Source organism: Phyllostomus discolor, chromosome 14 (assembly GCF_004126475.2).
Source record: "Phyllostomus discolor isolate MPI-MPIP mPhyDis1 chromosome 14, mPhyDis1.pri.v3, whole genome shotgun sequence".
Taxonomy (NCBI): domain Eukaryota; kingdom Metazoa; phylum Chordata; class Mammalia; order Chiroptera; family Phyllostomidae; genus Phyllostomus; species Phyllostomus discolor.
The window spans coordinates 3,568,251-3,690,146 of NC_040916.2; the positions used below are offsets into that span (position 1 = coordinate 3,568,251).

A 121,896-nucleotide genomic window follows, 5' to 3' on the forward strand; every position below is an offset into this window, starting at 1 on the left:
GGTCTAAAGTTGTGGTTTGTTTGAGTATGACAATGAGTAAGAGGTGCTGTGTCTCTCCTTACACATTTTTCAGTAGCTATGAAGATCACATGTGTTGGTTTGCTGAAGACAATCCTAGTTTATACCTGATTTTCCAAGGTGATTAGTAATAGTGCCCTCTTTCATTTCCAAAACTTTTGATTTGGGTAATAAATGAAATAATCATTCTACCTAGTGCCAACATGGAGTCACTGAAGTTTTCTGAACAGAGCATTCATCATTGTTTAACTTTAAAAAAAAAAAAACACTACACACACGTGTGTGTGTGTGTGTGTGTGTGTAATTCCTTGAGGTCAGTGTCATGTTTCATGCGTTTGTCCCCTGTATCTAGCATAATTTTACATGTGGTCTTCTCTTCCCTCAACCCAGCAAAACACTTATAGCTCAAGACTTCAAGAGCCATCAAAGATAATCTCAGCTTTAGCCAAACTCTCCTAAATCTCAAAACAAAAGAAGAAGATTGAGGCAATTTACACACTAAGAGGACCTTTCATAATCTTGGTCAAGAGGATTATGGGGGCAAAGTCTTGAGCAGGTAAGAGTAGAAAGGAGGCCAGTCAAGACTGAAAACCATATAGGGTACAGGATTTCAAACTCAGATGTTCTGGTTATCTGTTGCTACATAAGAAAATCACCCTAAAATATATTACTTAAAACAGCAGTAACTGTTTTACTATTTCTCATTATTTCCAAGAGTCAAGAAGTTGAGTGGGGGTTGGCCGGGCAGTTGTGGCTTGGGATCTCATAGGGCTGCAGTCAACTGGCCAGAGCTGGAACAGCAGGGAATCTGAATAGCGGGGGCTGGCAAGATGTCTCGCCCCCTTCATGTAGTCACAGGACCTCTCCATGGGGTCTCCTGCTTGGGCTGATTTCAGGTTGCTCCTGACATGGAGGCCTCACGGTATTACACGGTGGCTGAGAACTTCAAGAATGAATATACTAGAGACTTACCCTTGGAAGTCACAGTGTTACTTCTGTCACAAATCTACCCAGTGTCAGAGAAAGAGGACATGGAAATCACTTCTCAATGGGAGGAGTATCAAAGTCACTTTATAAGATTACAAAATGGGCAATATGTTTTGACCATTTAAAAATTTTTTATTTCAGTAATTTAAGAAAGAGAGAGAAACATTGATTTGTTGTTCCACTTATTTATGCATTCATTGGTTGATTTTTTCTTATCTGCCCTGACCAGGATTGAACCCACAATCTTGGTGTATGAGGATGATGCTCTAAAAGCTACCTGGCCAGGAGTGTTTTGCCAATTTTTGGAAAATATAACCATGATGCTAAGTTTGGGTTCTTATACCTTACTTCCTTTCAAGATGTCTTGTCAGAAGGCTCAAGAACACATGTTTTTGTTTGTTAACCTTAATCACTTTTATGTTAAGGATCCGTGTCCAAGTTGAACTTCTTACTTAGCCCTGTTCCTGATATGCAGTGATCTGTTTAAAGGCGTTGCCCTTTGTCCAAAGGGTTTAGAGGCTGGAGATTGTAGGTTATACCTCCTCACAGAGAAACTTGACATGGGATATGAACAAACAGCTCCATTTCAGCAGTTCAAAAAGTTACCAGTATAGTATCAATGATGGATTTGTTTTTTTATTGCTGTGTAACAAATCACTACAGTTCAGTGGCTTAAAACAACACGCAGTTATTATCTCACAGTTTCTGTGGGATAGGAATCTGGCATGTTTTAGCTGGTTCTCTGCTCATGGTGTCCAATAGCTGAAATCAAAGTGTCAGCTGCTTTGTCCTCACCTGGAAGCTCAGATACAGGAAGGTCAATTTCCAATTCCCCCAGGTTGTTGTAGAGTTCACGTCCTTGTGGATGTGTGACAGAGGTTGTCATTTTCTTGCTAGCTATTAGTGGGGACTGTTCTCAGCAATGAGAGGTTACTCTCAGGTCCTGGCTATGTAGCCTGCTCCACAGGCCCTTTAAACATAGCAACCTATGTCTTCAAAATCTCTCCTTTTTTTTTTTCTTTTTTCAAGATTTTACTTATTTATTTTTAAAGAGAGGAAAAGGGGAGGAGAGAAACATTAGTGGGTCACCTCTCATAGGCCTTCAACTTAGGACCTGGCCCACAACCCAGGCATGTGCCCTGAACAGGAATCAAACCAGCAACCTTTTGGTTTATGGGACAACACCCAACCCACTGAGCCACACCTGGCAGGGCTGCAGATCTCTGTTATGCTTCACATCTCTGACTTTAGGATGGGCCCTGTTCCTTTTAAGGGCTTGCCTAATTAGATTAGGTCCAGCTGGGACAATCTCCCTTTTGAGTTGTTCAAAGTCAACTGATCTGGAATCTTAATTACATCTGCAGAATCTCTCCAACTTTGTTAGATAACATAACCTAATCATAAGAATGAACTCAGTCCTACTCATAGGTCCCACCACATTCAAGAAAAGGGCATTATGGAACATGGACTCCAGGGGATGGGAAACTTAGGGGCCTGCTTAGAATTCTGTCTACCACACTTGATCTTGGGGGACTTCTGGCCAGTGAGTCTCTTATAGCATTCAGATTAAAGGTTTTTTTTTTTAATAGAAGGGAATGTGGTGTCCATTAAAGAAAGCTCGATGGGTCAACCAGAGGAGAAACACCCTCCAACCTCCTTAGCTTAGGGTGTGGATCATGTACACCACAGCTCACCTTAAAATGGTGCTTATGCCCTGACTGAGTAGCTCAGTTGGTTAGTGTCAACTCCATATGTCAAGGTCGTGGGTTCAATCCCCAGTCAAGGCACATGTGAGAATCAACCAATGAATACATAAGTAAGTGGAACAACATAACTGCTGTTTCTCTCTTTCTCTCTCCCTTCTTCCTCTCTCTCTCTCTAAAAATCAATTAAGAAAAAAGAATGGTGCTTATGACCCCCCATTTAATAAACTAACAGAAGTTATTCTTTAAAAAGCAATTCACAAAGAGATAGAGAGATTAAAATAAATGGAAAACCATAACTGTAATAAAAGACAAAATAAAAAGAGGTAAACCATACAGTTAAAAGTTGATGCAATCACTGACTGGCAGTGACCATGGAACGCTGCAGATGGCTTATCGACACACGAGAAAAACATATACAAAGACAACCAGCTCCTGTGGACTGGAACGGTATGGCCACTGTCTCTAGTGGGGAGCACCCTGTTCCCCCACCAGAGAGGCTTTTTATTGGTCTCGTTTGCATAAGAATTCAGGTAAAGCTCATTACTCATTGCTAGGAAGTAAGGATCAAACAATAGGTAACAAGGAAGTCTGAGGGCCTATTTTGAGTCAGGGTCAAAGAGCTGTAAGACTTTGAAAAACAAACTTACTTTTTCCTAGGACCCTTATCATTCAACTGAGAGCATTCTAAACAAAGCAGGTTTCACAGGATTTTACATATTCTTTCTTAGGCCTGATCACCCGGGGAACCCACCCTTTTCAGCACAGAGCTGCACCACCCTCTGTCATTGTTTAAGGCTTAGGTGGAGCAAGGGAACTAAGGCAACCAAGAGATTAGGAGATTTTCTCGCAGACAATGAGGACTCAGGCTTTGTCAAAGTGGAGGGGTGAGGGTCCATTACCCCCTTTTGCTGTAGCCCCCAAAGTCCTTCCTTGGGGGCCTCCCACATGATTGTGCCTGTCTTAGATCGTTCCCTCTTCGGGGAATCTTACCCATCATTAGCTAACCGACCAAGCATTGGGGGCCAGGCAGGGTGATGTAAAAGGAGCAGAAGCAGTGCCCCGCCAGGGAGATAAGCTTTTGTCTCCTTGCTGGCTTATGGTCCAAGGTCATTTCCTCAGCCTTAGCCTTGGCGGGAGTTACAGCTTCTTATACCAGGCAGGGCAGTTCCCAACAAAAAGTAGTAAGAACAAACAAAAAATATGATTGAGAACAAAAAGTTTAAGTGAATAAAAGATGTATAAAATAGTAAGAAAAATCAGCACGTTAAGAACAGTTAAACTGTGCCAAATGGGTCCATGATACAAAGTAAATGATTAAAGGGACCAAATAACTTTTAAAAGCTACAATAATAAAAGTAAATAAAATATTATAAGGAACTAAGAAGGAATTATAGTAAGAGTCTAAATATGGAGCAACAGCAAATTCAAAAGTCCAGCAATCTCATGCTAAGCCAACCAGAGTTCTTTAAGCTGAAGCAACCATAAAATCCAACGTACCTATGTGAGTGTCTTTTTCAACCTGCATTTCTTATCTGAATCACAAAACACAGGAAATTATTTAAGTGACTATTTTCTCAGTTCTCCCAAGGATGGTACTTAACTAGTCCCAAATAAATGCAAAGGAGGCAAATTAATTCACTGCACACCGGATGCCTAGATAGAGCATTGGTGCTTAAGTCTCTCACAAAACTGGCTGATCTCTGTCAAAAAGTGTGCAAATAAGGAAGGATCAGTCTATTTGGCATAGAGTTCTTCTTTTTTAAAGATTATATTTATTTAGTTTTAGAGAGAGGGGAAGGGAGGAAGAAAGAGTAGGAGAGAAACATCGATGTGTGAGGCTGCAACCTGGCCCACAACCCAGTCATGGATTCGATGCCGTGACTGGGAATCGAATGGTAACTTTTGGGTTTGCAGGCTGACACTTAATCTACTGAGCCACACCAGCCAGGGCAAGACTTCCTCAACTCTGGAACAGTCCAAAAGATCTCAGTGCCCACTAGAAGGTAACTATAGGAAAAATCTGCTAAATTCTGCTTGAGTGCTTAGCTACATGGACATGGTTGATCACTGTTCTCTGAAACACCATATTTTGTCATGTATAATGCACATTGCCTAAACTTTTGAAGGAAAAATAAGGATGTGCATTATACACAGGTATAATGATTACATGCCATGGGTATAATAATATACCATGTATAATGTGCATAAAACATGGGTGTACATTATACACAGCAAAAAAAGGTACTTCCTAATTTTATTAGTTATCTGTGTTGTGTAACAAATTACTCCAAAGCTTTAGTCACCTAAGACAATAAGTATTTATCTTCTCATGGATTCTTTAGGGCAGGAATTCCAGAGCATCTTGCTAGATGGTTTTGCTCAAAGTCACCTACTTGCAGTTAGGATGTTGATCAAGGCTGCAGTCATCCGAAGGCTTGATGAAGGCTAGGGACACACCAAGATGCTTCGTTCACATGGCTTTGGGCAGGAGGCCCCAGTTCCCCTCCGGTTCTTGTCAGGAGGCCTCAGCCATTCATCATATGGATATCTCCACAGGCTGTTTGTGAGTCCTCACAACACAGCCTAACTTCCTCTGGAAAGGAAAAGAAGAAATTTACAGTCTTTTTATGACTGAGTCTCTAAATTCAGATATTGTCACTTCCACTTTATTCTCTTTCTTAGAAGTGAGTCAGTAAATTTAGCCCATAGTCAAAGGGAGGAGAATTAGACTTGCTTTTTAAAAGGAGGAATATTGTAGAGAAGTCTCAAACTTTTCACCTCTATCCTGTTAGGTTTAATGCCTGGGGCTCTGCAAACTAGATTGACAAAAGAGATAAACATGAGAAAAACATTTAATTAACACATGCAGAGCTCATGTATGCAGGAGAAACAGTGATGAGTAACTCAAAGGGATAGTTAGAACTTAGGCTTGTAGCATCTTAATAAACAACAATAAATTTGTAGAGAAGTGATAAGACAAAAGAAAAGGGTTCAGGCCCTCAGAATGGCAAACTAATACATGGGGAAAACTAATGGAAGATGAGAGTTAGGAAGGTTGTTTTGTAGATTCCTCTCAGTGCAGTCGCTGGTGATTAAGAGCCTAAGTGTGCTTTTAGGTAAATGGTGGGGGAGGGCAGGGAGCCTTTTTTAGTATTTGCTGTTCCTAAGTTGTCTTCACCTCAAAACAATCTTTATGCTAAAGTGACATATTTTGGGGTGGAATATTCTGAACCCCTACAGTATCAAAGAATTTGTGGACATATTTTAAAACTGCCACACTTCTCTTCTGCAGCAAGAGAACCCTCTTGATTGTCTTCCTATGTCTCTGGCATCTCACTCTCAATGTCCATCTGTGGTTTTCTGTATTATTCCTGTTCTTTGAATGCTGGATTGCTCAGGCATTATGTTCTTCTCATTCCATGTGTTTGCTCTAGACCAGCCTACATCCCTGCATACTACTTTTGGGCTGATGGTTCTCCAACCCAGGGGTTGGCATACATATTAAGAAAGGGCCATCTCACTTTGTGGTCCAAACAATCTCTATTGCAAATATTCAGCTCTGCTGCTGTAGTGTAAAAGCACTCATAGACAATGCAAAAGTGAATGGGCTGATAATACTTTATTTGCAAAACAGGCTGCCAGCCTGCTGGCCATAATTTTCTGCTCCCTATCTAACTTACATTGCTCTCTCATGCCCTTCTTTTGGACTGCCCCCTGGGTATTTCTTAGGTAGCTCAAACTCAACTTCCCCTCTGTTGGACTCTCATACTGGTTTTTCTCTTGTGTTCGCTGTCTTGTAAAGGACATCCCCATCTGGTCAGTTGCTAGAGCCTGCAAGCTAGAGGTGATCCCTGCTCAACCCTCCCCCTCATCTCTCATGTCCAATCAGTCAACTCCCTAAAATTATCTCAAATCCATCCCCTTGGCTCCATCTGCACTGCTATCACTCAGTTTAAGCTATCATTATATCCCACCTCAGGTAACACAACAGCCTCCATGGTAGGCAGAACAGTGGCCCCCAAAGATGTCCACATCCCAGTCCTCAGAACCTATGAATGTGCCACCTTACATCGAAAAAGGGACTTTGCATTTATGGCTAAATTAAAAATCTTGAGATGAGAAGATTATCCTGGATTATCTGAGTGGGCCCAGTATAATCACAAGGGTACTTATGAGAGGGGACAAGGAAGGTCAGGCAGACAGGGATGTGATGATGGAAGCAAAGACTGGTGTGGTGCCCTTTGAAGATGAAGGAGAGGGGCCATGACCCAAAGAATGCATGTTGCCTCTGGAAGCTGGAAAAGAAGAGGAAACAGATTTTCCACTCAAACCTCTGGAAGGAACCAGCCATGCCAACATCTTAGCTTTAGCCCAGTGAGTCTGACTTTGGACTTCTGACCTCTAGAACTGTGAGATAATGCATTTATGTTCTTTTATGCCACCAAATTTGTGGTATCTGGTTATACTTGCAATAGGAAATGAATATGCCTCCTAGCCCTTCCTTCATACTTGCCCTACTCCAGTCTATTCTCCACACCAACCAAACACATTATGATCTGCCCTGTATCCATCTAAAACACTTCTGTGGTTCCCCTTCATTCTTAGGATATCAAGCCTGTTGCAAGACTCCATCACTGCACCTGTAGCAGTTTATGCTCCAGAAATTCATATAATAAATTCCACTGCCCACTCTCTCCGCCATTAGACTCAATGTTCTCCATTTAGGAACTGCTTCCTTCCCTTCTGTCACCTGACTACCTGCCCAGCTTAGACATACTTCCTTGGTGATGGCCCTGCCTCCATCCTGAGTTGGGTCCCTCTGCTGAGGCATTACTGTAGTTTCCTTCTCAAACCCCTGGGCCATTTTATTGCTATGACTTGTGAACTCAGTGAACTCAGAGATAGCACATCTCTCTTGTTCACTGTGCAGCACCCAGCACCGGGTATGGTGGCTGGCACACACCCATGCACAGTGAATATACTGGGTGGGGCAAAAGTAGGTTTACAGTTCTTAGAATGGAAAGCAATGCAATAATTAATAAATAATAATATAAGGATAAACTCTGTATTTTGCATACTTAGAACTGTATACCTACTTTTTCCCCACCCTGTATACATGGATGAGTGGTGAGGGGCCTCATGGAAGAGAGAGAGCTAAGGTACTGGGAGCAGGTGGGAGTCTGAATTGCCCTTATTTCCCTTCCTGCTCAGCTTGGTGGGGAAGGTGCGGGGAAGGGCAACTGGGCTTCACTGCCCTCCTGCTACAATTAGCTGAGCCTTTCATTCTTCCTCTACAAAGAGGATAGAGCAAATCAAAGGAAGATAAAAGTACACATCCCACAAAGGACAGGGAGAAGAGTGGGGAGAAAGGGTGAGTAGTGAGAGAAAGCCCTGCGGCCCAAACAAAAGCCTAAAACCAGCTGATCCCAAGGATCAGAGAGTGGAGACACAGGACAGGAAGAGAGCAGGCCACGTGGGGATGCGCAACCCATCAGCCAAGGAGGACAGGGAATGAAGGAAGATAAAACGCTTATGTGAACAGCCAGGGAGAGGGTAGAAGGGGACCCCAAATGGGGATGGGACAAAAGCATGACAAAACAAGATTTGCCACCACCCCTTGAGCCACTCCACCTGGGGAAAGCAAAAAGGAGCTGGAGACAAAAGCAGAGCAAGGAAGGCAGACAGGCAGGGGGCACAACACACGGATCCTGAGCCGGCGACAGGGCTGGAAGCCCAGGGGGAGAGGGGGACAGCGGTGTGTTCTCTGAGGCGGCCTATATTTGAAGAAAGAAATCCTACCTGACTAGCTTTCTTGTGTTTGAATTTCATATAGAGATTTTAAGAGATGAACAAAAAAAGCAAGGTGTTCTTGAGCCTTCCAACAGTGGCTTCTTTCTCTTGACATAATGCTGTGTTGTGGAGATGTCATTGTCATTGCTGTGTAATATTCCACTACATAAATACAACACCGTTTTTATATTCATTCTTGTATCTGGTGGAGTATTTTAATTCAGGTCTACAGCCTTGTATTTGAAACCTCAGGGCCAGATGTGTTTCACAATTTTAGAAAGATAATTAAGGTACATGCAGCTCCCCGTGTAGGGTGATTGAACATATCAATGTTTCTGAAAGGAAGTGTACAAGTAATCATCCTAGAAATAGCTTCACCCCAGTTCAGGTCAGGTTTTTCACCAAATTAGTGCAGCCAGATCAGATTAGGCCTCCAAATACGGAACTACAACATTTTTGGTTTGGGGATCGCAGAATTAAGAACTAGACATTGTGGACCTGTACTTTACTAGCTCCCAATCAAATTTGCTTTCGGAAATCCTCAGAAACAAAGGTCCCATGATGTCTAAGCAGTGAGATGTGGTCTGGGAGGTAAGTTGGATTTAGCTAAATTGGCTCAAAGCCTGACTGTGTGAGACGGGATAGACCTGGTATGGCTGGCTGCTGAGACCCCTGGTCCTCTTAGTCTGTTCCAACACTGTAACCTTCCTTTTTTTTTTTTTATAACCTCAGCTCCCAATCTTATACATATAATCTTATAAATTGTTGATTTTATTTTTGTATAATCTGAAAGCTCACTTCTCTCTTTTATCCTTTTAATCTGTTAGTCCACTAGTTCTGCTTTACTTATCTTGATCATTCTTTATCTCTATTTTGTCCTTTATAATGTTATATTACATTCTTTTATCTCATCTTTCTGTTTTATTGTCATTGTGCTATGTTTTAGTGACTGGGAGGGGACTCTTGGGGCCTGGAGGAGCCCCTCCCTCAGAGCTAGATGGCTTTGTACTTGGGAAAGTTTCCAAGGAGATTTCTGGGTGGTGGGGAACCTTCAAAATTTAAGCTCAAGTTTAACCAAAAATTTGTTTTGGGATTTTCAAAACCACAAAAACACCGAAGCTCAAAACAGGAAGCTGTTCTAAGTGTTGGGCATTTATTTCTGAGCAAATTTTTCTTTTCTGGAAGATCAGATTCTGGGTGCATAAACCCTTCCGTATTTCCATGTGTCATTTCTCATCATCCTTTCATGAGCTCAAGAATACTCCACGGTGAGGATGCAGCAATGTGTGTTTAATCGTTCCCCTCGTGACAGATGTTTCTTTACTGTAGGGCTGTAGAAGACGTTGTTCTGTAAGTCACAGAGACAAGTGAGGATGTGGTTCTGTTCTAGCTATTGCTACATGGGGCATGGAGAGGAAACTGCCAGAAGGAGGGCCAGGCACTATATACTTCCCCACCTGACAGAGATGCCCTTAAACAGCCAGGCTGAGGGAACATTAGACCCACCTGGGGGGAATATTGGCATCTTCTCATGGGGTTACTACAGACTGAAGAACCCTGACTTTGGGAAGTGTATTAAATGGGGAGAGAGGCCGGTTAAACCCTTGACTCAGAGTTGGGTCAAGTCCTACACTATCCCTTTGGTCCCAAGGGGCTGCACACTCTATCAGTTGCCCTATGATGGGTCAGACCCCAAGAGGGAGGAAGATCTGATAGAGGTGGGCCTAGCAGTGCTTTGGGGCTCTGAGGATTCCCATCAGAAAGCCTGGATATCCCCACTCTCCAAGTCTGCTCTTTGAGAATGGAGAAGGCAAGCCTGAAGAGCAAGATGAGGAGGCTGAGCATGGGGCTGGGGTGCTCAGAGAGCGCACCTGGTCCTTACTCATTTCTCTCTGTCCTCCTGCCCACCCTGAGGGTCCCAAGTCTTTAGGCAGCTTATGTCTGAACAGTGGCTGAGCAGGTTTCAGCTCAGCTGTGAGCAGTTAGGGAGCAGCTTGTGTCCTCACTTAGGACAGAGTAGTAGAGGGAAGACCTGCCTCCCCAGCCTGTCCACCCAGGTCAGTGCAGTCGGGACAATGGCGACCTCACAGGGACCAGTGGTTGTGCTGAGCAACCTCCGGGTGGGCTGCTGGAGAGCTGAGGGCTGAATTGGGGGTCATTTTTAGTTCATTTCATCATTTAGTTGCACACTGCTTTTTATATTGTTTTAATAATCTTTTTATTTCTTTTAATTTACTTTATCTTTTTTATGGACTGCTATATATTTTTTATTTCCTAATTTCTACTTCTTTACCTTAATAAACTTGGTGCCATGAGGCCACCCAAGCAAAGAAGGCTGGATACTCTGCCCTCTTGGGTTGGACCCCTATATCCCTTTACCTGGTGTGTCTTGTCCCCAGTGACTCAAGACTTTAACCTGTGAACCGGTGTCACCCCAATGAACTTTTAGAAAGGATATTCTACTAACCTGTGGGATTCAGGAGCCCCCAAGCCAGAATTCTCTCCCAGGGTGATAATACGAGTATATTGACATATACTGATAGCATATTTGAACTAGGGAGATAATGTTCACACTTACTATTTTTATAATTAGAAGGGTAACACATGCTCATTATCAAGAAGTGTAAATTCGGAAATGTATGAAGTAAAAAAATGTACGTCCCCCAGCCCCGCCGAGTGCTGCTCCCGACCAGTAACCTTGATGACATAATACATGTGTGGAAACAACCTGCAGCAGAGGCACCCACGTGCCCATTTAGAATCTGGTCGGCAAGGGCAATAGTCTTCCAAACGTGCTGAGTGAATTTTTATTTCTGCAAACAGCTTATAAGAGGGTCCCTTTCCCCCTTTGCCCACACCCTCACCAGCATAGCGGAAGGTCTAAACCAGACATTTGAAGATGCTTTCTGGATCAGCCTGCCCCTTCCCCCATCACAGGCTGTTCGGATTCAGGAAAGTGGTCAGTGTGAGTGACCCTTGTCCATTAACCTCTGGGAGATGCAGCATCCTTGCCAGGCTAGGCTCCTGCTCTGGCTCTGCCCCCAAGCAGGCTGAGCACTGTCACAGAGAAGGTCCAGCTCCTGAAGCACATCCCAAGGGGCTCCCTTCAGCCCAGCAGAAGCAGACACTTACCTGCTCCTGAAGGAGACTCCGGGGTGTGATGAAGAGTGACGGGGTGCTTGTTCACACGGGCAGACACCCACCGAGCATCAAGTGGGAGTCATGCCTGAGGCTGATCTGGACTTTTCCCAAATCCTGATCCTCGCCCACAGAAAGTGAGCCGAGACAAGTAATAGAATCACATTGGTTTGGGGAGTCTTCCCAATAGTGTGTGTGTGCCTGACATGTAGTTGCTGTTAGCAGGGTGGGTCTCCCTGCCAGCATGCTGCAGTGGGGTGGGCAGTATGTGGGTGGGCAGGGAGGAGATGGGTGTCAATGTAGCTTCAGAGATGCTCCTTCTGCAGGTCAGAGAATTTAACTGAAGGATGGCCCAAACTAAGGGTAAACAGGTGTGGCTGTCAGGTGGGACCAGGTAAAGAAGAGCCAGAGATGAGGAGAGAAGGGAAGGTACACAGCTGCCTAAAAAGAGTGCCCGTGTCCCCTGGCCCTGGGTACCAGCTGTCTTGAGAAGGCCTATCAGCTAGTTGAAAGGAGAGAACTAGACACCATCCCAGACAACTGATTTGACTTCTTGAGTTAACTGAACAGCTATCTTGGGCCTCAAAAAATAGCCCTAAGTTTTATTACTTGGAAGTTAAGACAGACGTCTTCCCCATCATCTTCAGTGGTGTGGCTCTATGAGACAGGAGCCCCAGAGAGGGAGAGATTAGAGGGACATAGCCCGTGGTGCCAGATGCCTGGACAGGTCATCTGGGGTCAGCCTGGTTATGGTGAATGAGGGGTCCCTGACTAGGGTTGGAGGTCCCTTAAACCCCAGCTACCCTCAAATGGAACAAAACATCTCCTTTAAGGCGAGGCTACTTGACTCAACAAACTTGGTTTTAGTGATAGACTGGCTTACACATGCCCATTCCAAACCTCTTTTCCTTTACCATTTCTCTACTCTTAAGGCTGAGAAAACTAAAGCCTTTTTTTTTTTTTTTTGTCTTCTGTAGCTGTAGGTGACTTTTGACAATGTCCTGGCCAATTACACACAAGCAAAGACCTGTTTGGGTATCGAGAAACCCTTGTACTTGACACCATCCCTTCCCTCTGCTGCCCACCTCTGTAGGAACGTGACACCTGGAGCTGTGGCATCCATACTCTGACTCTGAAAGGCCAAGAAAAATACAAGATGTCATCCCTACTATTGTAATGCCCTAAACCAATGCCAGCTAAAGGCGACCTCCAGACTTCTTATTATGTAAGGAAAATAAACCCCAATTTATTTAGGGCTTTGTTAGTTGGTCTTTCTGTTTCTTGTCATTGAAAAACATTCCTAAGTGATAAGCTTGCTTATGGATGTTTGTATAAGGAAGAAGATGTAAAGGATCCCTCAGCCCCCAGAGTTGAATGGGGGAGATGAGTCATCAAGGCCTCCATCAAGGAAAAGAAATATCTGGAAAGGAGCTTTCTCCCTCCACAGCATGACCAGGTCCTCCTAGCTCTGCCCAGTTGCCCCACATTGGTCTCATCTGGCCCCCAGATAAAGGGCTCCGTACTGTTCACTCGGTGCAGGATAAATCTAGGTCATGGGCTAAATGCCAAAGAACTAAAAAAGACAACCTCACCCTGCTGGTCCCTCTGCCCCTCTCTACCCTGAGGATCCAAAAGTGTACTCCTGAGTTACGAGCCAGCCTTGGGCCTTGCTCCCAGGACAATGGCCAGGAGGCTGTAAAGGCACCTTTGTCTGTTGCTCCCTCACCCCTCCTCCCTTGGTTCCTGGGAGCAATGAAACCCCACCTCGTGAGGCTTTCCAGACAAACTGGAGATTCAGGCAATCTGGAACATAAAGAGCAGACCCCAGGGAATAAGCAGAATGAAACTAGAGTCTTAACTATGTCATCATGTTACCACCTTTGTTAGGGGATGTGAACCCCCTAATTAATCCTCACTAATTGTTCCTTGTCTCTCTTCTTCAAGGGCACTTCTGCTCCTCCTTCTTGGCCTGCCCTCTGCTAATCCTCCATCCTCAACCTCTTTGCACTCTCATCCATCACTCATTTTTATGGCTTCCATAGCTCCTAGAACCCAGGGTCTCTTTCCCTAGCCCAGGCCTCCCTCCCGAGCTCCAGCCTCAAATACCCAGCTATTTCTTACACGTGTGCACCTGGGCTCCATAAACTTAATATGTTCAAAATGTGAATCTTGTCCTCAAATCTGCTCCGACCTGTAAATATCTTGATGGCACCAATACCTCCTATATCAATTTCCTCTTGCTGCTATAACAAATCACTATGAATTTAGCGGCTTATAACATCACAAATTTATTGTTATCTTACAGTTCAGGAGATTACGAATCCAAAATGACTCTCACTGGGCTAAAATTAAGGAGTTGGCGGATCTGCATTCACTCTGGGGACGATCCATTTCCTTGCCTATTCCAGCTTCGAGAGGCTGCCTGCATTCCTTGGCTCATGGCCGCCGTCCCACATCTTCGGTGCCAACAATTGCATCACTCCATGCATCGCTCTGCATCCGTCATCACCTCTCCTCTTCCAAATGTCTTGCCTCCCTTTTTCACTTACAAGAATTCTTATGATTACATTGGGCCTACCTGGATAATACAAGATTATCTCCCCATCTCCAGATCCTTAATTTAATCACATCTGCAAGGTCCCTTTTGCTACATAGGTAATGTTTTCATAGTTTCCAGGGCTTAAGATGTGAATATATTTAGGAGAACCTTATTCTGCCTACCACACCCATCTAGATTCTTCCCTTTACTAATAACTGCTATCATTTACTGAACTTTTTTTTTTTTTAGCTTAGTCTCTGGGCTGTCTTTCTTCTAAGTATTTTCCATATACTGTAGATATAATACAAAATGAAAAGAGGCTTTTGGACTCCCCAGATTCTACTGGCAGGAAGCAAACTGAAAAAACGACTCGACCACAAGTCCATGCTAGCTTTCATGAAAAAGGATGGATGACACAGAGGCCAGAACCAAGAGTCACGGAGAACTATTCCATCTGCCTGGCTGGATTTCAGAACTGCTATGGACCCTTTTCCTTTTCTTTGAACAGGAATGTATATCGCAGTTATCTTACGCCTCGCCCACATTATGTATAGGGTGTGTAGACAGTGTCCTATTTGTTAACTGATCGACAGGAATCTTTCATGGGAGCTGTACTTAAGGAACTACATCTGAGGGCCTTTTCTTCAACTCAGCTTGATTTAGAGATACAGCTGATGCAATAATGGGATAAGACTTTTTGGGCTTTGGGGCAGCAGGGCCTTGCTCCCTCCTCACTGAGCAAGGCGTGGGACCCATTCTGCACCTCCATATACATTAGGGTCCCCACCTAAGTGAAGCTCACTGTGTGAAACAACCCTTGAGAGAGCCAGGTGAATTGTGAACACTAGAAATAGCCTTCGGGTGGGCAAACGAGCGACCTCAATGGCCAGGACTTCGTGGCCCAGAACAACTCTCTATTCATCTCTGGTAAGATGCTACAGCTTCCTCTGCCCCTCCTCTGGGTTCAGTGGGTTCTGTGGAGCTTTCAGTGGTACTGGGACCTCTGCTTTTCCTCAGGGGACTGAAAAAAACTGCTTAACTGTCTGCCCTGCTCTCATACCACATCATGGTGGGAAGGCCAAGTGTGGGGTAACGATATGGGGGAGAGAAGGGAATGGGTGCCCTAGAGACAGAAACAAAGTGGAGGGGAAGGGGAGAAAGAATGGGTGCCACTGCTGGACTGCACGATTGAAGACTCTTTCACTTTAAAACTCCCAACACAGCCCCCTGGCCACACAGCATCCCCCAACCCCAACATAAAAAGCTTTCTCAGAACAAAAGGCCTGTCACCAAAAGCCCTTATTTAACAACAATAACAGCAAAACACACAAGGTACAAAAACATTTTTCTCAAAAATTTTTCCAATTCAATTTAACAAATATTTATTTTCCTGAAAAAGCAGAGATATATAAAGAAATAGACGTGGATTTTTCTCTTGTTTTTGATTGAAAAGCCTATTGGCACAACCAGGAGAAAAGCATTGCCCCAGTGAGCCAAAGCACAATAGGAAAGCATTTTTAACACAGAAAAGAACACTAACATATAAATACACCAAGGCAATTTTAAAGCACAGCAGAGCATCACTTCTCCGGTGGGGGATGGGTCTAATGCTCACAGGCAACTTGTGTTCTGTCTTCTTTGTGGACTGCTTGGGACTGCAGTGCAGCCGGGGTGAGCTTCCACTGTCTGCTAACAAACCATGACACATGGCTGTACCTGCAAAACTATCATCAATAAAGTTATGCCTAATTAGCAAAAACTAATGGAAGAGTAACTTAGGAAGCAAATGGGAGTCCAGAGACCCAGCTTTGGGTAAGATAAGAAGTTTCCTCATCTGGAAAATGGATTCGATAACCTCTGCTGTCCCTTCAGGCACTAATAGGTGTGCTTTTAAAAGGTTTACTCTGGAATCCAGGGCCAAACATGGCAGAGGAGATATGAAAATACCATTAAGGGCCTACAATAGGGACCTTTGTTACAAATACAAATGAAGGACCAGGCCAAATGAATTGCAACCTCCAAACTCCTTTAAGGGCAACCCATGGGTCTGACTCAGATCCTAGCAGGATGTGTAACCTATGTGCTAGGTATTCATCCTTCACAGGTTTGATCACATGTAAAGTTGATTTTTGCATCCACTGTGCATAGCCATATATTTTAGTGATGTGTGTTATGCAGAACGTGGACCTGGGCAAGTTGTGCAAGATGGTACCGAGCAAGGTACAACCTGCTTCCAGACAGAGGCAAGAGGCATTGCTGAGCACACAAGAACGTTGCCAGAATGTTGTCAGAGAGAAAGTTTTCCCCCAAGTCTGGAAGAACAGGAGACAACTTTCCTGGACTCTGCATCTATGTGTATTGTAGCTATGAGTGAAATAATTATGCTTACTTGTTTAGGGTTGTTTTGAGTTCTTTGAGTCTCTCCAAGGATACTGCCCACAATTGTAGTATCTGCAAAAGTGCCATGAACAGTAGAGAAGGCTGAGCAAGAGGGATCCTCAGAGGACAGCTTCCCCCCTGGGCTGCCTTACTGGGCAGAGACAGAGGACTCTCAGGGCTCACTCCAGTTTTCTTTCTGTCCCTGGAGCTCTTGCCTGAATCCCTGCCTCTCTTTCTTTGCTGCAGTCCTCTGTCCCCACCCCACGCCCACACAGATGTGTGGAGCAGGGGCCTGCCTTATCTTCTGCCCCCCACCCCACGCCCACAGACACTTTTCTTGAAGGCCATTCCCCGGCTTAATTATTTGCAGATCTTCTTTCTCTCTGAGTCTGCTGAAGTCCAAAGACTGTTCAGATAATTAAACCTGGAGGGACCCGGAGGAAGAGACCCATCCCCTGGGCCTTTGGAACCGGGGTTGTGTGATTAGGTCATAATTGATCTTTATTGTTGCTGCTGAAGGTTATTTATCCCATTCTTAGGGGAGCCTTTGTCACCGTTTGCCCCGCCCCCAACTTTCTGAAGCTGACCTGCTCCCGCCAGAAGCCCTGCCCTCGGCTTGCTCCAGAGGGACCAGGGGGTGCTGCTGGGCTGTTTACTCATTTGCTCTCCTTGGGGGCCACAGCAGTTGTGTCCTCCAGCAGTTGTGTCCCCCACCCCCAGACTTCGCTGCGTTTCTCAGGCTCCTTGTCTCCACCACACCTTTTGTTTTCCTGGCCACTTCGGTGCCTGGGCCTCCTACATGCTCTACCCTCCTGGGGACCAAAGCCCAGCGTGGAAGAGAAATCTACTACAGAACCGCTCTGCAGCAGCCTCCACTCCGAGTTCTAAGAGCTTTCCCAGGCATGCCCTGGGAAGGAAACTGGGGCGGGAGGAATGAGGTTCCCTAAAAATACATTCAGATTTCCCAGCGGAGGGACGAGTGGGAGGGCAGAAGCCAGGACTGTGAACTACACTGGACATTCAGCTCCACTGTGTCTCTAAGGTGCGGGGCCTCCCTGGAAGAGAATGGGAAAGAAAAGATTCTTCTACCCACAAATAAATCTCTAAGGGCTGTCTTGGGCCATGGAGATATTATTGTTTGTGATAATAATACATTTCATAAAGTACTCTAAAACATTTTAACTGATTTCATTTTGTTCATCAGCATGACCTCATCTGTCTGGGGCGATGGGGCAGGGCACAGATCCGTGTCAGAAACAAGGCAACTGGGAACTAGAGCAGCCGAGTGAGCTGCCCAAGGCAAAGCCAGGCAGTGTCCTGCCTCTCCCGCTCAGATCTGTTTTGCAGTTTCCTTATGACAACATGGGGGGCTCCTCCAGGAGGTTGTGATTTTACTTGCTGGGTTGAAATTTCCTGCTAAGACTGCCTGGAGATGCATCGCCTCTCCTGGCAGAGGATTCAAGGTGCCCTACTTCTTTGGAGAAGCAGGTTTTTCCATGTCATCTTGCTCTAGAGAGCAGAGCAGGGTCCCTCAGGATGAAGGATCAACCACACTTCCCATGACTGCACACCCACGGAGCGCCAGATCCGTGCCAAGAGTTTCCCACATGCTTCTCCCACTAATCTTGGGGAGAGGGCTCTCTGATCACTCTTATTTCTTAGATGAGGCAATAGGATCAGAGAAGTCAACCCGCTCTACGTCACACAGCTGGTAAGAGGCAAGAGCCGAGATTGAAGCCCAGGACCTCCGGGGCTTTGGAGCCAGTGCTCTGAACAGTGAAAGATGTGCTATGTCTCGGGTAGGTATCCCCTGGACGGGAGGGGGAGCACATCTAAGCTCATGTGCCGCCCCATGAGAGTAGGGACGTCGATAAGAGACAGCCAAGGGCAGCAAAGATGAATTCGGTGTTGGAAACGTGAACACAGGCAGGGCCTCTGGAGATCACCTATGGCGCCCACGGAGTACAGGTGAGAAAATGGAGGCCCACAGGCGGGGACTTATTTGCTCTGGATCAGAGGGCAGAGCCAGAACTAGAACCCAGGTTGCCTGGCTTCCAGGCCCACAGCTGCCCCTTGCCCCCTTCCAGCTCACTGGCAGCTTCCTCCATCAGCTTTACAAGTTTATCCCCACTGCCTGCCATGTCAGAGGCCTTCAGCAGAATCTGTGAGAAATTTCTTGGATTAGAAACAACCCCCCAAAACACAAGCAAGCAAGCAAACAATTCCTTGAATAATTAATGAGGTCTCTGAGCTAGGCTCCTGCAAGAGTGTCCTCACAGATGCCTATGTTCAACTCTCATGGCCTCTCAACCCCATTCATTCATGCCCATCCCTCCATCCCCATCCCTGTTGTGTTTGAACCAGAGCAAAGAAACACCCAGGGCAGCAGCAGTCCTCAGCATACAACGGGAGCTTTGGTTTGGTTCCCAGACCCTCAGGACTCAGTGTGGTACAGAAGAGACTTCTCTTCTAGCTCTGGCCCTGGAGTCCAGTAACTTCCACCTCACTGGCCACTCCTGCCCCACTACTTCCTGGACTGGGGCCATTTTTTAAAAAAAATATTTTATTTATTTATTTTTAGAGAGAGGGGGAGGGAGGGAGGAAGAAAGGGAGAGAAACATCAATGTGTGGTTGCCTCTCACGTGCCCCCAACTGGGGACCTGGCCCACAACCCAGGCATGTGCCCTGACTGGGAATCAAACCAGGGACCCTTTGGTTCACAGGCCTATGCTCAATCCACTGAGCTATACCAGCCAGGGCTGGGGCCATTTTCTTAGCTGCTCAAGCATCCAGTCTCTGGGGGTCTGTCCAGAGGGCAATGTGCCACACCTGGGCTGGGACTGCTTGATGAGACCTGAGTGGGCTCAGGGCAACACTGAGTGAGCCTCCACAGACCATCTCTGGGAAACCAGCTCTAGGGAGAAAAAGGAAAAGATAGAGCCCTGACTGGTAGAGATCACTGATTTCTTTGGTGTAAAACCCCTTACAATGGCCTATTATGAGTTACCTAACATTCTTGAACATTTAACACACTCTTGGGAGCTGGCATAGGCTGGGTCCAGCACACCAGTGCCCCCTCCTATGCTGCCCACCTTTGGCTCCCAGATGTTCTGATGTAGGGAAAGCTTTTAATTTTGGCTCAGTCCCTGGCAGGTGTCTGACAGTCTAGGAAAGCCAAATTCCAGACAGTACATCTCCCCAAGTTCTCAGGTCTCAGCCACAGGGTACAGAAGCAAACAGCGCAAAGCCTTGATGTCTAAAAGGATTTTTCTTCCAAGGAGTTCAAAGCAGTTGCTATGTCTGATCTTACCTTATCCTCCCAACACCCTGGGAAAGTGGGGAGACAGCAGGAAGAATTTGGGTGTCTCTTCCTGAAAGACGAGGACACTGAGGCCCAGAAAGCTTAGAAAGTTTGGTCAAGGTCACTGGTAGTTTGGTGCAGAGGCTGGAATGGGAAGCCTAATTATGCCTCCCATTCTCAACCTCAGGCCACTTCCTCCACTTTGCCTTCTCATGACCCCCGAGCAAGAGTCAGATTGGGGATGGAGAAGCATGAGATCTTTCTGTGGTTTTCCCAGACAGAGCCCAGGTCTCTATTTCCCAGCTCTCCCAGTCTCAGACCACACACTCTTAGTGCCTCCAGGGGAGCTGGCCCGACAGGCTTCCCTTGGGGGTGTGCCAGCTCTGTCTCCGCTCATTAGCAGGTCTGTTTCCAGGTGGATCCACCATGGGGTCATTAAAGCAATAAACAAGTTCCCGGATTGTCGGAGGGCTGGACCTGGCACCCATTGCTCCCTGTATTGTGCAGAGTTCCAGCAGGCCCACACAACCCCTGAAACAATGCTTCACTTCCTTCCAGGAAGCCACAGACCCAGGCCAGTCTCCTGGGCTCGCCCACGTGCTCTGGCCAAGCCATTGTCTCCAAGTCAGACGTATCTAGCCATTCCCATGACCGGGGTAATCGTAGCCTCTTTGCCATCCAAAAGTAGGTGTACGAGGGGTTGGAGGCAAAGAGCCATAGCTCCTGGAAGGATGCTGTTGCCCAAATCCCCACAGTCCCTGAAGAGGAGGTCTGTTGCCACCACCCTCTACCACCACCACTCCCCTCCACTCCCATCTGGATTTCATGCTTCAGCCTCTCCCTGGAGCAGGAGTGCACACAAGTCCTAACAAGCCTCTTGGCCCTCCTGGCACCCCTTTCTGTGTTTGGCTAGGACTGTTTCCTATGTTCCCTAAGGGTTGTGTCTATTCCCCAGGTAGGGACTAAGTAGTGGTCAGAAGTGGGGTCCATCAATAATGTGAGCAACAAGGTCATCCAGCCTTGCAGAGTCACTCACCTGGAGGGGAAGAACACTGGCCAGCCCAGGGTGTTCTTTTGCAAGGGATTCTAACAGGTTCCCAGTGGGTCTATGCCACAGTCACTGCCCACCTGGGTTTCTTTCTTTTAAATGGCTCTATTTGGGGTTTATTCAATGGAACAATGTCTCAGGGGCAGAGAGGACCTGGGACAGAGTGTGCTAGAATCTAAAGAGAAGATGAGACTCAGGGTGGGGGAGAGACCAAGCAGGCTGGGAGAGGCCTGTGAAACTCACTGTGCAGGCCAGAGAACCTGGCCCCGGTGGTCCGCAGGGTAGGAGGTGCTGCAGTCTGAAGGCAAAGGTCCCAGAGGCTTGGTGTGCAGTCTCTTGTTCTTGCCAAAACCCAGCAAGAACTGATGAGGCTGATATGTTTAACTGAACACAATTTGTTAAGGCTGCTCAGCTTTGGCCCCAAGCCCTTACCTGGGGAAGCACAGACAGCTCATCCTTAAGGGCTGCTCTGGGTGGTGGAGGATGGTGAAGAAAGGTCCTGGCTGGGCATGGCAGGTGGGAAGACACGCTGGGAAAGAGACCTTCCACAGAGAAAGGAGCCCTGCTGTGGTTGTGGCTAAAGACGTTTGAAATGTTCTGAAGGGGGATGGGAAGAAGGAGACTGAGACCAGCTTCAAACCACATTCTTCAAAGTAGAATACAGCAATACTGCATTTCTTGGAACAATTAACTTTCTTGAGATAATTCACTTAAAGTAAAATACACTATTTTCAGTATACAGTTCAGTGAGCTGTGACAAATCCATAAACCTATGTAACCACCACCACGGGACAGATACAGAACATTTCCATCACCCCCAAAGGTCCCCTCTGGGCCCTGGCAGCGAGCCTTCCCTGACTACTTGCCCAGGCAACCACGGATCTGCTTTCTGTCACTGTACAATACTTCTGCAAATTCGAGTTTTCCATATAAACAAAGGCACAGAGTATGGGCCCTTAATGTGTCTGGCTTTAGTCAGCTGTTGCGTGTATCAGTAGTTTGTCTCTTCATTGCTGAGTAGTATTCCAAGCGTGACTTTTCCACGGCTTGCTTATCCATACTTGTCAATGGACACGTGAATTGTTTCTAGTTTGGAGATGTTAGGAATAAAACTTCATTGTTAGTGTGAAAGTCTTCTCTTGGGTATATATCTGGTAGGAAAATTGTTGGGTGGTATAGTTAGTGTATGTTAACTTTATAAGAAATCGCCAGACTATTCTCTAAAGTGGTTGTAGCGTGTACGTGCCCACCAGCAATACACGATCATTTCAGTAGTTCTGTATCCTTACTCACACTTGGTATTGTACACCTTTTTTCTTCTAGCCATTCCGAGTTAGTAAAATGTCATTACACTTTTAATTTTCATTTTCTTGATAATGATGTTGAATGTGTCTATTGGACATTAATATATTTCCTTTGCAAAGTGATTTTTCAAATCTTTTGTCCATTTTAAAAAATTGGGTTATCTTCTTATTATTGAACATAAGAATTCTTTATATGTTCTGAATACAAGTCCCTTTCTAAAAAAAAAAAGAAATACTTGTTTTGTTTCTTTCTAGAGAGAGGAGAAAGGAGGGAGAAAGAGAGGGAGAGAAACATCTATCAGTTGCCTCCTGTGCCCAGCTCACAACCCAGGCATGCGCCCTGATCAGGAATTGAACCAACAACCTTTCCGTTCACTGAGCCACACCAGTCAGGGCACAGGTTATTTGCTGGAGGTAAATATTGTAAATACAATACTCTTTCCCAGGCTGTGACATGTGACTTTTTTCTAAAAGTGTCCTTTGAAGAACAGCTTCTAATTTCAATGGAGTTAAATTTACTGTTTATTTTTTGGTGTCCTAGAAATCTTCTCTTACTCCAACAGTTACAGAGATTTTCTCCTATGTTTACCCTTAGAATTTTACCATTTTAGCTCTTATGTTTATGTCTATGATTAATATTTAGTTTATTTTTAAGTATTATGAGGGTTGGGATCAATGTTGTTGTTGTTTTTCATAAGACTATGCAGTTGTTCTAGCATCATTTGTTGAAAAGATACCCTTTCCTCTTTCAGTTATCATGGCATCCCTGCCAAAAATCAGTTGACAAAACATGTGTGGGTCTATTTCTGGACTCATTATTCTGTTTGCTGATGTATACGAGGTCTGTCCAGAAGTTATCCAGCCATGTAATATGAAAAATAGAGACATTTATTGAAGAAGATACAAGAAACATTATATATAGGACAATGCTGCCTCAGTCCCCTTCAAAGTAGGTACCTTGGAATCTCATGCAATTCTCCCAATTGCCATCAGCTGCCCCATCATGTTTTCCTGAATCTCATTGTCAGTCTGAAATCTCTACTCTTTCAAAGGTGATTTTAGTTTGGAGAAAAGCAGGTCACCAAATTTGAGCTGTAGAGGGGCTGACTCACCTGGGTGATCTGATGTTTCACCAAAAACTCTGCAGGAGATGTGATGCATGAGAGGATATATTTTCATGATGAGGCTGCCAATCACCAGTTGCCCATCGCTGCAGCCTCCTGAATCATCCAAACAGTTTCCACCGAGGAATGTCCAAGCTTAACACAAAATCTGATGCAGATTCATTGCTCTACTCACTCAGGTATTTTGACTGTGATAACCACACAGTACACACGCTCACTCAAGTGTCTACCATTTCCACTGACATATAATAAAGTCATCGTTGTTCACACATGCATATTCCAATCCACTCTCCTTGGCTGCCAAGTTACACTGATGCTGTGCAAACAGTTCTAATTATATTAACAATGGCTGGACTTTTTCCAGACAGACCTCATATGTCCATTCTTATACCTGTATTGCACTGACTTGATTACTATGGCTTTATAGCAGATCTTGAAGTCAAATCATTTAAATCCTACTTTGCTCTCCTTCTTCAAGATAACTTGGGATATTCTAGATCCTTTGAATTTCTACATAAGTTTTGGAATAAGTTTGTCAATGTCAGCAAAAATTACCAGGTGATTATCTTAGTCCATTTGGGCTGCTATAGCAGAATACCATCAACTTACTGTAGGCTTAAATAACAGAGATTATTTCTCACAGTTCTGGAGTCTCGGAAGTCCAAGATCAAAGGGCTAGCAGATTCAGTGTCTGATAAGAGCCCACTTCCTGGTTAATAGATGGCCATTTTTTGCTGTATTCTCACATAGTAGAAGGGGTGAGGGCTCTTTCTGTGGACTTTAAAAAACACATAAGGGCAGAATTTGGAGGGTACACAAGCAATCAGTTTATAGCAGTGATTATGATTGAGATTGCATTGACTGTACAGATCAATTTTGGGAGAATGAACATTTTAACAATATTGACATTTCCCATCCATGAACATGGCATATCTCTCTATTCATTTAGATCTTTAATTTTTCTCAGCAATGTTTTATAATTTTCATATACATGTCTTACACATCTTTCATTAAATTTATTGCTAGGTATTGCATATTTGTTGATGCTACTGTAAAATTTTATTTTCAATAGTTTGTTACAACTGACTTTTGTGCATTGACTGGTATTCTGCAACCTTGCTCAATTGACTTATTAGTTCTAGCAGGATATTTTCTGTAAATTGCTTAGAGTTTCCTGCATACATATCATTGTAGCAGTAAATACAAAGAGTTTTATTTACTGTCTGTATGCGCTGCATTTCTGGACAATCATGCTTGGTTCTGAAGTAGTCCCCTTTTTACATATTGCTGGGTTTTATTTGCAAAAATTTGTTAAGACTCTGTGTCTGTGTTCATGAGGGATACTGGACTATATAGTTTTCTTTCCTAGCATATCTTTGGTTGTGGCATCAGGGTAATGATGGACTCATAAAACGAGTTGCAATGTGTTCCTTTCTCCTCTGTTTTATGAAACAATTATGTGTGATTAATATTACTTCATCCTTAAATGACTGATAGAATTTTATCTTTTTTTTCAATTTCAAATTCAAATCTTTAATAAATAGAGGTCTATTCAAATTTTCTATTTCTTCTTGGGCCAATTTTTCTATTATGTGTGTTTCAAGTAAAATTACTATCTTTTCAAGTAAAATTTTATCTTTTTTTAAATTTCAAATTCAAATTTTTAATAGATAGAGGTCTATTCAAATTTTCTATTTCTTCTTGGGCCAGTTTCTCTATTATGTATGTTTCAAGTAAAATGACATTCCATTTCATGTAAGTTGCCAAATATATTCTATAAAGTTGTGAATAATACTCCCTTCTTATCCTTTTAATATCGTAGGATCTGAAGTGATCTTCCCTCCCTTTCACTTCTGATATTGGTGATTTGTGTCTTTTCTGTTTTGTTGTTGATCAATGTAGCTACAGGTTTATCAATTTTGTTGATCTGTTCAAAGAACAAGCCTTTGCTTTCATTGATTTTCTTCATTGTTGGTCTGTTTCCTAGTTCACTGATTTTCACTCTTATCTTTATTTTCTTCCTCACATTGCTTTTTGAAGGTTGTAGAAGGGCATGGTTCCCACTCCCATCTTCAATTGTAAGTCACAGGGAGTCTTAATGAAAAGGGGTCTTAGACATAATCTTGTCCAACCTCTCCCTTCCTCCCCTCCTCCCTTCCTCCCTTCCTTCCTTCCTTCCCTCCTTCCCGCCCTCCCTCCCTCCCTCCCTTTTCCTTTCCTCCTTATCTGTCAAGAAAGGGGTACTGGACAGGTGCTGGCAGGAGCCGCTGAACTAGATGCTTCTCCCCGTTGCCAGTAACAACAGGTCCCCGGACACCTCTCTCCATGTTAAAATGACTGCCAGGGAGGCCCCACAAACAGTGGGCTGGCCGAGTCAGCCTGTTCTGAAGAGCAGGCCCTGAGGAGAACACAGGACTTCCTATGACACACTAGCTCAGGCCTTGCCATATGCTCCTAACCTGTCCACAGGAAGGCCGGGAACACTGGCCTCACACCACCCTCAGGAAAGGGTTGTAGAGGAGCTCCTTTCCCAGACTGGATGGCACTGTGGGTGTGTCATTCCCATCCCTCTTCTGGAATAACCACAGGTCCTTGTCATGGCCTTTTCTGAGAGCCCCAGGAAACTTGGCTCTGCTCAGCCCCAGCCTGGGGGTCCGAACAGAGAAGTTGCCTTGCCCAGTCTGGCCCCAGCTTGGACCTTGAGGGCAGCCACTCGTGAGCCAGCCTTACAGGCTGCCCCACGCCCTGTCCAAGGCCACCAACCCCTCCCCCACCACCAACAGGAACCTCAGCCGGCCAGGGTACCCCAGGCTAGGTCTGGTCACCTTGGGCCAGTCATGGCTGACTGCCCCTGCAGTGCTGACCCTGGGTCCCCACCACCCTCCAACCCTCACCATTGAGAGGGAAGAAGTGGCTGCACTGTGGCTCATGACAGCTTGGCCCTCACATGAACATTGCAGGGCTCCACAAACTCGAGGTTGCTCAGTGTGTGCTCATAGCCACAGAGCACCTTCAGTTGGTTAGGCAACGTCCTGCAGACCGAAAGGTCACAGGTTCAATTCCTGGTCAGGGCACATGCCTGGGTTGCAGGTTTGGTCCCCAGTTGGGATGCACGCAAGAGGCAGCTGATTGATGTTTCTTTCTCACATTAGTGTTTCTCTGCCTCTCTCTCTTCCTCCCTCCCTTCTCTTCTCTATAGAATCAATAAAAGAAAAAAAAAAGAGGTAACTTCTTTTTTTCTTTTTAATAAATCCTCACCTAAGGATATGTTTTATTGATTTTAAAGAGAGAGGAAGGATGAGAAAGAGGAACATCAGTTGGTTGCTGCCTGTGTGAGTCCTGACCAGGGATCAAACCCACAACCTAGGTATATGCCCTAACTGGGAATTGAACTCACAACCTTCTGGTGCACGAGACAATGTTCCAACCAACTGAGCCACCCACCAGGGCCAACCCCTTATATTTCATAGGTGAACAGAAATCCTAGGGGGAAGAAATTTTTCTCAGGCAAATTAGTTTTACAAGGCCCACTAATTTATTCATTTATTTCTTTCTTCCTTTAGTAATATATAGTTATACCTCGGTACTCAAAGGCTTCAAAACTTGTCAAACTTGTATTTGTCGCATTTTGAGGAGAAAAAAATGTTTCAGCACTTGGTGCTTGCTTGGGACTCATCACACTTGCTAAAACCCGTATGAGTCACGATGCTACCCTGCAAGAGAAAATACTTCATCACCCATCACTTGTTCACTAATTCATGTGGCACTGTCTTGAGTTCCAAAACAAATTAATGAAGAGTGACAAGGTACCACTGTATTCTTATTCATTCATGTAAGGCATATTTATTGAATTTACACTATGGGCCAGAGACTGTGTTCTGTTTTAAGAACAAAGATGAATAAGTCATAGTCTCTGCCTCCAAAAATCTCCCAGCTTACTGAAGGAGATAGTAAGTGATCAGAATACTACAATGCTAAGTGCCATAACACAGATGTTCTCAGGATGCCATGAGCTAATATACTGAGGAAAGAATGACAGAGCTTTATGGCTAGTGAGAAGAGGAGGTTAGAGGTAAGGGGTAGCTGGGAAAGGCATCAGAGAAGACTTTTAAATGGATTCGCCAGGCAAAATAGATTCACTCTTCTTTACTCCAGAAAGAGCTTTGTGAATCTACTAAATATTTGTTTAAATAAAGCAAATAGAAAACAATGCAAGTCTCAATAAACAGCCATCAGTTAATCAACTAGCTAATTTTGTGTCCAGCATCCTGCTAGGAGGTTTGGGAGAACACAGATTATGCAGATGACTGAATCATGCTTTCCAGAGAATAAATATTCTTTCAGATTCCCATTTACTGATTTTTTTCTTTCTTTCTTCCTTCCTTCCTTTCTTTTTCTTCCTGGCAGATGGCATATCCCATCCATAGAAGGTAAATATATTTTGAAGCTATGTATATGTTATTGATATAAACATTCTTACCTATTATCTCCTTACCTATTGCTGCAAAAAAATTACCCCCAAACTTTGCAAATTTATTGTCATCCTACACAATTTGTTGAAGGTCAGGAATCCAAGACTGGCTTAGCTGAGAGTTTCTGACTCAGTGTCTTGTCAGAGGCCTTTCATGAAGTTAGTGACCAGGGCTGCAGTCTCTGAAGACTGGACTGGGATGAAGACTTGACCAGGAGCAGACGGTCTGCTTCCAAAGCACTCACGTGGCCACAAGCAGGAGGCCTCACTTCCTCACAGTGTGGGCCTTTTCACAGGGCTGCTGGACATGGCAGGTGGCTTCCCTCAGAGCAAATGATGCAAATGCCACTCCTTTTCTTTTAGGGCCTGGCCTCCAAATCACACATTGTCACTTGTGCTTTATTCTGTCCACTAGAAGTGAGTCACTAAGTCCATCTTATCCTCAGTGGGAAGAGATTCCACTAGGGACAATGTGTTCACCAAGGTGTGGGGATTATTGGGGCCACCTTGGATATTTACTTATCACCTTGGATATTTACTTGGTCTTACCTCATTGACCAACCACAATTTTAAGAATCTGGAAACTTGTGACATTGAGAATGAAACAGCCAACTCACCTTTGCATCATTTTTACACATAGAAGTGTAAAGAAAAGGGTGTCATTCTTAGAAATAAAATTAGTTTATAGAATACAGTCCTCTTTATAAATATTATACTATTACATCCTAAAGTACAAAGTTTTTACTGAGAACCAAATCCAGCCCCATGCTGGGAGAAATACCTTAGATATTAGGGGGCAGCTTTAAGGAATCCTCTGGAAGGATGTAACAATTATCCTTTGACAGTTAAGAATTATGCAGGGTTATGGTTCTATTTAATTTGGAGACTGAGGATACAGCAATAAACAAGACATCAGCAAGTGGGGGTGGACTGAATGTTTACATCCCCCCCAAAATCCCTATGTTGAAGCCCTTACTCCCAATTTGATAGTATTTGGAAGTGGGACCTTTGGGAGATAATTAGGTTTAGATGAGATTATGAAAGTGGGGCTCAATGATGGAATTAGCCCTTACATAGATGAGAGCTGTCTCTCTTCCCCATGCAAAGACACAGGGAGAAGGTGGCCATCTACCAGCTGCTAAAAGACCTCTCATGAGGAACCCAGTTGGCTGGCACCTTGATCTTGGACTTCAGGCCCCCAGAACTATGAGAAATACATTTTTGTTCTTTAAGCCATCCAGTCTATGGTATCTTGTTAAAATAGCTCAAGCAGACTACTGTCTCCTGATTGAGTAGAAGCAAGGCAAAATTCACGGTGTTAGGATTTTACAGTGTTTTCAGCAGTGGAGGAGTCTTCAGGGTTTCATGACAGCTTCTGTCTGCAGAGGGGGGCACTGATGGAAGGGAGCTCCAACAACTGAAGGAGTTACTGAAATGTGACTGCAGGGCATGGAAGTAAGCATTTTAAGGGCCACCTTGGAGTTCTAAGTCAGTAGTAGAAAATTTGGAGAAGAATCACATTTTTGGTGAAAGGGTGGGGTCAGTATGGTCATTGGTGTAGATTCCAATGATGAAAGATTTGTTTTTAACTGAATAGCCTCTTCAGCTTGCGTAGATAGTTTGTCATGGAAAAGATATTTAAAGTTGGAACAAGTGCTAAGACCTAGATTACTTTTCCAGGACTCAAGAGAAAAGAAGACACAATGAGGAGACTTATACAGACTCAGAGGTCCACCCTCATGCATCCTGGTGACAAGGATGGACTCTCTTGCCTACCAGAGTAACCCAGTAAGCATATATCTGATTCTTCTCTTAAAGTTCTTGGGAAGATAAGATTCCAGGCTCACCTCAAAATAAGAGAATGTTTTAGGGGAGACCTACATGCTAGAGAGAGCTGATTCAGCTGCTATAACACAGGCCAATGTCACAGTGACTTATAGAAGATAGCAGTCCATTAGTCTCTCCTATAATTGTCCAAGAATAAGGACGACAGAGCTTTATAGGGGCTCCATAGTATCAGAGACCCAGACTCCTTTTTCAATGCCCTTCTTTCATCTCATGGCCTGAGATAGCTGCTACATCTCCAATCACCATACTCATATTCTAGTCAGCAGAAGGGAAAAAGACAGAATGGGAAAAATACACCCTTTCTTGTTAAGGATGTGACCAGGAAGTTGCATATATCACTCCGTGTAGGTCCTGTACGATGGAACCAGGAAGCTGTATGTAGCACTTCTGCCTAGGTCCTGTAGGGCAGAACCTAAGCACATAGCCATACTTAGCTGCCAAGGAAGCTGGGAAAAGCTGTCGTTTGATTGGCTGTCATTTTTCAGCTAAACTTTATATTGTTCTAGGAAGAAAAAACAGATATTGGGGGACAACTAGCAGCTTCTGACATTAATAACCTCCTGTAATCTCCCCTGAAAGGAAGGCCAAGTAGATCAGTCATAGGTAAATATTCCTGCATTAGATTATAACTTTACGACAGCAAATTCCCTAGCTCTTTTTGCTCTTCCCTTTACTGTCATTGCCTAGCACAACTGATGGCACAGAGTAGATTCTCAATACATATTTATCAAGCTGGATTTAAGAGTTCCAGAAGACCCTCCTTGTACTTCTTCCTAAGGATTTTTGTTTCAAGGATCAAGATCACTCAGTTTCCCGTTACCTCAAACCTGAGAAGGTATGCTGAGAGCTCTTCCCAAAGTGACACTTCCTACCACCATTCCCACCCTGACGTGGTTACTTTATAGTCTTGGGCTCAAGCCCAGTGATGGTACGTCTTAGATTAGTGGTGCACAAAGGGCAGCTCGACAGCCCATGGCATGAAAAAGCCAGGACATTCCAATATGTTATCACTATAAGCAAACTTGGTATCTTCCTAAGAGAGTTTTATCCCAAGGTCTTCCACATTGCACAGATTAATTCGTTTAGCTAGGAGAGGCCAGCTTTGGAGGAATGGGGCATCTATTGGGAGGTGCTGAAGGGCCACATCAAGCAGGCAGAGGCTCTGGCCTTCTCAGCTTGGGCCTGGGTTAGCTCTACAGCTCTCCCCTGATGGCTCTGTTTCCAGCCTCTGCATTTAATAAGCTGAGAGAATCAAAAACAGTAAAATGTGGAAGATAATACAAGTCAATAAAAAGATAAAGTAAATAAACTAAGAAGAAATAAAAAAATGGTGAAAGAGTAAAAAAAAAAAAGGCAGCAGGCAAGTGATAATATGACCTAAAAATCAACCAAATACACTTAAAAGAAATGAAAAGATAGAACAAAGACACAATAAGGCAAAGGTTAGAAATAAAAGGAGAATAAAAAGATAATACAATAACAATAAATCTAGAAGATAAGATGCGATAAAATAAAATAGTATAAAATAACTAGAAGAAAGACAAAACAGAGATTAAAAATGACTGAGATAAGTAAAATCATTAAAACCAGAAAAACAAAAGACTAAAAGGGATTAAAACAATAAAATGTGTTACACCAAAACCAAAAGAAATAAAAAATTCAAACGACTGGGCTATGGGGAAAGAAGGTAATAGATTAATTTTGTTTGAAATTAAAACAATGCTGCAGTGAAAGGACAGAAGCTTACCCCTCGTGCAGACGCATTCCTGAGTCCAGGCAGACCTCCCAGCCTCTAAGCATCCATGTTGATTTGCTAGGGCTGCCCTAAGAAGATACCAAGGCCTGGGGGCTTAAACAGCAGAGATGTATTGTCTCACAGCTCTGGAGATTAGAAGTTCATGATCAAGGTGTTGGTTCCGCTGAACGCCCTGAGGGAAGGATCTGTCCCAGGGCTCTCTCCCAGAGGTGGAGCAAGATGGCTGTCTCCTCCCTCTGTGTGCAAATTTTCTTTTGGTCTTCTTCTTTTTTTAAGTTTTATTTATTTATTTGGAGGGAGAAACAGAGGGAGAGAAATATCAATGTGTAGTTGCCTCTTGCGTGCCCCCAACTGGGGACCTGGCCTGCAACCCAGGCATGTGCCCTGACTGGGAATTAAACCCACAGTCCTTTGGTTTGCAAGCCGGCACTCAATCCACTGAGCCACACCAGCCAGGACCAAATTCCCTCTTCTTTCCTCATAGGACACCAGTAACATGGGATTAGGACACACCCAAATGACACCATTTAAACTTTGTTACCTCATAAAGACCCAATCTCCAGATATAGTCAAATTTCGAGGCCCTTGGGATTAGGGCATATGAGTTTGCGGAGGATGGTGGACTCAATTCAGCCTTAACAGCATCCCTGCCAGGAGTCCCTGGGAAGAGACGCTCCAGACAGAGAGCAGGACATTTGACCTCTTACCTGCTTTTGGGCCTCTACTGGAACTGACATTTTTTTTCCTCTTGATTTTAGTTTCTGATTAATATTCTTCACTTCACTTGGACCCACAGGGCAGGAAAGCTGAGCCCTAGAAGGATAGGTTCTGGAATCCCTAACCCTTTCCTCTCATGAAGTTCCTGTTGCTGAGAGCGAGAAATGTTCTATGGGAACATATGGGAGCCGGAAGTGTTCTATGGCTAATGGAGAGGCCCACTCATGGGGCTGAGCTAGTGTACTTCGCTTCTCAGGCCAAAAAACTTCTGTTTCAGCTAAAAACACTTGTGAGATCAAAGATGCCCTCTAATCCCCCACACACACTGACAGCATGATCTTGGAGCTCAGTATATACTTCATGGTCTTCTGCCCTTTCCAAACAGGGAAGCCTGGGAGAGAGCTGGGCACTAGAATGCTTCATTCCTGGGAATGAATTTTCTGTGCTTGGGTTTTCTCCAGCTCTGAAGGTGGGGCTCAGAACTGTGTGCAGGGGAGCGAAGCCTGAGAGATCCTCCCACTCTCATCCTGGAGAAGGAAGCACAGAACCATAGGAGAAGCAAGGCAGAGATCACCTGGCTCAATCTCGTTAATAGTTGAGGAAATGAAAATCTAGGAAGGAAAGACTCCCCCCCAAAAGTGCTCCTGTTTTCCACCCCACCCCCCTCTCTCACACACACACAGCAGGCAGAGTCCAGGCCCCGAGCTGCTTTCTGACAGGGCAGGCTTGGTGGTGTCACTCTGGCCTGTGCAGGTGCATAAGGCCCTGTGCTCAGAAGAGCCCTGGGCTCGATTTAGTGTTCTGCTATCGCCATCTTGAATTCTCAAAACATTTTAGAACATGGGGTGACATATGTCATTTTGCAGTGGGCCCTGCAACTTGTGGTGGCCATCTGACCCTCTGACTCCACTTCCCACTCTGTTGTGACGAGGAAGGCAGCACAGCCACCCAAGGTCCTTTGACCCTAAACTCCCGAGCAGAGATTCTGGGTGCAGTTTTAGCACAAGATAAGCCCTTCAGAACAGGAGGAGAAAGGGGAGAATGTCTTTGACTCAGGCCTCAAGTCCTTCTCTCTAACCTTATTTCCCCAGTGGGTTTTTGGCTAGGACAAGAACCTTCGAGTCACCCACCTGGAAACTCCAGCTTGCAGACTTGCCCAGTACCAGCCCTGTTCCCTTCAAAATCCCCTCAGTCTGTCTCCTCAGGGAGCTGGAGAGGGAAGGGATGAAAGGAAAGTGAAAGTATCAGCCTCTCTGGATGGCCTCTTCCCTCCTCCTCCTCCTCTTTCCCCTCCTCCCTTCTTTCTCCCCCCCCTTGTTGCCATGGAGACCAGAACAAAGCCTCTCTTTCCCCTCTTTTCTGGATTGTTAATTGTCCTTTCTCCATGGTGCCTTTGTTAATTGTTGCCAGTGCCTCCCAGGATGAGGATCTAGGCCTCCTTAAGACCGGAAAGAGGGTTAAAAACAAGTTAGGTGGTGGGGGTGGGGCACCATGGCCAGGTGGTGGGGGTGGAGGTAGAGAGGACTGAGAAGGCAACCTCAGGGTTTTTTAAATTGCCCAGGCTTCTGAGAAGGGAACCCCTCTTTACCTCTTCCCCTCCCTCCCTCAATCAGCTGCCTTTTCAGGTAGGGCCCAATGCCCTCCCTGCACTCCCTCCCCCAATGGGAAGGGGCAGAGAGAAGAAAAATAACCATTGTGTATATGCACATCTGTGTGCATGAGTGTGTCTTTTACTGCACCCATCCCAAGTTGATCAGTAAGACATGCAACCTGACCTTTACCCCCAGCGTTTGGGACTACTAATAATTACATTTACAGAGAGAATGAGGCTGCTGCGGAGGTGCAAGTGATTGCTTCACCCCTCCGCCTGCTCTGTCCTCCATGGTAGCTAATCATGTAAAGAATGGAAGCCCTGGCTGGTGTAGCTCAGTGGATTGAGCTCGGGCTGCGAACCAAAGTGTTGCAGGTTCGATTCCCAGTCAGGGTACATGCCTGGGTTGCAGGTCATGACCCCCAGCAACTGCACATTGATGTTTCTCTCTTTCTCTCTATCTCCCTCCCTTCCCTCTCTAAAAATGAATAAATAAAATCTTAAAAAAAAAGAATGGAGTGGTTTGGGGTGTGTGTGTGTGTGTGTGTGTGTGTGTGTGAAGGACTCAGGTCACCAGCATTAGTGAGCACAGGCACTGAATGGGTCCCTGTGGATGTGGGCATCTGTGAGTGTGCGAGTGTGTTGGAGGGTGGTGGTATGGGTTGAGTTCTCTGTCCTTGGGTGAAAAGCCCTCAGCTGACTGCCACATGAGGAGCAGAGACTTGTTTCTACTTCTAGGGTCTAGGCTAGAATCTAGACTGTTGAATAACACTCAAGTGCTAGTTTATATGGCTCTGACTTTAAGGACCATAAAACCCTGTGGGAAGTGAAGATGGCACAGCAGAAGCAGCATTGGTCTGAGGGTCAGGAACCCTGGTTCAAACGTCAGGCTCTTGGCCCTGCACTACGAGGTTCTGAACAGCTTCCTTCTGCCTCTGAGGGTCATGTCCCTCACTTGTGAGATGGAACTGTCCCCAGCTTCACAGAGTTGTTGGGAGATTAAAGGAGATTTTGTGTGTAAGTGCAGGTCTTGGGCAAGTTGCCTCCTCTTTCTGTGCACAGGGTGGAGCCGGAGATGTTTCTGGAAGGCTGATTCCTTCCAGATCTGATACTTTGATAGGCAAATGAAACATTCTGTGACTCAATCTGCGATCTTGATTATCTCCCATATTGGAGTGTGGCTGAAAAACTCAAGTAGAACTAGGTAGAAGCCCCCAAGCACGGCCTGAACGGAGTGCCTGACCCCGAAAAACTGCTGTGGGAGTCACCATGGTGTGAGGCCCACCTGAACTGAGAGCACTTCTGACTCCTGTGTCCAGCTGGCTACACTTTTCTAGAAAAGCACTTCCTCAGTCAGCAGTTTGGAGAGTTGGTACACAGACAAGCTCCACTACGCTGGGCTTACCCTGACCTGACCTGACGACCCCACTCCATGTCACAGAGAAAATGGCCCTTGGCGAGGTGAGGGTGGTCAGGAATGGAGGGGGGGAACGGGCAGGACTTGGGGCACAGCAGTGAGACAGGGATTTCAGTGTGGCTCTGTCCTTCTCTCAGCTCCTCAGCTCACTGTCTTGGCAGCTTTCCCTCCCTCACCCTGCTCCTGGAACACTGAGGAAAGCAATTCACCCAAGGGAATTTGCATTTTACACCTTGTCTCTAACTTAGGGCTTAAAGGGAACCCCAGCACCCCGGCACTGCAGTCCCACCAGCGGTCAGGGTCAGGCTTGACGGCCACAGCTTTCAGGGAACTGGAGCCTCACTGAAGCCAATCAAAGTCATTCCTTCAGCAAATACTTTTTTAAGCATCTACAGCAGGTCCTCAAATAACATCATTTTGCTACAAGGTTGATGAGATGCTCTAGGAACTTAATTCTTATTTACATGAATCAGCCTATAGTGAAATTGGTTTCTACATCCAACTTTTCTTAAAGTTCAAGAATATATTGACATCATTAAGTGAGGACTGATTGAAGTCTGGGCTGTGGAAACAGACCCTACAGCCTAAAGGGGAGATAGAAAAAGCACAAGAAAACACAAAATTAAGTACCAACTGTGCGCCACGTGCTATGAAGGAAGCAGGGGCTGAGGAGGATGAAAGGGCAGAGGATGGTTTTAGATGGGGAGGAGGGCAGAGAAGGCACCGTAGTGTTGAGACCAGAGGACGAACAGGAGCCCGTGCTGGGAAGGGCAGGGCTGGGGAGGGCTTTCTCTGCAAAGAGGTATTTATAGGGTCTGAAGTCTAGTTTAAGGCAGATCTTTCGGTGTGGAAGATCTGATTGGAACTGGGCTAAATTTGTGAGATAACAGTTTAGGATTGGAGGACACAGTGAGGGAGGGTCTTGAAAAATAAACAATAAGCTAGTGGTTTGCCAGGTTAAGCAAACAATTCTTCCAAGGAGAGGGTTGTTTGAGTAGTCTATTGTTCAGATAAATTGATTTTCAGGAAGTTTCTGAAGCAAATAATGAAGTTATTTACTGGTTTACAGTCTTATCTTCCTGGACAAGAAATTTCTGGAACAAATATTAAAGTCCTGTTGATGTAAACAGTCTTGGTTAAATTATGTGGCTGCAGGTGTCTCAGCTCTGAGCAGCAGTGAGGCTGTGCTAGTCTAGCTGAGAGACCATGATGGCCTGGGCTTCGGTGGGGGACAGTGAAGACAGAGAAGAGGACAGATCGGTATATATTTTTGGAGATAGGTCAACAGCATTAATTTGATTAGATGGGAAGGGAGGAATCAAGGATGACTTTTAGGTTTTAGGCCTCAGACACTGGGTAGGTGGTGGGACTACTTGCCGAGGTGGCGCAGGTGGGGCAGTGCACTAGCAGGTTTGGGAGCAGTGGCTGACGGTTCAGTTTTGAACATGTGAAGTTAAGGGTGTCTGTGAGATAGATGTCAATTGTGCAGTTGGGTACATGAGTCTGAAGTGCATTAAACAGATTTAATGCACTTTGAGATTTAAATAAAAAATTGGGAGAATCATCAGCACATTATACAGTTATTTGAAACTATGGAAATGGATAAAATTTCACCTAGGGAAAGAAAAGAAATGTGGTATAGGAGAGAACCCACATGAAACAGCCCTGGAGACGAGGGTGGGAAAGGAATAAAAATAAGGGAGGCGAGGAAGGGCAACCAGTGAGGTCAGAAGAAATTCAGGAGAGTGTGAAGTCACGGGGTGAGTGTCTCAAGGAGGAAGTGGTTGGCTGGGTTGAATGGTGTAATGGCGTTCCTGGGAAATGGTACGATAGTATAGAAAGACCTACAATCTTCAGAGCCAGAGAACTTTCTCCCATTGCTTACTAGTTATGACCTTGAGCTTCATTTTCTTCATCTCTAAAATGGGGGTAATGATACCAACCTCACGGCATTAGGCTAAGGTACAAGTAGATTCTGCATGTGAAAGTAGCACCATGCATAAAACATAGTAGGCATATACGTAAAAATATCTCAATCTAGCCCTGGCCAGGTGGCTCAGTTGATTGGAGCATTGTCCCTTATACCAAAAAGGCCGCAAGTTCGATTCCCTGTCAGGGCACATACATAGGTTGCAGGTTCAATCCCAGTTGGGGGCTGCATACAGGAGGCAGCAGATAGATATTTCTGACATCAGCATCTCCCCACCTCCCCCACACCTCTGTAAAATCAATGAACATGTCCCTGGGTGAGGCTTTTCAAAAAAATCTCAATTTAGTGGCAACGATTGGGAAGAGTAGATACCTATGAAGTGAGATATAGTAGATTGGGGGGCTGTTGAAGAGAGGACAGTCCACCTGCCACCCCTCTGTTCTTCCTCTCTCAGTCGGCTGTGGCTAAGGACAGCTATAGGGAGGGACTCATAATGAAGCTGTCCACTGAAGCTTGATCAGGAGCCAGAGAAAACATCCAGGTATATGGCAAACAGAGGCATGTTGGCTGGTGGCATCAGGGCAACTCTCATGGTTTCTTTTTTCTTTCCTTTTATTTTTTATTGAATCATTGGGGTGACACTGGCTAACAAAAATTATAAAATTATACAGGTTTCAGGTGCACAATTCTACAATACATCATCTGTATACTGTACTGTGTGATCACCACCCCAAGTCAAGTCCCCGTCCGTTACCATTTATGCCCCCCTGTAGTCTCCTCCACCAACTCCCTGTCTCCCTGCACCCTGCCACCAGCCATACCACCATGCTGTTGTCTGTGTCCATGAGTTCTTTTTCCTTTTCTGTTCGATCCCTCCACCTGCCCCCCATCACGGTGTCTGAAATGGCTTCATCTACAGTTATGCAAAAGCCAGACTGTGAAGTGTTAATATTGATTTCTTTTACCTTTTTGCCCTGACCTGTTTCCTCCTTTCCATTTTCCCCACCCCTAGCTTAGCTCAGCCCTGCATCAGTTTATCACCATTGTCTGGTCACTGGCCTTCCTGCTTCCAGCTAGAATGCTCTCAGCAGAAGCCCTGCTTGGATCTCTCACTGACTCCCCATTCCCTTCAAACAATCAACTAAGCAAGCATTTTTCAAGGGCCTGCTCTTTGCCAACCTCTGCCATCATGGAGCTTACAGTCCAATGTAGAGATACAGATAAATGAGCTGTTTTCATATTTACACCTAGGGGCTTTTGGAGCCCTTACTCAGATAGGGTACCTGAATCAGACTGGCCTGTCAAGAAAAGCTCCAGGAAGAGCTGATACCTACACTGAGAACTAAAAGGGAACAGAGTTAGCCAAGGAAGTCTCTAGAGAATGATGAAATCCTACACCCTTATAAGGTCTAGCACTGAGTGGTGTGGGTCAGTTGGATGGGCCTCTTGCTGCAGTGTGAAGGGTCGCCAGTTCCATTCCCAGTCAGGGCCACATGCCCAGGTTGCATGTTCCAGGCACATACAAGAGGCAATCGATTGCTGCTTCTCTCTCACATTGATTTTCCCCTCTCTCTTCCTCCCTCCCTTCCCCTCTCTCTAAAAATAAATAAATAAAATATTTTCTTTACACTCTATTGTATTTCTTCCATTACCATTTATCCCTCTTACACCTTCTCTCACCTCCACCCACCGCCAATAAAGAAAATCGTTTTTTTTAAATTATCTTTGTAGTTAAGCTTTTTTTTTAAAGATTTTACTTATTTATTTTTAGAGAGGGAAGGGAGGGAGATAGAGAGAGAAAAACATCAATGTGAAGTTGCTGGGGGTCATGGCCTGCAACCCAGGCATGTGCCCTGACTGGGAATCGAACCTGCGACACTTTGGTTCGCAGCCCGCGCTCAATCCACTGAGCTACACCAGCCAGGGCTAATAAAGAAAATCTTAAGAAAAAGTTCTCTGTATCCAACCGACCATCACCTGCTGAAAGCCTGGTCCCCTACATTGTGGGCATATTATTTGCAATTCCACAATTGCCACTCCTTTAACGTCCTCTACTCCTACAGGTCCTTCCAAGACCCACTTCACCTGACACCTTCCCCGAAAGACCACACCCTAGTGACTTTGGTGGGCCCCATGCCCCTTGTACTTGCCTAATCTCAGCACTCTTAAAAAAAAAATCCTGGCCAGAGGATACAGTTATTGATTTTAGAGAGAGGGAAAGGGAGAGAGAAAGAGAAACATTGATTGGTTGCCTCCCTAGGAGCTCCCACTGGGGACCAAACCTGCAACCTAGGTATGTGCCCTGAAGGAGAATCGAACCTGTGAACTTTGGGTGCACTGCAGAAGGATGCTCCAACTTTAGGACCTCAGCACTCTTGCACTTCACTGTAATTATATGTTCACTCATCTGTCTCCTTCACAAAGTGGGAATCTGGAAAGGGCAGGGCACCCCTCCGTGTAGAACAGATCAGGGAGAAAAAAAGAACTTGTTTGCTATTGAAAAATGGCAAGATTAGGGACTGGTCTGAAACATCAGGAAGCTGTCTAGATGCAGGTGGAATCAAGTTCCTAAGAGAGATTTTGAAATGGTGGTTTTAAAAACCCTAAATCGAGCCTATCTGTCTGATGGGGTTAGGAGGCTGGGAGTTGGATGGACAACTTCTTGAGTCTTGCCCTAAGGAGCGAGTCTCTGTAGAGACCCTTACTCCTGGGCAGTGGGAGTGGGCAGAATCCACGTCCTTATTCTCTCCACCCCCGTCCACCCCCACGCTCAGGAGCCTCAGCTCTCCCCTTTCCACCAAAGGTTTCCAGCTGTTGATGCCAGGATGGACCTGGCTGCAGGGAGGAGGAGGGAACTCTCTGTCCCTCCCTCCTCCTCCATCTCCCCACCCTTCCTCCCTCCTCCTCCCCCTGCCGCTCTGTCTCCCTCCCTCTTTTCTCCTCTGAGGCTGTGGAGTCGCCTCGCAGCCGCGAGCCGTGAGCGCCCGGCTCCCAGTCCCGGCTAGGAACTGAAGTGTGTGAGTGCCGGGTCCTGGCATCCGCCCGGGAGCGGCGGCCGGGTCTGAAGCCGGACGCAGCGGTCAGTCGCAGAGGCCCGGATCCGGACCGAGCGGGGGGCGCGGAGCCGGAGCCGGGGAGCCGGAGAGCGGATCCGAGGGCCCGCGCCGTGTCCGTGCAAGTCCGGGGCAGGACCACGGAAGGCAGGGAGACGGCCGCAACAGAGGGCAGAGGGTAGAGGGCAGAGGGCAGAGGGCAAAGAGCGGCCTGGCTCGCGGAGGGCTCCGCCCGGGACTGCTGCCGGTTGCTGGGCGCGCACCCGGTCGGCCCGGAGTCCGGAGCGAGTCCCTGGCCAGCGGCGGGGGGCGTGCCCCTCCCCGCCCAGCTCCCGAGAGCTGCGTGGCGGGGCATGTGAGCGGGAAGCCAGGACCGCCAGCGCGAGGCCGGCCGGAGCAGCAGCAGGATCGTGGAGCCGCGAGCCCAGAGCCCAGCGCTCGGCTGAGTAGTAAGTGCTCCCCTTTGAGTCCCCTCCTCGCCCTCGGAAGTTTGACACTCGCGCCCCCACCGTTCCGGGCACACGCCAGCTCTCATCTCTGCTAGTTTCTATCCTTTGCAAAGTTTTCCGAGGAAGGACGGACCCCCACCTGACCCCAGTAACGCTGGCCGGTTGGGGCTCCTCGGGGGTAGAGGCAGAGTCCTTGTGGAGAGGGGTAGCCGTCTGGTGGGGCCGTGGGTGGCTGCGGATGTCCGTGCCTGTGCACCCGGCGCGGGCCGAGCTGACCGGGTCCCCACGCCCGCTCCTGGCCGGCCGGCCGGCACCAGGTCTTTCACATTCTCCCATTTCAAGGATTTCCCAGCGGGAAGCCAAAGCAACCTGTGCGCGCTCCATGTGGTACTCGGGGGCCGGCCTCGAGACTGAGATCCCCTCGCCCCGCCCAGGTGTGTGGGGTGCGGGGCTCCAGCCAAAGCCACCCTTACTACCCCCTTCAGGTCGGTTCCCCTACCGACTAGCCGGGCGCTGCATCCTGTTTGTTTTCTGTTCTGGCTGCTCCCGTCTCACCCCCTCCCACCTCCCACCTCCCACCTAGTCTCCTAAGGACCCCCACCTCCCGCTTGGGTTGTCGGGGGTGAACCTTTTCATCCAGATTTCGCCGAAAGAGCAAATTGTGCCTGGGGGTAGAGAGGTGGGGGGCGGGGGGCTAGTCGCTCTGTTCCCAGCGGTTCGCCATTGTTTTCCCACATCGCGCGTTCCGTACGTAAACACACACACAGACACAGTGCTTCTCACAGACACTCACACTCATTCAGTCACTCACTCTGCTTCACACACACGCACTCACACACTGCTTCGAGCCCGGAGACGCGCGGGGATTGCCCGCGGGGTCTCCAGCTGCAAGACCCAGCCGCGCAGCTGCTCCATTACTTCGCTGGATCTAGGGGTTGGGGGTTGGCAGGGCTGTGGGGGTGGCCGGAGAGTCCCGGGCGGGGCCGCGGCGAGCTGTCCTTGGGCGGGAAGTGAATTTTGAACTCCAGCCCCGGACCTTTCCGGGAGGACCCCAGCGCACGAGCGGCGACTCCCGCCCTGGAGGGTGGACGGCAGCTGCAAGGACTCCAGCGGCGCTCTTGGCAGCCGCCTCCGCCACAAGGGCTAGGAGGAAGCAGGGGAGTTTTCCTGGGAAGTTTGCTTTGACTCTGTGGGAATTTCCGGGCAGGGCTCCTCGGTGCTGGTCAAGGGGGTTGGCGAAAGACAGCCAGAGAAGATGCTGCCGCTCTGGGAGGGGTTTTCCAGGGACCCTGGTATCCACTGTGCGCCCTGAGGAAGCGGCGCTCTAGATGCTGGGATTCAACACATCTTGGTCCTAATTTCCCACCAACGTGAGCTCTGGCGAGTGCTTTAACTTCTCTACATTTTCCCTTACGCAAAATGGGCAGAATTATCCACACTCTTTGAAACTGCTACCTAATAATGAGTTAAGTGATAGTGGTTGGGAACGCAGGAACTCCAGGAGGGTAGGGACCCCTCTAACAGGACCACTGAAAGCCAAGTATAACTTGGTCGATAAGAGCCACAGCCCGTGGAGTTCGATCCTAGGGATAGCCACTGGCAGTATTATCTTCAGTAATTTAACCTTGCTGTTCTGTGCCTCAATTTGCGCGTCTTTAAAATGGGTTTAATATGAACAATACCTACCTCATAGGGTTGTCTTGAGGATTTTAACAAAGTGAAGGTCACAGAACACTGCCTGGTATATAGTAAGTGCTGGGGAAATGTTAGCTGTTCTTGTCATTATTACTACCATGACCTTGTACAGAGTTCAGAAGAGCACTTCGGAATTGTGCACATTTAATCAGTTATAGTAATTGCTTCTGGGAAGGAAGAAACCTCACATATCCCATCCTTTCCTGTTTTTGGCTTGTTAAATCCTCCCTATGCCTTGTCTGGTTCCATCTTGTTAAGTCTTTTATCTTTCTTGCCCCCCTTCCTTTCTCCCTCTCTTCCTTCATATTTTTTTTGTGAAAGTCACTTCATTCCCTCTTAAAAAAAAATCAATCTTGGCCCCACTGCAGTGTTCTCAGTGGAAATCAGGCCCCAGGAAGGAAGTGTCTCCACAGGGTGTCCCCTGAGTACAGGGCACGGGCTGCTGGCTCATGGATTGGATGTGCATTTGTGTCTCCCGGGCTTCGTGAATTTCTGAAGAAAGCAGCACAGGTATCTGGGGCCCTAGGGAAGAGTCAGGTGGCAGGCTGGGCTGTTCTGGAGAAGGCAGCTCTGTGTTGCCTGTTGCTGGGGCTCACTTGGGAACCTGGAATATCCCAGCTGCCTGGGTAGGATGAATGTGGGATTTGGGGCATATGATGGGCCACAGTCTCACCTCCAACTTTCCACTGTCATGTAGAGTATTTTCTAGGAATTTGGGTTTATCACAGCTCCTTATCTGATTCTGGACTCTGAACTGGGTGATGGGGGGGCGGGGGAGAGGAGGCTGCTGCTGGCCACCCACACTGTCTCATACAGTGGGCTCCTCTCCTTTGTCTGACTGGAGCCTCTAACTTCCACCCCAGGCATGAGGGAGGATGGCCGGGAGCTTGGTTCTTGGTGCTCGGAGACCTGCAAATGTGCATTTTGTGATGAGAACCAGCCAATTCAGTCACCCACACTCATTCTTTTCATAGAAATTTTTGAATACCTGTGTGTGCCAGCGGGACTTCAGGGGTGAACAGACAGGTAGTAAGTATGCCTGCCTTCAGGGATCCTTCTTTCTAGTTGGAGGCAACAGGCAATGAGTAACTTGAAATCAGTAACCAGGACAATATTAGAACCTTTGTGATATGAAAGAACTACATGAAATATATGAAAGAAACATAACAGGGTGATATCATAGAGAACATGTGTGTGGAGAGTGGGCAGGGGCAGCCCTAGATTGAGAGGCCAGTGAAAGCTGCCCTGGGGAGAGGAGAGCTCAGTGAGGCCTAAAGGATGAAAAGTAGCCAGTGGCACAAAACTTTGAAGAAAGTCCAGCAATTGAAAAAAATCACCGAGGTGGCCGTAGCTGGGTTCTTCGTTGGTTAGAGTGTTGTCTCAATATGACGAAGTTGCTAGTTCAATCCCCTGTCGGGGTGAATACATGAAGCAACCAATGAATGCTCAAATTAGTGGAAAAACAAATCAATGTTTTTCTCTTTCTCTCTTCTCCTTTCTCTCTTTTTCGGATGTCAATAAATTTTAAAAAATTAAAAAGAAAAATTGCTGAGACCAGGACCGGGTCTGCAACAGCAGTGTGGCTACAGGGGAGACTAGAGAAATCTGAGATGGGCAGACCCTGGTCACAGGGGTCTGGCAGGCTTGAGGGGTGAGGAGCCTGCATTTGACAGCCAGGGCAACGAGAAGCCATTGGAGAGTTTTAAGTAGGGGAGTGACGTGATCTGATTTATGGTTTTAATAGATTATTCGGTGCACAAGATGTGGTCATCAGAGTTGCCCCAGGGGAGGGAGATGGTGCCTGAGGGGTAGGGTGGAGGCTAGATGGTGTTTTCGCTGCAAACTCCTCTGTGCTCTCTGACTGTGGTGCCGTGTGCATGCACCAACTGTACCAAACCCCCCGAACCTCAAAGCGAACGTGCAGTTAAAAAAGAATAGCTTATAACCTGGAAACTGCATGATGGAAAATGTAAAACTATATAGTTATGGTTTCAGTTTTGCAGAGATAATTCTACGTACACCCATGCATGGTGCACACGTAGAAAGAAAACTAGAAGGCTGCCAATCTGCAGAGGTACATTCTAGATACTGGACATAATGGTGATTTTTACTTCCTTTTGTGTCTTCTGTTGATTTTTCTGATCTTATACAGTGGTCCCGAACTGCTTTTATAAGTGAAAAAAATGTAAAAAAAAAAAAGATTGCTTCAACTGTCAAGTTAGAGGATAGCTCGAAGGTGAGCAAGGACAGAAGCAGAGATGCCTGCTAGGAAGGAGCCTGCCTCTGGATTGAGATGATACCTTGGATTAGGGTGGGCCAGCAGGAGCTTGTGTTGGAGGAAGAGCCAGCAGGTCTCGCTAACACACCATTGCCTGACATTATGCTCTGCTCTTGCCTGGAGAGGGCATTCACCCCCACTCAGACTTTGTAATCAGGAGTGTGGGAATAGCGATGGTGAAGGACCATTTCCGATGCTGCCTTGGCTTTAGAAGTGTCTCAGGTGTCAGCTACACCCTTAGCCCCATTTTAACGCCTAGTAGTGTTGGGGGGCTAGGGGCCCCTCCTGAATATTTTGCTACTTTGATAATTAGCAGATTTAGGGCAACTGATGTATAAAGTGCGAAGGATTTAGAGCTGGGTGGAGCATGTGCAATACAGAATCTCTGAGCTTCCGTTTTCCCGTTGGTGAAATGGGACAATACCAACGGGAAGCCCTGCCTCTTAGAACTCAAAGGCTCATGTCAGCTCTTGGCTCATGGCTGCAGTAGGCCTCCACAGTGGTAAGGGTCTGGGATTTGCTGTTGCCAGATAAGTGTGTCTTTGGGCTACACTTGACTCTATAAAGGTTTTGTCCTCTCCTAGCTGGGCCGGGGGCGGGGGGGGGGGGGGGGGGGGGGGGGGCGGCGGCTTTGAGATTCGCCCTTTTTGGGCAGCTCCCTGAGGAGGTCTAGGAAGCCAAAGGTGAATTCAGACACAGCTGTGCCTGTGTGCCCCTCCCCCAGCCACGTTCAGGGGTAAAGCTGAGTGTTTGCAAAGGACTCTGCTGGGAAGGCCGGGCCATGCCCACAGTAAATCGTGCTTTGAATGGGAATTATTTTTGCGCTCAGTGTTTGCTTAAGAGGGCTCGCTCCTGCCGGAACTAGCTGTGATCCTTACCTTTCGCTGGCCCCCTTCCTGGAACTGGGATGTGTTACCCAGGTAGTCCAGGTAGACCGTCACAGTGCCTATTACTAAGCAGGGAACCAGGGGCTGTGAAGACCACTTTCATGAGTCCTGCAGTCTCTCTGTTGCAACAGGAAGACATGCCCTGGGTGGGAGTCTTTCCCGGGGCAACCCCATTTTGACTGGTCTTTCTTCTAGCCCCATGGAAAGAGCTAATTGGGAGATTCGTTACAGGCCGGCTCAGCAGGGCCATCCTCAGACTCTGCCAGCTTCCCTGGTCAGGGGCCACACTGTTTCTTTTAAAAAATCAAATACTTTGAGCAACAGTGACACGGTAGTTCCCTTCTAAGGGTGGGGTGGGGCGGGGTGGGGCGTTCAGTTCAGCCTGAGTGCCACAGAGGTAGCCCAGATACCCATGTGTCCATCTTTGTTCGGGCCTCTTGGTGATGACGGCCCTCGTGGCTCCCCCACAAAAAGGTTTCTGTCCACCCTGCGTGGTCCACAGTTTCCATCTGCTACTCCAGGGGTGTTCTGGTCTCTCCGGCCCTGAACACACCTCCAGCCCTGTGACCTGCCGTATTTGGGAGGGGCCACAGGACTTCCTTGCTCGCTCCTGGCTGGTGCTGTAAGGCAGGGTCTGGATGGACCCGGAAATGGAACAGCGCCAGTGGGTGGAGCGGCTGTGCGGGGAGCAGGAGGTGCCCGGGTCACCTGTGGGCAAACCCAAGGCCTGGGCACAGCCGGGATGTGCTGTGTGTGACCCGTCATCTCAACCCGAGTGTGCACATGGGGACAGACTAGGAGGGCAGCAGGGGCTGAGATCAGTAGCCAAAGGTTGAGGGTTCCAGCCAGAAATGTTTTATGGGGTAGGGGCCAGGGGACAGGTGGGTAGGGGTGCTTTCTGTCACTCCGGGAAGCCTGACACAGGCGCTGAAATCTGAATTCCATTCCCTTGCCCTTGATACACAACACAGCATTCAGATTCCCCTCCCCAGAGAAGTGGCCTTAGCATTTACAGGGCCTTGGCATGAAGCCCTATAAGCAGCCTAGGGGACTATGGTCGGGGTGAGGGGAGGGACTTAGTGTTACCCGCCCCTCCCCCTACTTTGACCCCTCTGTGTCTTCTGAGGAGATGTCCAGAGTTGGCTGAATTTAAGTGTTTAGACTTGAGGAGAGGAAGGAGAATGGGAAGGGGCCACAGACTGGGCAGGAACCCTTGGCCCCCTTCCCCTGCTGGTTTAGGTCTGATCCCTGCCAGGCCTGGAGCTCCCTGGGGGATCCGCCCCAGAGGAGGCCAGGCTGGTCTCCTCCCTTGGCCTTACCTCCCCCATCCCCGCCCCTGCTTGACTCAGAATGGAATGTGCAGCTTGTGGAACAGGATGGGGTGAGAACTGGTTCCCAGAGGCCTGATCCCAGCCCCCTCCTGCCCCTCCACAAAGGGGGCGGGCACTCTGGGGCTGGTCCAGTTCCTTGGCACTGCTAGAGGGCCCCTGGGCAGTCCCAGACCCCGTACTGAGTTGGGGCAGAGGTGGATGCCTTGGGGCCATGGGGGTCCAGGGCCAGCCATCTGGAAGGGCAGCCAGGGTTGCAGGGTTTCCTTGCAAGTCCCAGGTGAGGGCGGGTGGCCGGCAGATCAGGGTGGAGCAGGCAGACTCCCCAGAGCTGGGTGACCTGCCCTGGACCAGCAGCCTTTGTTGACTTCTTTTTTAAAAAATTGTGGTTCATATTTATTTTCTTATTTCTGTAGTTTCCAAAAGCAGTCCAACAATGTCGTACTTTTGTAATTGTAATTAAACTGGAAAGGATTTAGAATATATGTAGAATCGCCAGCCAGTGAAACAGAAAACGTAGCCATCAGTTTACTCCCTGGAAGACCAAAAAGAGTTAAGGCTTGACCAACACTAGAATATTCTGCACAAAGAAAGGTCCCAGGCAGGAGTGGTGATGACGGAAGTGTGCGAAGAAGCCTGTAAGACAGGACCAGTACCCTGCGAAGAAGACATTGGGGTGGGCCCCGTGGGGCTTGGGCTGGGGTGGGTGGCCCAGGTACCCAGACCCCTGAGGCCTCCTGCTTTGGCTCTGATACCCTCAGCTGCCCTCACGCTGACTCCAGAGAATTAACTTTTGCCGGGCCACACAAGGCAGGTCCTGCGCCCTCAGAGTGGAAAGTGAGAAAAGTTTTCTGATTCGGTGTGTGGGGTGTGAAGCTCTCTTGAAACCTGGCCCCTCACCTCCCTTTTGAAGGGGCCCGAGTCATTTGCCCATCCCTGTGAGGCTTTGGTTCCAGGCCTGTCCCTGGAGGGGTGAGGTGGGGTGGGGAAGGAAGGGCGAATAAAGATTGGTGGGGAGGGGCTGGGAGGCAGCCTGTGAGCGGGTACAACTGGGCTCTCAGGGGCAGGTGGGGCGAGGGGAGTGGGGAATGAATAGGGAGCTGTTGAAAGCAGAAGGGAGTGGCCCTCCAGCCCCTGCCATTTCTCGGCCTGCCTGGTTCCCTTTCTCTAGCCTGGTGGAGCGGGTGTCTGTGTGCTCTCGCGCATGTGTGTAGGTGTGGGCAGCCAGGTGGGGGCTGGGTCAGCCCCGCCTGGCCCCTGGGGGCGGCAGGCAATGCCTCTGAGAGTCCAGGGTGGGGGCACAGTGGAGACGTTAGACGAAGGAAAGGGGAGAGTGAACTGGGAGGCGAGAAAGAGCCAGGCAGAGGGCCTTGCTGAGGAGAGGCAGAGGAGGCTCTCTTCTCATCGCCTTCCCTGAGCTCCAGTCCCCAGAACCTCTGGACCCACACAGTTGGGGTTCCCCTCCCAGCCTATGAGGAGAGCAGCAGGCAGTCAGGCACCTGCCTACCCTCCCTTCTCTTTCCAGCTCAGCTTCCTCCCCGTCACTGTGAGCCTGGAACCACGGTCACCCCTCACACCCGCAGTGGACAGTGTGGCCGGGGTAAGTGGGTATGTAGTAGGAGGGCTTTCTCTTCGGTACCCGAGGAGGTAAAGGGATGAGCTTGACCGCTGGCTTCCAGAGAGTTACTGTGTAAGTGTATAAGCCCAGGTGAACGAGGCTCTTCGAGTCGGGCAGGGCCCAGGCTGCACAGCTGTCCACGACGGCCCTGTTGGAACCGGCCCAGAGCGTCAGGGGCTAATGGTTGTATCTTGCTGTTGCCATGTTTGTTTTTTAACTTTTAAAAATTTTATTTTTAATTATATTTGATGTATGGTACATTAGTTCCGTGTGCACAACCTAGTGATTCAATGCTTACATACCTTACAGAGTGGCCGCCCCACTGAGCACAGGAACCCTTGTCGTCAGGCCGAGTTGTATCATCGAGTAGGCTCCTTCTGCGGCACGCCGCGCGCCAAGGCTCACGTAAAGTGACTGGAAGTTTGTGCTCCTTAGTCTTCTTAGTTTGTGCAACCCCCAGCCCCTCTCTGGCACCCAGCAGTTTGTTCTCCGTGTCTGTGAGTTTGTTTCCGTTTCATTTGTTTTTTATTCATTTATTTTGTTTAGGGTCTACCTATGGGGTGGGCACAGGTAGGTTTACAGTTGTGAGCACATGAAACATTATTTTCGTGTAGTATTATTTATTAACTACTGTATTATTTTCCCTATGAACAGCTGCAAGCCTACTTTTGCCCACTCCCTACAACTGAAATTACAGTGTTTGTCTTTTTCTGTCAGACTTGCATTTAGCATGTCTTCTAGGTCCACACAAGGCAGGTCCTGCTCCCTCAGAGTGGAAGGGGCTACATGGTTGGCTAGTTGGCCATCCATGTTGTCACAGATGCCAAGATTTCAGTCTTTTTATGCCTGATACTACATTGTATATATGTACCACGCCTTTATCCAGTCATCTGTTGATGGATACCTAGTAACTTCCATATTTTGGCTATAGTAAATAAGCTACAGTAATGAACATAAGGGTGCATGTGCATATGTCTTTTTGAATTAGTGTTTTCATTTTTGGAGGATAAATACCCAGAAGTGAAATTGGCAGGTCATACTGTAGTTCCATTTTTAATCTTTTGAGGAACTTCCTTGTTGTTTTCCATAGTGGCTGCACTAGTTTCCATTCTCACCAGCAGTGTATGAGGGTTCTCTTCCCTGTACCCTCCTTCACATTTGTTATTTGTCGTCTGTTCTGACAGGTGTGAGGTTGGGGCTTATGGGTTTTGTTTTGTTTTAGATTTTATCTATTTATTTTTAGAGAGAGGTGAAGGGAGGGAGAAAGAGAGAGAGAAACATTGATGTGAGAAACATCTCGCATGCCCCCAACAGGGGACCTGGCTGGCAGCCCGGGCATGTGCCCAGACTGGGAATCAAAGTGGTGAACCATTGACCCTTAGGTTCACAGGCCGGAGCTCAGCCCACTGAGCCACACCAGCCAGGGCGGGACCTATGGTTTTCATAACGTAAGTTCTCTTCTCTTCCACTACCTGGTCTGATAGCCATACTCCTCCACATGACACCCTCAATCTGGAGGTGATTTTGGCTATTGGTCACCCCTTTCCGGGCATTGATTGACACAGAGCTTGGAACCAGAATTGAGGAGAGGGTTTATGTGAAAGTGTGGGTGTGTTGGACAGTTTAGAGAGGGTCTGGAGTTGGACCGTCATGACCTTCCCTGTAAAGGCAGAGTCCTGGTTGGATAGTTGGCCACAGGTGTTGTACGAGGGACTTCATGATTCCCCCGTGAAGGCTGGTGGGTTTGGCATGGGGCAAGAAAGACTGACAGCACCAATGGGGAGGAGAGCAGGCTGCTGCCTCGTCTGACAGCAGCCCCTCCTCCAGGACCTTTTGCTTATCTTCAACCTTCCTATCTCCCCCTCCACCCCCGAGAAAACTCACTCATCCCTACCCTTCAGGACCCTGCTCCTCAGTATCTGAGGAGATAACTGGCTAATTGGATTTACCAATCTAAGCTCTTGGGCTGGTGACAAATTAACAGGTAACTCCTGAAGCACGTTAGCCTTTTAGCTAGCCGTGGGGCCTTATTAACCCATGAGGTGATTGGCAGAGTGGGAAAGTGCAGAGGGTGGAGTGGATGTTTGGGCAGGTGGGGGCCTGCTCAGTTCACCCGTCCACTCAGGATATACTTAGGAAGCTCCTGCCTCGAGGCTGGACCCTGCTGCAATGGGGTCATGAGTCCAGCATGGCCTTTACACAGTTTTGAGGAAGATAAAGAGCAGTAAATAATCGATTAGATACTGACTGAGAAACTGAAGGAAGGGAGGTGCAGGGCAGAGTGCTTCAGGAGGACCCAAGAGGAGCACCACGACCAGATTTGGGCAGTCAAGGAAGGCTCCCTGTAAGAGGAAACATAAAGACCTAGAGAATGAGGAGCTAGCTTGGCAAGAATAAGTCAGAGGAGAAAGTTTTAAGGGCAGATCCCCATCTCCCAGGGGCCCCACCTGGGTCTCCTGACTTTGGGGTGAGGGTGGGTGTGGGGCATTCAAGGCAGGGTGGCTAGGGACTCCTGGCACCCAGAGACCTTGTTCAGCTATGAGGTGTGTGTGCCAGCCCAGGGGAACATGGGTTTTGGGGTATGCTAATATGCACGGGGTATGTGCTGGCCACCTGTGGTGTGGTGCTGCAGGTTCAGGTGGTGCATTGCGGTGTGAGGCCCAAGCAGCCCAGGTATTGGAAGCCCAAGCCTCTTTCTGGCAGCCACGGAGAGGAGGGTTTCGGGGCTGGGGGTGGATTTCAGGATTGCCAGGGCCAACTGCAAATTAACCAGGCTGGTGATAAATGCCTTTGCTGCTTTTCTCCTCCCCTCTCGCCCCTCCCTGCTCTCCCGAAAAATCAACAACTGTGTCAACAGCAGGGTGATTGTGCTTGGCCGGCAGACTCCTGGGCTGCCAGGATTGGGCAGGTGCTGGCAGGGGCTGCCGGAGCCCCACGCTGGGAGCAGGCTGGGCCTGGCTGCCAGGGCTGCAGGATAAACAAGGCCGCACACAGGCTGGCCAGGAGGGAGGCCGAAGGCAGGAGGCAGAACAGGTGTCTCAGGAGCATGCAGACACAAAGGACCTCTTGTCTGCTGCTCCTCCTTGGCCCAGGGAGCAGCCCCCTGCCTCCCAGCCCAAGACCAGTGGTCAGGTCAGCCAGGGGGCGCTGGGAGTGAGGGATGGGCAGATGCTGACCTCCAGACTCCCCCTGCCTCTTGGTGCCTGTTTTTTCTTTCTTGGTGCGAGGTGAAACCAGTCCTGACCGGGCGCGGGAAGGGGGAGGGGAGAGTGGCTGCACTAGCCCCACCCTCATGAGGCCACAGTAAGTCTGTTTCCCGCTGGAAAGCCTGCAGGACTCCTCACCCCTGCAGGGCACAGAGAAAGAAATGCTGGGGACGTGGGAAGGGCACCTGGTGCTTTTGGGAGGAAAAAAGCACAGACTGTCAGGAGTGATGGAAGGTTGGGTGACATGTAGGTAGACTTGGGCCAAGGGGTTCCAGGTAGGGTTCCGGCCTGGAGGTGGCTGGGGTGTGGCAACACCACCCTCCCTCCATACCGCCTTATGAAACAAACCTTTACTGAGCATCTACCAGATGCCGAGCACTGTATCCAGGCTGGGGGAGGCAAGGAAAAAGTAGTACAGTGCCAGCACGGACTGGCAGGTTCTGGAGCCGATGCCTCTTACAGTAAGGTAACCCGAGTCTCAGTTTCCTCGTCTGTAACATGGAGGTGATAACAGTCGCTGCCTGGTGGGGCTGTTGAGCTCGTTAAATGTGTGAAGAAATGCCTGGTGTGATGCCAGTTTTATAGTAAGGACTATATAAGAGAAGGCCACTATTATTGTCCCTGTCTCAGAGTATCGGGGACTCCAGCCAGAGCCTGGGAAGGAGACAGGTAGAAACCAATTGCAGTCTAGTCAAGTACTAGAGACCAGGCTGTCCAAAGGTCTGGAACGCCTCGGAGGAGCAGTCAGTCACCTGTGCTGGGACCACTCTGCTGGAGAGTGATTTGTGAAGGCAGGGGGCGCCGGCGCTGGGCTTGGAGTGAGAACGGAGGATGGGCCTTCTCGGCAGGGGCGCTCTGTGAGCCAGAGCCCAGGGTGGTGAAGGTGCGCGTTTGTACCTGTGCTGCAGACCTGGGAGGACCCCGGCTGGGGTGGGGTGTGCGCTGGGGCCAGGTGAAAGCCTTCGGGCTCATCCCAGCTCGCTGCAGGGTGCAGGGTGCGCTGCCAGTTTTGGTCCTCACACAGCGGACCTCACTGCCTCCCCCCCCACACACCAGTACACATGAAAAACTCAGTCTCACTCTGGAATATTCGTCAATTCATAGAGAAGCAGGATTGTTTAGTAAAAACACCATCGAGTTTTACAGTCAGAAAGTTCTGGATTTGAAGCTTTTGGATTTTGAATCTCAATATTGGGCCACTTACCTGATTTCTTGGAGCCGCATGGCGGGGTCTCCCCAGGGGCCGGGAGACTGAGCCTCAGAGAGAGGCGAGCGGAGCGCCGACGCTTGCTCGCTCGCCCTGTGAGTGGAGCCGTGAGGGCCGCGCTTCCGTGCTGCCCACGTCAGAGCCCTCCTTGGGGCTCGGTCTCTGTATCTGTACAGTGGAAACAACACTGTGTCTCTTCCTTCCGTTCAAACCGGCAATGGGTCATGGGTGGCTCAGTCAGGCCGAGAAGCCCGGGACCAGAGGAGCCAGACGTTGGCCTTCCCGGGCAGCACCGGGCCTGCTGGACTGAAGTGGAGGAGCTGACTTCGCAGTGGCTGTGGCAGTGATTCCAGCCTAGGGCTGCCCCCTGTGCGTCAGGCAGTGGGGCCCCGTTTCCCACAGGCTGAAGCCCTTCAGGGGCCTCTGACCTCTTCCTGTGACTGCAGTGCTGGTGTCTGAGGGCCGGCAGGCCGGAGGAGACCAAGGCCCAGTCTAGCTTTGGCTTCTGTGTCCTCAGGCCTGACACTTGGCCTCTTGGAACCTCCTTTTCCCATCTGCACGCTGGGAAGGCCCATCATGACCCCAACGGGATGAGCCGAGAATGCTGTGCTGCTGTGGCATTAGACCCAGATGTGGATAATTAGAGCCACCCTGGTCACTTCTGTAGCAGTTTCAAACCCCAGATGTGTAGTCAGACACTGTGCCGCCATCCTGCCTCTGCGCTTGGCAGCGCCTTCCCTGGTGCATCTGCCTCCGAGTGGCTTACCTTGGGGTGCCTCGAGAGACCAGTCAGGAGGGCTGAAAGTATCTGACTGCCCATGTTGTGGGTGAGCAGGCTGAGATCTGGAAATGGGGCCTCGTGAAAATGGGGCAGGTGGTGGGGCGTCCACATCCCACACTGGCCGTGGGTCTGCAGGGATGAGCTTGTCCCACCTGGTGTGTGTCCGGTCCTGAGCTGAACAAGTGGAAACCCGCTCTGGGATTTGCTGCAGTGGCCCTGGCCTTCTGCTACTGGGTTTGAGGAATTGGTGACAGGAAAGGTTAGGGGCATCGAAGAAGGCCTGAAGCCCATTGGGTCTCCAGACATTCATAGGGAGCCCATCCTGAGACCAGGTCAGAAGGGTATTTGCCTGGGCAGAGGTCACCATTCTCCTCTCCCTCATTTGCCACCTTGATCGTGCCCGGCATGGGCACATCTCTGTTTTCCTCCTGAGCCGTCAGGTTTTTCAGGTGGCTGTGAGGTGAGGTGCAGTGAGGCCATGGAGAGACTTCGTGCACAGGGGAGTGCTGGGAGATGCAGCCGGGGCAGTACTCCGGGATGCCCTGGTGGGTGGGCAGGTAGCTTCCTAGGTAGCCCTGAGTGAGAGAGAGGCAGAAGGAGCAGCAGTGACACTTGGATTTTTTTAAAGGCCTATGTACATGTTTACATATAATTTGCATATAACCAATACACTGACCATAGTTTCATAATCTATCTCCAGGCATATTTAGATTTGCCTTTTATACTGTTGTTCTTTGTGAAGATGGCTGCTTCTGGCTCTTGTTTCCTGTCCCCTTTGAGGGGGACCAGGAGCCTTCGAATGCAGGTACACAGTGCTTGGCACTTAGCAGGTGCTTAACGAACGTGAGGATAAAGTGAAATTAGAGACAGAAGCTGCTCCTTGGGGCCTGGGTTTTGTGCTCCTGACTGGCAAGGCTGGTGGAAAAGGGGGCCCCTGGGGTCCTGGGGTGGTAGGAATCCATTTCCCTCTCTTACTATGGCCAGAGGGAGGCATTTCTTTCTCCTCTTGGTCTTGTAGGACATAATGTTGGGAATCAGAGGAGCAGAAAGGAAGGGCCAGGCTTTCTATTATTTTGTTTTCCAGATTAAGAATCTGTTATTAACAACAATTTATGATGTCCAGGTCTCCAGCCAAGCACATTCTGTTCTCCAGTGTTGGGGAGACTCTTAGGGGCCATGGCAAGTGGCGGAACAGGAAAGAGGACAGGTCAACAATTTTATGATTGACTCTGTGGTGTCTGGCTTGTGCTCGGGGACAGTTTTGGTTCTGGGCCGATTTGAGCCCAGCTCTGTGTGGGGAGACACACTTCCGGACAGTGTGGCATCCCCGAGTGAGCCCAAATGGCTCTTGTAAGCAGGCTGAGTGGGCTCACTCTCACCCATACGCCTCCTGGGCCTCAGGCTCCAGATTTTCCTCTGTGAAATGGAGTCAGGGCGGTGATCTTTGGACCAGAGTCGCTGTCACGTTTGTTGAGATGTCAGGGCCCGGGAAGACCCCTACAACGAAAGAAGAGCAGCTGTGCGTGAGAGGATCCCGGAAGGGGGGGGGGGCAAGCAAGATGACCACCAGCTGTGTAGAGAGAGCGGTGCGCCAGCGAAACAACCCCCTTTCTGCAGAAGTGCTGAGCTGGTGGAACTTCGCTCCGTGGCTTTGAGATTGGGGCAGGAGATAGAGCTCTGCGGTGCCTGGGCTGTGTGTGTGCCAGGTTGTGTGTGGGGGTCCCGGACGACGATGGAGAGGGTGGGCGCAGCACCTGCGTTGCCCCCTCAACTAGGCTGGCCTTCGCACTTCCCTGGGCTTGTCACCAGTCCCCGTTCCTGGAAGCAAGTCCCCTTCTTCCATCCACCCCTTACGTAAGTTGGCCTCCTTCTTCCCTTGTTTTCCCCTCATTCTCTTCTCAGTTGTTTGGCTTGGGATAGATGTAGCTGTGTTAGCCTTTCTTTAGGCAGTGGGGGGATTTCTCATGGTTAGGGTTGGTGATGCCTGGTCCCCTGGACTCTGCCTCCAGGCTGGGAGAGTCTCAGTCTGCCTTAGGGAGGGTGAACCTCTTAGGGAGGGTGAACCCGTAGTCCAATAGGTCTCCAAGCTTGGTGCCATTGGGAAGGGCAGTCTCCCAGAGGAGGAGCATCTATCTGTGAGGCTCCGGGAAGAGCCAGGGCAGAGAGTGTGTGCATATGTGTGGGGGAGAGGGATGCTGGACAGTGAGGGATGCACTGGTCTCCAGCTGTGCAGTTTGGACGATTATCCTCTTATTATCCTCACACAGCTGATGGCCACTCAGTCCTGAGGCGGGTACTTGTCCTCTGTTCTCGGGTCGACAGCCTCCTCCCTGGCTGGCTCAAGGCTCTAGCCAGGGATTCATGAAAGGATGAACTCAGAGATGTTTCAGAGAACTTTCAGAACATTCATTCCGGCTGAAATTTCTCTCTCATTGTTCTGTGACAAGTCACGCCAGTGCCTTGGCTGGCGTGGCTCAGTTGGTTGGAGCGTCGGCCCATAACTGAAAGGTCAGGAGTTTGATTCCCAGTCAGGGTACATAACCTAGGTTTGTTCTCCGGTCTGGGTATGTACGACCCTGGTCTAGGCGTGTACGGGAGACAACCAATTGATGCTTCTTTCTCCCATTGTTGTTTCTCTCTAAAAAGCAATGAAAAGATGACCTCTGGTGAGGATTAAAAAAAAGAAATCATTCCAAACAGTCTGGTAACTGAGATATCTTTCCCTTCCCTTCCAGAGCTCCTGGCCCCCAGGGTGTGAGGCCGTGCTGGCAGCCCTGGGCGGTGGGGCTGTTCCTTTTCCCTGTCTGCCCTGATCCATGCCGCCGTTGGCTTTGGTCCCGCTTGGGGCCCTAGTGACAGAGTGTGGCCAGCCTCCTGGGAAACCCAGCATGTGCCATTTCTCAATGAATGGGCAAATTTATATTGTTCAGGATTGAGGAAGAGTCATCTCTAGGTGTCTTTTAAGAAGGCAGCGGTTTGATATATTTTGGACAGATGAGCTAGGGAATGGACAAGCTTTACCAGGCCCTCACTATGTGAATCTGTTGGGTGAGGCTGAGGAGGGACCAGACCTTGTCCTGGGGGAAGCTGTGATCTGTCTGGGGAGGTGAGACAAAATCCTAGGAGACGGAGTTGCATTGTGGGAGCAAGGCTTTCCGCCGAGTCGGCCCCGTTGCCAGGACCCATGGTGATGGGTCGGCCGCTGCAGCGTTGGGTCGGGAGACTGGGGGTGAGGTGGACTCAGACACAGCCACGTTTGAGTGCTGGCTTTGTTTCTGCTAAGCTGTGTGATTTCTGGCAAATACCAGAGCTTGCTTATAGGCCAGTTTTCTCATTGGCGGAGTGGAAAAGAATAATTCCCCACAAGGTGGAAAGGCTTCAGCGAAGTGGTGTACATATCACTACGCTTAGCACAGGGCCTGGAGCACAGGAGGCTCCAATAAGTGGGACCCGGTATTTAGTGTTGGGGCCTTTGTGGTGGTTGTTGGGTGTGTGCTGGGGTGCGGATGATGTGGCTCCCCTGGGGCCTGCCTGGGTGTGGGGTGGCCCCCTCCTTCAAGTCATAAGTATGGCCTCTGTAGACCTGGGGAAGGAGGACGAGCACTCCTTCAGACTGTGGGGGGGTGGGGGCAAGCTGTCAGCCATATCTCCCCAGGCTCGTACAGTACTCCTTCAGACACAACCCGTGATTGTGCTGTGTGGCCCTGGCCAAGTTACTTAGCCTCTCTGTGCTTCAGCTTCTTCCACTGTAAAGTGCTGTCAACAGTCAGGCCTGCATGTTGGGAGGATTAAATAAAAAGGATTACATGGAAAGTGTTCAGAACGGCATCGGCACATGGGGCTCTCCTCCAGGTGCTTGGTGCCATTACTCTTGCTGTGGTTATTCTGTCCCCGGAGTGAAGCATTCCCTCGAAGAAACAAGGGTGGGACCTGCTCTCCAAGTGTCCCAGGAGCTGGAGCAAGCATGGGGTTGTGGTTTGGGGTGGGCTGGGGAAGGGACTCTTGGTGCTGGTGCTGGGGAGGAGCCCAGGAAAGGGGGCACACCGAGTTCTCTCACACTAGCTTGGGGCAGAGCATTGCCACGTGTACAAAATGACTCTGGCTCCCAGCACACTGCCTTTTGTTCTTTGCCCAGTGTGGCCCCTCACACTGGTCACTGAGCGGGGTAGTTCTACACACGCAGGGTGGATTTTTGCAAAACTGGTGAAATCCACATGTAGTTGGGATCGCTTTGCAGTCAGAAACTACCACATTCACAAAACCTAACTGCTGGTGAATTTTAATAATCCATAGTAATTGACAGCCTTTCACTAATCTTTGGACTCTGGGTGCTTAGGCACTGCCTGCAGGAGCCAGACAGGAAGTGAAGGCTGCCCTGTTGGCCCTAAGCCCACAGTGAGAGGGTTAATTGGGCTTGGCAGCCTCTTTTCCCAGATGCTTGTGCTGTGGTTTTGAGCTTGGGGTCAGGCAGACCTTAAGTGGGAGTCTGCCTTTGCATGTTGACTTCAGTTGCCTCATCTGTAAAATGGGTTTTGTCACTGCTGAAGGTCTCTGTGAAGTGCTCAGCGTGTGGCAATCACACAGCAAATGGCAGGAGGTGTCAGTATCTTTCAGCCGGTTTGGCTGCATCCTGAAGGTGGAGAGCAGGGGCTTAGCAGCACCTGTATTTCTTTCGCAGCATCAAAGGCTGTGGTGCCTCTCCCACTTACAGACTTATCTCTGGGGGTAGAGGAAAGAATTTATTCCACGTGCAAATTGAAAAACTGAGAGCTGGGAAGGTGGGGGTGTGTCCCAGGTCCAAACCCCTCCCCCACGGATAGGGCTTTATAAACCAACCTTCTAGTAAGTGCACACGAAGTGCTGTGACATTTGCCCGACTGTGTGAAGGCTCCCCGCAGTCCGGTCCTGTGTATTTTCCCACCGTACCGATAGGAAAACCCGGGCTCAGAGAATTAAGACTGAGTTTGTGGCAGGACTAGGGCTCAAACTCAGACATTCTGCCTCCAAATCCAGTGTTTATTTCCACCTTGCACTCAGAATCCTCGCCCCGGCCCAGCCAGACCCTCTCTGTCATTTCCCCCCCCCATACAGGTAGGTCTGTTAGGGTGGGTAGTTACGAGCTGGCAGAAAGAGGGTTAAATTCCTCCTTAAGCGACAGAGCTGGTTTTGAGCTGGCGCCTCCAGTGACCCCATCACTGACCCCCTTCCCCTGGGTCAGGGCGGTAGGCTGTGGGGGGAGGGGCATAGAGCCTCTAATAACCCAAGGGGGCAGAGGGAGGGCCTGGGGAGGCAGGGATGGGGGAGGGGACACTCATCTGTCTTCCTCTTTGGACAAAGATGCTGGTGGCTTTGGTTTCCATAGGAAATCCCTAAGGGTCCTGGTGGTGGCCTGCCATCCGTGTGGCCTGCACTCTTTCTCCCCTAATTTTTCACTTTTATTTATTCATGTGACAGTGTTTATAGAACGGCATCATCATTGAGTGGTGCCCCGGAGCTCGGGCAGCTCTCAGAGACACTGGAAACCCCGTGACGTGTTCCGGGTAACTTTTACCAGTAGAAGAACATGGAAACGAACCTTAGGGCTGAGTGAGACTTTGGTACCAGCTTGTCATTTTCCGAGGAGGAGAGGGATGAAGTGGGAGAGTCCCCGAGAACTGGCGAGGCTGCTTGTTTCCTCCGTTCTCTCCCCAGGGGGCCGCCACCCCAGTCACCCCCTCTATTAGCACCGACCTTCTGATGTAGAGCTTCCCTTTGGACGGTTGTCACTGTGTCCTCTCTAGATGGCGGGGACACCAGGAGTAAACCTCGAGAGAGGCCCAGAGCAGGAAGATAGCTCACCCAGAGTCGTCTGCAAGATGGTGGCGGGTGGGGGTGCACACCAGTTCTGGAACCGGTGCTTTCCTTGAAACCAGCACCCGAAGAAGAACATTTGAAGAGAGGATTTCCGGGAAAGCTGAGGAACTGATTTTAAGAGAATACTAAATCTCTTCCTCTATCCCTATCTTCCTGCCCCAGATCCCTTTACCTCCCTGCTGAGGGATCCTAAGTACACCTTGTCTCTGTGAGGCAGGTGGAAGCCTTTCATCGTTCCTAGAGGTGAGGGAGGGAGGGTTGGAGGGAAGGCCTTCTAGCTAGCGGGGCAGGTCTGGCACTGTCTGGCTCTGGCCTTTTCTAGACGCTTCAATTAGTGATGTTAATTATAGCTTTGTGAGTATGGCCTGCCGCTCTCCCTCATGCCCAGTCTGACATTCGTCCCCAGGCTGTGACGCTATGTTTATATTCTCACCTCTGCCCATCTGCAAGATTAAAGGTGCCGTGAAAGTGCAAATTATTAGCAGTTTCATGTTCTCCAGCCTTTTTTTCATTGTGGTAAATGCGTGTAACATTACCACTTTGACCGTTTTTAAGTGCACAGTTCAGTGGCATTGAGTACGTTCACATGTTGTGCAAACATCGCAGCGTCCATCTCCAGAACACTCACTGCCTCATCCCGAACCAGAGCTCTGTGCCCATTCAGCGGGAAGCTCCCCCTTGCCCCCTTCTCATGGCCCCTGTAGCCCCTGTTCTACTTTCTGTCCCTGTGGATTTAACTACCTGCTAAAATGGAATCTTGAAACGTTAGCCCTTTTGTGTTTGGCTTATTTTACTTAGCATAGTGCTTTCGAGGCTCATCCATGTTGTTGCATGTGTCACAATTGCCTTCCTTTTTAAAGACTAATATTCCATTTTACGAAGTCTGTCCACAAGGCATCCAGCCATGTCATATGAAAAATAGAGCCATTATTGAAGAAGATACAAGATACAAGAAACATTGTGTGTACGACAATGACACCTCAGTCCCCTTCAAAGTAGGCACCTTGGGGCCTTACACAGTTCTCCCTGTCACCATCAGCTGCCCCATCGTATTTTCCTGAATCGCATCGACAGTCTGAAATCTCCTCTCTTTCAAAGGTGATTTTAGTTTTGGGAAAAGCCAGAAGTCACAGGGTGCCAAATCAGGGCTGTAGGGAGGCTGAGTCACCTGGGTGATTTGATGTTTCACTAAAAAACTGCAGGAGACGTGATGCATGAGCGGGTGCATTGTCCTGATGAAGCTGCCAATCACTAGTTGCCCATAGCTGTGGCCTTCTGAATCATCTGAATAGTTTCTGTGGAGGAATGTTCAAGCTTAATGCAAAATTTCATGCAGATTCATTGCTCTACTCTCTCACTAAGAATTCGATGGCCACAGTCCACATGTTCACACAGTGGCATCAACTGCCCCCACTGACTGGTACAGTGAAGTCCTCATTGCTCACTGTTGCGCACTCCAGTCCGCTCTCTTTGGCCTAGGTTACATCGATGCTGTGCTAACCATTCTCATTATATTAACAATGGCTGACCCTTTCTGGACAGACCTTATATATGTATCTGTCATGCTGGTTTAGCCATTTATCACTCCATGGATATTTTAGTCACTTCTACCTTTTGGCTATTGTGAATAATACTGTATGAGCATTGGTGAACAAATCTTTCCTCAAAACCCTGTTTTCTGTTCTTTTGGGTATACACCCAGAAATGGAATTGCTGGATCAGCCCTGGCCAGGCAGCTTAGTTGGTTAGAGCATCATCCCGATACTCCAAGGTTGTGAGTTTTATCTCTGGTCATGGCACATGCAGAAAGCAACTGATGAAGGCATAAAGAAGTGGGACAGCAAATCCATGCTTCTCTTCTCTCTCTCCCTTCATCTCTCTCTCTCAAATCAATTTTTAAAAAATTTTAAAGAGTCTCCAGATAATACGGTTATTCTGTGTTTAATTTTTTGAGGAATTGCCATATTGTCCACAGTGGTCATACGATTTTACATTCCCACTAGCGATGGTCCTCATTCTTGTCGTGACTTTTTTTTAATAACCATTGTACTGGGTGTCATGTAGTATCTCATTGTGGCTCTCCATCTTTTTAAGGGGAAGCCGAGGACTGAGATGTGCTGACAGACCCCTCCCCGTTGCAGAGGCCGTCAGAGCTTGGGCCCCAGCTCCTCAGCCCCCACTGAGCCTCCGTCCTCCATTCTCCACTCCCCAGGCTCTTCTGCTGCCTTGCTCTGCCTGCTGACTCTCAGAGCCCTTTCCTTTCCATCTGTCGCAGGAACAGAATGGCTGTGACCCACTGGAGGAGGCTGGAGGAGGAGGAGGAGGGAGGTTTCAATAACATGAGATTTATTGAGTTGACCCTGTCGACCATGGGCATTGGTGAAGTAACTTGTAATGTGGCCGTGGAGTGGCAAATGCACAGCCATAACACGTGGTTTTATAAAGAATTTTAGCCCTGGCTGGCGTAGCTCAGTGGATTGAGCACGGGCTGCAAACCAAAGCATCGCAGGTTTGATTCCCAGTCAGGGTACACGCCTGGGTTGCAGGCCACAGCTCCCAGCAACCGCACATTGATGTTTCTCTCTCTGTCTTTCTCCCTCCCTTCCCTCTCCAAAAGTAAATAAATAAAATCTTTTAAAAAAGAATTTTAAATAGTTTCCAACTTTTAGTGACATGAAAACTCCCCTTCTATGGTCTATTAAGCAAGGGGGAAAGAATAAAAACTTGCTTATGAGCTCAGTGATGAAAAAGGAAAAAAAGATTTGGAGACGCGCCAGATTATTATCAGCGGCCTCCTGGATTGGTGGGAAATGGGTGGCTTGTTAATTTTTCTATTCTTCTTTATGTTATAAATTTTGCAGATTTTCTACAATGAGCACACATTCCTTTTCTATTTAGAGAAAGTTTTCCTAAGAGAACAGGAACGACTGCAGCCATTCATCCGGCATGTGTGTCCCAGGGTGTGTGGGGTGCGCAGCTCTGCTCAGTGCTGGTGAGAGTCAGGCGAGCACCAGAAGCCAAGGGAGCGGGAGTGGAGGCGTGGGGACAGAGGGCATGGAGGGACGGTGGGAAACGAAGAAGTAATAACTAAGGGAGGTCAGAGGTGGAGCAGCCCCATGACCTCCAGAACCACGCCCTGAATTCACTGGGAAGGTGCCGTGGTAGGGCCCTGGTTTGGAGTCCTTTTTCTCTGCATGTGGTGTGGGTGGGCACATTGACCCCCGCCTACTTTGATCTGGTCTCCTGGTGCGGCCGCAGGAGTAGGGCATGCAACCTGTGAAGCCAGGGCTGTTTTGGCCCCGAGTTGGCCTTTGACTTCTCTCACGTCATCTAGGACCATGAACTAGGACCTGCCCGGGTCCCATGACCCCATCATACCAGCTGCAGTGGCTTAGCAGAGATTGGGGGTTGGGGACAGGCAATTCAGGCTCCAGGGATGACTTTTCATGACTCTTGGGACCTCAGACAAGAGGAAGAAAAGCCCATTGTAGTCCAGTGCTTAAAAGAAGGGACGCAAGCCAGTCTCTGGGTTCGGGGTGTTCGTTACCACTCACTGGCTGTGGCCTCGGGCAGTTGCTTAGCCTCCTGAAGCCTCCATGTCCTCATTGGTGAAATAGATGATGATGGCAACTGTATCGCAGGGCTGAGGAAAGAATTAAAAGAGCTAATTCCCACAGATGACTGTTAGCATATTGTGCGCTCCGCCCCTACTGTCTGGTCCGCAGGCAGATTCTGATGCTTGACTGCTGGGGCTCCCGTCACCTCTGCCTGGTCACCTCTGCCTGGACGTGTCCGTCTGTAAAATGGAGATGATAGTACCATCAGCCTCGAGTGATTATTGTAAAGATCAAATAAATTAATGTATGTAAAAGTGATTCAAATGGTGCTTGGTACAAAGCTCAGTAAATGCTAGCTGTGACCAGAGGGGGTCTTGAGCTAACACACAACAGAGTGACCACCAGTTGTTGGTGGCTGGCATCTGCCAACTCATCTGATTGTCCCAAGAGTCCCATCTAATTGATCAGTGCCCATCGCTCACTCGTTAAATACTTTGAGTGTACAGTTATTTTATTATTAGTTATTTTATTATTAACATTGTGGGCTCCAGATGTTAAAACCCCTCCCCAAATCATTCCTCATTCCCCCTCTTAGCCAGAGCCGGTTCTCTCCTTGCTTGGGGTGGTCCCGTGTCAGTTTGCCAGGGGTGTCGGTGCTGGAAGGTCGGTTCCAGGCAGACGGGGGTGCAGCCTGGCTGTTCTGGGGGTTCGTGATGAGAAATTTAGATGAAATCAGAGAACATGATACTGCTCTCCTCCCTTGGCTTCCCTGCCCTTTTGGAAAGGAGTCAAAGCCAAGAAAAAAACGTAACCCATAAATAAAGGGACCATGAAAATAAAAAGAAAGAAGAAATCTCGCTTTTGCGGCAGGCCTGGCTGTCGATGGGGCAGATAGTGGGAGAGGAAACGGGGCCTTTGCAGAGAAAAAGAACGGAACACTTTGTTCACTGGAGGAAAGAACGCTGCCTGAGCCCAAGCGGCTGCACTGGGGTTTCCGATGAGCGAGCTTGTGGGGGCAGATGCTGGTGGTTAGGCCCACCCAGAGCTCCTGCTGTGGGAGGCGGAGGCGGAGGCGGAAGCAGCGGACCTGTGTGGGATGCCCAGAGGTGACGTCGTTGTGCCCAGGTCCCGCCCGGGCCTCTGCCACCGTGATCGCAGGGCTGCTGGTCACCTTGCTCCTCCGTCGTCTGCCCCAGCTGTGGAGCTTGCCGCTCGAACCCCTTGGGGAGTGCCCAGGCCTTCTCTGGACATGTATCTTTTGCAGAGCCCTGGGGTGGTGCACCCCAGGGAGGAGGCGATGAGGCTGCCGTGGACGTGCTGATCACTGGCGTGCTGGCCTTCTGGTTCCAGGCTGTGCTCTTGTCGGCACTACCAGGTGGCGTTCTTGGAGACTGGCATTCACCGACTCCTCTTTCTGTGTTGTACCCCTCACCTGTCTCGGTTGCTGACCCATTTCCCCTGCCCCTGCAGTGGGTGGCTGAGGCAGGAAGAAGGAGAGGAACTAGGGGAGGAATCAGATATCTTTGTGAGCCCCCAGGGACCCCAGGATGCAGCGTGGAGGTGTGCCCACGTTGAGAGGAGGATGTGGGCTCACGGATGCGTGGAGACCAACACTTGAAGCGCCTGTAAGAAAGGTCTCCAAAACATGCCACTGGCTGGGGGCCGAGTGCTGTGGCTGGCAGGGGTTCCTTTGGAGCACATTCATTCATGCATTCATTCAACCACAGCAACATTAAGTGCCAGTCTGCTGTGTGCCAGCCACTGTGCTAAGCATTTTCTATACCATACTGATTCTAAGAATCGGTGGTGTAAAGAGGTTAAGTCTCGAGGATTCATTGGACCTCTGTTTAGAGCAGTGTGGAATTGGGGGGCTTCTCACTTCTCCAGCCTTCACCCTCCAGTTGAGATTTATAGTGAGAATGTCCATCGAGGTGTTCCACTCTGCTGTGTGCCAGGCTCTGGCCTTGGCCTGTATGGTATAGTTTCTTCCTTACAACCACGTTATGGGGTTGTAAGGAAGTTCCATCTGTAGATAAAGAAAGTGGGAGGCTTAGACAGTGGGTTGGCCTGCCCGGGCTGCTGGTGAGAGGGTGCTGGGGTTGGGGCCAACTGCGCATGTCTCCGGGGCCTGTGTCACTGTACCATGAGACGTCATCCAGCCTGGTTCCCATGTGTCCTTTCCCCTCTGCAGTCATCCCTCTGGTCTCCACAGGGGGCACCACAGGGGTTAGGAGGGCCTTTCTACCCTCTTGGGCTCTGGAGGAGGGTGGGAGCTAAGGGGCTCAGGAGTTCTGCAGAGCTTTCGTGTCATCAGCCAGGACGTTGGCTTGGCCAGGTAAACAGTGGCACTGAGTAGGTGGGGTTTCCTTGGCAAGGTCTGGTCCTGTCAGCCTGTCTGCCCCATGTGGAGCCTGGGCCCCCGACTCGGCGTGGGCGCCTGCTGGGGAGACTCCAGGATAGTTGGGAAGAGCGACGGCATTCAGACAGCCTATGTGGGGTTGAGAGACAGTGCCAAAGAGAGGGAGACCTGCAGGTGCAGATGGAGAAGGAAGAGGGTAACGTGCTCACGCGGGGGTGGGGGAGCCTTCCCCAAAGTGTGGTGGGGAGGGCTCAGGGAGCACACTGTTGTTTTTGCTTTTGGAAGACATTACATTTAACCCTCCTAATACTCTTTCAAGATAGTTATTATTTGTTTTAGAGTTGGAGAAATGGACACACCCCTCGTTCACACAGGCAGACTGAGATGGAGCCAGGATGGCTGCCGGCGAGGCCAGAGGGTCACGCCTTCTCACCTGCCTCCTGGGGAGCCTGCGACATGCCAGCCTGCTCCCCGGGAGCCCTGGGTGCGAGGAAGAGACCTCCTTTGCTGTTTTAGGTTTCTACCTCTCTCTCTTCCCTGAACATATATTCTGTACCAGATTCTTCAATCACAAAGTGGGTATGGGAATCTCCATTTATACTTGAAGAAACTAAAGTTTTGATAGGTAAGCCTTTCCTGTAAGTTCCCAGAGTGGCCTTGGTGTTTTTGGACTGATGATTCCTTGGCCATGACTTAAGCCTAAAACAACTAGAATCCTGCAAACTGGTGAAGATGGTGGTGGGTCTCTCTTTGCCGGACTGGATCCTGTTATCTGGGGTAGAGGGAGAGTGAGGCTGGGGCGTCGGCGAGGCCTGGGTTCAGCTGCCACCTCTGCTGGTCTGGGGTTTGAGGGGAAATGAGTGCCAAACCCCTCACTTGGTAGTGAGCCCGAGTACTCTACCACAGCATGTTTATTTTGGGGGCGGGGGCAGTGGGGCCTGCCTTCCTTTGGTCAGTGTTCAAGGATCTCCCAAAAGGGAGGCCTTCAACAAGGCCAGTCAGCCCCAGCCACACCATTTCTGCTGTGTGCCAGCCCTGGGAGCTGCCTCCTAGTGCTGCGGGTGGGCTGCCCGATGGGACGTGGGAGGGGCTGGAGACAGCATCAGGTCCTGAAGGCAGGAGGGCCCCCAGGGAAGGAATTCCTGGAGACCCCGTTTACCTCTTCTCAATTTGACCCAGGCTGATAGGGCAGGCACACGTTCCCCTGGGAACCTAAACGCTTCCAAGTCTGTTGGAAGTCCCCTTTGCCCCTTGTTTGTCTTTCCGGGCTGGGAGAAGACTCAGGTACCTCAGAGGCCCCACCGGATGGGCTGTGGATGGGAACTTCACGGCTACCATCAGTCCCACCTTCTGCAGTCCTCCCTGCCCTTGGGCTGGGCCTCGGCCGAATCCTGGCAGCCTGTGAAGAAGTTCTTTCTGGACCTGGACTTCTGTGGTGGGGTGGAGGGGGAGGGTCGGGGGAACGGTAGGCGAAAGGACAGGAGCTTGGGAATTCAAGGAACCTCCCTTGGCTGGTGTGGGCCCCTCTACTATCCTGGCCAGCCCGGAATGGCCTAGGGGCTGGGAGTGCTGGCTGTGGCCCCTCCTGAGCTGGGCTAGACCAGACGGACACACGCCCTGGGCCTGCGGAGGCTGGAGAAGGTAAGGGGGCCTCTCAGGAAAGAGTTGTCCCAGGTCTACAGCCAGCCCAGCCCCCAGCTCAGAGTAAACACCAGAGATAGGATCGGGCGGAGCCAGGAAGGGTGGCAGGGTGCGGCCTGGGAGAAGAATGGCAGGATGTGGCACCGGGGCACCGTTCTGGGCACCCACGCCTTGGGCTATTGTTCAGGGCTGCCTGAGGCGCTCAACTCTCTGGGGCTTCGAAAGGAAGTGCCATTCCCCTGGGACTCAGGCCCTGGCCCACTCCTGCCTGCAGTGTGGCCCCCTCCCTGGCAATGCCCTTGGCGCCACCCACTCGGGGCCAGCTTGGTTCTGGGAGCCTGCAGTGGAGGGGCTTGGATGTGCCCAGTGGGGAGGCACAGTCGTTGGCTCCCCCAGAGGGCCTGCCTGTCTGTCCGGGCGTCTTCCTGTAGCCTGGGTCTGAGTCACCCATCACGCTCGGATGACTGGAATCTATCTCTTGTCTTTATCTGCATCTAGATATTGATGGGGGGGGGGGGCGTCGTTGTGGAGGGAGGGAGGGCTGAGTGTAAACTCCTTTGATTCCAGTCCAACTGGGCTCCTCGTTGGCTGATTGGGAGAGGAAGTGGCTGGTGATTTGTTTGGGGTAGAAGAGGGGGCGCTGGGAGTGGGTGGGCCGTGAGCGGGTGGCTGTGAGGAGGAGAAGGGAGACCAGCACCTGTAGTGCCCTGAGCCACTGGGCCTCGGGGCAGGGAGGTGCATCTGTGCCTCGTCCCAGGCACTGGACTGGGGGCCCCAGGGCCTCTCCAGCACCATCTCAGAGACACCAAGGGTGAGGATGGCTGGAGCCCTTTCCCCTTAAGGGCTTTCACCTGGGACAGGTGCTCAGGTGAGATAAGGCTGAGGACAAGGAAGGCAGCAGAGGGCCTGTGGGGTGGGTTCCCAAGAAAGGAAGGGAGGGGTAAAGCGAGGAGGCTGTTCCCTGTTTAGCTGTACTTCCCTAAAATGCCATGTGGACTCACCTTTCTGGGCCTCAGTGGAGTGTCCTGTGGTCTTGTGGCCTCTGACCAGGACCTGGAGGGGCTGCTGAGCTTAGAACCCCCTGTGGAACCATGTGGATAGTTGGAGCACGGAGCATGCCTGGTAAGGAAGTGGTAAAGGGATTTGAGGGCTATTTTTAATCTCTGGGGAAAAGGTAACTCCAGGGAGGGTTCCAACAGAGTTTTTACATCGGAAAGGCATGGAAACTGTGTGTACCTGTCCCAAGGTAAAGACAAAAGGGAATGGACTTGCTTTGCTGCTGGAGGATTTAGGTTACTCACAGGAAGATCTTAGAGGCGAGGAAAAGGCAACCGAGGGTCAAAGTGTTGGGGGGTGGGGGTGGGAGAGCAGCCCCCATCCGATCATGGGGACGACGGTGGCCGTCACTTGCGGTGCATCCAGGTCTGCCATGTGTTACACTGCTGAGCTGTATTACACTTCTTGATCGTTGTGTGAATGTTGACTGAGCATGCGCTCTGCTCCAGGCACTGTGCTAGATTCTGGGGACACCGATGATGAGCAAAACCAGGTATTTTTCACAGTGCCCTGAGTGGGGTTGGGTGGGTTCTCAGGCTGCTGGGTGAGTCCAAAATAAGCGTGTGAAGGCATCATTACCAATGATGACAAATACTTTGAAGGCCAACTCAGGGTGACATGAGAATGTAAAAACAGGCATATCTTACAGGGTCTGGAGTGCCAGTGGAAGGCTCATCTCTTCATACTGGGTTTTTAAATTTTTGTTTTACTAAGCAGGAAACTGGGGTTCAGAAAAGTTAAGCACTTGCTCAGAGTTGCACAGCAGGTAATTGGGCAGAATTGGGTTTCAAATGTATTCAGATCTGCCTGACCCTGGAGGCTTTACTCTTGGCCACCTGGCCCTAGGAGTGTCCTGGGCTACGCGACGACTTGACGGAGCTTGCCCTGTGTTGTTCCATCTTCGTGGACACCTGTGCAGTATGGTTGTTTCACCCAGTGTATGGTTGAGGAGGCTGCCGTTCAGAGTGGTTGATTAACTTGCCCAAGGTCACACAAGCCAGCTGGTGGCAGGGCAGGAATTTGAACCCAGGTCGTTGACCCCAAAAGCCTGTGAGTGTTCCGCTCTTTTCCACTGACATCTCCCCAGCCCCGGCCTGGTGCCCTGGCTTCACAGACAAAGGCTGTAGAGGCGAAGCCACCTGTGCACAGGGACACTCGGCTGCAGTGACAGAGCAGGGTGGTATGTCAGCTCCGCACCCTCCACCTCGTTGTTCTTTCTCTGTTTAGTTTATCACGTGCAACATTTGCTCTGCACTCAGAAATGGCTGGGATGGTTGGGGTCCCGAGGCTGGCACCCACACTTCTCTGAGAGACTTCCGTCTCTGTGGGCCTCAGACTCAGCAAGGGCAGGGAGAAGGCTCTTCTTGAGCAGGCTTGGGTGGGGGTGGGGTGGGGGGCAGAGGCAGGAAGAGATGCCCAAGGACCCTCTAACCAAAAGGTGAGACAGGAGGAGCCCATCGGGCCTGCACTGTTGCTCCTCCATCAGCAAATGGGTGCCAAAAGGACAGCCGAGAGCCAGTGCCCATGCCAGACGTTGATCCGAGTCTGTGGGAGTAAAGGGCCTTGGACTGGGCAGCAGGCTGGCAGGATTATTTGGTGGGCACTATGCCCTGGTGAGCAGACCGACACCTCCCAGCCAGCTTGGCTGGTCACCAGAAGCCATTTTCTTTGTTACCAGGCTCTGGGCCAGAAGCCAGGATGAGCCCTCGGGAGCTCCAGGATGCTAGCTCCCCGACATAAGGATGATGCACAGTGCCCCACTGGGGGACTGTGCCGGGTGAGGCCTGGGTAGGAGAGGCTGTAGCGAAAGGGAGGACATGTCCCGGTGCAGCCCTGCCCCACAGAAGGAGAGTACGAGCCACACACAGCACTGTGAGTTTCTAGTAGCTACACTCAGAAGGGTAAAAAGACACAAGTGAATGAATTTAACCCAACCTTTACAAAATATTATAAATTCAACATGTAACCAATAGCCAATTATTTACAAGCTATTTTACATTCTATTCCTTGAAAACCCAGTGAATTTCATACAGCCCATTTCCATTGGGTCTGGCCCATAACTGGTTCTCAGTAGCCCTGTGCGGCGAGTGGCTGTCCTGGGCATTGTGGTCCAGCAGTTAATTAGGACAGAGAACCACCTCCTCTGCCTGCACCTTCCGTTGGGGGATGGCCGGAAGGTCAGCGTCTGGCAGTGGGGAGATAGCAGCTCAGGTCTACCGAGGCCTGGAGGCCTCAGACCTGCTCATCCAATCCCGCGCACTGCTGTGGCGTTTCCTGGGCTGCCGTGGGAAGAAAGGCTTTGAGGTGGTGGGGGCTGGAAGGTCACAAAGTTGGGGCAGAATGGAAGAGAAATGCCCTTAGGACCCAAGTCCGGAGCAAGGAGGGGGCCTGGTGGCCTGCCGGAGCCCGGCCAGCGGAATGGTGGGTGTGGGCCGAGGTGGCGCGGAGCCGGGCGGGATCAGAAGCCCACAGGCCTGCATTGTTCGCCTGTCACACTTCCTTTGGCTTTATTGCCTTTGTCCAACACCCTATTGTCTGGTTTCCTTTTGTCCCCCTTTCAGCGCCGCTGCCTTTTATTTCCCAGCCAGCCTGGTTGTTTTCATTTCTTTTGTCTGAAGTTCCTGAGAGGAAGGTTTTATTTTCAGCGGTTTGATTAATTCACAGCTTGAGCCGAGGTTTGTTTGTTATGTAATTGCTGCCCTCAGCTTCAGGATAATACCCCTCCTCAGCTCCCCCTTCCCCCACCTGGCCCGCCTGCCTGGGCCTGGCTCTGCGCTCCTCCCTGCGCCCGGATGGGCTGAGCCACCCACTTCCTGGATGCTCTCCAGGTCCGGGTGGTGGGAGGGCACCTGAAGCTGGACCCCAAAGCCCTGGGCTGACTTTCCCAGGGCAGGGTTGCCCCTCCTCAGCCCGCAGGGCCCTGTCCGGGGTTCCATACCAGCCCCCAGGGAGCCCTGCCCTTTGAAAGTTGCCGGAGAGTCCGGGCCGATCTGTAGGATGGCATCAAATTGAACACATCATATTCAGGTGTGATGCATTTTTCACGTATTTAGTGTGTTGTATGTGGCATATTATGAAGTCATTACACATTACAAGAAACATGTAGTTGGACAGAGTTGATGTGACATATAAATGTAGTACTCCTTTAGTTTAACCTAAGGGCTGTTTTACTACATCTGATTTTTTTGCCTTATACTTCCCTCATGAAAGAATTAATGCCCATATAAAAAATCTTTTTAAAAATTTTATTTAACAATGCTTCTCAAACCAATATGTATCAGAATCACCTGTTACAACAGAGATTCTCGTTTGTGAGGACCCATGTCTTTGCCTGTCAAGCCTCTGGCACTGCTAAGGATATACACACTCACACTCACACACACACACACACACACACACACACGTATAACCTTGGCTTTACTGGGCTGAGGAATAGCCACTTAACAATCTCTGGCTCCCTTAGGTGGACCCATCAGCCCACTAGTGCCAACATTGCAACAGGCAGAGGACATCAAGTCTGGCCCCAATCTTCTCTAAAGCTCCCTAATTAAAAAAAGGGTGGGAGGAAGAAGAATCTTTTCTAATTTTCTTTTCTTTTTAAATTTTCCAATTCACAATTTAATCTTAGATTCTGGTTTTTATTTTACTTTTTAAAATATTTTATTTATTTATTTATTATTAGAGAGAGGGGAAAGGAGGGAGAAAGAGGGAGAGAAACATCAATGCGTGGTTGCCTTTCGCACGTCCCCTACTGGGGACATGGCCTACAACCCAGGCATGTGTCCTGACTGGAAATCGAACTGGCAACCCCCTGGTTCACAGGCTGGCAGTCAACCCACTGAGCCACACCAGCCGGGGCTCTAATTTTCCACTGTATATCCCCAGTGGGAGCTCCTATCTGTGAATGTGCCTGTCCGGGGCTGGGGACGGAGGGCAGAGTTGCTGCCCTGGGTCCCGGGACTCACCTTACTCACTCTGCCCCTCCTCCCGCAGGATGTCCATGAGGAGCCCCGGCTCTGCCCAGCTGGCTCTGGATGGCGGTGGCACCATGGTGAACTGTGCTGTCAAGTCAGAGGGGAAGAAGGAGCCCTGCCACGAGGCCCCCCAGGGCTCAGCAGCCACAGCTGAACCCCAGCCCGGAGACCCAGCCCGAACCACCCAGGATGGTGCTGACCCCCAAGCTCTAGCCCAGGTGCCCAGCACTTTCCCAGGGGCTCCTGGGTCAGTGTTCCCAGCTTGCCAGTGTCCCTACCACATCCATGTACCTCCCCTGGCCTCTTCTTTAAGCCAGGCAGGTACCCACACCCTAGCTGGGCAGAGGGGCAGGCAGAAATGGTCATCCTGGGGCAAGACTTAGGTGAGTAGGGAAGGGCTGCCAAATTCATTCAGGTCACCTGTCCAAGTGGACATGGAGTCACTCCTACACTCAACTGACATTAACATTCTCCTGTGTGACCAGTCCTTATCCCAAGTACTAGTTGGAAAGATAGGATATATAGGCTTAAAGTTTGGCTTAGAGATAATCTAACAGCTTTTTTGTCTGAGTTAAGAAAACCAGTCTGATTACTGAAGCCAGAGGTAAATTGCTGTTTAGGACTGTACAGTTGCTCGTCCTCAAAACGAAGGAGCTGAGAGCTACATGAGCAGTAAGGATTCTTGCAGCTCTTAAAAATTCTGTCATTCCATGTGAGACGTGTAGAAAGGGAATATATAATTAAAAGCCAAATGAGAAAATAGAAGAGGTTCAGGGTGCTGAGAAGGCGTCCAGCCTGGAAGAGTATCTGGGAGGGAGTTAGGAGGCTGGGTGGTTATCAAGGAAGACTTCCTGGAGGAGTAGGGCCCCAAGCTGGACCTTAAAGAATGGAGAGGAATCAGTGAGAAGAGCAGAGGGGTCAATGTCTGAAGAAGAGGGGCCCCTTGGAGTAAGTGGCCTAGCTGGGGTGGTAGGTATATGCAAGGGACTAATAATTAACAGCTGGCTTTGGGCCCCCGACTGCTGTGGCAAACCTCATTGACATGCATTAACTCCCTATGCCAGGGATGGTGTGAGTCCATTTTCAGCAGAGGTGAGTCAGGTTCAGGGAAGTTCAGGGACTCATGTGGGTTCAAGCACCTTGTGAGTCACTGAGCCAGGTCTCTTGTCTTTCAACCCTTTATTCTTTTCAGTATATCGGGCAAAGTCAGAACAAAGGAAGGTGGGGAGGGAGGGCCCTACAGTGTAAATCTGCAGGGTGCTCAGCCACTTTTGCAGCCTGTGCCCTCCCCCAGAAGTGACAGTGACATACAGTGTGCCTTATAGGATTGCAGCTCACCGGAGAGCAATGGGTCTCCGGAGCCCAAAAAACCAGGAGGCTCTGAGGCTGCTTCTGGGAGCCAGGAGAAGCTGGACTTCAGCCGAAATTTAAAAGAAGGTAAGATGCCTGCTCTAGTTAGAGGCAGGGGTCTGGGGCAGGGGTTGGGGGGCAGGTGTTAGGACCGTGGGTCCTTATCCTTTGATGTCTTCTAGTCGTGCCGGCCATTGAGAAGCTGCTGTCCAGTGACTGGAAGGAGAGATTTCTGGGAAGGAACTCTGTGGAAACAAAAGATGTCAAAGGTGAAGGCCATGGGGGTGGGCAGGGGAGGGATGTCTGAACCCCTCCCTGTGCCTTCTCCCAGCCTGGCCATGCAGTCTGGGCTGACAGGGCAATCCTTGGGGCTCCTGGTGCCGTCGGTGCCGTGCTGACTCCTGCCTGGCCGTGGGTCGGCATAGCCCTCAGCCAGGGACCAAGCATTAGGTCTGGCTCCCTCCCACGTAGGAGCAGCCTGGTGGGGATCAGATCCCATGGATGTGGGTGTGGGCTCTTACCGGGGACCCTTGTGACCTTGGGCATATCATTGCCACTTCCCAGAAGTAACTACAAAATGATCAGAGTATTCCCTTAAACTTTTGAAAATAAATTCTAGGCTGGCAGGATCTCACTAAGTTAAATTAAAGGGCTTCTTAGTGGGTTGATTAAAAGGATTATTTTCCAGTGCAGTTGATCACACTCACAGAGGGCACTTTATTTATTTGCAAGAGAAAAGAACCAAATTGAATACATACAGGATGTATGGGAACTGCACATTCATGAGAGCCAGAGACCCACGTGCATGAGAGTTCAGAGACAGACAGGGAGCCTGGGTACGTGAGACCCTCTGAGCTGAGGACAAGGCGGGGTGCCCCTTGGGTGCTTCCCAGTGTCATTGCAGGATGCTAAGAAGAGCAGATGTTTAGTGAATAAAAATTTGCCTGGTACAGGCGGATCAAAAGAGATTATTTCTGATAGTCTATTATTATGGGCAAAGCCCCTAATTCAAGTTCTTCTAGGTAGTTAAAAGAGAGGGTGAGAAGTTTCTTTTGAGCCTGACGCTAAAATTGCCTTTAGCTCAAAATAACCTGCATACCACTGGGGACATCTTGGGGTGGCTTGTTCTGAACCTCTGCAGTTCCCTCCTCAGAAAGTTCCCTGGAACTTTCACATTCCAGAAGATGGGCTGACAGACCATTCTGCATATCATTAAACCAGTCTGATCTTGAGAAGAGTTCAGTTAAATTTGTATCTCATTTCAGGAGGCAGAGGTGCCAGTGGGCTCCCAGAGTTAAGCCCATGGTGCAAACAGTCAGGTATTTAATAAGAGGCAACTGCAGAAACAAAACAAAGGTTAATGATTAAAGCAGACTGTAATCTCGGTTTCTGAGTGCCGAGGGCAGGTGAGCAAGAACTCTAGATGCCCGGGTGAAGGGTCTTCAGACGAAGTGAAGGCAGGCACTTGCAGTCCAGCGGGTTCTCCCGGGCTGCGGCGTGAGTGTCTTTGGCGACCCCTCTGCGGCGGGCACCACGCTTGTCTGCAGGCGAGCTGTCGTGATTTCTGTGAAGTCCACACCAGGTGGTCCCACGTTAGCCTCTGTGGCCTTGGGAAAAGGGCGGTCCAGTTCTCCGTGGTTCCAAGTCAGAGGGTGGGAACGTGAAAATGTCAGTTTGGGGAGTGACAGCCAAATACTTAAGAAAACTGGAAGAACTCAGGATCCAGTCCAGTTTATAGGTAGAGAATTTTAAAAACTCAAAAGGCAATAAACACCACTAGAATCTAATATTATAGTTTCTACTGAAACAGATTTTCTCTCTAAAATCACCCCCATTTTTACCAAAGATAACCAAATTAAGGCATGAAAAATAAGTCTGGTTTCGATAAACTTGGCCTGATTATTTGTGTAAGTCCAGCAAGAATAGCAACCACATAGTCTCTTTTAAATCTGCTTTGCTGGAATTTAAAAAAAATTAAAGATTCCATTTATTTATTTTTAGAGAGAAGGGAGGAGAGGGAGAGAAACAGTGGTGTACAAGAGTTACATTAATCGGTTGCCTCTCGAGTGCCCCCAGCTGGGGACCTGGCCCACAGCCCAAGCATGTGCCTTGGCTTGACTCGGAATCAGACTGGCGACCTTCTGGTTTGCAGGCCAGCTCTCCATGCACTGAGCCACACCAGCCAGGGTGCTGCTGGAACTTTTCATAAGGAATCTTCAAATTGAATTTGATAAGGCCTCTCAAGGCCTGAGACACTAAAGTAAGGACTTAACCATCAGCCACTGCCTGTATAGTTAGTGCCTTTAGGTTTGGGTGGGTTCCTCTCTTCTGGGGTTTCTACACTTGCCAAGAAGTGACATTTTTTACTCACATGGCAATGCTGCTGGGAACCCTGAAAGCAGGGTGCCAGCCCTGTATTTCCAAAGGTGTTTATTGGCTTCCATAAGTTATGTCAACCTTAATTCCTTAAAGCTGTCTGTTTATATCTGAGCCTATGCATCTCACTCAGATATGACATTTCCATGAAAGCCTTGTGATAAAGCCAGTTCCCAGTTGCGCCCTGTTGTAAAGGGAAGGGATTCTTACTGAACTTATGCAAATACCATGTTGCCATAAAATAATAATACTTATTAAGAGTTTCCAAATTCTGGAGGGGTCAGGTAGGGAGAAATATATCACCGTTTCAGTATTGCTTACCAAGGTATAATTTACCAATTGCTAAGTCATAAGTAGTTTAAGAGAAACAAATTTCCTCTTCTCTGGAAAACAACAGCTTTAAAAAAATCAGTAATCCCAAACAAAAAAGTCGTAAAATCAGTTCATCCATTTCTGTGTAGTTAAACTCGTTCTGCTTGAATCTGGTTTTGCCACCAGTTCTCTTGACCTTGCCTGATGGCGGAGGGTGATAGAGTCGGTGAGAATTCCAGGTTTGCAAGGCCGTCCTTCAAGGTTCATGTGATTTGCTCAGGGAAGTGGGTGTCTCCATCACAGAGGGCACTTTAAAATAATGCAGATGTCAAGGCTCCACCCGCATCTACTGAATGAGAACCCCAGAGGGTGGGGGCCTGGGCATCTGTTTTCCAAAGGCTTCCCGAGTAATTCCGATGCAAATCATCTGTGGCCTGGCATTTTCTACATCTGACATTAGCTAAATCGGAGGGAAGGGAAGCACTAACAATGGTTGGTTGAGGACCATGTGCCAGTTCCTGGACTAAAAGTTTGACATTCATCGCCCCTTTAACCCTTACAGCAACCCCTTGAAGAGATGATTAGTGTGCTTATTTGTAGAATAAGAAATCTCAAGTGCAGAGAAGTTGGTGACTTGCCCAAGAGCTCACAGGCAGGATGGGTTGAAAGAGGGATCTGACTCCAATCTCTGTTGCTCCAAAACCTGAGCATGTGCTGCTGGGCCGCTCCTGGGGGATGGTTATGCACCCCGACTCGTGGCCCTGGGCATGTGAGGGTGGGCTGAGATGCCCCACCGCCAGCATTCTCAGTGGCTGGTGGAAGCATGTCCAGGATAGCTAGTTGCCAGATAGCAAGATGAAGGGCCCTTCCAGGGCAAGGCTCAAGTGTCCTTCACCTCTGTGGCTCAGCCCCTAACAGGCCTGGGTCAGAGCAGTTGATCAGTAAATAGCAGATGATGGACGGCTAGATAGATGACTAAACAAAAATTCTTGGTGGTGGCCATTTCACTCTGGAGCAGGGACCCAGGAGAGCCTGGCAGAGAAGGAACTCCAGCTTCTGGTCATGATCCATCAGCTGTCCACCTTGCGGGACCAGCTTCTGACAGCCCACTCAGAGCAGAAGAACATGGCGGCCATGCTCTTTGAGAAGCAGCAGCAGCAGATGGAGCTGGCCCGGCAGCAGCAGGAACAGGTAGGCCTAGCTTGGCAGCTGGCTTTCTTTCAGGAACATGGTCTCTCAGGGCCTACAGGGAGCACCTCTGGGGGCAGCCCAGACATTACAGGCTGAAGCCTGGGGCAGGTGGAGAGGGCGCTGTTAGGGGAGGGACCATGGGCCCACCTGAAAGAGTCCCACTTCTGGCTATTCATAAGCCTTATGGGGGTCAGGGGCTGGAGGGATGCTGAAGGGTCCTGCCCAGTTCCATCCCTGGCCTCTGAGGGAAGGTTGAGCTCCCAGCAAAAGGAGGATACATTCTGAAGGTTGGCTGTTGTGCTTCTTGCCCCGCTCAGTTCTCCTCCATGTTTGCACTCTCAGAAGGTAGGGTGTGTGGCTGGGGCCCAGAAGACTCTGGGAGGTGGGGCCTGGGGGCCTAAGCCCATGCCACCTTTGCCTACTCTTTCCTCTGCCAGATTGCTAAGCAGCAGCAACAGCTAATTCAGCAGCAGCACAAAATCAACCTCCTTCAGCAGCAGATCCAGGTGATAAGAGGGGGAGGGCTGGGCGATGGGAGAGCTGGAGGCTCAGGGGTTGATACCTGCCCAGAGAGGTGCTGAGGACAGGGAGGGACAGGCAGAATCACTCAGGCATGGCCCCGAGGAGGGGGGTCTTTCCTGTTCTGTTCCCCTCTCCTGTCTTCTTCCCCTATTTCAAGGGAGTGGGTCCCAAAATGCCTTCCTCCCCAGCTGGGACCTGAGGGCAGGCAGACGGGGGCCCCTGGAGGCGGTATGGGGTCAGACACATCCTTTGGAAGACTGTCCCTGACCTGAGCTCTGTGCCTCTCATCCCCGGGTCCACCCTCTGTCTGGGGCTGGCCACAGCTGGGTAGCCATTTGAGCGTCTGGGGGCTCACACAGGGTTTCTTTGCTCTCAGCAGGTCAACATGCCTTATGTCATGATCCCGGCCTTCCCCCCAAGCCACCAACCTCTACCTGTCACCCCTGACTCCCAGCTGGCTTTGCCCATTCAGCCAATCCCTTGCAAACCAGGTGAGCATGCGACGGGTGGTCCTGAGGTGATTACGGAAAGGAGCCCGGAGCCACACTCGTCCATCGTTGTGCAGGGTAGCCCTTCCGGGCCTTGCTCTGGGGTCTGTCCAGTGGAAGAATGATCCCCTGTGTCTGGATGTCACTGGGAGAAGCAGAAACAGTGCATCGGAAACCATAAAGCGCTTTCCACGTTTAGCCACCCTGGGTCTCTCCTCCCCGGTTCTGGTACAGTTACTGTGCCGGAATGTTAACGTTTTGAACATTAACTGAGATCTGTGTCTCCCAAATTCACACTTCTGTTCATGCCCCGACCGTGACAACTCTTGCCCTCTGCCCTGTTACTGAAACTCAGTGACCACAAATGAGCACTGACCACATGTCAGATGCTGTGAGGTTGCAGGATGACTGGCAGGGTGATAAAATGTGAACTTTGAGCTCAGGAATTTACGGTCTGGGGAGGGAGGAAGAAGGCTGCCAGCAACTGGGGAATGTAGAAAGGTCTGCTGAGGAGGCGGCGCTTGACTGGGTCCTGGGAGAGTGCATTGGTGAGGTGGAGCTGGGAGCTGAGGGCAGGGGACACCGGAAAGGCAGTGCAGGCAGAGGCCCTGGGACCTGAGACAGTCACTGTCGAGGAGAGTGCGTGACAGGGTAATGGGGACCAGGCATGGACTTGGGGGTTTATTCTGTGGAATGTGGGCGTGCTTGAGCCCTTGAACAGAGGCTGTGCTGTGACATGGCCGTGGGTGATGGGGAATGGAGAGCAGGCCAACAGAAGGCAGAACTGGGCAGGTGTCTGTTGAGGTGATTCTAGCAATAGGAGGTGATGATTCTAGCAATAGAAGGTGACAGCTTGAGTGAGGGTAGGGTAGTGACAGTAGGATGGAGGCAGAGGTAGAATTATTAGGCCACAGTCACTGATTCTTTGAAGGGTCATGGGGACAGGGCAGAGACTGTGATGGCCCCAGGATGGGGGGTAGCTTCTAAGTCAGCTCCTCTGGCCCACCCTCCCTGGTCCGTGGGCAGGGGAAGGCAGGGGAAGTCCAGCGGGGTGGTGAGTTCCTACAGTTCCACCATCAAGCCTGTAGGCCGTGAGCAACGTCATTGGTTGGCCCCACTGACTCGGTTCACCTTGAGGGAAGATTGCAGTGGGAAGGGGGAAGACAGGGCAACAGCACGAAACCACTGCAGTTCCAGGTGACCATGGAGCCAGAGGCACGGGGGTGAGGAGAGCAGGGGCCTGGTCAGGGAGGGGACGCATACTTTCTGGACCAGGGAGGCAGGAAATAAGCTGTGGAAGACCTGGACTGGCCAGGCTGCCCCTTGCTTCGTTTGATCCAAGATTCTAGTAAGGAGGGGGCCTGCAGGCTGCCAGATGCCCCTTCCTGTAGCTGAGTGAGCAGTCCCAGCTCACAGGCCTTGGACCGCGCCCCATTGCCTATAGCATGGAGTCCAGACTCCAGAGCTCAGCCTTCACATGCCTCTGAGCCCACCTTGCCTGTCCTGTGCCAGTCTCCTTTCCCACACCTGGCTTTCACACCCCACCACTGCGCATGCCCTGCCTGCGGGCGTGAGCTCATGTCTCAGCTGCCCACGAGAAGCCCGTGCCAGTCCCTCCATCCGGAACAAAGTTCTCTCGCATACACTCCATCTCCTGAGCCCGTATCCCACGGGCTCTGTGGTTAGTGATTTGTATACATAGCTGCATCTCCATCTGAACTGTCAACTCCTGGACTCTGGGCCTGGTTGAAGAAACTGAGATAGACGAGGAAGAAGAGAGAGTGCCATGCAGAGGGGAGAGCACAAATTGTGGAGTATGGAGGACCCGGGTTCAAACATCAGCACTCCCAATGATGAACTTGTGGGCAACTTGAACTCCTCTAGGTCTCAGTTTCTTTATCTGTAAGATGGAATCATGTATTAAGCACCTATTATATACCACACAGTGAGGATTATTGCGAGAGAATGCACTGGAGACAGGGTACACAGAAGGTAGCTGCTTTTGTACCCTGCACGTAGTAGGTACAAGTATTGGTAGTGAACATGGTATTTCTGTTCTCATTTCACCTAGGTTTGGGACTCCAGGCTCGATGGGTTGTGAAGGGCAGGACAGGGGACGATGCCTGCTGGCGTACAGGGCAGTGGCAGGGAGGGCTCCGAGGTCCTGACAGTACTCTGGGGCCAGGGTGAGCCGTGGCTGGAAGCAGGCTGGGCCAGCTCCAGGCCTCTGTCCACTTTGTGCTGCTGGGGCTCACCAAGCAGGGTATCTGCTGTTCTGTGCTCAGCCAGGCCTTTTCTCCTTGCCGTCTTTTCCACAGTGGAGTATCCGCTGCAGCTGCTGCACAGCCCCCCTGCCCCAGCCGTGAAGAGGCCTGGGGCCATGGCCGCCCACCATCCCCTGCAGGTACTGTGCCGTCTGCTCCCTAGCTGGGCTGGCTGGCTGCCACTTTGTCTCTCCTGGGTATGCTTCTCCTGTCTCTCCCTCTCTGGGGATCTACATTAGTGTCTCTCATCCGCTGCCTCTGGGTCTGCCCTAGGAGCCCTCCCAGCCCCTGAACCTCACAGCCAAGCCCAAGGCCCCCGAGCTGCCCAACACCTCCAGCTCCCCCAGCCTGAAGATGAGCAGCTACGGGCCCCGCCCCCCCAGCCATGGGACTGCCACGAGGGACCTGCAGTCCAGCCCCCCCAGCCTGCCTTTGGGTAAGCTTTCTCCCTGCTTCACCTTTCCCTTAGCCCTCTCTAGGGGAGTCAAGAGGGCATGATATGACCTTGGGAATGACCCTTTCCCTCGGTAGGTTAGACTTGCTCTAGTCAGCCCCTTGTAGTTTCAGCATTCAATGTCTCAGAAGGCGCCCTTCTCTGCCCCACCATATCTGCCTGGGCACCCCAGCCTCTGGTGGTTCGGGCCGCTGGGTCGCACAGTCTCAGGGCCCGCTACCCTTTTTCTAGTCTGCTGGCACGACAGGCAGGGTGAATGGCACTCCCTTGAGAATGTGCAGTGCGACGGCCCTGGGAAGGGACAGGAGGAGCACCAGAGGGGCGGGGCATGAACTGGGGTGACCCCTCAGCTCCCTTCTGCGTGCCTTCCCCTCCCCTCGTAGGCTTCCTTGGTGAAGGGGACGCTGTCACCAAGGCCATCCAGGATGCTCGACAGCTGCTGCACGGCCACAGCGGGGCCTTGGAAAGCTCCCCCAACATGCCCTTCCGTAAGGTATGGGCCCCCTTCCCTGCACCTGGGAGCAGGGGATAGATGGCAGGGGTGGAAGACAGAGTGTGAGGCCACCAAGGTGGCGGGGGGCGGGGAAGGAAGTGAGGACACAGAGAGGCTGATGTACAGGTTGCCCCGTCAGTCCCAGGACCTTGTCAGCCTGGACACATCCCCAGTCAAGGAGCAGCTGGAGGAGCGCTGTGTGCACCCACTGGAGGAAGCCATGCTGGGCTGTGATGTGGACGGTGAGGCGCAGGGCACTGGGCTGATGGGCAGGAGGGCCACCTCTGCTTCCCACCAGGGCCAGGGTGGGCACGTCATGCTTGTTTCCTGTCCCTTCTCTCCCTTTGTCTGTGGAGTCCCTGTAGTATCTGTCTCTGGGTCCCTGGGTGCTGTGGGAGCCCTCCAGCACTCCCTAGTGGTCAGTGTGGTGTGTTTGTTTCTGCTGGTCCTGGAGGACTGTCCTTACCCTACACCAGCTGCCCTGCTGACTCCACCCCTGTCCCCCAGGCTCCCGCCACTTCCCTGAGTCCCGGAACAGCAGCCACATCAAGAGACCCATGAATGCCTTCATGGTGTGGGCCAAAGATGAGCGGAGGAAGATCCTCCAAGCCTTCCCGGACATGCACAACTCCAGCATCAGCAAGATCCTTGGTAAGGGCCATTGGGCCAGGCCTGTGGGAGCTCTGGAGCTCCAGGAACCGTTGTCCGGCAGGACATGGTTGAGGAGCCAGCTGGGTCTGTTTGGGGCTTGCTTGATAGTCCCCACCGCGTTGAACTCTGTGGAATCGGATGGGGCAGCTGAGTCCCAGGGTCTTGTACCATTGTCTGGCTCTTTTGCCAGCAGCTGCACCTGAACTTAAGGAGTGTGCGTGTGTTCATACATGCACCTGTGAGAGAGAGCACCTCCTCCCATCTCTGCCTAACTAACCTGTTCTACTGACAAGAAGGAAATAGGAGATACTCGTGGTTTGGGGCTGCAGTAGAAAGGTTTTTCAATGAGGTGCCCTGATTGGAGGGTGGGATGGAGGGTGGGGCGGAAGAGGTCAGTTGTTCTCAAGACCAGGACTCCTCCGATGTCTGTGCATGCCTCTTATGGGCACAGATATTTTGTCCTGAGCAGGAAGCCTTTTTTTATCAGTGGGCTTCAGTAGCTGGTCTTTTGTTGAAGCAAATAATGCAGAGCAGAGGCCTCCCAGCAGTTGTGGGTGTATCTTGTGCTGGGAAGTATCTTAAGCTGGCGGTTGGATGTCTATGTACATGCCAACTTCATTGTATCATTTGCTCAACACCCAAGGAGCATCCACACTGGGCCAGGCTCTTGCTGAGTGCTTACACACACATGTGGGAGCCCAGACCTTCTCGGCCCCTCCAGGGCCTGCAGGGGGTTGGGGTGGTTGGCAGAGCTAACCTAGATAAGCTAGTGCTGATTGCTTGCCCCTGGGGGCTGGGCCAGGCTCCCGTTGGAAGTCCATGACCAACCAGGAGAAGCAGCCCTACTACGAGGAACAGGCAAGGCTGAGCCGGCAGCACCTGGAGAAGTACCCCGACTACAAGTACAAGCCACGGCCCAAGCGCACTTGCATCGTGGAGGGCAAGCGGCTACGGGTAGGCGAGTACAAGGCCCTGATGAGGACCCGACGCCAGGATGCCCGCCAGAACTACATGACCCCGTGAGCAGGCCCTCCCCAGGCTGCTGAGACTCTGCACGTGTGCGAGAGGCTGGGTGTTAATGTGCGGCTCGCTTGTGTGTGTGACTGCAGGACTGCTGTGCCTGTGTGTCTGTTGGCTGTGTGTGAGTGTAGGTGTGTGCGTGAGCATTATCTCTGTGTGGCTGGGCCTCCGTTTATAACTGCAGGGGTGACTGTGTGGTCGGTACCTAGTGTCTCAGGATATAAGCTTGTGACAGTGAGTTGGAGGGCTGCTGTGTACCTGGAGAAATGTGCCTGTGGATTCCTTTTCTGACAAACTCAGTAAAAATTCAGGGCCCCCCCGCCAAAACCAAGGTGTTCATCATACAGAGGATTCCTGACTTGACAAAAGCATTTAAATATACAATTTGCAAAAGTGGGATTCACACACGTCCTCCAGGAATATCTTTGAAGACATATGTTCAGGCTGTAGCTGACAAGGGATGTGGGTGTCAGAGAGCAGCCCAGGGGCACAGAGTGTGTGTCTCGGAGCCAAAAGGGGGTGAGGTGAGGGGGTGAGGTGAGAGGGCTCGGCCTGAGGAGGCCTGGATGGGAGTTGGGTGGGGGTGGGGGTGAAGTTGCTTCTGTAACCCGCCTCTTGTCTACCCCGAAGCCCGCAGGCGGGCCAGGTGCAGATGAGCTCCCCAGATGTCCTGTACCCTCGGGTGGCACAGACCGTGGTGGAGCACTATGTGCCCCGAAGCCTGGACCCCAACATGCCTGTCATCGTGAACACCTGCAGCCTCAGGGAGGAGGCCGAGTCCACCGAGGACAGGCACTCGGTGGCTGATGGCGAGATGTACCGGTACAGCGAGGACGAGGACTCGGAGGGCGAGGAGAAGAGCGATGGGGAGTTGGTGGTGCTCACGGACTGATCTCCTGGAGAAGACCTGGCCCCGAGCCGAGGGGTGCAGCCAGCCCACTGGGACTGTGTTGGTACTTGGACTTCGGTGTGCCAGGAGATGGCACAGCTACGTACTTGTAGATACAGGCCCCTTCCCCACCACACCTGCAGGCACACCTGAAGAACTGTTGGCATAAGTGGGCAGGGCCTGCACGGCGGTGACAGCTGAGCTGGCTGAGCTCCTTGGTCCTTGGGGCTCATAGCCAGGGGATACTGTATGACCCTCCCCTACCGCAGGTCTACCCTCCCCAGGCGTATGGCAGCTCCACACCTGTCTCCCTGGAGCACACGCTTTGTTTCCACCCTTGTCCTGGCTGGACCAGCCACCATGGGACCAGCACCCCCACACCCTGTCTACATCCACACATTGCTCCTCCATCACCAGGATCACTTTGCACTTGGTGCAAAAAGATCTGGCTGTCCCTCTGTTTTTATCTTCTGCGAAACCTGTTGTGCCTCTGGCTGCTGTGCGTGTGCACTCGTGTGCGTGTTTCTTCTCTCATTGGTTGCATATTTATTGCGTGCCCACTGTGTGCCAGGCGCTGTTGCTGACCTCCTGTGGGTGTGTCTCTTGATGCCACTCTTGCTTCTCTGGGGGCCTCATCTGTGTTCTCTGTCCCCATATTGCTACCTCTTTGTCAGTCTGGGTGTCTCAGGTTCTGTGTGTCCTTGTCTCTCTGCAGGGCTGTGTTTGTGTCTTTCCCTTCCTTGGCCTCTGACTGTGCCCGCTGGCCACTCTGGGTCTCTGAAGGCCCCCGGGCCACCCTGACCTCCCCTGCCCACCTCTTCACCCCCTCACTGACTCTCACTGGTGGGTTCCCACAGAGCCATTTTTAGCTCTGAGCAGCATGGGAATGTGCTCAGCCTCCCCGGGAGCTCCCCCTGGTGCCCCAGACCCCGGTCCCAATCTGGGGGCCAGGAGTGGGAGCAGGAGCACTGGCAGTGCCCCCTTCCTGCTGGCGCCGGAAGCCCTGGAGAGCAGGTTCCTGTGGCAGCTGGTCTCCATTCCTCGGAGCAGGGTGTCGGGGTGGGGTGGGGTGGGAGTGGGGGGGCCCCCTGAGAATGGGGACAAGGCCCATTCTCCATCCCTGCCTACCCACCTCTCACACAGCTTTGCCCTCACCTGCCTGTCCCTCCAGCTACACTGGGGGACATGCCTCTGTTCCCGACCACTTGCACCAGTTACTTCCTTAGGAAAATGAAACCCCGCCGGCATGACTCCAAAGATCCAGGTGGGTCAGAGTGGGAAGGGAACCCCAAGTCCCACAGGGACGGATGTGGAGTCTGCCTATGCCCCATCATCTCCCCGAAGCCCAACTTCTCTCCAGGCTGTTTCTTTTTTTATGACTGTAAACATAGATAGTGCTTTATTTTGTTAATAATAAGATAATGATGAGTAACTTAACCAGCACATTTCTCCTGTTTACACTTGGGAAGTTTTTTGTTTTCTGTTGGTATAATAAAAACCAACCATTTCAGAGTTTGGCCCTTGCGTGGGGAATGGGGGCAGGCTCAAGTCAAGCAGTCCTACATGTGCCACCAGCCCAGGCATCACTGCCCCCTGCTGGCAGCCTGAGGGAGCTTCAGGCCTGTGACCCAAGAGGAATACCTGAAGCAAGCAAGGGAGGCTCTGACCCACCTCCCACACTCCTCTCCCTACCCCTGGCCCCAGAGCCCAGAGCGCGCACTCTGAATGAGAGAGATACTGCCCTTTCCTCAAGGAGGCGAGCCAGAGCCAGAGCCAGAGCCCGCCCTCGAAAGCTGTCCGCGCAGACCCTAAGAGCACAGTGGTGAAAGTGCTGTCATGAGTGAGGAAGTTTGGGTTCTTCCCAGATCTAGCCACGTGGCCTTGTGCATGTGTGTGTTGGGAGTGGAGGTGTCAGAACTCCCCTTGGACCTCACTGTCTTTGTCCCAAAATGAGGAGGTTAAGCCTTATCCGTGGTCCTTCTTTTGGAGAAGCCCTTTGAGAAGCTAATGAAAACCATGGACCCTCCATCATCCCAGAAAAATGCTCACATGGACACCCCAAACTCCTCTTCTGCATAAGCTCCTAAGACACTGATTAATGAGCAGGGTCTCTGGTGTGTTTCAGGGCTGTATCTGTGACCTTTAGCTTTTTTTTTTCTTTTTTAATCGAGGATACGTTTATTGATTCTAGAGAAATAGTGACATGAGAGAAAAGCATCGATCAGTTGCCTCCCATACATGCCCCAACTGGGAATCGAACCTACAATCTTTTAGTGCATGGGACAACGCTCCAACCAATGGAGCCACCTGGCTAGGGCTGTGCCCTTATGCTTTGAATGAGGATTTCAAAGAGCTTTATATTGCACTAGGGGAAATAACAGTCTATTAGGCCTGGAATGGCTAGGTAAGAGATTTAAATTCAAGATACATACTAACAGGGATCAATAAAAAGACTTAACTCCTGTGGTTAAAAAACTTATCCTGTTAATATGGAACGGGCAGCAAAGCCGAATTCCCAGTTCTTGGGAAAGATCTGAGTTGGAGTAATAGAGGCACGTGCTCACAAAAAGGTCATGAGCCAGTGTACACCACACAGTCCTGGCCCCTAAACAGAAAAGGCCGTTGTCACACTGAAGGGACCCAAAGACAGGTACCCTGCACGGAAGAAGAGGACTGGAGGGGCCATGTATCAGAGGTGTGGCTGAGAGGGTCAGGGATGGTTAGCCCCGAAAAGAGGAGGCTGAGGCAGGGCATAAAGGGTGACACTGCTTTCTTCAGAGGTGGGCAAACACAGTCTGCGGGTTAGGAGGTAGAACTGGCTTCTTGATGCTTTTCGAGGGTCATTTTTTGGCTTAACAAAAACAACTTTTGACAAAAATGTTCAAAGTGGTAGTGAACTTTCCAACACAGGAAGTATTCCAGCAGAGTCCGGGTGGGGGCAGGGGGCATTACTGGAAAAGAGGATACGAAGCAGGAGAGGTGAGAGAAGTTAGGTGTGGTTGATTTCAGGGCCATGAACTTGGAACTGAAGACTCCCCAACAATTAGAGTCCCAGCCCTTTGAACTAGGGACCATCTTGGCTGCTCACCTTTGCAGGTTTTCCCCAGCCCAGCCTCCCAGAGCTTTGGGCCTTCTCTCCTTGGCCCTCCCTACGCCATGTCTCCACAGCATAGCCCAGCTTCCCTGGGCACTTGAGAAGATGCAGGCGGTCCTTGGGAAAAGCAGCAGGGCTGCTTGCAGCACCTGCCCTCTGGTGGTCACATGGAGGAGTTGCTTATTTCCTGTCCACCTACCCCCATCTTGTGTCCACTACCAGCCGAGCTCCAAACCAAATGCAAGAGCCCAGTCAGGACTCTCCCAGGTAGGCTCACCCTCATCCCCTGCCAGTCCTGAGTTCCTCTCGGTTCCCTGTTCCCAGGTCTTCTGTGGCCTTGGGAGCCTGAGGCCAGCACTGCCCACTTCCCACTCCAGGAATGCTGTTACCAGATAGGGGCCTGGTCCTGAGCAGGTCTGCCTAGGGCCAGGTGTACTGTGTGGGTTCCTGACTTCGTGTAGGGAAGATTTCACACAAGTCCAGGCGAGCAGTGAAGCAAGGAAGGGCTTAGCAAAGCAGCAGCAACAGGAGAGCCTGGGCTGGGCTGCTTTAGCTCACTGGGACGTCAGAGAAAAGGGGGCCTTGAAGACAGGGTCAGGGGACCAGCCTGGGCCAAGCACCAGCCACCCATTGCCTTAAGAGTTTAGGGGACAGGTGCCTGTGAAGAAAGAAGTGGAGGAAGAAGGGAAAGGAATGACTTGGGCTGCTTCCTAGGAGTCCTTGCTGGGTCTTTTGTCTTCAGGCTTCTCTCTCTCTTGCAAGCAGGAATCTTGGGGGACACCTCAGGGGAGGGTTTCAGCAGAGTATTCCTCTCTTCTCCAGGTGTGCCCTTTTAGGGTCATGGTCTCCGGATTGGTCAGTGCTAGGCTAGGGTCTTTAAATATTGCAGTAGGTCTTGGATTTGACCACCTGGTTATGCTGTTTCAGGGCCTGGAGCCAAATACAACTGAGGCCTAGATGTTATCTCCAGGGAGGAAAGGTTACCCTGGGGATGAGGTCCTCATTTGTCCCAGTTTTGCCCACCTGCACCTGGCTGTAAATTGCTTGGCCATGGTGTCCAGCTGTCTCAGTTTCCCTATTCCACTCGCCAAGGAATTTTCCTAGCTTTTCACTATCCTGTCTTAATTCTAGGTGCAGAGACAGAGCCATGCATCCTGCATGCTTTTAGGATGGTGAAAACCTTTTATGGGAACCTGTGGTTGGTGCCCTGGAGCCCCACCGGGGAGGCAGGAAGGGGCAGGGGCATTGCAAGACCAGGAACAGCGCCCTGGTAATTGCCGGGAAGGCTGGGTCATGAACTCTCTCTCTGCCCTCTCGGTGCCTCTCCTGCGATGCCAAGGGCCAGAGCCCAGCAGAGAGGACCCCCTGCCCAGGCAGTGCTGTGCCGGCGCACTTCATCAGGTCTGAAAAAAGGCCTGGGTGCCCAGGGTCTGGGGTGATGGTGGGACTCCAGGGCTCTGTGGGGGAGGGTCCTGCCCCCAGTTGCCCTCTCCCCTGGAGAACTGAGGAAGAGGATGCTTTTTCAAAGGTAGCAGGATGGTGCCTGCAGGTTAACTCCCTCATGCAGGTGGTGGCCAGGGGCCTTGGGTCCAGGATAACACCTGGGGTGCCCTATGACTGTACTGTTCACCACCATGACATTATGCCATCAAGGACCCAGAAGGTGAGCTGTCTTTGGCTCCAGAGGTGGACCTGAGAGGAACAAGGAGCATGGGCACTGCTACTTAGTCCACAGGAAGGCTGCACCAGGATCACCTGACCCCAAGGAGAGCCCTTAGGGGCCTGCCCTGCCCAGCCTGGGCACCATCTCTGTGCCAGACACACCTTTCCCCATGTTCTCCACGGGTGCCCCTAGGTTCAGTCCTGCCCACTAAGGTCTGGCCACACAGGGTCACCGTGACCTCGAAGGCAGCTGCAAGTGCCAGCTCAGTTCCAGCCGTTGCCACGGCAGCTAGGTACTTTTGCAGAATCCACCCAACAGGCAGCTGGGCACCTTCTGTGGGCTCTGGGGCAGTGCTGCCCAGTCATGGTAGGGCAGCCCTAGTAACCTGGGCTGTGGAGCAGGGTACCCCTGCTCCCCTTGGAGCACCTGCCCTCCCCTCCCTCTAGCTTTCCGAGAAAGTGACAGACTGGTTCCAGGCGAAGGAGCACCTGCTCCAACCCCCAAATACTAGGAGCCAGAGAGGACCAAGGAAGAAGTCTCAGTACTTCCCTTCAGGGTCTCACTGGCTCATCATCCTGGCAAGGCCAAGTTCTTGGAGTCCACAGCTCAGTTCCCACCAAGCAGCATCCTTCCAGTTTTGCCAGCTGACTTGTGCAGGAAAAAGGCAGAAACCACGAGCCCTGCCCAGGTCGTCCCTATACCAGGAGGCAGGGCCCAGTCAGCCAGGTGCATTGAGGGCATGGGGGCAAGTGTGCACCCCATGGGGCTGGCACCCCTCTGCCCCCACCACAGGTGGGCTGGTCACACCCTCTAGGTCACAGCCTCATCAGCTGCACTAAGACAGAGTGGTCTGGGTCCTGAAATGGTCCTTTTAATGCAGAAAATCAAGATAATTTACAAATGAATTACTTCATAGGCCCAAACTGAGGGCCCCAGGGACTGTAAGGGCAGAGAGGAGGTGGAGGCCATTGAGAGTCAGGGACGATGACCTCAGTCAGCACCTTTGCTACTCTCGAGTGCCAGGCGAGCCCTGGTCCCTGGCTCCTCGAATCCCGCTAGTCTAGCCCAGGTGGGTGGACATGGGGAGACAGATCCTTGGAAGTGAGGGCCTGCAAGGCCAGGGGAAGAACAAGGCTGCTGGCTGCTGTCCCCTCCGCCCAAGGCAGAGCACGAAGCTGCAGTCCTTGGACTGAGGTTTGGGAAGGGGCTATTTGATCGATCAGGCTTGGAAACTAGGACCTCAGATGAGGCAGCTGCTAGGGAACTGTCAAGCCCCCACCCCAAGGTGTTTACATCCATCCGTCAGAGTTGGCATGGTGCTGGTTTGGGCTCAACACCTCCCCTGGGGTGTTGAGTCCCCAGTGGGGCCTGTGGGGAGACGGGCTGGAGGCTCAGGGCACTGGAGGTAGAAAGGAGCCCTCCCACCTTTCCCCCTCCCCAAGCCAGGAAGGTCAAAGACACCTCCAGGCAGCTGGGATCCCAGACTGGCCCGGGGCCGGGAACCCTGGGCTTCCCGGGGTGGTTGTGGTCGGAGCTCTTGCTGGCTGCAGGCACTTCCCTCCAAGTCAGGCCAGGCAAAGGGGCCTCAGAGCGAGGTCCATCAATCCTTCCAAACGAGAGAATGTGGTCACAGCAGCACCCAGTGGGGGCTGGTGGAGTCTTCTCCCAGGATACCCACCTGTCCCCTCTCCCACCTTGTCCGAGGGTACGGACCCCAGAGCAGAACCAAGCCCCAGAGAACCAGCCTTCCAGGCAGAGATGGCAAGGGGAGGGAGGGGCAGCTGGTCACTTTGGCATCTCCAAGGCAGACACTTGAGGCTTCACCGTGAAGTACTGGTTGAATCGGATCACTGCGTACCTGCCGGGAGACGGGAAAGAGAGCTGGGGGCGAGAAGAAAGCCATGCTGGGGGACTCCCAGCAGGAGCAAAGCTTCTCACCAGCTCGGCCCATCTAGGTCTGTGCAAGTCAACACCAGCCCGGGGTGAGTTTTTTTTAAAAATTCAACTATAATTTTATTATTCTTCTTAGAGCTAACTAGACCACCCTTCCCCAGACAAGGTCATTTTTAAATGTTCACAGTTCAGTATTGCTGAGTGCATTCACACTGCTGGGCAACAGATACCTAGGTCTCTTTCATTTCCCCACTCCCCCTCCCATGCCCCCCCACTCTACTTTCTGTTTCCATAAATTTGACTTAGTTTCCTCACGTAAGTGGAATTGCAATTTTGTCTTTTTGTAGCTGGCTTATTTCACGTAATACAATGTCCTGAGGTTCATCCACATTGTAGCATGATGAGATTTCCTTCCTTTTTAAGAATGAATGCTCTTCTATCGCATGAGTTTACCATTCATCCCTCCACGGACACTTGGGTCACTTCCACCCCTCGGCTGTTGTGGGTAATGCTGCCGTGAACACAGGTGCACAGGTATTTCTTTGAGACCCTGATCTCAATTCTTTTAGATATACACCCAGCAGTGATATGGCTGGATCATACAGTAATTCTCTTTTTAATGTTTTTGAGGAAGCACAGCATTGTTTCATCAACAACACACAAGGGTTCATTTCCCCATCCTTGCCAACACTCGTTACTTTATTAGACAGTAGCCGTCCTAATGGGTGTGAGGTGGTAACTTGGTGTGCTTTTGACCTGCATTTTTCTAATGGCTGAGAACACTTTGAAGACAGGTGATCATTCCTTTTTGGCTGAGGGTGGATGGGTCCATCCATCCTGATCTTTAAAGAGGCAGGGAGCCCCCCAAAAACTGGAATTATCTTCTGGAGGGCGGGCCCCTTTTAATATAGGCTTCCCCCATTAGGTGAGTGTCATGGGAACCCATCTGTATCAGCACACCAGATGGTGGTGTTGTGAGGACTACATCCCGCTCCAGTGAATGGTTTTCGAAGGCTCTCAGTGCGTGTGCCCATTGCATGATGGGCGATGGACGCGTGCACCTGCCCACGCCACGCTGAGTGTTCAGTGGGTTTTGACCAGAAATGGCACGACTCCCATGCTCCACCGTCCCTATTCACCCGATCTTGCCTCCAGCAACTTTTTTGTTTGTTTCCCTGGATGAAAAAAGTCCTCAAGGGGAAAAGTTTTGCTGACGTGGAAGAGGTGAAACAAAAACAGCAGAAGCACTAAAAGGCATCAAAATCGAGGAATTCACACACTGTTTTGAGCAGCAGGAAGTAAGTCTCGATAGGTGCACTGCATCAAATGGATGCAATGCATTTGCAATATAGGACTTTGAGAGTGACTGAAGTTTAAACATGTAAGAATAAATATACAATTTTTAATAAATACATCTTTTGGGCCCCTCCTTGCAATGTACCTCACACGATGGGCGGCCCCCTTTCCTGCCAAGGAGTCAGTACTCAAGTACAGTGTCAGCACAGCCCGTACTGTGTGGCCCCGGAAGGAGGAGTTCTGGGTCTGACAGTCCTCTCAGTAACACTAAACCACCGAGTGACCTCTGCAAGTCTCTCCCACTCTCTGGGACGCTGACTTCTCAGCTATGAGATGAGGGCCGGGTCTGTGATCTTCCAGACTGATCTGTGACAATCCCGTTCACCACCGAGCCCTGTGGATAAGGGCTCTGCAGTCTCAGGAGAAGACAGGGAAAGCACAGTCTGCCACGGGGCAGGCAGGGCAGGCAGGGCAGGCGTGAGAATGTCAGGCTCCTTCAGAGCGCTGCCCTGGCTTTCTCTGAGCCTCCCCTAGAGCAGTGACCCCACTGGCCACGGGCAAGGGCTGAGTCCAGAGGAATGGACTCCGGACACTCTATTTGGGCTGTCCTTTGCCCCCATACCCTCAGCTGTTCCTTTTCTCCCCCAGCCCCACTCTGCTCCCAGCTGTCCCGTGTGCTCACCTGAGGAAATCGAAGTTGATGGTGGAGAACTGGTTCTGGATGAGGGCCCAGAGTGCCCAGAAGAAGTGAGATGCCTGGAAACAGAGCAAAGAGGGTCAGCATGGTGATCTTCCCAAGGCTGCCACAGACCCCATCTAGCTACAGGGACACAGTCATGCTGGGAAACACAGAACTAGGTCTCCCCAGCACAGGTTGGGGAAATTCAGTTCAAGTCACTAGACAGCATCTGGGGACACCACTCCCTCTAGGAAAAAGCCAGCAGAGTTGGTTCTACCCACTCCAGGAGGGGTCAGCAGCCTGAGGCTGCTAGGACTTCCAGCTTGTGCCCCAGGCCAAGAAGAATTTCACCTCTGGCTTCTCTCATACCAGGGCATCTCAAGTCTTCAAGGCCAACATACCCAGGGGGAGATGAGCCTCCACATCAAGAGCCCAGGCCCACTGGCCAGAGGCACCCAGGTCACCCCAGGTTCCAGAAGCCTGAGAGCCAGGCTTCTCGCTGCCCCCGCACAAGCAGCGGTGACTCCAGCACTTCCCCTGGCTGGTGCCCCCCACCCCACTCCAAGTCCTGCTTACCCTGAGGTGGACTCTACAGTACCTCCCTGCACTTCCTGCCTTTTCAGGACTTAAAAGAGGCACAGATCAAGGAGCAAGTATGAATGATTACTAAAAAATTTAGCAAGAGAAAGGCACTGGGTGGAACAGTTAAAAAGAAGAAACTGAAGGAGAATCAGCTTTGTGCCAATGAGGAGAACAGAACAGGTAATCCAAAATCCCAGCTCCATGATGGCCTGTGAAATTCGGGGCAGCTGACTGATATCTTGCGTATGCGTGGCTGACATTAATAAGACTAGGGAACAACCCCAGGGCACACACCAGTGGAGGCCTGGCATGAACCGTGTACCCTGGACAAGTGGCACTCAAACTATAGAACTGACAGGAGGGCCCTGGCTGATGTGGCTCAGTGGACTGAGTGCTGACCCGTGAACTGAAAGGTCGCTAGTGCGGCTCCCAGTCAGGGCACGTGCCTGGGTTTTGGGCCGGGTCCCCAGTTGAGGGGCGTGAGAGAGGCAACTGATGGATATAGCTCTCACACATCGATGTTTCTCTCCCTCGCTTTCTCCCTCCCCCTGTAAAAATAAATAAATAAAATCTTAAAAGAAAGAAAAAGAAAAAGAAAAGAAAAAAGAAAAGAAAAGAACTGACAGCACAGCAACCGGGGCAGAAGAGCCTGGTGGGAAAGGCTTACAGGGAGTCTGAGTCAGCAGAGGAGGCTAACAAGGAGGATTAAGCTGACATTCTCTATCTCCTCCAAAGGCTTAAAAACAAGAAAAAGAAAAGAGAGAGAGAGAGAGAGAGAGAAAGAAAGAGAAAAGAAGGGATGTGGTTAACTGTAGCATGAAAGGCTAAGTTAGACATTAGAAAGACCTACTTGTCCAAATGAGAGAACTGCTAGCTACAACAGGTAGCTGAGATCTTTCCTGGAAGGAGAAAGTTTGATTTCCTCAAACTTTTCTAGGTTCTCCCTTTCCCAGGCCTGCTGGGGTGGGGGAAGCAGGAAACAGGGCGCCTTAGTATGAGGGGGATGCCCAACGTGGTTCTTCCCAGATCTCATCTCTAGACTGGGGTTCGGGAGCACATGGCGGGGTTTCCCAGGAACAGGCACCTGACCCTGGGCTCTGCTTCCTCCTCCACCACAAGTCTGTGGGAGGGCAGGAGCTGGGGGTGGGGCTGCACCCCACCTCCTGGCTCCTCCTTCCCCTGCCCCCTACCAGTCACAGCACTCACCAGGGCAAACTTGTTGACTTGCACATAGAGCCTCTCCACCTCCCTAGAGGTCACGGCCATCCCCTTTTGTGCCTGCAGGTAGTAGCGCAGCCACTGCAGCTGGGTCTCCCGAGCTGGGTACCGGCAGTAATCGACTTCATTCACACCTGATGGGGAGGCAGCAGCACAGAAGTTGCTGAGAGATGGCCCACCCGGGGGCCACCTCCAGCTCAGGTATCCCCTGCTTCACCGAAAACCTCCACCTGCTCTGCCCTGTGGGCTGTGCCCTAAGAATGCAGCTTGTCTCCATGACCAACAATGTGTAAAGGGTCAAGCCCCACCCCAACTGAAGACACCGAGAAAGGCAGACTGGTGGAGGGGCAGGGACAGTCCTGGCAGTGATGGGGTCCCCCTAAGCACCTCTGTCTCCCCTGCGCCCTATATAAAACTACGTCACACAGGAGGCATTTGAACACAGCACTGAATCAGGGCCTGGTTGTCTTAGGTCCAACACTGACCTGGGACAAGCCCTTTCCTCTCACCAGCCCAGATCTCTTCACAGACAACACGAGGAGGCCGCGTGTCTCTCAAACACAGCCTCTTGGGCCAGTGTTGAGCTGGCCACTTAAAAATCACCGGGAGAGCTTGGTAACAACATGTATTCCAACGCTGCTGCCCCAACCCAATTTCCCGATGACTGGGAAATACAGACAGGTTTGGAAACCCTGGTCTGGACAGCCTGGGCCCCTCTAGCCCCACCCTTCTTTGAGTGAGTCCTCAAGCTGCCAGCCCAACACACACCAGCCCCATCCTGGGCACATGTGGCAGAGGCAGTGGCTTTAGAGCTGGTACAGAAAGCAGCAGTTTATTTAAGACAAAACTAGAACTGGACCACCTTCTGCAGTCTCTTCTTCTCTCTCCTTTTCTTTCTGTCCTTACCAAACTTTCCTTATATTTCTAGAGAAACACATTCAGTCTCCTAGGGCCCCAGGGGTATGGCTGGGAAGAATCTCCTTGGGCAGATGTATAAACTAAGGCCGACAGAAAAGAAACTGGCTCAAGGTCACACAGCCAGTTAGGGTGGGCTCAGGGTTGGAACTCATCTCCCAGCTCCCAGTACCAGATCTCCTTGCTCCAAGAACCCTGGAGGTCCCTCTCCCTAGCTCCCAATCTCCTCCCTTGTCCTTCTTCCATGCTCAGTTCTCCTTCATTCTCAACTTAAGAGCAGGATGCCATCTGCCCCTCTGGAGAAATTCCAGCTGGACTTCACTCTGTATGGTGGGTGAGGAAGACTTAAAATACTTAAGAATTATCCCTTCTGGAAAGGTCAGTGAGTCTGGCTGCTGAGCATGCACAGGCCCAGTGCCCTGCTGGTGCCAGCCTCATCTCTATGCCACCCGCGCAGTTCAGCTGCTCTGCCCAGTGGAGGCCCCATGGTCCCGCAGGGTCCTAAATGCAGCTGGTGGCCACCCCAGGGAGCCATACCCTCAGGTATACACAGGTGGGGGCTGACCTTGGCCTGCACCACCTGGGAAACACCAGGGCCAGTGCACCCAGTGGACAGCTACAGACCATGTCGGAGCACCACCACCCTGCCCCTGCACAGCTGATTCTCAACAGAGGGTGGAGGTTGGTGGTCAGTGGTCACAGCCAGTCATTGCCCCTGACTGGCCTGGGTAAATCCCTCTCACTGATCTGCAAATAGCAACCAAGGCTCAACCAGAAGAAGAGGGTGAACTCAGCCCACATGAAGGATGCACCTCGAGCACCCAGCCTGGGTGATAGTTGAGGCTGTGCTATAGGACCCTCCAGGACACCTGCTACATTAGGCCACAGAGTCAAAGCAGCTCTACCGATTACATAGAAACAAACACAGGGAGGCTGCCAAAATGAGGAGACAAAGAAACATGGCCCAAATGAAAGAACAGATCAAAACTCCTGAAAAAGAGCTAAACAAAATGGAGATAAGTAATGTATAGATGCAGAGTTTAAAACACTGGTTATAAGGATGCTTAAGGAACTTAGTGAGGACCTCAGTAGCATAAAAACCGTCCAGTCAGAAATGAAGGATACACTATTTGAAATAAAGAACAATTTACAAGGAAACAACAGTAGAATGGATGAAGCTGAGAATCAAATCAATGATATGAAACATAAGGAAGCAAAAATCAACCAATCAGAACAAAAAGAAGAAAAAAGAATAAAAAAAAATGATAGTATAAGCAGCCTTTGGGACAACTTCAAGAGGCTCAACGTTCGCATCACAGGGGTGCCAGGAGAAGAGAAAGAGCAAGAAAATGGAAATCTATTTGAAAAAATAATGAAAGAAGACTTCCCTAATTTGGTGAAGGAAATAGACATGCAAGTCTAGGAAGCACAAAGAGTCCCAAACAAGATGGATGCAAAAGGCCCACTCTACGACATATCAGAATTAAAATGCCAAAGGTTAAAAATAAGAGAAAATCTTAAAAGCAGCAAGAGAAAAGTAGTTCGTTAGCTACAGAGGAGTTCCTATAAGACTGTTAACTGATTTCTCAAAAGAAACTTTGCAGGCTAGAAGGAATTGGCAAGAAATAGTCAAAGTCACGAAAAGCAGGGACCTACAGCCAAGGTCGCTCTACCCAGTAAGAGTATCATTTATAATTGAAGGGCAGATAAAGAGCTTCCCAGATAAGAAAAAACTAAAGTAGTTCATCATCACCAAACCATTATTATGTGAGATGTTAAAGGGACTTATTTAAGAAAAAGATCAAAACTATGAATAAGATGGCAAAAAATACAAATCAATCAATAATTTAACCTAAAAAAAAAAAACCAAACTAAGTAAACAAGAATAGAGACTGAATCATGGACACACAGAGCATTTTGAGAGTTGCCAAATGGGAGCAGGTGCGGAGGAAGTGGGTGAAATGAAGGGGTTGAGAAGCACAAACTGGTAGTTAGAGAACAGCCGTGGGGGTGTAAAGTACAGTGTAGGAAATGGAGTAGCCTATAGAACTACACATGTGGCCCGTGGACGTGAACAATGGTGTGGGGATTGCCTGCGGGAGCAGGGAGCATTGGGTGGTAGGGGCCAATGGGGGAAAAATCAGGACAACTGTGATAATATGATCAATAAAATATAATTTAAAAAATTTTTAAATACAAAGTTGTGGAGTCTGCTCCTTACCTGCATGCTGGGCCCTTATTTACAATTGTGCAGACTGTGCTGGGCACAAAGAAGTACGGACCAGGGGTAAGTGGAGGCTGAGGTTGTCCCGTGCTGGCCCACCTGGTGTGCACTGCATGTACCCAGAGGAAGGGGTCTTTTTCTAACTCACATGCCAAACTAAGTATCCTCGGGGATCCTATAGTGGGCACGTTCTCCTAATTCGTACCAAACTGCCATACTGGCCAGCAGAAGTGTGCTATGTGTAGGTGGGTCCTGCCTCCCCAAGGAGACCGGAAGCTCTCTCAAGGCAGACTGTCTTCCCCCCTCGGGCTGGGACACTGCAGAGAACAGGAGCTGTCTAGCCTCCATCCCCCAAGTACAGAACCTCCTCTCATACTCTCCTTGATCTGACCATCCATCCTAAGGAGCGTATCTTGAGCACAGGACAAATAGTAATGCCCACTCACCTGCAAACTCATTGAAATGATTGCCAATGTCAAAAGCTTGGTAGTTGTAGCCGGCATATTCATAGTCGATGAACCGTACGTGACCTGTGAGGTCGAGAGGCAGCAAAGGGGGTTGGTCGCAGCAGACCTGGACAAGCCTGCTCAAACTGCCACAGGCCTCTGCACTTGACTCGCTGCCACTGGCTGGCCCCCGCAGCCCCCTGGCCTTACCCGACCTCCTCAGCAGCAATCTTCTAAGCTTCTTCCATCTGTCTGTCCCTTTGTCCATCTGCCCAGCTCCAGCTATCCCTCTCATACAGCTAGATCCTTGGGCTCTCCTCATCTAAAGATGTTTGCCCTCAGCATGGCTGAGGGCCAGAAATAAAGCAAAAGGTTCCCTGGGTGAAGGTCTCCTCTGGGCCACAGGTTTCCCTCTAGGAAGGCTCGGAGCAGCAAGAGAAGGACTTGGAAGCCCAGAACATTGTCAGGGGGAGTAGTTGGGATGCCCTAATGTTGAAAACCTCCACAAACCATGACTCTGAGTTCTTTCTTGACATGGACTTTTCTAAGTGGGAATGTTTCCTTTTCCATTTCTCTCCTATAGATTAACTTAAGACCTAAGCTGAACGGTCTCCTCTTGCTTGTCCAAGTACCAGCCTCAGGAACAGAACCCTGCCGGGCGGCCAGGGCCAGAGAAGCCTTACCTTTGGTGCTGTCGTAGATGATGTTCTTGCAGAGCAGGTCATTGTGACAGAACACCACGGGGGAGTCCAGCTGGGACAGGTGCTCCTTCAGCCAGGCCAGCTCACGCTCCAACACCTCTATCTTAGGGACATCTGCGGAGAGGCTGCACGGTGGCGAGAGAGGTGGCCAGTGGAGGGAGGGTTGACAGTGGACAGGAAGGTGCTTGGCCTCAGAAGCCCTGAGCTCTGGCCTCCTCACTACCTCTTACTGCAGAGGGACCTTGACAAATGGTCAATCTTTCACCATCTGCAAAATGGCACTAAGGTTTCCCATCCTTCCAATGTGCTGTGTTTACTCTAAGATGATTAAAACACTGGCTTAAAAGGATTTTGAAAAGCACCCAAATCCCTGACTAAACAGTGTCCCTGCTACGTGGTGAAGGGGACAGGAAGGTAACGGGGGAGGCACAGAAGAGGGCTGGAGGGTGAGGATGAGTGTCCAAACTCACTTATCTCTGGTGAAGAGGACAAGGGCAGTGGGGCGGCCCGGGGAGGGGCTGGAGCGCTGGCGCTCTCTTGAGGAGGCAGAGGGTACGTCCTGGTCTGTCTCCCTCATGCTCTCGCAGCTGGCGTCACAGAGAGATCACAGAGTTTAACTTCGTATCTCACACTCACAGACAGACCACTCGGGCCCACATAGAGAAGCAAAGAAGTTGTTTTTTGGGCTCACTCCTACAAGGCCAAGGGGACATTAGGGCCGTTCAATGGAAAAGCACTTGCTGTGCCGCTCCCCAGTATGTTGTCCCTTCCACCTTGAACTAGGAGTGTGTTTCCTTGTCCCAGACCCCCGCCAGACTGGCTGTAGGCCACTGGAGGGCAGGAACAAAGACGCACGGAGGCCACTCGGCCCCACCCCATCCCACAGCACACAGAGGCGCTGCTGCTGAAGGAAATTCGTGCTGCCGGATGAACAAATGGCTCCATCAGAGGCCACAGGGATGCCGAGGAGGAGACACTGTGTGCAGAGGCTCTGAACTGTGGTCCCTGGGAGGCGCCGGTCTGTGCACACTGAAAAGCCAAAAAGCAGCAGAGCCCTTAAAACCCAGAACCACCGATGGGAGGAGGGGACAGCCTGGGGTTTATCTCCGCTCCTGTGTCTCCTGTTCGCTCTCTTGTCCGAGGCAGCGAGAGTCTGCGCAGGGGGATGAGAACGAGACAGGTCCTCCCGATACTCCCATAGGACACCCCGCTGCCCTCTCCCCAGCCCAGAAACCAGAACATGCAGCTGAGTATTCCGTGATTAAAGTGTCCCCATGTGTCCCCCAGGAAAAGAACGAGTGGGAAGCTTCCTCACAGGGTTCAGAAGGTCAAAGCTAAGAGATCTTAGGTCTCTAGTCCAACCCCATGGGGAAACTGAGGCTCAAGAAGGGCAGAGTCTTCCTTGTAGCCTCCAGATGTCTCTTGTATACCTGGACCCTCTATTTCCTAAGGAAAGCGGCCTTGGCCCATCCAAGGGTCTGAAATCAAGACAGTCCTAACCACGAGGGCCCGGGTGCCCCCTCAAGGCTTTGCCTAGGCCACTCCGAGTCCAGGCGTCTGTCAGGGGCCGATCTGGGGGAGGCCTGCCACCTCCTGCCCCCACGCCATCCTCACTGGAGTTTATCTGTGTCGACAGGACTGCATAAAATGTATTTTCCTCTTGGCTCTCCTTAAGAAGCTACCTCTTCTTTTAAAATTCTTTTTTTTTCTTGGACTGAGACCATCCAAAGATAAGAATTAGGAGGCTTCGTTTGGTTTGCCCAGGTCTCAGCCTGGGAAAAAAAAAAACACATGGCTTTGACATCCAGGACGCCCACTGCCCAGGCCCTGACCTCTCTCTGACCCCCACACTACCCACCCCAAGGCCACGCAGATGGTTACTGTGGGAACAATCCTGAGCTTCCCCATCCCTCCCCTGGCGCCTGGAACATCGCCAGCGGGACTCCCCTCAGCCCTGACACCACCACACTCTCCCAAGGCTGTGGGTGGGTGGGGCAGTCATCTCAAGCTTTCACACGGCAGGCGGAGCCGCTCCTCTGTGTCTCCCTCTGTGTCTCCGAGGCAGCAGGAGCGGGTGAAGGGGCCTGAGGCATGGACTGCTGCCCGGCAAGTGCTGCTCAGCTCTTGGGGTCAGAGCGGGGAAAGGTGGATTCTTCTAAGCGTTCAGGCTCCTGTGGCCTGGCCCTATCTGAGTCTCGTCTTGAGGGCCCTGAAGCAGTCATCAACTCCGCATCCTCCTGGCCACCCTGGACGCCGCCATACTTACCCAAACGCCTAGGCTACCACATCCATCCCCACAAGGTCTCTGAGGCAGCCCCGTGAAGCTGCCTAGGGAAGTATCCCCCCAAAATGGTTCCTTGATCCCCTGCCTCAGAATCACCAGGGGAGCCTGTGAAATGCAGACGCATGGGGTCCAGTGCAAGACCTCCCCCGACTCTCCAGGGTCACACCAGGATCCTGCACTCAGCAAGCACCCAGGGGAATCTCATGCTCAAATGTGGGGAACCCCAGTGCTAGACGTTGCCCATTCAATTTCAGCACTCCTCCAGCTGGTCTCCCCACCTCCAGCCCCCACCTCCCCTCACTCCACCACAGTGCCGGTCAGGTTACTGCTCTGCCCTGAGTCCGTGGCTCAGACGCCTTCACAATTACCTTCCACTGCTGTGAAATGAACCTTCGTTCCTTAACCTGACATCAAAGACCCCTCACAACTGAGCTCCAGTTCACATGACCTCTGCAGCTCTACCTCCCTAGACCCCTCCCAAGCCCTCCTGAAGAGCTGCTCCAGCCAGCTCATCTACATGTCATCAGGAGCAGGCTGTGCTCACGCCGCCGTCTCCCCCAGCCCCAGTGTCTCTCTCCCCATCTCCGCCAGGAAGACGGTCCCTGGGTCCCCAACCCCTGGCACAACATGCTCCACACCTGCCTTCTTCTACAGCTCTGCATGGGCAGGTCCTCTTTCCTCACACAGTTTCTAAGCAACTTATGGGCAGGGCCAACGTCACCTTTGTGCTCTTTACTGTTTTAAATCCCAATTAGTGTTTGTGAAATGGAGGATGGACATCACCAGGGTTACTATGGAACTCAGGTGCTTCATATTGTCCCAGTGACTGTTCCCCACAGCTTGCTCTGGGATAGGGGAGGCAGTTCAGGGCAGCCATCATCCCCTAAAGAGGCCCAAAAAAGTCAAGCAATTTGATTCGTCCAAGGTCAAAGGTATGACAAAAACAAAGGGAATTGGTCAGTTCTTCTCCAGAGACCACTCCCCTCCCAACACGGCCACCTCCCCCACTCCCAAAGGCTACACAGTGCCTGTAGAATCAAAGAAAGCTGTAGATGCAGGGGTTACCCCTGAGCATCACGCCTAGACTCTAGTCCTTCAGCTGCCACTGATAGCAATGACCTTGGGGCAAGTCCTATCCCTATGATGGATCTCAGTTTCTTAATCTGTCAAATGGAAGTGGTGGGCTAGGGGAAGGGAGGGTCCTGTTGGTTCAGGTACCAGAGGACTCTGCTCTCTGTGCTGTTCTGGTCCTCAGGCACAAGGCAGTTCTTGTCCCAGGGAGAACACCTGACATAGAAGGTCTGCACATGGGCCACGCTGGTCCAGTAGCTCCAAAGCAACGCTTGGTAACCCTTAAGTGGGAGGGTCCGGACAGAGCCATCGTGTGTGGGAGAGAGCTCCTTACTGTCTTGTCATCTCTGAGGAGGTAAGGAGATATCCTGCCCTAAACCTGTGTAACCCACTCCTAGGAACATGGGTGTTCAAGCCTTTATGGAGGGGACGAGGTGACACTGCTCTTTCTCCCTTGCCCCCACTGCTGTCTCAGCACTCGAGCGTATGCTGGCGAGTCAGGTTTCTGAAGGCTAGAAGGGCTCTCGGGTGGCAGGCCAGAGCGTGTAGGGGAGGTTCTGGGGAGCCTGTCTTATATGGGGAAAGGTGACGTTGGGAGAGGAAACAGCAAGCTGTCAGCCTGAACACGGTGGAAAGCAGGGTCCCCAGGGGCATGTGGGGATGAGCGGCATCCAGGCCAGTAGCAGGAATCTTGATGTCCCAAGGGCTTGTCAGTGGATGAGCTGACCTCTTCTGAATGACTGTGACTCAGCCTCACCCCATTCTCAGAGAGCAGGACCCTCCCTTCTCACGGCTCCAAAGGCAACTCAGGTAGACAGGGCCCTGGGCTGGGAACGGAAGCCCCGCCTCTGACTAGCCCCCCACACTGGGCAAGCCTTAAGTCTCTGAGCTTCAGTATCCTCTAAGTAAAATGGGGAGATGCTGTCCCTGACCCTAGGCCCTGCCATAATGTGGAGACTCAAGGAGAAATACGCATGTGAGTCCAAAACTATGGGTCTAAGATCCTCAGATTTTCTCCACTGGCCCAACTCTCTTGGAGAGAGAGGCTCCGCCACCAGGACTGGAATCCCTGAGCCTCCTGTGTGGTGGGGTGGAGCAAAAGAATGAGGAGTAGGATCACATTAAGGTGGTCGAGACAGTGGCAGCCTTGAGCCCTCCCAGATCTTTGTACCTGGGGTTGATCTCGTTCTTCACAAGGGTGAAATAATTGTGCATCTTGTGCCAGAGGATGGGCTTGGGCAGGCTGCCGTTGGTGTGGATGGTGTGAATCTTTGCCATTTCCAAGGCGATTAGCCTACAGCACAAAACAGGAAGAGCAGAGTATCAGTGGGAGTAGGGCAGGCCCTGCCTGCTCAGCCCCTCCTGACCAGAAAGCGGCCCTACACACACTGTCCGTGAGGGGCTGGCCAGGGGTCAGAGTGTGGGATTATCATTACAAATCTTTTAGGAGCTCTCCACCTCAGCTGAAGGCATGAAGATGAGATATGGCCTTTAGCCTAGCAGCTCCCTTTCCAGAGCCAGAGCTGGGCTGTTTCAGGTTGCAGAAGGGCAGAGCAGTGGGCTATTGCCCACAGGCCAATGACCCTGCCCCATGTCAAGGTCATGTACCTACAGCAATCCCTGAGGACAGTTGGGTCCCCAGAGGATGGGGGTGGTGCCTCTCCTCCCACCCTGGACTCTGACCCACGCCCTCAGGGGGAGGTGAACACAGGGCATCAGGGGATTGGGGGTGGCAATGCCAGGCAGGAAGAAATGCCCACCTCTTTGATAAGGCCTGGCCAAGGTGGGGAGGGAGGAAGGCAGGCCCAGGGCAGCCCCTTCCTCTGGGGCAGGGAGTTGATGATGCTGGCGGCTGGGTGCCAAGGACGCAAAACAAACCAGTGTTCTATTTTCAAGTTCTCCTGTGGACATTATCCAAGGTCCCAGGAGAGAGGGAGGGACAGTGGGGAGAGGAGAACCCAGCTCAGGGGAAGACTGCTGGGAGGGGGTGGGGGTGGGGGTGGATGGAGGACTGACTGGTCAGAAAGGGAGGGCCTTGATAAGGACCCCATCCTCTGAGGCCCTGCGTCCCAGCTGGGCTCCCCCAGGCCTCTATCAGCTCTTCCTCTGGAGCCCCACTGGCTGCCAAGCCTCCAACATTCAAGCTTCCTTCACCTCTGCCTGTTCGAATAATCACTGAGAAAGACAATAAAGGCATTGGCTGTTTGAAACCTTGTCGCCAAGCTGTTCCAGGGACACCCCCTCCCTTGCCAGGTACTGGGAAGAGGCAGGCTATCACCCAACAGGATAACAGGGCACTCTGGGGGCTCCTCCCCCAGACCCATGTAGGGGGCAAGGGGTGTGGCAGCAACAGAGTGGCTGGGAGATGAAGTCTGTTTGTTCAGAGGCCAGAGGCTCTGGAGTAGGAGCGAGCCCACCAGGGTCTGGGCAAGGTGGGAGACCGACCTGAGACCCAGGCCTCCCCTTCCCGAAGGAAGATTCTGAATAGAGAGCTCAGACCAAGTGTTTCCTTGAATATCAATAAGGTCGTTGTCTGGAATAGCAATGAAAGTTAACCTCAACACTCAGCATTTTTATGCCGCAAAGCCTGAACAGCAAAGGTTGGGAGGTGGGGTTCAGGGCAACATGGGGAAGTAAGCTTCCAAAGTCCACCCCCACCTTTCCTCAGAGAACCACCTTTACCCCAGAAAGATAATAGTCCCTCCTAGGAAAAGTATCAAGGAACGGCTACCTCCTACACTTTGCCCAATTTCTGGCTTTTCCCCAAATGTAAAGTTTTTATTATTGAACCTAAATCCATCTTCAATCTTTCTGACAATGGCAATTGTTTTCACGAGAGGGTGAGTGACAGGACCAGATCCACAGGGGTGGTAGAGACTGGGGGTAGTGAGGATTCGCCAATATTTGAGCTTATTTGTGCAACAGCTGGGAGGAGTTGGTAGGAAAACCTGGCCAGGGCTCCTCAGCCCCGGCTCCTCTGGCCTTACCCCTCCAGGCTGAGAAGCCCTTTACATGAGTTTGTATATCCCCCACCCCCAGACACAAACACACAGCTACAATATACAACTCAGTGGAATGTTTGGGGCCTCACCAGCCCTAGGAGCAGCAGTCAGGAGCACTGTGGGGGTGAGGCTCTCAGATCCCCTCCTCCTAAGTCCCCAGAGCACCTGACACAGGCTCCCTGCAAACAGGGCGAGGTGCACTAACTCGGGGTTAACTGCGGCAGGTGAGGGAACAAAGACTGTTGGTCTACTCTCAGGTGGGTTTTGTTGTGGCCCCTCGGAATTTCGATGGCTCCTTCCCTGTGGTTGGGGCAGGACAGAGCCCAAAGGTCCGGGGCAGACCCCTGTGCCACTGTCCCCAGTGTCAGGAGTAAATGTCAGTCATGAGGACTCATTCTAGTCTGAGGACCCTGCACGTGGCCACAGCACTGGAAGGATAAAGGTGGATCCCATCTGACCTCCCTGCCCAGCACAATCAGAGGAAAGAGTGCACCGTGGGCTCTTCGTCCGTCCTCCTCCTTCCAGGCCCCACAGCCATAGTATCCAAAAGGCTTGAAGGTCCCACACATCAATCTAGGCAATTAACAGGAGTGGCTCCCTGAGGACCATGGGTTCTGTGAGCCTATGGCAGCCTCAGCAGCTCCCCAAACCTGGACTCCCACCTTATCAGGGAACCTGGAAGGAGTTCACACTGGGGGAGGGATGCCACCTCTTTGGGCTGCTAAAACCATGCTTGACCCTATAGGGCCATTCTCCTAGCATGTCTGGGCTCTTGGCAGAAGGGGAGGAGCAGGAAGCCCTGCCTGCTCTGGGGATTTGGCTCATATTTCGTTTCCAAGGCTCAGAGGTGTTTCCAAGTCAGACTAGGGTAAGCAGAGGGCTGAGGCATGGACCAGGAAAGGGATCCCTGCTGCATTTAGGGAGCTAGATGCTTTGGTCTCTGTTAACCAAAGTTCTCCTTTGCCTCCCTCAAGAACTCGTGCTTTTAGCAGACCCCCATTGGAAATCCATAAAAAGCCATGGTAGCTCTTCACATAGCAATGCACAAAAACACACACACATTTTTCATGCAATTTCAGGGAGTTCACAGATCTATTGACTCACTCATGGACTCCACTCTACACCATGGAAGGCAGCCAAGGATTTCAAAGCCCAAGGCCTGAGAAATCATAGAGATGAGCAGTACCCCTGGGCACCCTCCTCACCTGAAGAGCCGGGGCTCACGGATGTGCTCAGGCCCCAGGGCCACGCCCGGCATGTACTCATAGCACAGCCCATTCTGGAAGGTACAGTAGAGTTTGGGGGCACAGCCATGTGCTCGCAGCAGCTGGAAGTTTCTGACCTCGTTCTCCCGGTCCACCAGCAACTCTGTCCGCTCTCCATACACCCGAACCAGCACACAGTCCCGCATGTCCTCCTCCACATAGCAAGCCACCAGCTTGTTGGTGATGCCATCGGTGAAACGCTAGCATGGGGAGAGGGCAACGTAAGGGTGCGTGGGGCAGGGCCTCTGCTCTCGCCCCATGGCTGCCCAGCATTAGCACAGGTCTTGGAACACAACCACACGGAATCTTGTCCTTTACCCTCTCGCTTAATAAAGAGCTCAACACCGTCCCCAACACTCGGGATAGACTAGAGAGTTCAAAGGCAGTGGCAGCTTGGGCTCAGCCCAGGCACCCTCACTTCTCCTGAGTGTGCCTCCAGTGGATGGGGATTGGTGGCAGAGGAGTCTGACTGTCTTGGTTAGTGGCCGTCTTCCTCTCCCTCCGCCTCCACCCCGGCTCTGTAAGAAACCTCCATGGACCAGAATGTGGCAGAGGAGGACCAGGATCACCCAGGATGAGTACATCCCCACCCAACTGCCTCTCACCACCTGTAGGCAGAGGGTTCTTTGCTGTCCCTCCCACCCATGCAGGGTATTGAGGGTGGCACCCACCCCAGGTCTCTGGTGGTCAGAGCTCCTTAGGGCCTCTGAGTTCCATACCAGAAGAGATAACAGACCCCGGCTGGGAGACGAGGGTCCCCCAGGGGGTGACAAAGAGGAATGAACCGTGAAATTTATAAGGCACAGTATGTCAGAGCTAAAAGGGGCCCTGGAGGACATCTGAACTAATTCTACGTGGGGAAACTGAAGCCCTAAGAGGGAGAAACTGACATAGGGCATGGTAAGCCAGTATTGGAATTAACCTCAGGCCTTCTTGATCCCTTGACACTTTTACTCCAAAATATGCCTTTTATTTTGAAAATGCTACCCACCCATCCCTCTCCCCACACTTGGTCCTGAACCTCCCAGAAGGTTCATCATCAGCATGGAGCCCCTACCACTCCACTGCAAGCTGCAGGTGCGGGCTGTTCCTCCACCAGCAGCTTCCAAAGGGATGGGAGGGTGGGCAGGTGAAGACTCTTTACTGAGGATGCAGGTCGGCTAGGGAGACAGCCTGAGTCTCCTCAGTGGGAGGCTCTGCCCATCTGTGAGTGCAGGCTAATGTGTCCATGTTGGGGTGGGGAGGCGCCCTGTCGGGGCGGGGGGTGGTGGTGCAGAGCCAGAGCCGGGGCAACGGGGAGGACTCCTACACAGCGCTGGGGCTGGCCCGAATTCCGGGACAGGTAGGGTCCACCCAGAGCCTGGAGGTTTTGCTACCACCATAGGGTGCAGAAAGGGCAAAACCGTCTGTGTGACTAGTGTGGGGCATGGGGCGTGGGGCTCTTCTTGAAAAGTTCCTGCCGTCGCAGGTTTCAGAGCCGGCTGGGTACGCGCCCATGGGCAGCTGGTGGGCAGCCAGGGTCAGCTGCGCCACGCGACAGGGGGTGGGGCCCACACCAGCAGCACGCGGACGGCGGGCAGGTGGACCTCGGGGGTGCCCGCCCGTGAGCCCGAGTGGAGCGGTGCGTGTGTAGGGTGCGGGAGATGAATGGGAAAGGAAACCACGTACAAACCCCCATCTCAACCCTCCTGCGTAGCAGCCGCGCCCCCTGGGACCCACGCCCGTAAGGATACGCGGTTCGACGTCCCGCATTCCCGCTTGGGTACCTTGGTCCGAACTTGCTCGGGCTTCCAATGCGGTCGCAGCTCCTGAATGAGGCGCAGGGCTCCAGGCAGAATATCGTCCTGCTGCACAGAGATTCCAAAGTACGGGACGGCGGCGGCCCGCAGGGGGCCCGGCGACTCCCGGCAGCGTGCGCCTGCCGCCGCTCTCTCCTCCATGCCCCATGAGCACTGCGGGCCGGGCGCGGGCCTCTTCAGGTAACAGGGCGAGCGCGGCACGGGAGCCGAAGGGGGCGCAGCCATTCCCAGCGGCCGCCCCCTCGGAGCCGCCGCGCTTACGCTAGCCCCGGTGGGGGGGGCCCCCAGCTCGGGGTAGGGGGCGGCGTGGTGGGGGAGGGGCGGGGTCAGGCCATGACTCCGGAGCCTCTGCCCACCGCGTTCGCCGTCTTGCAGCCTGCAGCCCCAAGCCGACCCGGGAACGCCGGGGCTGGCTGCGATTGTGACATCACGGGCACGGGCCGCCGGGCTCGGGCCGTGGGAACGCCCCCTTTCCGCCCCCGCACGGCCCAGGCGGGCGGGAAGCCGTGCGGCCGCCGCTACCTGGGGCTCGAGATGGGTTGACGCCCCCGAGAGGGCCGCGGCGCGGGGGCGGGGCCGGGGCTGTGACGCAAGGATGGGGGCGGGGTGCGGCCGGGGCCTGGGCCGTGACTAGGGGGCGGGGCGCGAGGGAGGCCCAGGCCCCCGATAGCCCCCACGTGAGGGCACCACCTTCCTCTCACCCTCATACCTGGCTTCCTCCCTCCCCTTGGCTAGAGCCTTTCTCTCTGGGGCAGGGCAGGGGGAGGGCTCTTCCTGCGCCCCCACCCCATTCTGCTGTAGGGAGATCAGGCTGCAACCAAGAAGAGGTCAGCTTGGGTAGCCCACATGTGCCTACCTCTCTGCGTCCAGTCCCTGAGCTCCTGGAAAAGGCTCTGAGGCCCCTACCACATCTCAGTGGCGGTTCCTTGTACGGAGGCCCCCAGGGAAATACCGCCCCCCCCCACACACACACTGGCTATGGAAAAGGAACATTGGGTGATGCATGTTAGAGGAGGGTGTGCTAATGAGTTATCTCACTAGTTATTAGCCTGGGAGAGCTTTCACTGCCCCACCCAGAAAAGTCCTTACTATTTTCCCAAGTTGTCCCTTTGTCCTGTTGAGGAATCCCTCAGTCACAAGACCCAATCATTATTGCTGTCAGAATCCATCTCTGAGCTCGGCCCAGAGGAATTTTTGTGGTTATGGAAATGTTATATATCGTGTTGGCCAGTTCAGTGGCCACTAGCCACATGTGTGTATCCAGCACTTGAAATATGATTAGGATGACAATGGAATTTTAATGTAAATAGCCCTGTGTGGTTATCATATTGGACAGTGTAGGAGATGATGGGGAAAAGCTGCATACTTAAGGTCAGGGAGCCCCAGGATGTGGAGTTAGAAAGGACACTGACTCCCACCCTTCTTTCTGCAGTAAGAAAGTAAAGCCAGGCAGGCAAACAAAGTCAAAGAATCCCGCTCTTGGCTCTGCGGAACGACGCTGCCCATGCAGGAATGCTGCCGTGGAGGAGCCCTGGGATTCCACTCAGCCTCCAGAGGCTGCCACTCTACAGGTGTGAAGTTTGCTGAGTGCTGGTTGGGCTACTCAGTGCCTCACTCTTTTTGGTCAAAAGATGGATGAGCAGCTACCACGAAGAGGGACAGAATCAGTGGATTCAAGTGGGGGCTGCCTTTGTTTGCAGAGCTAGATAACCCTGCAGACAGCCCAAGGGGTAGGAGTTGGGAGAAGACTTCAGCTTGTCTCAAGTCCATGAGATGCAGTGAGCAGTGAGTCTGTGTGCCTAGGAACATGGCCCCATGCCAGGGTGTTGGGGGCTTTCCAGGTCAAGGTCATCTGCATGTGGGAAGGTAGAAAGCCTATAGGGCACAGGTGGCAAACACAAGGCCCACGGGCCGAATGCGGCCCTCCACCTTGTTTTATGCGGCCCGGCACCATGTTTGTATCAGTGGCAGCACCGAGCTCCTTGTCCCCAGTTAAGGAGTAGTTACATTTATACAGCCCTAAAATCACATCTGGCCCTTTGAAGGCAACCACAAGGCTGATGTGGCCCCTGGTGAAAATGAGTTTGATGCCCCCTGCCTTAAGGCCTGAGTCTGATGGGCTGGGTCTCAGCCTTGATTTTTCACATTCCACTGAGTGATCTCAGCCAAATCCCTTCCATTTTCTGAGCCTCAGTGTCCCTACATGTAAAAAGGGAGTATCAATCAGATCTCTGGTGTGCCACATTTTTAGGTGATGGTGCCTTGGACTGCACTGTAAGTGGCTCTGTTGGGGTGTAGGGGTGGTTGTTTGGTGTCTGCCTTATTGGAGAGGCAAGGCTGGCAACTACAGCACTTGCCACTTCAGGCTAGCACAGCAGTGCAGAGCCTGAGCCTGGAGCTGGCTTCCATGAGCTGGGAGTGAGCATCTCTCTGACCCACAGCGTAATGTCACAGCATTAGCCTTGGTCCTTCGGGGGCTGGAGGGGGCAAGGGGCCGGCTGTCTGCAAACTTCCCACCCAAGTTTGTGTAAACAAGTCTGTTTAAGCCTTCAGGCATCAGGTGAATGTGTTTGTCTTTCTGCACCACATTCCTGTCTGCACGTGATCACGTGGTTGCCCCTCCCTCTGTTTCAAACCCTAGTGGACCCAGGTGCAATAGGGCTATGAACATGAAATCTTTATTCTGTTTGTCCTCAAAGCAGGGAAGAGCTGGTGCTGGGGCAGGTCAATGATCTACAAGGAGCTCCATGCCCTGTACTCCAACACAAGGACACAAGCACTGGCCAGGGGCGGTCTCAGCTCTGGGCTAGGGCTGCCGCCCTTGCTGGGGCAGCAGAGGGCCTCAGTGGGCCAAAGCAAAGCCAATGCGATTGTTACGCCGATCAAACTCTGTGTAGAACTTGCGGATGAAGCTGGCGCCCAGGACCCAGACAGGCCCAGTGGGCGGTGGCACGTCCAGACCGTGGAGGGCCAGTGTGCACAGGTCATCATTACTGTAGGGGTCCTGGAGGGAAGCAACATGGTTTCCCCACTGCCCATCACATGACTATTCTGCCCTCACTTTGCCTGACCCTAGGGAGCCTCTTTAACAATATCCCTCTCCCCCCACCCTCTCCACACTGCACCTCCATTACATTCTGGCTCTTTCAACTCACGATGGAAGCGCCCCTCCTGGATGTAGGCACTATGCTAGACACTGGGCACACAGTGCAGCAGGCACAGCATTACGAGCTTAGTGTCTGGCAGAGCTTCTGATCCTAGGCAAGTTATTTAACATCCCTAAGTCTATTGAGTGTAAAAGGGGGATTACAGTACAGGAGCATAGCATTACTAGGAGCATTGATGGAAATGGAGATAAGGAGCCAAGCACAATGATTCCTAAACTGGGCTGCACATTGGAATCACCTGGGAAGCTTTAACAACACTGATGCCCAGGTGCCACCCCCAGAGGTTCTGATTTAATAGGGAGGAGATGTGGCTTGCTATTGGGATTTTTCAATGCTCCCGGGCAACTCTGACAGCCAAGTTTGAGAATTGCTGGCCTAGTAGGTAATCTGTCACATGACTTGTCCCTTTTTGAAGGTTCCTGCCCACCCTTCCTGCCTGTTGCAGGGTGCAGACTGGAACCTCACCTGTAACACGTAGTCTGCACTGGTGAGCGTGTAGGCTCTGCCTCCGAGGTGGAAGGAGATGTCAGGGAGTGTGGTCACCTGGTTACAGTTCACGACGTACTGCGGGGAGAGTTAAGGGAGGCCCTTTGAGTGTGGGAAACCTTCCAGCTTGTGGCCTGCCCCCACCCAGGGTGAAACCAGCCACATTTGAAGAGTGTGAGAGGTGAGGAAGAGAGGCCTGGAACGGCCTCGTTTGGGACCTAATGCTGCCTGGGGAGATTTAGGGTTCTGGACACATTAGCACTCTTCTTCCCCGGCACTGCCTCTCTAGGTTCTTACTTCATCTGTGCTCAGCTCCTTGGCCCCCAGGGTCTCCATGAGCAGCCTCAGGGAGCTGGTGGGACCTGAGATGTAGGAGGCGCCAGTATCCACCACTGCCATGCAGCCGTCCTCACAGAGCAAGGTGGCTGACCTCACAGACACCCTAGGAGAGGCCATAGTCAGACAGACAGACAGACAGACAGAAGACAGAAGGCTGATGAGGCACCACCAGCCTGCACAGCTTTTCTGAGTGAGGGCAGCAGATGGAAAGCCATGCAGGTGGACCAATGATGCAGCGAAGGATGGATAAGGCAGGACCTGGAGGAGGAAAGGCACTGGCCCCTCCCTCAGCGTGTGCTTGGACCCTCCACCTTCTCTCCGTAGGCCCCTCCCTTCCGCCCCTCCCGTGTCAGTGTTCCCCACCCTGGGACAGAGCAGGCAGAGAGCAAATGTGGGCTGCGCCTTAAGAAGTCGCTGCATTGGAGAGAGGGCAGGATGGCAACCTTGCCCGTTCCCCCTCCCACCCTTAACAGCAGCAGCATTTGGGGAAAGTGGGAAGGGTTAGGGAGATCTGACCCTTTCATTTTGATCTGCCAGGAGCCAGTCTTGCTGATGCTCACGTAGTGGAAATTCCCTTGGTAATACTGGGGGTCACTGCCTCCCAGCACAATCTCTCCCCCCAGCAAGTGGGAATTCCTAAAGGAAAGATCAGAAGTTCTTGGTGAAATATCAACCCGAACAACAAGCGGAGCTGGCCCCAGTGCAGGTGGGGCCCAGGAAGGCAAGGCTGGCAAGGCTGGCAAGCTGCAGCACTTGCCGCTTCTCCACCTTTCTTGCCCCTCACGCAGCCCAGCCCGTGGAGGTTCCCTGATGATAGTCCAGCTGCACCTGATGAAGCATCCCTATGAGGTCACAGGAAAGAACAGGCACCAGGACAGGCCAGAATGCAAACAGGACACAAACTGGCCCCACCTTCACTTGGTTTGTGTTGAGTTGAACAGGTACATTGGAGGGGACCCAGGGAAGCTGTTGGGTGGGGGTGGAGGTGGGGGTGGGAGGGCACGGGCAGGAGGAGAGCAGGAAGGAGGGACCCAGTACGTCAGTGTCCATCAGAGACTGGGCCTGTGAGGTGAGTTTTGGGCAGGTGGCGGGTGTGATTCTGGGCCAGGCGCTCTGGAAGTTCAGGGTCATGTGGGGGAGTTTCGTCTCCTTACTTGGAATTTCTGCAGAAAAAGAGACACAGCAGAAAGGAAGCTTTTGTTTCAGGAGAGCCTCACTAGCTTGATGTTGGGCAGGGTGGGTATTCGGCACTTTTCTTGCCCCTCGGGCAAGGGTGTACCAAGAGGTGAAGTCACTTGCCTGAAGTCATCCAGGCACTGAGTGGGGCGACTGGGGATGGGAGCCAGGGCCCCTGGGGCCCAGTCTGAAGTGGATCCCCTTTGCCTTCCTCTCCACCATTCTGCACCGTGACTCCTATGGCTCAGGGCCTACCTGGGGGCTGGTTTCCTCTGTGTGTGTGTGTGTGATAGGGTTTCCAACGTTCATAACAAGAGGCATGTGTACATGCTTTTGTGTACACAGGTGTGTAGCTATGCACATGCTATTTGTGTAAGTGTGATTAATTGCATTTTTACAAATCTAGCACACGTGTGTGTGCTAGCAGAAGTTCCCTCTGCCCTTCTCCCAATACTTCAGTATCTCTCTGGATGTTGCCTCTGTCAACAAAGTTGCCTTCTCATTGCTGGATCCTCCTCCCTTCCGTGGTCTCCTGGCTCCTGTGCCCTCCTCCATCGTCATCTGTTTCCCCACATTTTCAGCCTGGTGCTTTCCATTGCCTTCTCCTCTACTCGCAAGCATGCTTGGGCATCCTCCAGCATTTAAAAGTGCCCACCCTCCTCTGCTTCTCCTTCACCTCTGCCTGCCCCCTACCTAACATTCCCCCCACGCATGAACTTCTCAGGGCAGCCTGCATCTGCCCTTCACTTTCTGATCCCCACAGTCACCTCTGAACTCCTTGCTGTCTGGCCTTGTTCCACTTCTAAACCGGCTCACCAGCCGCAGAGCCCATTGGTAGCCATTCCTCAGTGCTTCCCTTTCTCTCACCAAACCAGACACTCCTTCATGTTACCTTTGAGGTTTCTCTGGAGTTTAACCCTCCCCCTGCATCCTCACTGCCACTGGCCTGGTGTCCTTGCCCTTATGACCCTTGTCTCTAGCTCACACCATCTTTCTAAACCCAACCATTTAGAGCAGACCACACAGCTGGCAATGGCTTCCCCAAGTCTGGCTGACCTGCACAGAAGCCCAGCCTGGAGCTGAAAAGCCCCTACAGCTTCAGGCCTGTGCTGCCGCTGCTGCTGTTCGCCAAGTCACCATGTTCCGTGTCCTCCCTGCCAGACTGCAGGCTCTGCGAGCGCAGGACTCTGTCCTGTACATTGTGTTTGTGGCGATGCCCTCAGCACCTCGCACGGTGCTTGGCACATAGGTGCCCAGCATTTATTGAATCATAGAATAAGCAAATAAACGGAGGAATTATGAATGAATGCCGTCAGCTCCCTGTGTGTGAGAGACGAACCAGGGACCCTCACAGGTCACAGCAGTGCCTTACATCCCATGACCCCACCCCACATTCCCCTCTTGTTCTAGAGCAGCGCTAACAGAACTTTCTATGATGATGGAAATACTCTATGTTTATACTATCCAATGTGGTAGCCAGTAGCCTCTGGGCTGCTGAGCACTTGCAATGTGGCTAGTGCAACTAAGGAGCTGAATGCCCAATTTTATTTAATTTTAACTTATTTAAATTTAAGAGGTGGCTTCCATATTGGATAGTGCAGCTCCACATACAGATTGAATACCACCTAATTGTGAAAACATCAAAATTCTGCTCCAGCACTCCTCATACTCTGCCAGCTCCCCTGCCTCCTTCCTCTCCCCTCCCCTGCCCCGGAGTCCAGGCCCACCTGCTGTAGTAGACAGAGAAGACATCCTCCTTTAGCACCCTCTGCGAGAGGATGTGGTCAAAGACGGGGGTGACCCCCGCAACGGCTTGGGCAGGAAAGCCCATGCCCAGGACACCGTCAAACTTGGCCAGCATGAAGGGCATCAAGGGCAGCTCCGTCACCTCTCCGAACGTCTGGGTCACCTCGATTCCACCCACCTGTGGGAGGAAGGACCAGAGGAGACCAAGCCCTCTGCCCACTCACCGCCCGGGTCTAGTCTAGGCTTCCAGACTGGGGCCCTTAGGGATGCACATGCTCCAGCGATAGCAATTTGGGGTAAGACCATTTCACCAACCCCCACACGTATCCTGATTCCTAATATGCATTTAGGCTGTTGGGTCTACAGAGAACTGAAGTTGCCCAGTGACTGGAAGCGGCAGAGACTGAGAAGGTGCTACTGTCAAGATTTCGGGAGCTCCTGCACCTCCTCCCCAGAGGCCCAGCTTTCGCTTCAGCGGGACTGGGTCTCAGTGCCCCAACCCCACTGCGGGCTAAGGGGTTTTTTCAGCAGAGCCAGGCCTGCCTTCTATGCTCCTTTCCCCTGACTCTACAGAGGGGCAAGGGTCCACACTGATTTCCTCTCAGGTTCCATGAGTAGCCCTTCCCTAACTCTGACACAGCAGGGGCTGGAGAAAACCTAGAATGGGGAAAGGGTCAGACACAGGCCTAAATGGAAAAGAAAAACCAGGCCCTGCTAATCCTAAACTCTAGCCTTAACTATGACCTTAGAACCTATCTATGCCTGGCCCAAAAACTGCCCCTGACCACAATGCCAACAGTACTGCTGACCCTGACCCTGACCCCAGTCTAGGGTCTGATGAAGGCTCAGTCAGAGCAGGGGACCCCAGGCAGGCTACTTGACTGGAGGCTGTGGGGCTCAGACAAACCCCATGTGCGAGTCAGAGGCAGAAGCCTCTATAAACCACCCAGCGTGGAGCCAGGAGCTCAGGTTTGCTCTGTCCAGTGGCAGAGCCTGTCCCCAGACCCCAAGGTGAACTGGGTGACACCTTCCCCACGTATGGACCCTAGAGTGGCAGGAAAGGTCTGGGGACAAGAAGAGCAGGGGGTCAGATGACCCGGGCTGGTCTCACTTACAGTCACCGTGTCCTGGCTCAGGAAGCCTCTGACCTTTCCGGATCCGTAGTGGATGGTGAATTCAGTCCCGTTCTCCATGTAGCTGGAGGATTCCGAGGAGTCGTAGAGGCTGTGAATCTCTGGCAGAGGGAAAAGGCTGAGGTCTGTCCCGGAGAGGTCCAGACAGGGGGCTCGAAGGCAGGTGCGTGTGGGTGCGGCCTGAGTGGTTAAGGACTTAGGTGCAGGGATGAGGTGGTCCTGAGGTCAGTGGGAGGCTTGGAAAAAGGTGTTTTACCAATCAGGGACTGTGTTTCTTGGGCCCTGTTATGTGCCTATGTCTGAGAATTTTGTCTCAAATGAAGCATTTTAAAGTAATTCTAACACTGGGGTAAGGAGAAGATTCTGGTCATGGTAGGCCCTCAATAAGTTGTTGACTGAGGGTAGAGCTGAAAGAGCCCAAGTGCCTGGGGGGCCTCAGGAAGGGTCGAAATGGCCTCCTGGGGGGTCCTGAAGCTGTTCTTGCTGTTCTACCTGGATGGCCTCATGGTGGGGGGCGGGGAAGGACCCTCTCCTCTCTCCTCTCAGGGGCAGCAGGGACAGAGGTAAACAGGAAGGCACGCCAGTGGCAGCAGGTGGGTTTTAGCCGCACGTGAGGCAGGGCTGCCCAGGCAGGGCAGGCAGGGGTCTGGGGCTCACCACAGGCTGTGTAGAGAGGGCTGCACTTGGTGGAGGGCACCCAGAGGTTGGCCGATCCCGTGTCGAAGATGACTTTGAAGGTCTGGGGTGGGGTGCCGATGCCAATCTCGCCGTAGTACTGGGTCTATAGGGATGGAAGAAAGAGGCAGCTGGAGACACTTGGGGAGTCTGGGCCTTAGGGTCTGGCTTGATACCCCCTTGGCACTCAGGGTGAAATTAGGCAGCTCACACAGCCTGCGATGGGAGGCTTGGCACTCTCTGTGACTTCCAGCAAGTGAGACAAGAGGGCAAAATGAACGTACTGGAAACGAAGTAGGAAGGTCCCCACCCCTTGAGGAAGCACGGACTCGGTAAGCAGTGGTTTGTGCTGAGCCTGGTCACGGAAACCTGCATATAAGGTCACATACACACTCTCACACCTCTCCTCCTACCCATCACACCCTTCCTACCCACCAGTGACTCCTGGACCTGACTACCTGAGTTCCACACCTGACCTGCCCTCTGTGTCTCAGGCTTTCCAGCTGCAAAATGGGAATTTGGTAGTGTGCTTAGTGCTCCGCAGCAACTCAGTCAAAGAGCCCAGAAGGAGCGGACAAAGCCCTAGGCCCAAGAGAGAAAGGCGAGCACAGGAGCAAGGGCACTCACATCCAGGTAGTTGGTGAGGACCACGGGGGACGTGCTGTTGCTGAAGGAGAGTCTCTCCGAGAACTGGCTCCCCTCAGCCCGGAGCCTGGTCACGTCCACGCCGCGCTCCTTCAGGCTTTCCCGGACTGACGGCATTTTCTTGAGGAAGATTCTGGCCCAGAGCGAAGAGTGAAAAAGAGAGGAACTCTGTACTCCCCTACAATAATGGGAGTCCCTGGAGCATCTAAGACCATAACCCCTAACGGAGGCCCAAGCACCTAAGAATGACTCTTGTGCCCTTAGGCCTCTGAAGAAGAATTTACAAACCTCCGTGAGCCACCTGCACTAGTATTAAATACCCCTCAACTGCCTTCCTCCTGTTGTCTAATTTTGATCACGGCAAGGCTGTTCGTTCATTCGTTCATTCATTTCATAACCACATGTCGAACACTTCCTCTATGCCTGCAACGAGCTGGAGACTAGAGATATAAAGATAAAGGTCCTTGCTGCACTGAAGGAGCCCGGGACAGGAGGCAACAGAAGGAAATACAATGATAGTCCCTCTAACTAGATCAGGCTGGGTGGGAGTGCCCCCTCCAGCTGGACAGAAGGAGGCAGTGCCACTAGGGGCCTGTAGGTGGCAGCAGACACCCGCAGCAGCCTGAGGGGCTCCATGGCAATGACCAGGGCAGGTGCCCAGCCAGGACAGTCGGGTGCAGTGGACCAAGGAACTGGGTAGGGCAGAGGACGAGAGGGCAGAGAGGTTCATCTCTAGAATGCCTGTGCACCCTGTCCTTGGAAAGATGTGCCTTTCTGAGGCTAACCCCAGTCCCTTGGCCTCTTCCTGAGACCTCCCTACCACCTTTGGGAGGCAGAATTAGAGACCTGAAAAACTCGCAGCACACGTAGTCCTCGTGACAACTGCAGACTAGGGTTGTCCTCAGTGAGGGGGAAGTGGCGGTCCATGGGATGAGGTGGCTCAGCTGGAACGGGGACTCCCAGCAGCGTGGCCTGCATTGCCCCCATAGGGCCCCCGTGCTCTGATGTGAAGGCTGCTTGCCAAAGCCTCCCACTGTTAGTGGGCAAAAGGGGGTCCCAGGGTTGCAGTCCAGCTGACAGAGGATCCCTCAGCCGCCAGCCCTCCTGTGCTCACAGTCTCCCCCATTCTACACACCCCATTAAGCCCATGGGTATGAATCCCACTTTTATGTTCCACATGGAAGTCCTGTTTCATATGCCTGTCAGTGTGATATTTTAACGGACATGACCTGTCATATGTCACAGTTTGCTGTTCAACAAGTATTTTTGTGGTTATGATCTTATTTGATTCTCAGCCATTCCACAAGGTGGGTAATTTTATTATTCCCATTTTACAGATGGGGACACGGAGGAGCAGGGAAGGCTTGACCCCGAAGAGGGTGCATTTCCCACTATTTGAACAGCCTCCGCTCGAGACCTTCACTTTCAGTGTTCTCCTTTCAGAGAGCTCCTTTCCTCCCCTTCCCAGCCCCACAGTTCTCTCACCCTTCAATTCTTCAAAGCCCAGCATTCACCCTCACTTCCAGGACACCCGCCCATGCTCTCCCGCTCATGCTGGCCTCACCTGTGCCCGGGCTCCTTCCCCGTGCTCCCCAGGTGCTCGCCGCCAGCACTGCTCACAGAGGTGGTGTGGCCTGGTGGTGAGCACAGTGGTGGTGGGGACCTCACTCCCTGCGTACTTCTGAGCAACCTGCTCATCCTCTCTGGGTCCTGTCTGAGCCCCCGTGAACTCCTCTCTACAAAGGGACTTAATGGTAACACCTACCTCAGAGAATGACTGCACAAATTAAATGAGCTGCCCACAGCTCAATACATGTAAATTGTGGATGTAAAAGGCCATGAAAGTGCCCTGAGAATATGGAGTCCTGTGTTCAGGTCTCCCAAAGCATCTGGCATAATGTTCACCCCGTAGCGGGTGGCAAAAATCCCTATAGCTGGGCTCCAAAGTCCTGACGCCCTCTTCACTCCTGGCCCCATCCAAGTTTCCTTCTCTTTTTGAAGAGAACAAGGGAGAATTTTTTTTTTTACCTCTCTCTGCCTTTACCCTGGGGGTAGAGGCTGCACCCAGTTACCTGCTGCTGGGACGCCCCCAGCTTCTCACCCCATGCCCCTAAACCCAGTTACTCTCTGGGAGCCCGGGAGCAGGGAAGAGGCTTTGGAAACAAAAGGCGCAGTGCGCATCGAGGTTTGGCCTCCGTGTGACCTCTCTGAGCCTCAGTGTCCCCACCTGTAAAATGGGATTGTTGGCAGGATGATTTGAGATAAGATATAGGGAACAATCCTGTGAAACCCTAAGTGTTTTACAGGCTTAGCAACTATTACTTTCAGTAAAACCTGACCTTTTACCTAAGATCTTCTGGCCCCTCTGCACTCCCCAAACAGAAACCCCTCTCTCCACGGGGCCCTGTCCCACTCTGCCCCTCCCTGTTGTGGCCCTAATGGATTGCTTGTTCCCCCAGAGCCTGGCATTGCATATGGATGTGAGCTAGTCTTTCTCCTCCCTCCTCTGGGCTGCTTAAGCCTGTCTTTTGACCTCTGTGACAACCCACGCTGTAGCACCACGACAGCTGGGTTTAGCTGGGTTTTGCCCGAGCACTGGCATCATGCTGAGGGCTATGTCACTAAATCTTCAAAGCAGCTCCAGTGAAGTAGGTGCTGCTATTACCCCTATTGTAAAAATGGTAAACTGGGACCTGGAGAAGTTAAGTAACTGGCCCCTGGTTCCAGAGCTGGTAACAGTAGTTCTATTGGTGCAGCAGGATTTAAACCAAGACGATTCAGCTCTGGGAGCCTTGTATTTAAGCACTGTCTCGTGCTTCCTCCTTAGCAGACTTCACCAAAGCACACCCTTCCTAAGAGTCAGAAGAGGAGCTTGCAGGCCTGTCTTAACCCTCCCCGAGTCCCCCACAGCACCTAGTGTGGTGCTCTGTGCAGGAAGCAAAAGGCAGTTTCCAGGCCTGACTAGTGCTGCTACTGGCTGTGTGACATTGGACGAGTGGCCTGACCTCTCCGAGTGGGACTATACCTCCCCACCCAGCTAGTTGTGTGGACCGGATGACATCACATATCTGAAAGGCAGGACTACTAGGAAGGTGGAAACCCGAACGCCCCTGCCACCCCACCTCACTCCAGTTACCGTGGGAAGGCGCCAGCGTCCATGCGGAGACTGAAGGTGCAGGAGCCCCAGAGCACCAGCAGGAGGCCCCAGTGAGGCATTCTGCTCCCTCCGTCCATGCTTCCTCTGGGCCTCTGGCTCTCCTGGGGATCCACTGAAGCCTTGTGGCTCCCAGAACCCTTCTTTTATACTCTCCACACTTGGGACGGTGGCAGTTCTGCTCTGCCCTGATTTATTGCCCTGGGGCAGATGGCAGGGCATCCAGTAGTAAACCACCCATGGGACTGAGCTAGGTGGGTGAAGGGTGAGCAGGTTTCCCACATGGAGCGGAGGAGCTAGAGGAAGTGGGGCTGTGGGAACGCACTGTTGCACCCAGTGACGGCAGCAGCGCGGACTTGACCTGGCCCTGGACCCCCAGAGGGGACAGAGGCCAGTGAGAAACAGCCCTGCTCATGAGCAAAGTCAGGGCTGGGATTGGCATACAACCTGAGCTTCCAACCCCTAGCGAGGCTCCACCCCCATGCCCTCGAAACTTCTGTGTTCACCTTGGCTATGCCTCAGCTGGCTTCTGCCAGACCGCATCTCAGTGTTCCCATCTGCAACATGGGTGACTCCTCCTGGCTTGTTCCCTGAGGCCCAGACCTCCCTGCTGCCACCTTCCAGGTGCCTGTCAACAGCGGCCATGGGGAAGTGCGCCTAGCATGGCCCTCAGGAAGCAGAGAACTGCAGGCGGGGGCCCTGTCTTCTGTGGACCTAGTGTTGATGGAAGGGAAGGGCAGCTCTCAGCGGCTTGGGGAGGCTTCAGCAGAAGAGTGAGGTGGGGCAGCTGCTTTTCCAACTTCTTGTTCCGACTCTACCACAACTTGCTGTGTGACACTGGGCCCCTTCTTTCCCCTCTCTGGGTCCCAGTTCCTAAATATGTGCAATGAAGCAGATGCTTGGTCGCCCCAGGGTGCCTTCCCACTCGGACACTGTAGTATTTGTTCTGTGTCTTCAGAGTACAGAGCACTCTCTGCACCAACTGTGGGCAGTGAAGCCTTTTTAAAAATGTTCCCTCTATAGGTTTTATTGTATTTATTATTTGAATCCTCACCCAAGGATATGTCCATTGATATTTAGAGAGAGAGGAAGGAGGGGGGGAGAGGAACATCTCTTGGTTGCCTCCTGTATGCTCCCTGAACAGGGATAGAACCCACAACCTAAGTTAAGTACGTGCCCTGCCTGGGAATCCAACTGCCAACCTTTTGGGCAACGGGGCAACACTCC

General features: G+C 51.3%; 3 protein-coding genes and 1 long non-coding RNA gene across 7 annotated transcripts; 2 read left to right on the forward strand and 2 right to left on the reverse strand.

The window, feature by feature from the left end:
• Window positions 1-39,984: 39,984 nt before the first annotated feature.
• SOX13 (SRY-box transcription factor 13) lies at window positions 39,985-85,528 on the forward strand. Its single transcript, XM_036015766.1, is given in 15 exon segments — window positions 39,985-40,566; window positions 72,026-72,239; window positions 72,242-72,253; window positions 73,332-73,443; window positions 73,539-73,625; window positions 77,063-77,235; window positions 77,673-77,741; window positions 78,134-78,248; window positions 80,564-80,649; window positions 80,783-80,945; window positions 81,347-81,456; window positions 81,596-81,698; window positions 81,964-82,107; window positions 82,910-83,126; window positions 83,758-85,528. Coding segments are annotated over 14 exon segments (1,866 nt in total). The 5' UTR covers window positions 39,985-40,566; window position 72,026; the 3' UTR covers window positions 84,020-85,528.
• Window positions 85,529-89,626: 4,098 nt separating this feature from the next.
• On the reverse strand, window positions 89,627-108,677 carry ETNK2 (ethanolamine kinase 2). 3 transcript variants are annotated; one of them, XM_028530940.2, is made up of 8 exons: window positions 108,116-108,673; window positions 106,290-106,549; window positions 103,254-103,376; window positions 98,710-98,852; window positions 98,027-98,110; window positions 94,430-94,575; window positions 92,645-92,718; window positions 89,627-90,631 (listed from the first exon to the last, which is right to left on the reverse strand). In XM_028530940.2, exons 1-8 carry the CDS (start codon window positions 108,371-108,373, stop codon window positions 90,559-90,561), a joined length of 1,161 nt encoding a protein of 386 aa, XP_028386741.1. In that variant the 5' UTR covers window positions 108,374-108,673; the 3' UTR covers window positions 89,627-90,558. The 3 variants fall into 3 exon arrangements, with proteins under 3 accessions (XP_028386741.1, XP_035870868.1, XP_035870869.1); XM_036014975.1 differs by lacking the exon at window positions 94,430-94,575 and having other exon boundaries at window positions 108,116-108,675; XM_036014976.1 differs by lacking the exons at window positions 89,627-90,631; window positions 92,645-92,718 and adding an exon at window positions 93,824-93,959 and having other exon boundaries at window positions 108,116-108,677.
• On the forward strand, window positions 91,843-102,765 carry LOC118498074. The gene is made up of 3 exons (XR_004900599.1): window positions 91,843-91,854; window positions 97,654-97,659; window positions 102,681-102,765. It is a non-coding gene; the product is annotated as an uncharacterized LOC118498074 (long non-coding RNA).
• Window positions 108,678-110,810: 2,133 nt separating the features above from the next.
• Window positions 110,811-120,768, reverse strand: REN (renin). Of its 2 annotated transcripts, XM_036015445.1 has the most exons (10): window positions 120,652-120,768; window positions 117,498-117,648; window positions 116,853-116,976; window positions 116,178-116,296; window positions 115,044-115,240; window positions 113,295-113,303; window positions 112,657-112,776; window positions 112,099-112,243; window positions 111,781-111,879; window positions 110,811-111,152 (listed from the first exon to the last, which is right to left on the reverse strand). In XM_036015445.1, the coding sequence occupies exons 1-10, from the start codon at window positions 120,747-120,749 to the stop codon at window positions 110,991-110,993; spliced, it is 1,224 nt and encodes a 407-aa protein (XP_035871338.1). In that variant the 5' UTR covers window positions 120,750-120,768; the 3' UTR covers window positions 110,811-110,990. The 2 variants fall into 2 exon arrangements, with proteins under 2 accessions (XP_035871338.1, XP_035871339.1); XM_036015446.1 differs by lacking the exon at window positions 113,295-113,303.
• Window positions 120,769-121,896: the final 1,128 nt, after the last annotated feature.

What these genes read in the sequence shown, in the direction of transcription:
- ETNK2 (XM_036014975.1), bottom strand. Translation starts at nt 108,373, where the DNA reads ATGGCTGCGCCCCCTTCGGCTCCCGTGCCGCGCTCGCCCTGTTACCTG. An exon ending in CCGAGCAAGTTCGGACCAAG is followed by an intron (nt 106,550 to 108,115) that starts GTACCCAAGCGG and finishes TCCCCATGCTAG; the next exon opens with CGTTTCACCGATGGCATCAC. An exon ending in AAGAACGAGATCAACCCCAG is followed by an intron (nt 98,853 to 103,253) that starts GTACAAAGATCT and finishes GCCACCGTGCAG; the next exon opens with CCTCTCCGCAGATGTCCCTA.
- REN (XM_036015445.1), bottom strand. Translation starts at nt 120,749, where the DNA reads ATGGACGGAGGGAGCAGAATGCCTCACTGGGGCCTCCTGCTGGTGCTC. An exon ending in TGGCAGATCAAAATGAAAGG is followed by an intron (nt 112,244 to 112,656) that starts GTCAGATCTCCC and finishes GGCCTCTCCTAG; the next exon opens with GGTGTCTGTGAGGTCAGCCA. An exon ending in GTGCAGACTACGTGTTACAG is followed by an intron (nt 111,153 to 111,780) that starts GTGAGGTTCCAG and finishes GCTTCCCTCCAG; the next exon opens with GACCCCTACAGTAATGATGA.